We start from the raw sequence: 122,915 nt of genomic DNA, 5'->3' as shown, positions 1-122,915 counted from the left end.
TACCTGAAAATATTTTTGCCTTAGTTTCTGCATATAGCATTCTGGTTTCTCCACTGTTTTCTCACGTGCATCATTTCCAGCAAGAAATCTGCTAGCATCCTTGTTCCTCTATAGGTAACACTTTTTTTCTCTTGCTGTTTTCAAAAGAACTAAGTCTGTCCGTTCAGATTATATTCTCCAGGAAGCTAACTCTGAGATAAAGTTTTGTTCTCAGGATGTTTATGAGGGAGTGGCCTGTGATCCACCCCTGTGGAAGGGAGCAGGTTTGGGCAAAGGGAGAACCTATGCAGAATTTTGAGCTAATAGGGCCCATCAGAGGTATCCTGCCTTGGCCAAAATGGCTGGACCTTACTCCCAGCTTGATGGGACGTTACATGTGGGCTGCCCAGGGAGGGGAGAGACCTTGGCCACAGGGGGCTCTCTATAACTGAGGGAACTCCTAAAGGGGCTGATGGCACACCAGGCAACAGGGCAACAAATTCTCCCTTGAAGGGCTGATCTAGAGGTGGTGCATCACCATTTCCTTACATCTGTGGATACAATCACAGGCATTATTCATTCACTTGGTGGAGGAGAGCAGAGTCTAGATACCTAAGAGAGTGTCTATTGTTGTATCTTTTTTTGTGGCACAGAAAGACTGTTAGATGCCTTTAAAAAAATTAGTGATAAAATATACATAGCATAAGATTGACCATTTTAACCATTTTAAGTGTATAATTTAGTGGCATTAAGTACATTCACATTGTGATGCAACCATCACCACCAACCATCTCCAGAATTTTTCATCTTCCCAAACTGAAATGCTACACACATTAAACAATAACTCCTGTTATTTTCTTCCCCCAAACAATGGCAACCTCACTTTAATCTCTGTCTCTATGAATTTGACTACACTAGGTATCTTAAATAAAAAGAATCATTCACTATATGTCCTTTTGCGTCTGGCTTATTTTACTTACACAATGTCTTCAAGATTCATCCATGCTGTAGCATGTGCCAGAATTTCCTTCTTTTGTAAGAATGAATAATATTGCATTGTATGTATATAACACATTTTGTTTATTCATCTGTTGATGGATATTTGGCTTGTTTCCACCTCTTGGCTACTGTGAATAATGCTATTATGAACACGGGTATACAATATGTCACATTCCTTTTAATCGATCTCCATGTCTACTAAAGGATAAAAGAAAACAAGAGGCCAGACTATGAGCTATGAATTTCAATTGGTGAGATTCAGAGTCAGATTTTGAGTATTTGATCATGCAAACTACATGAGGGTTAAAAGCAGGTCTGCAAAACAGGTAAGTGTCTTTAAAAGGATTGTTCAGCTTTCAAGAGTCCAAAGACACACACACACACACAAAATCTGAACAATCTCATGTTCTCTCCGCCCCAGCCAAACTGGATACATGCCATTTCCCAAATACAAGGTATGCTTTCTGTTTCTGTGCCTTAGCCCATGCTGTTCATTAAGTCTGCAGAAATCTTTTCTCAAAGGATCTGTGATAGCCAACTCTGACCTGTAGTTCAGAACAGAGAAAATGCCAATAATTATTTTCCTATTCTGAGGCAATTTCATTTAGCATCTTTTCATTCCACTGCTAACACCTATTTAGATTTATTCCCATTTTTTTCAGTTTGTCCTTTAAATATTACATTATACATATTATAGCTAAAGAACGTTATGCATTCTGGATCGTAAGAGCCTTATGGTTATTCACTTATCAGTGACCAGGTCTGCGTCATCCATAGTCAACAGGTAGCCCTAGACAACAGCCCTGTCTGGTTAATTGATGAGATTTGCAGTTGACATGTTATTCTTTCGCCTCCCCGCTTCTATTCCTCCTCTCTAATAGCATCTCCATTTCTGTCTGGGGCTTCTTTGTAAGTTTTGGGGAAAATAATTCCGCACTTCCAGCGCAGGAGCCAAAGGACAGTGAGCTGAAGGAGTTAAATGCTTTCTCCAGCATCTGCACATTTAAGGAGAGACACAAGGAGCTCACGCAGCCTAGGAGAGCAGAGGCAGCAGCGCGCCGGCCAGATGGCACAGGCTATGACACAGGTGCTCTGCCCCTGCTTCCTGCTTCTTGGCTTTCCAGAGCTCTCTTAATTCCTGTTCATCCTGAAGCCTGAGGGTCCCAGATGACTTCAGATTCTGTGAATCCCACATTCTCCAGTAAATTCCAATAAATTCACTTTTGCCCAAATTAGTGTCAGAAACCAACCAGGAACTCTGGTACATTGCTATCCTCTTGCCCCTACTCACCTCTCAAACTCCTGTCCTGCTCTGGCCTGTATCTACTTTTTAAAATGCATATATATACATATATATATATATATGTATATATATGTAAATAATACATATATGTGATGACATCTGTAGATGAAAATGTAGATGTAACTTTAGACACAGATGAACGATATCTATCTATCTACCTATCATCTCAAAAAATGAAGGATCCAGATTCAGAAACAATGGAAGTGAAGGATAATAACACAAGTTGGCAGTTAGCTTTTACTGCTTCTACACATCTCTCTTTAGAAGATCCTTATCCTAGGCTACTCATTGGAAGATACAGTACTACTGGCACGGACAAAGAAAAAGAACAAAAAGCACAACCTGTATTTGGGCAATGCCATGTACCCAGTTTGCAAAAAGGTTAATAAAAGTGACAGAGTATGATTTGGCTGGAAAAACCCAAGACTTGGAATTAGAAAGCCTAGGATAATGTTCTGACTCAAAATCTATTTAAATTGGGGTCCCCCAAAGCAAAGCCTGAGACAAAGATTTGGATGCAAGTAGTTTACTTGGGGGGTGATTCCAGGAATCATAAGTGAGGGAGTAGTGAGATGGAACAGGAAGGAAAGCCAATAAGGAGTGCCTAGTGAGTGGGTTACAGCCCTAGGGAAATGGGGCACAAACCTGCTGGACCAGGGCTTCCCTGGTGGTGCAGTGGTTAAGAATCTGCCTGCCAATGCAGGGACAAGGGTTCGAGCCCTCGTCTGGGAAGATCCCACATGCCACGGAGCAACGAAGCCCGTGTGCCACAACTACTGAGCCTACGCCCCAGAGCCCACGAGCCACAACTACTGAGCCCACATGCCCCAACTAAGGAAGCCCACGCACCTAGAATCCGTGATCCACAACAAGAGAAGCCACCGCAGTGAGAAGCCTGTGCACCGCAACAAAGAGTAACCCCTGCTCGCCCAACTAGAGAAAGCCCACGCACAGCAACAAAGACCCAATGCAGCCAAAACCAGATAAGTAAAATAAATACATTTATTTTTTTAAAAAAGGGCTTCCCTGGTGGCGCAGTGGTTGGGAGTCCGCCTGCCGATGCAGGGGACACGGCTTCGTGCCCCGGTCCGGGGAGATCCCACGTGCCGCGGAGCGGCTGGGCCCGTGAGCCATGGCCACTGAGCCTGCGCGTCCGGAGCCCGTGCTCCGCAACGGGAGAGGCCACAACAGTGAGAGGCCCACGTACCGCAAAACAAAACAAAACAAAAAACAAAACAAAAAAACAAAAGCCTGCTGGACCCTCTGAGAGACCCACATCAGAATTTCCCCTCATGTGGCAAGGAACCTGGGGTATATATCTAGTAACTGCAGGCCCTCATGGCTTAAGGGTTGCTTCTGTAGGCACTGGTTCCTCTTGTTTTAGTCCATTCCTTCTACGTGTGCTCTGAATCCCAGCCCTTCCTTTCTTCTCTAGAACTGCACTCTTTTACTTTTCTCCTTCTTACTTTTAACATCACCCTCTCTACCCATAGTCTTGTCCCCCTTTCATCCCAGAGACAAGCTCAATTCTTTTAAACTCTAGAAAATTAAAATCTCCCTTGTTCCTGCCTCTAGCTACCCTCTAATTGTTCTCTCTCCCTTCCAACCATGCTTTGTAAGAAAGGCAATCTACACTCACTGACTCCACGGCCTCACTTCCCATTAGCCCCTCAACCAAAGCCAATGACTTCAGATCCCTTCACTTTGCTGCAGCTGCTCACAATTAGGCCACAAGTCTCCTCAGAGCAGTTTCTTGCTGATTTCTCAGAATGCTCCTTCTTCTTCAAATCTTATTCTTCAGTGGGCTTTCCTAAAACACCTCCCTCTCGGTTCTCTGGGTGTCCTCCACGTGTCTCATCTGTTCTTAGTATTCTTCCTCTGCTAGTCCACGGGATGTTAGTGTGTACCAACTCCCACATACCTAATGCCAGCTTTCACTCCTCTCTGTGACTCTGCGTTTGGCCAACAGTCAACTCATTATAGTCTCTTCCTCTTCCTTTCCCCTGGAGGAAAAGGCTTGCCTTTGGGAGAACACAATGAGTGGGTAAAACCCCTATTTATTCACTCATTCAGTTCAAAGTCTTGGCATTATCAGACATTATTCCTCTCCCTCATCCTTCATTTCATTAGTCAATAAGTCCTATTGAATCTACTTCCTAAATACCAAACTCTCCTCATCAGCCCCATTGTCACAATCTCATTGCCACTGCAATCTTTATCTGTATCCTCAACACCTTAGCATAATCTATTGGTACCTCCTCTTTGACCAATCTACTTCCAGTTTCCTTCCCATGGTGAATATCTCCTACACAGTTAAAAAAACAAGTTATCTGTATAAAAAACAAATGTGATCACATCACTCCTCCATTTAATAACGCTCAACTGGCCCTCCATAATCAACAAAATCCAATTTCTTTCCTGTGGTGATCTAACCTTGGTGTCAGTATCCACTGGCAGTCAAGTAGTCCCTACGGTTCAAGCCACTGTGACTCAGCCAAAGTGGTGTACTGTGAATGCTTTGAAACCTCTGCTAAAACGTGATGCAGGAATGGATCCTGAAAACTTGGAGGCCTAAGTCAGCATCAGCACAGAGCCTCCTTTGTAAGCATAAGAAATGTAAACATTTATATATCACTTACTGTGAGCCAGTACTCTCGGAACATTTTCTGTGTATTAATTCATTTAATCCTCATAACAGCCCTTTGAGATATGCATTCTTATTTTTACTCCCATTTTGTCAGTGAGGCAACAGAGACATAAATAGAGCAAGTAACTTACTGAAGGTCACACATGCCAGGGTTTGACTTGAAATAGTCTGGTCTCAGAAGCACGTTCTCATCCACTTGCTGTAGCGCTTTACTAGCTTTACACGAAGGTAGTGGAGTCGCCCAGCCTTAGAACATAATTACAGCCTGTGCGGGGATCTATGCTAATCAGAGGCAAAAAGCCTGCGTCAGTGATAGCTCAGGGCAACCTAAACCGGAAGCATAACATTATAAGGAGAATCCTCGTCTCCACATCTTCCCGGGGCCCCACGCTCCATGAATAGCTTCTAAGAGACCAGAAGTGGCATCACTGCTGCGGAGGATGCTGATGGCCTCAGATCACATGGGGATGTTTTCAAAAGTGATAAGATGAGGGCAGTGGGGCAAAGAACAAAAAGTGGGACCCATCTTGAAAAGCAGGCAGTCTAGCCTTCTCTCTCCACTATGTGTCTGGACTAAAGACTGGCTCCTAAGAACTGAGTTAAGCATCCTCCATTCCATTCTTGAATATTAAGGGAGGGGATGTCAGGGAAATGTTTCTTGTTACAATATCTGCTAATCGGGATAGTTAAGAGTCATATGCAATTAATTTTAGCATTCAGAGAAGACATAACTTTCTTAGAACTTCATGCTGAGGAAATGGGTCACACTAACTCATGTAGCAGAGGAAGAACCTTGTTTATTTTAATAGTAGGTCTAGCTGGGACAGGCTAGAAGCAAGACCGAGGGAAAAACACTGTTCTGATAACAAATAATTAATGAGGAATTTGGAGTTTCCATGGATAACCCAAGAGGAAGAGGGTGAAAAGGCAGGAGTGGGTGAGATAGAACGGGCAGCAGAATGTGAAGAATCCGTCAAGACGACAGAAAGTTGGCAAGAGGGAGCCAGTGAGAAATTCCAGGCTGTGGCCAAAGATCTTTAAACAACAGGGGTGTTGAATATTCACTTTTAAGATGTTTGCTGCAGCACGAAGTCCTCTTTCTCCTCACCCCCTTGCGCTGTTAACACCGAATCTTCAGTGAAAAGCTACCAGAGAGGTGCCTTGTGTCCATGGTATTTTGAGAAAATAAAGGGTAAGAGGCCATGTTCTGCCTTGGGAATGATGTGTGATGAAGACAAAGAACAGCCAAGAGGCTAGACTTGGGCTTTCCCGGTGGCACGGTGGTTGAGAGTCCGCCTGCCGATGCAGGGGACACGGGTTCGTGCCCCGGTCCGGGAAGATCCCACGTGCTGCGGAGCGGCTGGGCCCGTGAGCCATGGCTGCTGAGCCTGCGCGTCCGGAGCCTGTGCTCCGCAGCGGGAGAGGCCACGACAGTGAGAGGCCCATGCACGACAGTGAGAGGCCCGCGTACCGCCAAAAAAAAAAAAAAAAGAGGTTAGACTTGAGAGAAATCAAGAAATCAGCAAAAGCAAAAAAATAACAGAAAAACATTAGCTCCAAGGATCCTAGAAGATGTGGGCAAATGAGATCAGATTTCCTGCTGTCCTTGTGACGGAGATGTGGTTATCCCAGCAACTTTGGGGGCTTAGGAACAGTCAGGTGGCTGACATTTGAACTATGTAAGTAAAGTGGGTATATTTTTTATGCCACAAACTTACACGTGAAAGATAACTGTGACTCTTGTTTTTCTAATTGGATTTCAAGACTATATTCTCGGGGCTTGAAGAAACCTGATCTCTCTTGCATTGACTGCCGGGGCTTGTGGTAGGTGAGGTCTGCGCTGTGCCACGAGAACCCTCTATTCCTGCCACAGATACTGGCCCCTCTTAGTTCTCCTCAGTCACCAGTCCACACAGGCTGCTGCTAAACCTTCCTCCTCTTCCTTTTCAGAGATGCAAGGGAAAGCATCAGATTCTTCTGATTTCCCATCAAGTCTTCCTCTTTTCACAAATTGTAAGGGGTGGAAACTGCTCTGATTTTAATCTTTTTTTCTTATGTCTGAAATTTTTATCTTTTGTTTCTGGTATGACTGCCTGGGACCACCCTTCGTGGAGGCAATGCATGCCTATAACTAGTCTGAATGGGGGAAAAGAAAATATATCAGAAAATGGAACAAGCTAATACCTACCAATATTGTTCAGTTGCATTTGCTTGATATTCTCCCTTTCTTAATTAGCTCAAAAGATTCCTTGTATAATGACCATCCTGCAAAGTAGTAAAACTGCATTTTTTTCCGTTGCTAATTTCTCCTTTGATCTATCATTAATTATCTAAAAACTTTAAATGTTCAGTACTCTCTGTCAGGGGTCAGCACACTATGGCCCCTGGGTTAAACTGGGCCCACTGCCTATTTTAATATTTTTAAATGGTTGAAAAAAATTAGAAGAGGATTAATACTTTGTGATGTGAAAATTAAATAAAATTTAAATTTCAGCGTCCAAAAATAATGTCACGTTGGAACACAGCCATATGCTCATTCATTACCTGTTGTCTGGCTGCTTTTGCACTCTGCAGTCATTGAGTAGTGGGACCGTATGGCCCACAGTACCTAAAATATTTAATAACTGGCCTTTTACAGGAAAAGTTTATCAACCCCTGCTCTACACCATTCTGCTGCACCTACTGTCAGGGTTTTATTTTTTTCCTTCTCTAGATTAGATTGTTTATCCATTCAATATCCCCCAGTTTTTAAGTCTGGAAATTTAGTCCTCTTTTGGTAAAGAAAGAGCATTCTAACCTCTTCTACCTGGTTAATTTGAGTTCACACATGTTTTGCCAGTTCTCCCTGACCTTAGAATCTTTCTTATGGAAGGAGAAATGCAGTGTGGGAAGCCCTTTCATGGTAAAAGGGCAAAAATCATCGCATATACAGCTGTACCTCACTATATAACGCAGTGGGTTTAATATGGCTCAATGTGACGCCAATCATGTTGGATATTCCTTCATTAGCCCACCCTTATTTTCATGCATATACCAAATCTAGACCTGCAGATCTCCTTATTTATGTGAGAAAAGACCCTTTTCTGACCCAGAGTTCATCTTTTGTAGTTACTTCAGATTACTCCTTTAGAACCATGGTAATTGTTCTTATTTCATATAATTTTAGTTTCAATAACAGGGTTTTGAAAGTAAAAGCTGAAAATTACTTTTCATACCTTTCTAATATTTTTCATATGAATTATGGAACAAAATCTCTATCAGTCTATATTTCTGTAATTTTGGAACCCTCCCACCTAATTACCTGATTTCTCTAATTATTAACAACCTACATCTAGTTATATTTAAGACTTTTTATTGTAGGGGAGGTGGGAAGCTAGGAAAAAAGATATAGATTATTTTCTTTCCAGTTTTTTATTGCTACTCACGACACCTTTTTAAAAACCCTTCAACTTGATTTTTTCCTGGGAAGCAAGCATTGCACATAGGACTGCACTACTGCAACTCTGATCAGGTTTACAATGAATAGAGAAGGTGGGATAAAAACACACAGACCCCCAAGAATATATACAAGGAAAATGTAGGAAGAAGTGTATAGTAATTATGACTCTATAGTTGGAAAGCTATGTAAAGACTGATGACCTGCAGACAGAAACAGAGACACAGATGTAGTGAACGAACCTATGGACACCAAGGGGGGAAAGTGGTGGTGGTGGAGGGGTGGTGGTAAGATGAACTGGGAGATTGGGATTGACATGTACACACTAATATATATAAAATGGATAACTAATAGGAACCTGCTGTATAAAAAAATAAAATTAAATTTAAAATTTAAAAAAAATTGATGACCTGCAAATATGTATGGAATTGTCAGAATCACAAGGGTTACATTTATCGAAAGAGTGATTTTTGAATGAAAAGGACCATAAATTGGTTATGAAGGAAAGAGCAGTTCAGACTGGTGTAAACATTAATATTGTATGCTGAGAGCAGCAATTAGGTATTTTGGAATCTAGTAATAAAGAGTCTGAACTAGGCAGTAATGAGAGATGTCGTAGTAATTAGATATGGTGGAAACGGAAGAAGGTAAGAAGAGCCTTGAAACATTACTTATGCATGAGGATTTGATATAACTAGTTGATATAATTACCTAGTAATTAATTGATTTAATTATTTATATGTTCAGGTTTTTGAGCAAAAGAGGTACACAAGAAAAATCATAATTAACACGGTTTTCTCAATGCAAAGACTAGACAGTGTTTCTCAGCTGGGAGTGATTCGGCCCACCGCACCCTGACTCCGGGGTTATTGGGCAATGTCAGGAGACGGTTTTGATTGTTATCACCCGGGAGGCAGCGGGCTACAGGCTGCAAGAGGCCAGGGCTCCTGCAGCACACAGCACAGCCCCCATCACAAAGAATCATCCAGCCCCACAGGTCAACCACATCAAGATTGACAAACTCTGGGCCAAATTAAGGCAGAGCAGTGAAGTGCTCAAATTTAACCGAAAGGTATAAGAACTAGGCCAGAGGTCTCCAGCTAGTTCCCTGGGTGACATGATCAATCTCTTTGTTCATCAAGTTACCCACAAGCTAAGATAAAGCGTAAAGATAAAATCAGTTATACTCAGTTGTAGGATTATTCAAAAATTAATTTTACATTCTGCTCTTAACAGACTGTGTTTCTACCCATCAACATGGATGAATCTGAGAAACAAAATGAGGAATCAAAAAGCACGTAATGAGGTGGATAGACCTGGAATCTGTCATACAGAGTGAAGTAAGTCAGAAGGACAAAAACAAATACCGTATGCTAACACATATATATGGAATCTAAAAAAAAAAAAAAAAAATGTCATGAAGAAATTAGTGGTAGGAGGGAATAAAACACAGACCTACTAGAGCATGGACTTGAGGATATGGGGAGGGGGAAGGGTAAGCTGTGACGATGTGAGAGAATGGCAGGGACATATACACACTACCAAATGTAAATTAGATAGCTAGTGGGAAGCTACAGCATAGCACAGGGAGTTCACCTCTGTACTTAGTGACCACCTAGAGGGGTGGGATAGGGAGGGTGGGAGGGAGGGTGACAAAAGAGGGAAGAGTTATGGGAACATATGTATATGTATAACTGATTCACTTTGTTGTAAAGGAGAAACTAACCCACTATTGTAAAACAGTTATACTCAAATAAAGATGTTAAAAAAAAAAAAAAAAAAAAAAAGAATATAATCAGTATGATACCATTTATATGAAGTATGAAAACAAGCAAAAGTAAAAAAATATACTACTTAGGGATATATACATATAGTTACACAAGGAAAATGAAGGAATTATAACACTGATTTCATTCAAGACAGTATTTATGACTGCAAAGAAGGGGAATGAGTTTGGTGGAAAGCAGAGGGGTTCTTAAATATACTGATTATATTCTATGTTTTAGGTTAGGAAGTGGATTCTTGAGTGTTTCTTTTCTTATTGTACTTTATAATTTACATAAATGTCATACATTTTCTTGAGTGTATCAAAAATCACATAATAAAAACAACCTTAAATTCAGTTATAATAGTATAGTGGTCACTGAAGGTTTTACCTTTAAGTTCTATCACCACCTACAGGTTAAAACTAGGTACTGCAGAAAACCGTCTTCAAAGACCAAATTAATGAACATCAAAATAAATGAACTCTACGAGGCATCTGGGATATAAAGAAGCATAAAAGGCAGGGTTTCTGCTCTAGCCATGATTAAAATCTATCTGTGGATAAATAACGTACAGAACTCATTAAAGAGATAAATAATATATCACAAAATGTTATATTTTAAGTGCCCTCTGGTCAATGTCATACTAAATATCAAATAACAGAAACAAATATTTTACACAGCAATGACAGCTGATTTAATTCACCATCAGATTCCACCTCCTCCACTTGATTCATTCTGCTACCACCTTAGGCCAGGCCTTAATTACTTCATGCCAGTTACCACCTGTTCTTCGTCTTTCCCTTCTCCTCTGCTCTCCCTAGTCTGTTCTAAACATTGCCACTAGATTAAGTCTTAAAACAACTACTTCCTTATATCATTGCCTCTTCCAAACCCTCAACTAGTTTCACACTATCTGTTGAACAAAGCCCAAACATTTCAGATCAACATTTAAGACTTTTTACAGTTTGGCCCAAACCTGTTCATGGATCTCGCTTTCTTCTCCTGTTTCCCCATCTCCACATGAATACTCTACTTGACCCAGTCTGTTTTCTGCATTATTCATTGCTTATTCTGGATGTATTATCTGTGTTACAGGTGTGCTCCATTCCTTTGAACGTCATTCTTCCATTTCGGCCTCCTCAGCCACCTTTAATACATGTGTTTAAGTTTTACTTAAATGTGGAAAACTGAGATGTAGTTTCAACCTACATCTCTTAAAGGCTACTTACGTTCCCCATTTACATTTCCACCAGACTGTTGCCCCTAATTTCATCCTACATAGAAATCCTGGCGCTATCATCATCTTTGAGGCAATATAATACAACATACTTAATATAATGTACTCTTTCTCTGCATTCCTAAAGCACTTACTGTCTGTATCATTTATTTGCCATATTCATACACTACTGATGCTAAACTGGTTCATTTGCATAGTTTGTTTTTCTAAATTAGATGTGAAGGTTATACAATCCAGGATAATTTCATCATTTGGGGGGTCCTCTGTCCCCCGCTAAGATCAATAATGCCCATATTTAGTTTGAGGACCCCATTTTAATGTAATAATTTCTCAGACTTCTCCCACCACCTAATGGACCAATAATAGCACTGGCATTTTTTAGGGTTCACAAATTAAAAGAACATAATGACCATATGATTTCAGTAGTGCTTTTGAATCCATGTGAATTGTTTCAATGACAATAGCTTCTACATATTTAAAAATAAGAATATATATGTATAAAACAAAACGGTGATGATGCTGCTGCTGAGGATTATGGCATACCATATGCCAGTATTTTTTCCCATGCATTTTCTTAATCAAAAAATTCCTTCGAGGGCTTCCCTGGTGGCGCAGTGGTTGGGAGTCCGCCTGCTGATGCAGGGGACGCGGGTTCGTGCCCTGGTCCGGGAAGATCCCACATGCCGCGGAGCCGCTGGGCCCGTGAGCCATGGCCGCTGAGCCTGAGCGTCCGGAGCCTGTGCTCCACAACGGGAGAGGCCACAACAGTGAGGCCCGCATACCACAAAAAAAAAAAAAAAAAAAAAAAAATTCCTTCGAGGGGCTTCCCTGGTGGCGCAGTGGTTGGGAGTCCGCCTGCCGATGCAGGGGACACTGGATCGTGCCCCGGTCCGGGAAGATCCCACATGCCGCGGAGAGGCTGGGCTGGTGAGCCATGGCTGCTGGGCCTGCGCGTCCGGAGCCTGTGCTCCGCAACGGGAGAGGCCACAACAGTGAGAGGCCCGCGTACGGCACAAAAAAAAAAAAAAAAAAAAAAAAAAAATTCCTTCAAGGAGTCAGTAGACCTCAGTTTACACCTGGGCTCTCCCACTTGGAGCTGTCAGAACTTTGGCAATTTATTTAACCTCTCATTAGTAAAATGGAACTGATACAGAACCAGTATCTTAAGGATAGTTGTGAGAATTAAGAAAACCACAAGAGATGAAATGCTTAATCCTGTGCCTAATACAGAATATACACTACTTTTTAAAAAAAGATCTTTCTAAGGTGGGCAATATTATTGGCTCCTCCCCCCTCATTTCATAGGTGGGGCAACTGAGGCTCAGAAAGGTTAAGTAACTTGCCCAAGATCTTAGAGCTAGTGTTTGGTGGAATTACAATAAGGCCTAGGGCACACTGGACTATAGTAAACACCTAATCCATTAGCTGCTCTGTGCTGGGAGTTCCCACAGCACTTTGTTTTCTTATAAACCAGAGTTTATTTACATCACACCCTATTTCTTCATTCATTAAAATATGAGCTCTTACTGGGCAGGGACTATGTTTTTGTTACTTAAGTAATCAGCACTGTTAGACACACAGAAAAGTACTTTAAAAATGCAGGACAAAGTGTCAAAGATCATTGCACTGAAGCAGAACCTGGATTCAGTTGCAAATTACAGTAGCACAAGGGATTGATTTACCTGAATTATGTACTGAGATGCAGTTCTATTAACTGGTTTTGTGAACAAATTCCATTAGTAACTGAGAACAATTTGCTGTTGGCACTCAGATACCCATTCTTCATTCCTCCTACCCTTATTTTGCTTAAAACAAAGTTGTCCCACAATTACAAACTGTCGAAAAATAAAGAAAAACTGACCAGTGTTTAAAACTTTCAGGTAGCCACTCTGAAGGCCTTAATTGTCACCGCGTTCTGGGGGTTTGTTTTAAGAGAGAACCTGTTGATACACTAACCTTAACAGGGCTGCTGCTGAGAAAAGAGTAAATAAAAAGGGACTTCAGAGACTACAGTTTTAGAGAACATTTTTCGACATTAAATTTTGATTAAAATCATCTGGTTCTTCTAAGGAAACTAGGGCGTTAATCCAAGGTGGAGTTAATTACTAACAATGATGATTCTCCCACTGACCAGCTGTACGACGTTTGGCCAATTATCTCGCGTGGGTTTATCTCCTCAGGTGTAAAATTAAGCCCAGATTGTAAAGGTCCTTTTGCTTCCACCCCTTCGTGACCGGGATGCGGGTGGAGAGCGACCCCAGTCTGCGGTCTTTTCTCCTCCTTCCGGCACTCTCCGGAGCCGGCACCCCACCCCCGGCCACGGAAAACCAGAACTCGTCTCCGCTCTTTTTCCAGCTGCCCAAGAGAGCTTCATCCACTTCCGCACAGGCCGCGACCTCCTCGCTGGAGGAGGCGGAAGCGCACAGCATGCTGGGATTTGTAGTCATTTCCCTCGTGGCGAACGTGCGGGCGCGTATAACCCGAGAGCGACTTGGCATTCTGGGATATGTAGTTCTTGGTGGTTCGTTTGTGTAATCGGCACCCGGCTCCGGAGCCAGAGGTGACACCGCAGACTCCCGCCGGTCACATGACTTCAGTCTAGAGCGCCGATCGCACTGCGGCTCCCGCCCAGGCGAATTTCGCCCCCGCGCGGCCGTTGCCGAGGAGACGGCGCATGTCTCCCGGCGCGTTGCCCGCTCTGCAGTCCCCCCGCCCCTCTTCTCCCACCACAATGAGAGCCTAAGATGGCGGTGGCTGCGGCGGTTGGAGCCGAGTAGCTGATGTAGAAAAGGCGGCCATTGGGCCCTAAGCAGCCAGGAAACTTGGGGACTCTCCCTGCTGCGGTCTCTAAGGGAGGCCCGCCGCCGGTGGCGGTTCGTGGGGGCTGGCCGCTACTCCACCCTTGGCGGGAGCGGCTGCTTCGCTTACAGGTAATGCCTGAGCGTCCCCAGCCCTTGGCAACCGAGGGCAGCGCGGCGTAGGGGCGGGAGAGCAACGGCCCTGGGACGCTTGACTCCGTGGGGCCTGGTCTCGGGCCCGCGCCTCTGTCTGTGTTCCTGGGGTTTTTTTGCTGCTTGCTTCCCGTCCCCTGGGCAGGCATTCCGCTCCCTCCCCCGGACCGACAGACGCGATCTCGGGGTGAGCCTCAAGGGACGCATCTTGGCGACCGCAGATCCCCCCTTCTTGCCTCCCCGCCCCTCTCTCTTTTTGGCCCTGGGGAGGAGGCCGCCCTGCGACTCGGGAGCTCCAGGAATGTCCCTTGCGAGTGGAGGAAGCGGAGGGGGGGTTACGGTTTGGTTGCCAGGGGCAGGGGGGTCTAGTTTTCCGTAGTAAGGGGCTTTAGTGGCCGTAGTCTTCGTCACTGCGCCTCTCCCACCCTACCCCCCAAATTCTCTTCTGATGGGGCTCTCGAGGTCCAGAATTTGGGGTGGAGAAGGGCCGGTGAGGAGCGACGCGACTTCGGGGTTGGGCTGTGGGCCCCGGGACTTCAGCTGTCTCGGGTGTTAGAGCGGAAGGGCCGCGGGAGGCGTTCCTGGCTTTGGGGTTTCTACTTGCGAGGGGAATGCTCATTTCAGAGCTCTTCCCTCGCCTCAGCCTTTGCGCCCCTTCGCCATCCCTTACTGCTGGTCCAGTTTGGATGGGCCCAGCGTGGGGAAAAACTAAACGCCAAATGGGATTCGGGGAACATCAGTTGCTTTGCAGAAACGGGGGTTGGGGGATTACGTAGTAGGCCCCGCTAGGGAGGCGGGTCGCCCAAACTTTTCATCCCGCGGCTCACTCCTCAAGAACTCGACCTATCTGAAAAAAGAAAACGCATTTTTTGACCGATTGGCGATTTGTGTCGTGTGCTCTACGGGTGACGGATCGTGTCTTGGCGCTGGAAGAAGCGGGCTTTCTGGGCGCCCCCTTTCACCCCCTCCCCATCGCTGCTTTCCAGGCTCCGCCTTTTGGTATTCTCTGGTTACTGGAGTGGGTGTTGTTAAGCTTCGGTGCACCTGCTCCTTTCTTTCCCTATCACCTTCCCATTTAGAGCCACTGGAAACCATTATAATTTTGAGTTTTTGGACTGGAAGTAAACCTTGTGTTTATGTAGTTACAGGGTTATTTTTTAATGACGTAGCCAGCTTTTAAATAAAGAAACTTTTTCCTCATCAACGGGTCTGCAAAGTTCTGGAAGTTTTGAGTGACAGGAAGTTAATGACTTGATCAATCTGAAGAGTAAACTTGGGCATGGATTTTTTACATGATGATTACGTTATATTCCAGAGTAGGTATTAAGAGGTATCACACTGTTGTTTGGGAGGGTCTTACAAGGTTGGAGGACTTAAACCTGTGTACCACATTGTTTTCCTAAAAGATGCAAGTAAGGTGATTTTAAAATAGTGATACATTGGATTTTTTCTTTTCTGTTGATTTTCTGAACATACTTTCGGTTATAAATATAGTCAGTATTTGTTATTCTGTACTTCATAGTGTAATTTACTGAAGTGATTTTTTTTTTTAAATCATAAGCAGACAACAGTTTTGAAGTGTGAAACAGGAAAGGAGCCGTTTCTGAGCTGCAAAAACTAGTTTCTAAACAGGTAATTTGACATCATTATATATGTTATTGGCCTTTGCATTATAGTTGAAGAAGACATTATGATGCAGACTGTTATAAAATACCAGTGCATGTAGTAAACAAACTGTCTAGGTTTGCTGCCCTGTTTGCTCTGCTTTTGGCATGCCACTTTGGTCTGCCTTCATAGTTTTGTTTGAAAAGAGCCATGTCATTCCTAATTATTAAATACTAGAATAGTTTATGCAATACCTTTTTAAATGTCTTTGTCTTCACAGAATTTCTTCTTCAGCCCATTTCAGTTTGAATGTGTCCTGTAACAGCTATTTGGATAGCCTCTTGTTCTGAATTCATTTAATCTTAAGTCATCTTGTACAACTTTTCTATTAATAGGATGTTTTTATTTTTTATTCACAAACTTCTCTACTTTTTGAGCTTATTATATATAATATTGATAGAAGTTGTTTTGTTTTTTTGTTTTTTTGTTTTTTTTTTAGCTGTCTAAAATTACTTTAAACATTAGTTTGTATGCACAGTGCATTGTCAAATGCTGGTTATGTAAAGATATTCTCTGACCAGCAGAAAAAAGTCAGCGTTAAGTTCATTGGGGGAAAGTTAAGTAATTGTTTGCCAAGGACCATTCAGAAATTAAATGACCAAAGGATGAGGATTAGAAGAAATTTTTGTTAGAAGCTTTTCAGCAATAATTACTGTTTAAAAAAATCTCAGAAAGTTTAATAATTCTATTGTTAAAATTTTAAGACAGCCCATTTTCAAAATATATTTACTATATCCTTGCTTTCTAGGAAAGCAGACAAATCTTCAGCTCCCTTATGAAATAGGTTATCATGAGAAAATATAGATTGGCCATTGATTTATATCTTAATTATAATTCTTGGTATTTTTTTCTTTTAATTGAAAGAGTATAACAGAATAAAACAAGAAAAGTGGAATTTGGGGGAACAGTCTAATGTGAGTTTGTGGATTAGAGTTCTTAACACTGGAGTGTGTAATAGGCATTTGGTAAAGTAAAAACAGTTATAAAATCAGTCATAAAATAATTTTCCTTTTAACACATTAGAGAAGATGGATAAAATAGAATAAAAATACAGGGCTCTTGAGTTAAACTCATTTTAAAAGACCTTTGTTTTCTCAGGAGATTTGGCCATTTGTTTCTAAAGGAGGCAAGTGTATGTGAGAAAAAATAGATAGTGTTTGGAATAATCACACTAGGGAATTTATTAAGAAGCCAGAAGGGGGTACATAGCAGTACATTCATCTTACAAATTTAATTCAGTGCCTACAATGTGCGACTTAATGGCCATAAAGTACTAGAGATGTGGCAGTGAGCAAAACAGATAAAGTGTCTTGCCTCAGGGAGTAAACCTACATTTTGCAAGTGTGAGTGTGTAGTATGATATAATATACCTTAATAGTGGACACAGTCATTGCCATTTTGTAACTATTTGACTGACCTTACCTTTGAGTTTGGGAGGAGAAGCAAAGAGATTAGGTAATGAGGCTTATCCAGAATTGAGTTCATAAAATGGGCAAATAGTTGAGGAGGCCAAGGATGCCAGCAAGTCATTTTTGGAATGGCTTACTTGGGTTTGCATTTGGGGTTGAGTAAGAAAGTGAGGGTTTAATGGATTCCTGGAAAGATAAATGATCAAGGGGCTGGAAGTATTCAGCAGGGCAATGAGCAAGTGAGAGAAGTAGAATGCAAGGTCTTAGGTTCAGAAAGAGGGATTTCAGAAGTTCAGGATCTTGAACAAATTATCTCTTCAGAGTAAAAATAGTATTGGAATAGAGAAGATGAGATGGATGTTGGAACTGAGGTCAGAGTTTAGAAAAATGGTTACAAATGTTCAGGTCATGAAAGCAGAGAATGAGGTGGAGAGTGAAACCATGAGCCTGTTGTTAGTAAGAATAGTGTAAGACTGTCTTGGGATGGACAGTAGGAAGTGGTACCCAAGATAGGGAGAGTGGCATTTTTGGTGGTTAATTTGTTCGAAAGAGGAAGGTTAAGCATTGTTAAATAAGAATGGTCTGCAATTGGTATCCTTTCCCCCATGGATCTGAAAGACTAGGAAGAGTAGCATCTTCTTTTAGAAAGGATTTCTAAGGAAATCGTGCTTTTAGAGTGACTTGGGATTTTATTGAACCCAAAGAAGTAGGAGGAATATTTGGGAACAGATGGAGGACATATAGGGAGTTTGTATGGAGTGGTCCAGTGGAAAGGGATCATAGGAAGAGCTGTTGTCAGTAATGAGTAGGGGATGGAGTGGCCCAGTGGAAAGGGATCATAGGAAGAGCTGTTGTCAGTAATGAGTAGGGGATGGAGTGGCAGTGAAGATTGGGATTGGTTATAGCAGGGCATATAGATGTACCCAGGGAGTTATATGTAATCGGTGACAAGGACGTGACAGATTTGAGTATAAATTGTAGAGAGGGAGAGGTTTTAGCAAGCAGAATTTAATTGACTTCAGGGCTCTCATTGCTTTTGTAGAGAGCAAGGATATATTAAATTTTCTTGGTGTGGAAATGCTCTACAGAGTAACTGTACCATAAGATAGACCCAGTGCAATACTTGGTACATAGGTCTAATCAAATTTTTGTTAATTCCAATTGAGCGTTATATTGCAGTCTATGTTGCAGTCTGTTCATTCTCCTCCCCCCAATACCTTAAGAGTTTTTATTTCTTTTAATTTAAAGAGGGTAATTGTAGAGATATATCTTAAGTTCTAGAAAATTATTGAAATTTTTAGGAAGTGTCAAATAGAAAGAACCAAGGAAAAGATCTGTATGGTTTTTAGGTACAGAGAAGAAATTGAGAAATTCCTCAAATGAAACTAAACAATCACATAATGCCAGAAACTTATGCATTTTCTTCTCAGTTTCTATTAAAAGTGCTTAGTATGCTTGCGCACTGTATTAAAGACTTTCAAAACAGTATACTGGGTATTTCCTTTATATAATTAGTAAAAGAAATATTCCAAATAATGCAACCTTTAGAAAACATGCAGATAACATAAGGTACCAGCTTTGGTTATTTTGTGACTCTAAGTAAATATTTAGGAAAAAACCTGTAGTTTCTGCGTTATTTTATTTGGGTATTTCTAAAACCTTGATTTACAGCTGTCAGGTGAGAAGTAAGGTATTTCCAAAGACAGTTATGAGTAATTTAATACCATTTGAGAAATAATATCTGAATTTTAAAGATTTTAGGAAAAATAATCTTTTTTCTTTGCTTGATTAATTTCTTCTTTGTATTTTTATTTCAAAGGTAACTTTAGTCAACCATTGGTGTTTTCATGGTAATTAATACTGTGATATTCTACATATATATATAATACTTCTCTATAGTAAGAATCCTACAACAGGATTTTCTTCAGAAGGATCAGTCACTGAAAGTAGCTTATAAATTTTGGTATTTTTGCATTTCATATCCTTATAAGATAGGGGAACCAAATAAGGCTGTCAAAAATAGCAAAATGAAGCCTATAAATAATAGTTTCAACTTAGTTTAGTAGGTCATAGGATGCATAGAAGTGCTTGTTTGAAGTAGAAGAATTTTACTCTTATCCCCATTCAGCTTCACATACTATCATCCATCACTTGTACTGGTTATCTTCCAATGGCTTCAACTTTTCCATCTCATTGTCTTTCTATTAAACCTGCCTGGCAAGATCCCAACCTTGGATGGATTCGATGGAGTGTTTATACCAAGGCTGATGAGCACTTCTGGGGGAAAAAAATTCACACTGCAGATGAGTGATATATTAGTGACGTCAGTGAATGTTACCCTTCTCATCTGAGTCCTTAGCGCTGCCCACAGTCACTCGTCCCCAGTCTCTCAGACGCTGTCACGTTACCCTTGCACGTTTAACGAGCAATCCTTTTTACTTCACCTCACTTAACAAACTCTCGCAGCTTCCTACCACCAAATCTGCTAACCCGCCTGTATCCAATTGTATCCTTACTTTTCTTTTCTTTTGTTTCAGTAAAAGAGGTGTTCCTTTGCCTATCTGAAGCTGATCATTTTTCTTACACCCTGGATCCCAGCTGCTCCTGGTTTTTCAGGGACCATACAGTTTATCTCCTTTGTCTTTTGCATCTTCATTATTTCCCTCTGTGAGCTCTATCCCGACAAATTTTAAACGTGCTCAAGATACCTTCCTTTTAAGGAAACTTTCTTCCTGACCATCTCCACCTGCTTTCCTTCACAGACTGATTCCTTGAAAAAAATCTCCTCATCACTTCCTTTATTTTTTCCCTTTCCCATCAGTAAATGCATTTGTTACGGAATTGATTCTTACCAAAGATGTCAGTAACCCCCTTGTTGCTAAATCCAAGTGTGCACTTCTCAGTGCTTTCCTTATACGACAGAGTAACATCTGGCATTCTTGTCGTACCCTCCTTCTTTATATCCTTCTCCCCCTTTCTAGCACATTCTTCTGGTTTTCCTCCTGTCTTTCTGTACCTTCTTAGTGTTCTTTTCCTTTCTCTCTTAAATATCAGTCTTTCAAGGTTTAGTCTTCTCCCTGAGCCTTCTTTTCCACTTTAAGTTCTTTTATGAGTTGATGATTTGCAAATCTCTGTAGCCTAGATTTCACTTCTGAGAGATCACTAGACATTTGATTTGGTGGACAGTAGGCATCTCAAATATTTCTAAAACTGAACTCATCTTCTCTCAACAGAAACTTGTTTCTTTTCAAATTACTTTGAATGTATCATCCTATATACCCAGTTGTTCAAGCTAGAAATCTGGGAGTAATCCTTTAACTCCTTCCTCCCTGCCTCATCTCCCACATCATTACAGTCACCAAGTTCTATTGATTCTGCCATAAAAATTTTTCTTGCATCGGTCCTCTTCTCTACATACCAAGTTTTTTGATTATTGGAAGTCCTTCTATACAAGTAATAGTTTATGATCATCATAAAATAATCAAAAACTATATAAATAATTATATTAATGTGTTTACAGAATAAAATTTAGAAGGTAGAGAGAGACCTGTAGTTTTAATGGTGACTTTGAGGTGGTTAGAGAGGTTGACATAAAAAAGAAATGACTTGCCTTTGTTTTCTCCCTTTTGTAGGGCGAGATAGCTACTCCTGTAGAGAAATCAGTTGAATGTTAATACACTGAGAATTGACTCACATGCAATTATTTCTTTAGCTTCATACTGATAATTTTACTTCTATAGGAGTGTGCCTTTTAAACCATGTTTTAGAAACTTATGTTAATAGTGTTCAAAGTCATTAGCCTATAAATAGATCCTTAGAAAAAGCTCTTCATTTTCGGGGGAATTCATCATAATAAAAAATGAGTATAAAAAAATCTCTGAATATAGTCTTAATAATTTATCTTAAAGTAAACTTACCTTATTACTCAACTGATAGAAAATGTAACATACTCTATTAAAAAAAGAAGAAAAAGGGATTTCCCTGGTGGTCCAGTGTGTAAGACTGCATTCTTAATGCAGGGGGCCTGGATTTGATCCCTGGTCAGGGAACTAGATCCCACATGCCACAGCTAAGAGCCCACATGCTGCAACTAAGACCCGGCACAGCCAAAATAAATAATAAAATAAATAAATATTAAAAAAAAAAATAGAAAATGTAACATACTCTTTTACCAAAATAATTGGTAAGAGTTTTTCTTAAATATTTTAATAATTTTCTGTTCTAATTTCCATTTTAAGATAAATTGCTTTTAGTAATGTTAAGTATCATTATCACCTCTGTTGCTTATGTATTTTTTTGAGCTCCTGTTCTTTAATATTACAGATTATATTAGTACCTCTAGAAAAAGGTACTTGTAAAATGTTTCATTTAAATGAGTCATTTCAGTTCACTGGACATAACCTCTTTATGAGTATCAGTTATTTTGCAAAGTTCTTAAATATATTTCTAGTATAAAAAATGATGTAAAATATTGCTGAAAATATATGACAGAAAAGAGCAAAAATCACATTCTACCCCTGCAACCAAAAATTGCTTTCATGCAAGCATTTTTTAATATAGTAAAGATACTAACTGTATACTTCCTGTTTCTGTCAGATTTTTTTCTCAATTTGTCATGTACTATTTATTCTCAGTATACTTGGGATTCACTTGTATATGAATCAAATCGTTTAAACATTGTCCTTTTATTTCTGCATTCCAAATAAGTAAAATCTCTATTTTTAAAGTCTGTTCTTTTTTCTTGTCTGTTATTTGATTCTTTCAGCTTATTTTTCTATTTTTAATATACTAGATAGTATATTGATGTTACGATATAAGGCAGTCTTTTTCAATTGGGAGGGAATTAAGCTCTAATGCTCTAAGGCATCTATCTGTTTTTTACTGTGAATTAATCCCCCTTCTCTGTGTCTGGAATGGGACTGGGTATGTGCCATCCTTGGGAGAACTGAGAAAATAGTCACTCAAATCATTTTTCTGTGTTTGTGTTTAAGATGAAGAATCCTAGTTTAGGAAGCCTGTTAAAGCTCTAAGTAAAATATTTTCAACATTGTTAGCAAATTGTCCCGACCACTGAATAATCCAATACCATACAATTGTTGTGAAGATTAAATGATAAACACATATGAAACATTTAGCATGGTGCTTGGCATATAGTGAACAAATTAGATGTTAGCTATAATTTTTGTCATTAAATTTTTTGAATTGGGTGTATTTGAGGATTTTCTTTTTGGGCGGTACTAATATAACCATATAGATACTTAACATGGTTGAGTATCTTGGGACTAGTTTTCTACTCTCTTGACCTCCCTTGCAACTCTTGCTTTTATTTTTAGATAATTGTTTTTCCAACTACTTGTTTATTCTTCCAAATGGTTTTTAGAATCATTCTGTCAAATTCCAAGAAGAATTCCAGTGGGATTTTTCTTGGTATTTAATTAAGTTTATACATTTAGGAAAAATGGTATTATGTTTATAATATTTAGGCTTTTCATTAGGGGACATTTGTTTTTCTGCTTATTCACATTTTCTGTTATGTTGTTTTATAGAGTTTAATAGTGCTTCTTATATATGTTTAATCACTGAATCACTGCTGTACAGCAGAAATTAGCACAACATTGTAAATCAGTTGTACTTCAATTAAAATAATAATTCTTCACATAGGGCAAAATTATATTATTCCTAGATAATTTTATTTTTTTGCCACTGTTATAAGTGATATCATTTCCACCCAGTATATTTCTAACTGGTTATTTGTGGTATTTTGAAATTCTCTAGGTTTTTAAAATGCATATTCTTTAAGAATACCATCTTTTCAGTATTAATATTTGTTCCATATTTTTCTATTTTGTAGAAACAATTTCAAAACAATGTTAAATAACTAATATGTGTTTTGGTCTTTTATTTAAAAATTGTTTTTAAAGTTTTTTTTTTTTTGATGTGGACCATTTTTAAAGTCTATTGAATTTGTTACAGTGTTGCTTCTGTTTTATGTTTTGGTCCTCTGGCAGAGAGGCATGTGGGACCGTAGCTCCCTGACCAGGGATCCAGCCTATACCCCATCCCACCCCCCTGTGCCTTGGAAGGCGAAGTCCTAGCCACTGGACCGCCAGGGAAGCCCCGTTTTTGTCTTTTAATAGGAATATGCTGCATATCTTATTTTAAGATCATTGGCTATTGGTTTAAAATATACTGCTTTTCAACTCTTTAGAAAATTTTTAAAGTAACATATGCTCATTGAGTATAACCTTTAAAAATTATGAATCGCTGTGTTTTACACCTGAAAATTACATGATATTGTACGTCAACTATACCTCAATAATTTTTTTTTAAAAAATAATAAATGCTATTGAAATAAACAGCGTAAAAATACACATACCTGTAAGGAAGTATCAATGTATTTGTACTTTTTAAGATTTTTTTCAAATTAAGTGTTGAATTTTATCACTTTTTATTTTGAGATGATAATATTTAACCTGTTTAATGTAATGTATTATTTTAATATATATCCTAGCATTCAAATCCCCATGGGATAAATTCTGCTTTGTCATGGATGATTAAAATCCTTTTAATATTATACTCTAGTGAGTGGGAGAAGTTAGGATCTTAGAATCAAAGTAACTTGGATTTGTATTCTTTTATGACATTTTTAGCAGAATGACCTTGACAGAATTATCTGACTTCTTTGCATGTTAATGTTAGTATTAGTAAACTGAAAAACCTATTATAATCCTGATGTCTAACGGCTTACCCTGCCCCTTGAGTTACAGATAAAGTTTATCTCACTGTCTCCTCTTTCACTCAGTCCCCCTCCAGCCCGAGCGGTTCCACAACCAGTGGAGATACAAAGTCCTCCACAAGATCATGTAGAAATCTTGTTTTCTCATGATCATCTCTGCTTCTGAACCTTTGCTTGTACTATTGCTTCTTCCATTTCTCAGCTCTTTGACCCAGGTGTGAAATTTAGTGCCTTCCTTGGTTTTCACAAAATCCTCACTTTTTTTTAGTGGGGAGAATTTGTGACTTTAGTGGACTGTATCAAGATCTAGGGAAAACTATGAGGTAGCAGTAATATAATTTAAAATAGGGCAGTAAGGGGACTTCCATGGTGGCACAGTGGTTAAGAATCTGCCTACCAATGCAGGGTACACGGGCTTGATCCCTGATCTGGCGAGATCCCATGTGCCATGGGGCAGCTAAGCCCATGCGCCACAACTATTGAGGCTGCGCTCTAGAGTCCACGAGCCACAACTACTGAAGCCTGCGTGCCACAACGACTGAAGCCTGCGCTCATAGAGCCCGTGCTCTGCAACGAGAGAAGCCACAACAGTGAGAAGCCTGTGCGCCTCAATGAAGAGTAGCCCCCCGCTCGCCGCAACTAGAGAAAGCCCACAGGCAGCAACAAAGACCCAACGCCAAAAATAAAATAAATAAATAAATAAATTTAAAATAGGCCAGGAGACGTGCTATGTTTAAATGTTTTTAGCCACTGTATTCTTGGTTTTTATCAGCCATTTCACCTACCTGGTCCTGTTTCTGTCTTGCTGCTTTCTTTTCATCTTGCTTACCATTACCTTCCCATTAAGACCAAACCTTTCTTCATGTTCCATGCAGAGCCGTTTTACGTTCTTTGAATCTTTGACACAAAACAAATGTCTGGGTCTTTGGGGGTATTTCTTTTCGAAGAGCAGTTTTGGTTCTAGCTATTAATAACTTTTTCCTACCTGATTACTCTACCGTTTAGGATTGTGTTGAATACATTAAATGGAATAACCTTAAAGCATGCAAGCCAGCTGACACAGTGGATATTCTGAGATTTTTCCTTCCCCCCCTCATCACTTTGGCTACCTAATGCCTGCTAATTGTACTATGCCTATGGCAGCTAAGTCATTTCGTCTGTGATGTGCAGTTGACAGAGCCTCTTTTATTTCATAAAATCAACTTTTCTGATATTCTTTTATATTGCTAAGCTGCATGGAATTATTTAAATTTACAATTTGTTTTTATGTGTTAGGAAAGTTAGTGTTCACTTGTTTTGCAGAACATTAATTATAAAAGCCAGTATGGCCACAGGAGGAGGTCCTTTTGAAGAAGGCATGAATGATCAGGATTTACCAAACTGGAGCAGTGAGGGTGTTGATGACCGGCTCAACAACATGGTAGGATATCTTACTGCTGATGGTGTGTCGTTGGCTGCAAATGTTAGAATGCAACTCTCCCCTGACTTCGCCAAGTCATACTCACTGGAACTCTTTGAAAAAAACACATTGTTTTCTTGCTGTTCAAGATATTAAATGACCCTCGGCTATTTTTTATATTATTTGAAGACATTTTTGTTTGTAGGTAACATATCAACTTGAGTTAGCTTAAGCCAAAAAAGAGATTTATTACAAGGATATAAGGATGTTTTATGGAAAACAAAGGAATATAGCTGGGTTTTAGGAAGGGACTAGAAAAAGCAACCAGAAAGTTGTCAAGAATTACTTTTCCATTATGCTGACTCTTTGCTTCTGTGTGCCTCTGCTTAACACAACTTTCTTTTCACAGACCAGTTTTCTCTCCTCTCTGGTCCACGTGGTATACTATGGCTGCCCTTTCATTCTAAAGTTTTCAGCTATGGCTGCAATTATATACTGACTAGTTATCTCTTAGTTCCAATTTGAAATTTTAACATTTGATTATCCCAATTTGGATTAGATATGCATCTTTTTTCCAGTCATCTATGGCCAGGATTGGGTGGGGTAAGTAGAACAAGAGGTTGGCTGGAACACCCACACATGGATTGGGGTGGAGGGACAGTTTGTAGAGAAAGGAGTTTTATTATAAAAGAGAAAACTATCCCAAAAGATTTTACTAAAGTAAAATTAAAAGACTCTTCCAATATGGATAAAGTGGGAATTTATAGCCTTTTTGTTGAGTGCGTTATGTGAGTATAGCTAAGTAAATAAAAATGTTTTCTAGTTAAAATATTAAGCATTTTTTGTCATTTCATATCAGACCTTATCATGTAGTACATTGTTGCCTATAGAAAATAATAATAGTTATATTTATTGCTTACTATATGCTAGGCACTGTGCTAGCTGTTTTATGTATTTTTTTCTTTAAAAAAATTTTTTTATTGGAGTATAATTGCTTTACAATGTTGTATTAGTTTCTGCTGTACAATGAAGTGAATCAGCTATATGTATACCTATATCCCCTCCCTCTTGGACCTCCCTCCCAACCTCCCCATCTCACCCATCTAGGTCGTCACAGAGCAACGAGCTGAGCTCCCTGTGCTATACAGCAGGTTCCCACTAGCTATCTGTTTTACACATGGTAGTATATTTATGTCAAACCTAATCTCCCAGTTTGTCCCACCCTCCCCTTATGTATGTTATTTTTAATCGTGTTTTAAAGGTGACACTATTTTAGAGATTAGGAAACTGAGATCTTGGGAAGTTTAATAAATTGCATAGGGTCACACAGTGGGGCGTTTCTTCCTATAATAGTAATTGCTTTAGAACACAGGTTGATTCCAGATCTGTCTACCTATATATACTGACTTTAAAGGAGGCCAGTAAAGGTATATATAATTTATTTCACTATTCAGTTTATAAATAGTAAGGAATCATTTTTAAAAACGCTTTTGAAAATATTCAGACTGACGCTAGGTTTGGAGTTTGGGTATTTGTATTTGTTAATGACCTATGATAGGAAAGTAATTATTTTCTGAATAATGTCAGCACAGTTTGAATTTTAGGCTAGGTGTAGTGGAGGGAAAATGGGTTAGTACAAGTAAATAATTGTCTCTAAGACTATGTATTTATGTGAAAAATGTTTGTCATTTAAAATTTTAAGACCAAAAATTTTTAAGCATACCAAAATATTTTTCTGATTTGATAGAGGCCAGATTAACCTTTGCCTGTACTTTTTTTTAAAGGATTGGGGTGGCCAACAGAAGAAGGCAAATAGATCATCAGAAAAGAATAAGAAAAAGTTTGGTGTAGAAAGTGATAAAAGGGTAACTAATGATATTTCCCCGGAGTCATCACCAGGAGTTGGAAGGCGAAGAACGAAGACTCCACATACGTTTCCGCATAGTAGATACATGACGCAGATGTCTGTTCCCGAGCAGGCAGAATTAGAGAAACTTAAACAGCGGATAAACTTCAGTGATTTAGATCAGGTTTGTAAATTATTTTAAAAATCAAGTTATGACTGTGGAAAATATTTGCAGTAGACTAAATAGTTTGTCTTAATAAAATTGAGCTGTTTATTTCCTTTTTCTTAGTTTCTGTGCGAATGGAAAGAATGTTAATCCGCTGTGATGGTACTGTGTTCTTTGGAGGGCAATAAAGTCCTTATTTCTAAACTTGCTGAGGACAAGTCTCTTGGGACTTTATTATTATACTATATGACTAACTTAAATGATTTCATTTTGAAACTAAATTATGCATGCTAGTAACTGAGTAAGATTGCTGTTAAGCAAAAGGGAATATCCAGTTTAGAATATTTGTCATTGGTTAAGTGTGGGATGTGCTGGGTTATCTCAAGTTTAGAATAAAACAGTTGTTTGTATTTATAATCACTGAAATCAAGTTTAGAACTAGAAGCAAGTAGAAATGATAATGAACTCTTCAACATTTTACTGTCACATCTGTACTTCATAGAGATAAGTTTTCCAAATATGCATAAAGGTAGATTCAAGTCTGGTATGATGGTGATGATCATATATCATTTAGTCACCTATGTGTTAATTATTGACCATTCACTGTATGCCGGGCACTAAATTGAGTACTTTATCAGACAGTGCTTCACACTGACACATCTTTTTTAAAAAATTATTTATTTTTGGCTGCGTTGGGTCTTCCTTGTTGCGTGTGGGCTTTCTCTGGTTGCAGCGAGCAGGGGCTACTCTTCCTTGTGATGCACAGGCTTCTCTTTGTGGTGGCTTTTCTTCTTGAGGAGCGCGGGCTCTAGGGCACGTGGGTTTCAGTAGTTTTGGCATGCGGGCTCAGTAGTTGTGGCTCGCAGGCTCTGGAGCACAGGCTCAGAAGTTGTGGCACATGGGCTTAGTTGCTCCGTGGCATGTGGGATCTTCCTGGCCCACGGATCAAACCCATGTCCCTTACATTGACGGGTGGATTCTTAACCATTGCGCCACCAGGGAAGTCCTACATTGACACATCTTTATGTTGATGTTCATATTAATTAATTAACATTGATTCATTGTGTCCAAAGCCTATGTTATATTCTGTGTTCAAGTATGACTGGCAATATGAGTTATAAATGATTCATAATCCTACTACTTCATTTAGACTAGTCTTGCTCACATTCATCATTTGAATTGTCTCTGACAGAATGAGGCCTAGCACGTGATAATTGAATTTTGATATTTTACTAAAAGAATTTTGTAGGTCTGAAGTTGTTTTGAATCTTACAGCAAATCTGTTTATATGCACCTTGTGAATCAATATCTGATGGTAAAACTAAGAACATTGGATTTTTTTTAATTTTGAAAGATTAATGTTTGTGGGATTTGGTTTCTTTTTCATATATAGAGAAGCATTGGAAGTGATTCTCAAGGTAGAGCAACAGCTGCTAACAACAAACGTCAGCTTAGTGAAAACCGAAAGCCCTTCAACTTTTTGCCTATGCAGATTAACACTAACAAGAGCAAAGATGCTGCTGTAAATCCTCAAAAGAGAGAAATGATTGGATCAGCACAATGTAAAGAGTTGTTTGCTTCTGCTTTAAGTAATGACCTTTTGCAAAACTGTCAGGTCTCTGAAGAAGATGGGAGAGGAGAGCCTGCAATGGAGAGCAGCCAGGTGATAAAACTTCTTTCTTTTGCTCTTTGCTTTCATAAACCTCAAAGTAGATTCATTAAGATTTTTAAAAAATATTGGGTTATGCACATAGGAATTTTAGTTAGGTAAAATTAAAGTACTTCTCTGACCTTCCTCAGTTAATCTATCAGATTTACTCAAAATGGTGTAAATTTCTTTTTACCAAAATGATTGTAGAAATGGCATAGTCAGGTAAATTACGACTTCCGTTCATCTGCCAAATGCTGTATTGCTAATTTTTAGTAAAGAGCAATTAGGAGCAATGTGATTAATAGATTGCTGCAGAAATTTTTTAAAATGGTTGTATAATTTTTTTGAAAAAATTACTTTTCAAAAGTATCTTAATTTTTAAAAGTTATTTATAAAGAAATATATAAATAGTAGAAAAATTTATATAAATAATAGTTTGATATGCAGTTTTATAAAATGAAGTTCCCAGTAATGCAACTAAAACACATTTTGGAATTTTTAAGTTAACAGTAATTGGAATTGTTAGCATTGCCTGTTATGTTTTGATTAAATTCTAAATTTGATTCAGATCTTTTGTATGTCTGAATTCACACAATAAACCTAGAAGTATCTTTGGTTACTTGAAATTAAAATCTATAATTTTAATTCCCCCCCCACCCCAAATATTTCCCTTGCAGATTGTAAGCAGGCTTGTTCAGATTCGTGACTATATTACTAAAGCTAGTTCCATGCGGGAAGATCTTGTAGAGAAAAATGAAAGATCTGCTAATGTTGAGCGCCTTACTCATCTAATAGATCACCTTAAAGAACAAGAAAAGTCATATATGAAATTTCTCCAAAAAATTCTTGTAAGTTTTGGACCCTTTCAATAATGTATTGAGTTATTTTTGTAGTATATCAGTGTACATGTACTGATGACATTCTGATGCTACCCCAGAGGAGTTAATATATTTTCAAAAAATCGTGCCATCCATTATAACATTTTATTGCCCTTTTTAATAGTTGTATGATTTATACCGCTAAAATATTTCAGGCTAGAGAAAATGAGGAGGAGGATGTTCGGACTATAGATTCAGCTGTGGGATCTGGTTCTGTAGCTGAGAGCACATCGCTAAACATAGATGTGCAGTCTGAGGCTTCAGATGCCACGGTAAGCGGCTTTTTAGTCATTAAAAGTGCTGGAAATGAAGATATAAAGTTTTCCCCCGGTTTTCACAATGATATTTTTGTAGGCATTCCTTAATGAAAAGTTTATCTCAGGGAAGAAACCCTCAGATTGTTAATGCTGTATATATTCTTTTTGAACATGGAAGTTTAAAAGTTTTATTTATTAGCATTAAAAATAGTTTTAATGGTTGATTAAATCTAATAATATCTGATCTTCAATTTGCAGAAACCTGGTTATTCTAGTTTGTTTCATTAAGCACAGATTTACTCATTTTAAGAAGCATTGGGAAAGTTAAAATTCGTTGTGGATGTAAGAGCTATAAGTACAGTGTCATTGCTTAGCATGTCGTCTGTTGGAAAAGTCTCCAAGTTCATTTGCCATTGAGGAACCATTTTAAGGCTGTTAGGATTCTCATTTCTCAGGCTAGCTTAGAACGGAAGCAAAACCAGATGACTGATAAATTGAGATGAAAATGGGACAGGGTAGCGTTTACTTTGGGATTTATTACAGTGAGAAAAATACTATAAATTCTGACTCTGCAAAATGGAATGTATCAAAATACTGTCTTTTGGAAAAATCAGAAATTTACAGAACTTTGAGGAAAGATTTATAAAATAAACATAGTTCATAGAAGTTAGTATGAAACTAGTATACTTTTAAGCATTTTAATTTTAGCAGATGAACCTACAACCATGCATTAGTAAACTTGAAAGCCTGTCATCAGTAATGCCTTTCTTGTGAAAGGATAGCCACGTGTATCTTTTGTTTCCGAGGTGTGTTCCAAAGTACCATTCAGCATTAGGAATTTGAGGGTTTGTTTCCTTTTAATATTGACCTGCATAGTTTCCTGTCTGCCTCCTTTCTCTTCCTTGCCCTTCCTGATTTGAAGAGGAAATTTGAATTTTTTTTCTCTCCATTATTTTCACCAGGAGATGCTCAGAGGGCTTGATCCAAATGGTTGTTGAAGAATGGATTCTACTGTGGGGAAATTGTTTTTCTATTTACAGTGGTGCTGGGAATTTCTTTCTCACATTTCATTCCAGCAGAAGTGGAAGGGTTGGGGCATGTCGGTAAAGGAATTCTGTTGGAGAGGAGTGGGAAATGATACAGATGATTATTATAATTTATATGCTAGTGTATATCGTGTTCCCCATGATGAGAATTTCTTTCATAACATTAAATCAGGACATTTTGAAAGTTAATTAATAACGTAGCAGAATAAATGTTGAAATATGCTTCAGCAATTGTTGTATAGCTTATTGCCTAGGATATGATATTCACTTAATTATAATAAGCCCAAAGTCTAGTCTATAGGAATTTAAAAGCCTGATTTAAAGTTTTATTGCCACTTGGGGGAGGGTGGATTGATTTTCTAAAAGATGGACTGGTAATTTTTTATATTTATTTACAAGACTGGCTTATATGTTAAACAGGAGTTTGTGTTAAGAAATTAATATGCTACACTATTTAATAAAGGAGGCATCTTTTAGTCTGAGAATTCGGCCCTGCATTGAGGACAAACTAGGGAATTCAGCTTCACAAGAACAGGTTTCAGACATTGACGTTACAACAAGTCCAAAAGGGAAAGGTGACAGACCTCCTCAGAATGACAGGGAACTGAGGCCTAATAGGAAATATAGCCGAAAACGTGGATTTCCCTCAAAGGTATACTTCACAATATTAACTTGGGAAGTCTCTAAATGAGCACCTCTTTTGTTCATATTTCCTCTCCTTGATTTGCTTTCTTGTTGTTGCTATTAACTTTTAAATATGTACATTAACATGGTTAATTGTACTGTAATTTGCATTAGTAAAAATGCTGTCCCTTAGTGTTTTTTCCTTTTCTGCTTTCTTATTCTCCTCTCCATGGATTATGTGTGGCAGCTGTTTTTAATTTGTATTAACAAAGGACTTGAAACTTAATCCATTTTCCTTTTTTTTGCTGTTGAGAACTCAAAATATAACACATTCTTAAACCTTGACCATTAGTTGTCTTTTGTTTCTGATATTTGTGTTCATGGATTAAGAAGGTACTTTAAAGTTTTGTCTTATTTCCTGTAGTCATTCATTAAAGAAAGAAAAAATAGAGCAAGCTATTAGCTTTCCTGTTTTCTTAAGAATGAAATATTGGGTTGGCCAAAAAGTTCGTTTGGGTTTTTCCATAGGATGTTAGGGAAAAACCCAAACGAACTTTTTGGCCAACCCAATATTTTTAGTGTTTTTTGGTTTATATTTTTCTTCGCATTGGAAATCCCTTCTTACATTCTGTTTTTTAAAAAATTATTCAGTTGACTTGTTTCCTGATGTTTTTGCTACTTTTTTCTCCAATGTTTGCTGTAAACGTTCTTTTTTAAAATTTTCCATGATTTGCATAAAGACACTCAGGAAAGGTTTAAAGACAACTATTTGTGTAGTTCCACTTAAAACAGTTTGAAAAAAAATAGCATTTGTAAAAATGCTCATATCCATTTGACAGGAGCAAAGTACTATTTTAATAATTGAGTATAGATAAGACCAATTTCATATGTTTTATTACTAGCTTATTACCTAGGATTAGGCTTTCCTTTCTGTTATGTACATATTTTATATTTTTGTGACGTTTAAAAATGACAAAGCTTAACCTCTAGATATTATGGTGTCTCCCCGCTCTCCCACAAGAGTTTGAAGATATAGTTTGAAATCAGGTATAGTGATCTTACTATAAAATGTTAAGCAAAAGGTGTCCCAGTTCAACAGAATAGTAAAGTAGCTGATTATTTTTAAAACTACTAGCATTGGAGAAGAGAAAGCGAATGGGGGAAAATAGATCCTTTGGAACTTCATGTTCCTTTCTTAAGTCTTCTGAATAGTGACAAACAGAACTTGAGTTGACAGTTACTACAGCATAGCATCTTCCAGTTTTACTTTTTTCCCCAGGCGTTATGTTTGGTTTTAAAAACCACCTTTCTGTTTTTAAGTTTCTTTGAATAATGTCCTTATAAATAATATTATTTTCTCTTGAACTTCTTTCTGGAGTTTATTTTAATTTGATCCTTAGGGCCATCCTAGGGTAGTTCTATCAGTACTCTGTTCATAAAATGATTTCATTTTCTTAGAAAAAACCCTAATTCCCACTGACTGACTTTATTCTTTCTCTACTATGCAGAATCTGTCGTTCTCCCCACCTACCTTCATCCCCTCCTTAACATCCTTTCAAAATGTAATATTCTGTTAGAAGACTAGGGAAAAAAGTTGGTGTCTTAACTGAGGTTCAGAGCTTAAAGCAACCTTGTGAGTTGCAGCTTGATAGGAGATAATTCATATTCTTGAGTTGCCTACAAGGGCAGAGTCCATTTTATGAAATATTTTATAGACATGATGACATTGCATAATTTTCAAAAAGAGCCTTCCCTGAATACCCATGCCCTCATGGTTTTCCCGTACTCATCTTTCCCCCGCACTTAATCTCAGCTCTTAGAGCATTCATAAGCTAAATTTAAAAATACCATCTACCCATTTTTTGCTATCGTTTTTATCATTTCTAGTTATTTCATGTGGGCTAGATTTGTCTCCCAAACCAGACTATGCTTCTTCAGAGATAGTTTTAAATACAGAAGACATAGTCTACGGATGTAATTTGGGGGCAGATAGTATGATGTGAAAAAACACTAACCTTGAACTTAGAAATCTGACTTCCCCTCACTGTGATATTGGATAAATCACAGCTTTATCTTCTCTGGGCTTACAGTTTCTCACCTTTCAGATGACAAAACTTGGAATACATATTAACTGAAGTACTTTTCAGCCATAAAAATATATTTGGATCCATGAAGAATTATTGGAAGAACATCAGTTGAGTAGAGGAAAGGAAGACTTATGGGTTTTCTGAAATCTGTTACCTGTATGCACCTCGAGATTTCATGCTTAAGTTATTATTTTTTTAATTTGTAAACTAAGAATGTACTTACTGAAAGTGACTCACAACGTTTAAATGAAAATATGTGTTTGAAGGATGGGTATAGTCCTGGCCTCCTTTTTTCGATTTCTATTCCATGCACCATCTTCTTGCCATGTTTTTATCCCCAGGTATTTTTATTACCATTTCCTCCTCTTCCCTTTCTTTATATTTAATTCTTAATTTATTTTATTTTTTTTTCTTTTACATCATCTTTTTTTTTTTTTTAACATCTTTCTTGGAGTATAATTGCTTTACAATGGTGTGTTAATTTCTGCTTTATAACAGAGTGAATCAGTTCTACATATACACATGTTCCCATATCTCTTCCCTCTTGCGTCCCCTTCCCTCCCACCTTCCCTATCCCACCCCTCTAGGTGGTCACAAAGCATAGAGGTGATCTCCCTGTGCTGTGCGGCTGCTTCCCACTAGCTATCTATACTATGTTTGGTAGTGTATGTATGTCCATGCCACTCTCTCACTTTGTCCCAGCTTACCCTTCCCCCTCCCCACATCCTCAAGTCCATTCTCTACTAGGTCTGCTTCTCCATTCCCGTCTTACCCCTAGGTTCTTCATGACCTTTTTTTTCTTAGATTCCATATATCTGTGTTAGCATACGGTATTTGTTTTTCTCTTTTTGACTTACTTCACTCTGTATGACAGACTTTAGGTCCATCCAGCTCAGTACAAATAACTCAATTTCGTTTCTTTTTATGGCTGAGTCATATTCCATTGTATATATGTGCCACATCTTCTTTATCCATTCATCCATGATGGACACTTAGGTTGCTTCCATGTCCTGGCTATTGTAAATAGAGCTGCAGTGAACATTTTGGTACATGACTCTTTTTGAATTATGGTTTTCTCAGGGTGTATACCCAGTAGTGGGATTGCTGGGTTGTATGGTAGTTCTATTTGTAGTTTTTTAAGGAACCTCCCTACTGTTCTCCATAGTGGCTGCATCAATTTACATTCCCAACAGCAGTGCAAGAGTGTTCCGTTTTCTCCACACCCTCTCCACCATTTATTGTTTCTAGATTTTTTGATGATGGCCATTCTGACTGGTGTGAGATGATATCTCATTGTAGTTTTGATTTGCATTTCTCTAATGATTAATGATGTTGAGCATTCTTTCATGTGTTTGTTGGCAATCTGTATATCTTCGGAGAAATGTCTATTTAGGTCTTCTGCCCATTTTTGGATTGAGTTGTTTGTTTTTTTGATATTGAACTGCATGAGCTGCTTGTAAATTTTGGAGATGAATCCTTTGTCAGTTGCTTCATTTACAATTATTTTCTCCCATTCTGAGGGTTGTCTTTTCATCTTGTTTATGGTTTCCTTTGCTGTGCAAAAGCTTTTAACTTTCATTAGGTCCCATTTGTGTATTTTTGTTATTTCCATTTCTCTAGGAGGTGGGTCACAAAGGCTTTTGCTGTGATTTATGTCATAGAGTGTTCTGCCTGTGTTTTCCTCTAAGAGTTTGATAGTGTCTGGCCTTACATTTAGGTCTTTGAGCTTATTTTTTGTGTATGGTGTTAGGGAGTGTTCTAATCTCATACTTTTGCTGTACCTGTCCAGTTTTCACAGCACCACTTACTGAAGAGGCTGTCTTTTCTCCACTGTATATTCTTGGCTCCTTTATCAAAGATAAGGTGACCATATGTGCGTGGGTTTATCTCTGGGCTTTCTATCCAGTGCCATTGATCTATATTTCTGTTTCTGTGCCAGTACCATACTGTCTTGATTACTGTATCTTTGTAGTATAGTCTGAAGTCAGGGGGCCTGATTCCTCCAGCTCCATTTTTCGTTCTCAAGATTGCTTTGGCTATTCGGGGTCTTTTGTGTTTCCATACAAATTGTGAAATTTTTTGTTCTAGTTCTGTAAAAAATGCCAGTGGTAATTTGATAGGGATAGCATTGAATCTGTAGATTGCTTTAGGTAGTAGAGTCATTTTCACAATGTTGATTCTTCCAATCCAAGAACATGGTATATCTCTCCATCTATTTGTATCATCTTTGATTTCTTTCATCAGTGTCTTGTAATTTTCTGCATATAGGTCTTTTGTCTCCTTAGGTATGTTTATTCCTAGATATTTTATTCTTTTTGCTGCAGTGGTAAATGGGAGTGTTTTCTTAATTTCACTTTCAGGTTTTGCATCATTAGTGTATAGGAATACCAGAGATTTCTGTGCATTAATTTTGTATCCTGCTACTTTACCAAATTCATTGATTAGCACTAGTAGTTTTCTGGTAGCATCCTTAGCATTCTCTATGTATAGTATCATGTCATCTGCAAACAGTGACAGCTTTACTTCTTTTCCGATTTGGATTCCTTTTATTTCTTTTTATTCTCCGATTGCTGTGGCTAAAACTTCCAAAACTATGTTGAATAAGAGTGGTGGGAGTGGGCATCCTTGTCTTGTTCCTGATCTTAGTGGAAATGGTTTCAGTTTTTCACTGTTAAGGACGATGTTGGCTTGTCATATATAGCCTTTATTATGTTGAGGAAAGTTCCCTCTACGCTTACTTTCTGCAGTGTTTTTATCGTAAATTGGTGTTGAATTTTGTCGAAAGCTTTTTCTGTATCTATTGAGATTATCATATGGTTTTTCTCCTTCAGTTTGTTAATATGGTTTCTCATGATGATTGATTTGTGTATATTGAAGAATCCTTGCATTCCTGTGATAAACTCCACTTGATCATGGTGTATGATCCTTTTAATGTGCTGTTGGATTCTGTTTGCTAGTATTTTGTTGAGGATTTTTGCATCTATGTTCATCAGTGATATTGGCCTGTACTTCTTTTTTTGTGACATCTTTGTCTGGTTTTGGTATCAGGGTGATGGTGGCCTCACAGAATGAGTTTGGGAATATTCCTCCCTCTGCTATATTTTGGAAGAGTTTGAGAAGGATAGGTATTAGCTCTTCTCTAAATGTTTGATAGAATTCGCCTCTGAAGCCATCTGGTCCTGGGCTTTTGTTTGTTGGAAGATTTTTTTTTTTTTTTTTTTGTGGTACGCGGGCCTCTCACCGTTGTGACCTCTCCCGCTGCGGAGCACAGGCTCCGGACGCACAAGCCCAGCGGCCATGGCTCACGGGCCCAGCCGCTCCACGGCACGTGGGATCTTCCCAGACCGGGGCACGAACCCATGTCCCCTGCATTGGCAGGCGGACTCTCAACCACTGCGCCACCAGGGAAGCCCATGTTGGAAGATTTTTAATCACAGTTTCAATTTCAGTGCTTGTGATTGGTCTGTTCATATTTTCTGTTTCTTCCTGATTCAGTCTTGGCAGGTTGTGCATTTCTAATAATTTGTCCATTTCTTCCAGGTTTTCCATTTTGTTGGCGTAGAGTTGTTTGTAGTAATCTCTCATGATCTTTTATATTTCTGCAGTGTCAGTTGTTACTTCTTTTTCATTTCAAATTCTATTGATTTGAGTCTTCTCTCTTTTTTTCTTTATGAGTCTGGCTAATGGTTTTATCAATTTTGTTTATCTTCTCAAAGAACCAGCTTTTAGTTTTATTGATCTTTGCTGTCCTTTCCTTCATTTCTTTTTCATTTATTTCTGATCTGATCTTTATGATTTCTTTCCTTCTGCTAACTTTGGGATTTTTTTGTTCTTCTTTCTCTAATTGCTTTAGGTGCAAGGTTAGGTTGTTTTATCAAGATGTTTCCTGTTTCTTAAGGTAGGATTGTATTGCTATAAACTTCCCTCTTAGAACTGCTTTTGCTGCATCCCATAGGTTTTGTGTCGTCGTGTCTCCATTGTCATTTGTTTCTAGGTAGTTTTTGATTTCCTCTTTGATTTCTTCAGTGATCACTTTGTTATTAAGTAGTGTATTGTTTAGCCTCCACGTGTTTGTATTTTTTACAGATCTTTTCCTGTAATTGATATCTAGTCTCATAGCATTGTGGTCAGAAAAGATACTTGATACAATTTCAGTTTTCTTAAATTTACCAAGGCTTGATTTGTGACTGAAGATATGATCTATCCTGGAGAATGTACCATGGGCACTTGAGAAAAATGTGTATTCTGTTGTTTTGGGATAGAATGTCCTATAAATATCAATGAACTCCATCTTGTTTAATGTATCATTTAAAGCTTGTGTTTCCCTATTTATTTTCATTTTGTTTGATCTGTCCATTGGTGAAAGTGGGGTGTTAAAGTCCCCTACTATGATTGTGTTACTGTCGATTTCCCCTTTTATGGCTGTTAGTATTTGCCTTATGTATTGAGGTGCTCCTATGTTGGGTGCATAAATATTTACAATTGTTATATCTTCTTGGATCGACCCCTTGATCATTATGTAGTGTCCTTCTTTGTCTCTTGTAATAGTCTTTATTTCAAACTCTGTTTTGTCTGATAGGAGAATTGCTACTCCAGCTTTCTTTTGATTTCCATTTGCATGGAATATCTTTTTCCATCCCCTCACTTTCAGTCTGTATGTGTCTCTAGGTCTGAAGTGGGTCTCTTGTAGACAGCATATATATGGGTCTTGTTTTTGTATCCATTCAGCCAGTCTCTGTCTCTTGGTGGGAGCATTTAATCCATTTACATTTAAGGCAATTATCGATATGTATGTTCCTTTTCCCATTTTCTTAATTGTTTTGGGTTTGTTATTGTAGGTCTTTTTCCTTCTCTTGTGTTTCTTGCCTAGAGAAGTTCCTTTAGCATTTGTTGTAAAGCTGGTTTGGTGGCGCTGAACTCTCTCAGCTTTTGCTTGTCTGTAAATGTTTTAATTTCTTCATCGAATGTGAATGAGATCCTTGCTGGGTAGAGTAATCTTGGTTGTAGGTTTTTCTCCTTCATCACCTTAAATATGTCCTGCCACTCCCTTCTTGCTTGCAGAGTTTCTGCTGAAAGATCAGCTGTTAAACCTTATGGGGATTCCCTTGTGTGTTATTTGTTGTTTTTCCCTTGCTGCTTTTAATATGTTTTCTTTGTATTTAATTTTTGACAGTTTGATTAATATGTGTCTTGGTGTGTTTCTCCTTGGATTTATCCTGTATGGGAGTCTCTGTGCTTCCTGGACTTGATTAACTATTTCCTTTCCCATATTAGGGAAGTTTTCAACTCTAATCTCTTCAAATATTTTCTCAGTCCCTTTCTTTTTCTCTTCTTTTTCTGGGACCCGAATAATTCGAATGTTGGTGCGTTTAATGTTGTCCCAGAAATCTCTGAGACTGTCCTCGGTTCTTTTCATTCTTTTTTCTTTATTCTGCTCTGCAGTAGTTATTTCCACTATTTTATCTTCCAGGTTACTTATCTGTTCTTCTGCCTCAGTTATTCTGCTATTGATCCCATCTAGAGTATTTTTAATTTCATTTATTGTGTTGTTCATTGTAGCTTGTTTCCTCTTTAGTTCTTCTAGGTCCTTGTTAAATGTTCCTTGCATTTTCTCTATTCTATTTCCGATGTTTTGGATCATCTTTACTCTCATTACTCTGAATTATTTTTCAAGTAGACTGCCTATTTCCTCTTCATTTGATAGGTCAGGTGGGTTTTTATCTTGCTCCTTCATCTGCTGTGTGTTTCTCTGTTTTCTCATTTTGCTTAACTTACTGTATGTGTTCTCCTTTTCACAGGCTGCATGTTCGTAGTTCCCATTGTTTTTGGTGTCTGTCCCCAGTGGCTAAGGTTGGTTCAGTGGGTTGTATAGGCTTCCTGGTGGAGGGGACTAGTGCCTGTGTTCTGGTGGATGAGGCTGGATCTTGTCTTTCTGGTGAGCAGGTCCACATCTGGTGGTGTGTTTTGGGGTGTCTGTGGCCTTATTATGATTTTAGGCAGCCTCTCTGCTAATGGATGGGGTTGTGTTCCTGTCTTGCTAGTTGTTGGGTGTAGGGTGTCCAGCACTGTTTGTTGCTGGTCGTTGAGTGAAGCTGGGTGTTGGTGTTGAGATGGAGATCTCTGGGAGATTTTCACTGTTTGATATTACGTGGAGCTGGGAGGTCTCTTGTGGACCAGTGTCCTGAAGTTGGCTCTCCCACCTCAGAGGCAAGGCCCTGACTCCCGGCTGCAGCACCAAGAGCCTTTCATCCACACAGTGTTCTTTAGGAATTCTGGGGTATTTTGTTATTTGTTTTCTTTCAGTATTTTTTTTCCCTTACTTATTAGTTGCAGTGAAATTTCCAGGATGAAGCAGTAGGCAGGTGAATGGTCTCCAATTCAAAGCCAGGCGTTTGTCAAGCTCTTGCTAGTACTTGTTTTCCTGGTTTCCCCTGGAGGGAGAACCAGGAGGTGGTGCCGGGCTCCGTCCCTACTGCTTCCCCGTGCGGACTGGTGCACACAGGTCCTCTCACTGCCTCTGCTCTTGGAGGGGCAGCCCCTTCAGGCACTGAGCCCCCCTCTCAATTGAGCACCACCCTGTGGGGGGCTTGCCCAGGGCGCAGTCTCAAGTTGCCGCTGCCAAGCGCTGCTGCTGCTGCTGGCTCACCATCCCCAGTACTGTCACGGCTTCGACTGCCAGGGCCCCTCCAGAGCTGGCAGCCTCAGTGAGGCTGCCCTCCCCTCGGGCTCCAGGGCAGTTCTGTGACGGCGGAGGGAAGAGACCCCAAGCTGGGAGTTCCCTTTCTTTATATTTGATTGTAGTTCCCACCCATCTCCCTCAGTTCATCTTTTTTAAGTGTTAGTCTGAAATGTTATTTATGTGGATGCCAAGGTTATTAAACAGTAATAAGACTCCACTAATTTCAAAAATCGTTGGGAATTCATCTTTGGATTAGTGAAAAATCTGAAGTTCAGAATTCTTTATAATTAGAGTATCAAAGTTTTGCAAATAAATGTGACTAACAAGGATTAAAGTTCTCTTTAAAAGTTTGCATTTTAAAGGGTAAGAAACCATAACATTAAATTGTTTAGTACTTTAATATTAGATAGCTTTAAGGTTAGCTTGAGGTCTAAACTATTTTTGAGAGATGGGAGGATTATGAATTAGATGGAGATAATGCATTCTTGATGGGTTTCTTTTTTCATAGATGACTTTTTGCCTTATTTGTGTAATGTTTCTTTTCTTACTCATTTACCACTGGTGCTTTGTTGGAGTATTTGATTGATGTCAACCTGGAGAGATTTCTCCGAGTCGTTCTACTGAAATCTGTACCTGATTGGGTCTGATTTTATATTTTACCAGTGACTTTGATGAAATTAATTTGGATCAGATCTGAGATGGCTACCTATCTCAGATTGATAGTTATCTCTCACCCTTCAAATTATTTTTTCAAGATGTAAATAGTCTTGAAATGAGCAAGAACTAAGAAGTTGAATTTTCATAGGAATGAATGTAATGTTAACTAGGTAACTCCACTTGTATAGGATGGGAGAGAACTGAGTAAATTGTACTTGATTTGAAAATGGCTTTAGTTTATTGGAAAGTCTGCAGTAAATACTAGCTTAACCAAGATACATTATTTCTCATCCATGTTCATAAAGTCTAGTTGGCCAGTCCAGGATAGAGCACTGACCTGGCTTCTCTGATACCTACATCAAACATTCTAACTGTAGTCTTCTGTTTCCTATTTGAGCTTCCTTTCTTTGAGTTCTTAATTCTGAGCCGTGTAATTATTTTTATTGCTTGCCAAGTTATCACAGTTACTCATTCTTATTTGCACTACTAATGAGTCCTACTTGGGGAGGTAAAGAGAAGAGATTTTTGCAAAGTATTTTTAAGGAATGTTACCCAGAAGGGAATTTCTTTGGAGCCATCTGTGTTCTCCATAATTTTTCTTGGAATAGAATGTACATAGGGAAAACAGATCAGTGTATTTTTACTTTGAAAAGAAATCACTGAGATTTATTTTCCTTGTTAAGTTTGGTCAGAGCCAGGGGAGATCATTCATTTAAAGTCTCCATAGCCCCAACAAAAATTTGGTAGCAATGCAAATTTAAAATTGACTATTTCTAAGTTAATAGAAATATTTTATGTAAATATGAGCTAAAATCATTAAATTTTTAAGATACAAAATTTTTTAAAAGGCAAATCAGTGATGAAAAATACCATTATGGTATATAGTTCATGCATAATTTGTCTTATTTATTGTTTCCTGGTTGTATTTAAATTTCTCTCTTTGATTAATTGACTTTATTTTTTCTGGTTGGGTTACACTTGAATAGTTTTAAGATTAACATTTAAAATTTTATAATTTCTTATAAGTGCCACCTATTTAATCTGTTCCTCTTTTAGGCAAAACGTTATCTCTTGGGGAGAATTTCAAAGTAATTTATGTCCTCAGACTCAGCATTAAATGAGCATGTTTTAAAAGAAAAAATAGTAATGATATCTTTTATGCAAAAGATAATATTCTGTATGATAAAATAAAGTGATGCAAGTAAATTAAAGCCTTTCATATCAAATAATCAAATAAAAAGTATATTTTAAAAATTTCCGTCCGTAGTTAGAAAATAGTTGGTTTGTTTTTGTTTTGTTCGTTTTTAAACATCACTTCTAGGAATGAGGCAGAAGATTTTTTAGTCTGGTCTTTTTCCAGGGCTACTTTTAGGGCATTAACCTGGTATGACCTGCTCTTCCTTTTCTGTAAGGCCTGGATCCCTCATTCATATGTGTGTGTGTGTGTGTGTGTGTGTGTGTGTGTGTGTGTGTGTGTGTGTGTGTGTGTTGGCCTTCCTGTCTTTCTTTTTGTATGCCTTTTCCTTTATTTTCTTTTTGTTAATTCTTCTTCATGCTAAGCATATGCATATGGTCATTTACCTTGAAATTACCTAACTACCTAATTCTTAACATGACAGGCTGTCTCTGTGTCATCATTTTCTTCTTCTTTTTCTTTCAGGTCTGTATCTAGGCTTGTATATTTAACACTAATTTATTATCTATGTATGTACCTTGCCGTTGGTAGTTGAAATAGGAACATGGATTTTAAAAGATATAAGTGTTGCTGGTCTTATTTTTCAGGCCAGAGATCCTCAGCAGGAGCCTATGGAAGAGATAGAAAATTTGAAGAAACAACATGATTTATTAAAAAGGATGTTACAGCAGCAGGAGCAACTGAGAGCTCTGCAGGGACGACAAGCTGCTCTTCTTGCTCTGCAGCATAAGGCAGAGCAAGCTATTGCTGTGATGGATGATTCTGGTATGCCACCGTCTTAGAATGTTTTTATAAGTAAGGCTCACTAAATAATGATATGTTTGCAAGGTGGATGCTGGTTATTATATAATTAGATCTTGATTGTTGTCTAGTTTAGAAACCTACATGTGAGGCTTACCCTGTCCTGTGCTTTTCTCTGGTTATGCAGAAAAGGTTGCAGGGACAACTCCTGGCCATCGTACTGTACCGTGCAGACAGCCAGCTCGCTCTCCTTTTCATCAGAGAGTACCCTTAAGAGGTAAAAGGGACAGGATGTAGTTCTGTTTTTGTACCTCAAATTTATAGGGCTCTTGTTGCTTATATTTCTGCCTTTTGTACTTTATTTAACTAGGATTGCTGTACTTTGCTTGCCTGCCAAGGAAAGGTTAAAACCTTAAGTGAGGCAGTGAATAAACGTAATAAGCTTCTTTGGCTTCTGACATGAGTAGTGAGGTATCTAATTGTATGCACTAGTTCCTTTGAACTAAATTTATATCCTATACAGTCTCCCTGAGACTCAGAAATGTTCTTTTCTTTCTCCTTCTTTCCCTCATAGCCATGTATCACTTAGATGGAAATAGTATTGAATTCTTTTTTTTTTATTTAAAAAAAAATTTCAGCTTTATTGCGGTATAATTGACAAATAAAATTATAAGATATTTAAAGTATACATCTTAGTGATTTAAGTTTTGTATTTTTGGATCTTGTTTAAGAAACCTTTCCCCATCCTATGTATTGAATTCTTTAGTATTGAGTCTAACTTTATAGTTTGTCTTGTTATTGTCAAACGTTGTGTTCAATTCTCATTAAGTTGAAAACACATTGTTACTTACTAAAACTTAAAACCAAGTTATATTTTCTAGTAGTCTGTCATTACAGTCTAATAATAATTTATTTCCTGTGGGCTCTCCATTTTAGGTCCTTACTGTGGTTACCCCGTTATTACTCAGTTTATTGTGTTGTCCACACCTAGCCCACTGGCTCAGCCTTCTGAACACTGTTATATATAATTTAATTTTGCATTTTCATAAGGAACTTTATGACTTGCAAGTAACTTACTCTTTTGTAATAATTATATAGTTGTATAGAATATATATGGTATAGTATATAATGATTATGCAAATTTTCATCCTCATTTTTCCCTTGCAAAATTCAACGTATCATTAGCTGTTAGATTTAGGAAAAAACAAAATATTTTAACAATGACAAATATAGTTTGGTTAATGACGAACTTTTAAAATATTTTTCACGATTGGAGTATCAGATTTCAGAGATTTTCTTGTGATAGTTATGTTATTTCAAATAGTTATATTTACGTCATCTCATTTGATCACCACAAAACTGTAGGTTAGTCACCAGGGCTTTTTTTATAATTCTCACTTTAGAGAGAAGGAACTCTAACACAGAGTTCGTGACTTGCCTAGGCTTATATGGAATTTTAGTAGAATCAGATTTCTTGAGTTCCAGGTCAGGGGTCTTCTATTTCTGGATATAAACCTTTAAGTAAGCAGATAATCTTTCTTTCTTTTTCTTTCTTTTTTTTTTTTAATGTACTGTTATGAGACAAGGACCAGGAGGCGAATGAATAGGAGTTTAAATTTGAATTTATTTTATGTACTATTTCAAAAAGAATTTTAGGTTGATGATTGAAAACAGATTTTCTCTTGCATTTATGAGATTTTGCAGGCGAATACTGACGAAAAAACAAACTTACAGTATTTAATCTTTAGGTATATAAGAGAGGCAACATAATTGTCATGGGAAAGTGTGTTCTTTTTCCCATTTAACTAGCAAGTTGTGTGTCATCTAGACTGTAATTGCTTTTTTTTCCCCAAATACTTTGGACTGGATATGTGGGAGTCTACCCCGCCCTGTAATTCTGATTTCTCATTGAAAAAGGTAATATTTTCCTTCAAAACAGAAACAGTTTATAGTCATTGTCTCTTTTAGAGCTGGAAAGATAAGCATGGGATGGTTGAGTAATAGAGCAGTAACTATTATGAAAATTGTCATCAGAATACTGCCTTAGGAAGATAAAAGCTGTGGTCTTTTAGTATGACTTATATCACAAGCAACTGCTTTAATAAATTATCTGTTCTACAGTAGCGGTTGGCAGACTATAGCCAGCTGGATTTGGCCCACTGCCTGATGGAAAATTTTATGGAACACAGCCATGTTCGTTTGTTAGTGTGTTGTATATAGTTGCTTTTGCCCTACAGTGGCAGAATTGGGTAGTTGAGACAAGAACTGTATCTCCACAAGCCTAACATGTTTACTATCTGAGTCTTTAAAAAAAAGTTTGCCAGCCCCTGTACTAGAACATTGATTCTGTTGGGGATTGAGATTGGTCAGAATTAGCTGTGCTTTTTTAGACGAACCACTTTGCCCGCCACGCCTCCAACCCAACCTGGTGGACCTTCCCGCACCCTGACTGTTGAGTCACTATTCTTAATTGGGATGTAACGGTATCCCTCCTTGAATGTTGGGACAGAAAAAGATGAGCCACTATACTAGAGTTTTGTGAGTGTCCCTTTATTTTCAGGTTAGATGGAAACTTATAAAATGATTGGTTGGCAGATAAATCTGAGGGTTAACCAGTTTCAAATTACGTTGAGGTTTTTAAAATTTCTTCCCCTCCCCACATTTCTTTTTAGCTTCTCAGAAATTAAAGTGTTGTTTTTTATTTATTTGCTTTAATGAATTATTAAATTATTTGCTTGAATGAAAGTTGTTAACTTTCTTTCCAGTTGTAGCAGAAACTACAGGTAGCCTATCTGGAGTCAGTATCACATCTGAACTAAATGAAGAATTGAATGATTTAATTCAGCGTTTTCATAATCAGCTTCGTGATTCTCAGGTAATTTCATTTTTTTGGTATACTGGATTTAAAATCACATTAACTAAAGCAGTGCTTCTCAAACTTTACTGAACATACATATCACCTGGCATGATTGTTAAAAAATGTAGATAGATTTCTGGTCAGTGGGACCCCCCGACCTCCAAAATTATGATTCATACATTTGGGGTGGGCTTCCCACCAGGTGATTCCAGTGCTGGAGGTCTCGGGACTATGGGAAACACTAATTTAGAGGAAATATCTACTTTGAATGAAGTGATTAGAGAAACTTCCCCTTTGTATGCTCCTAGATGATGCATTCTTATTTCACCTTAAAGATTGTTAATAGTCACAACTGTTAAGTTAGTGTGAATCTATGCTTTTGCGATGTTTTACTAACAATTTTAAGAAAGTTCTTAAGTTTAATTTCAGAGTTAATAAGTGTTATAATTTGCTGACCTTTGTAAATAATTATATAAATGCAAAATTTCAGTCTGTTGAGTGAGAAAGGGTGAATTAATACCTCTCCACTGGAAATGGGTATAATTGACAATGCATTATCTTCTGTCTGCTGACCCAAGTTTAAATAAAAGAAGATGATCTAACTACTTTGGAGAATTATTTAGCAATATCTAGTACATTTTTTCTAGTGACCCTGTTCAAAAGGAGATGCATGCAAGATTGTTCACGGCCGCATTGTATTAATAGCAAAGCAGAAACAATCTAAATGTCCATGAACAGGAAGATGGATTAGTAAGTTATGATATATACGTAGAGTGAAATCCTATAACCGGTTACAGTAAATGAACCAGAGCTAATGAATGAAAATGCAAGTTTAAGAAGGATACCACTTAGCTTATGTTTTAAAATGTGTAGAGTGCATATTTTTTATGGACACCTTCATAGGTATTACAAAATAAAACTATGTATGAGGATGGTAGGTGTCTAATTCCAGTTTGTGGTTATCTCTTGAGAGAGTAATGGGGCCAGGAAAGCTTCAGCTATTATCTGTAATATTATATTTGTCTTAAAGAAAGAATTGATGCAAATGTGGCAAAATACTAAAATTTGACTAAGCTCAGTGCTGGTTACTCATTATATGATTCCCTAATCCTTAGTGGATTTTTTAAATGTTTCATCAGTTTTTTTTTAATAGGAAAGAAGTGGTAGGAGAAACTGATAGGTTAAGAAGTTAAAGTTTATGATTGTGGTTCTAAAAAGATGGCAAGAGAGAGAATGATGTTTTTGAAGGTTTATTCTATATAAAATATGGCATTTCTAACACTTAATTTAGATCCAGTTAATAACATCCAGTGAATCCCCACTGTGTAGTTATGTGTGTCTATAAAACAGTATATATATATATGTACTGTTTTATAGATATGGTGGCACGTCAGGAAACAGTATGTATATAATTTGGGCATAGGAAAGGCGTATACACTTACCGACCAGCACTACCTACACAAATATTTATCTCTTTTTATAAAGAATATTTATGTAGTTTGGGGACTTCCCTGGTGGCGCAGTGGTTGAGAATCCGCTTGCGGATGCAGGGGACACAGGTTCGTGCCCTGGTCCGGGAGGATCCCACGTGCCGCGGAGCAGGTGGGCCTGAGCGCCCGGAGCCTGTGCTCTGCAACGGGAGAGACCACAGCAGGGAGAGGCCCGTGTACCACCAAAAAAAAAAGAATCCACCTGCCAACACAAGGGACACGAGTTCGATCCCCGGTCCAGGAAGATCCCACACACTGCGAAGCAATTAAAATTAAGCCTGCGTGCCACTACTTCTGAGCCTGCACTCTAGAGCCTACGAGCCACAACTGCTGAGCCCACGTGCCCTGGAGCCTGTACTCCGCAGAAAGAGAAGCCACCACGATGAGAAGCCCCTGCATCACAGCTAAGAGTAGCCCCCGCTTGCCACAACTAGAGAAAGCCTGCATGCAGCAGCGAAGACCCAATGCAGCCAAAAGAAAAAAAAGAATATTTATGCATTTTTTAAATGAGAATGCAAGCTTTAATCGCCTAATCTTTCTTTTTTTTTAAAAAGCCTCCAGCTGTTCCAGACAATAGAAGACAAGCAGAAAGTCTTTCATTAACTAGGGAGGTTTCTCAGAGCAGAAATCCATCAGTTTCAGAGCATTTACCTGATGAGAAAGTCCAGCTTTTTAGCAAAATGAGAGTGTTACAAGAAAAGAAACAAAAAATGGACAAGCTTCTTGGAGAACTTCATACACTTCGAGATGAGCATTTGAACAATTCATCATGTAAGTAAATCTAAGCAGTATTAGGTAGAGGACACGTAAGTATATATGCCAACATGTAATAATTCCTTAGTAAATATTTGGTGAATGAATAAACACATAGTTACTCAAGAAAATTATAATTTTTGTGGGGAAATAGGATTTGCATGTGAAAAGTTTTTAAGTAACAAGACAATGTATGGTAAAGCCAAATAGATGGTAGATCTGTTCTGTAAAATTCAGAAAAGGAAAAGAATGAATTTGGGCTTGAAAAATTGGTAGGATTTTATTTTATTTTTTATAAATTTATTTATTTTATTTATTATTATTTTTGGCTGTGTTGGGTCTTCGCCGCTGCATGCGGGCTGTCCCCAGTTGCAGCGAGCGGGGGCCACCCTCCGTAGCAGTGCTTGGACCTCTCACCGTGCAGCCTCTCCCGTTGCGGAGCACAGGCTCCAGGTGTGCCGGCTTCAGCAGTTGTGGCATGCGGGCTCTAGAGCACAGGCTCAGCAGTTGTGGCGCACGGGCCCAGTTGCTCTGCGGCATGTGGAATCCTCCCAGACCAGGGCTTGAACCCGTGTCCCCTGCATTGGCAGGCAGACTCCCAACCACTGTGCCACCAGGGAAGCCCGGTAGGATTTTAAATAAGGGAAAAGTATAAGAGAAGGTAGGATTTTAAATAAGGGAAAAATATAAGAGAAGGTAACTGTTAGATACTTTGACATAACAATACTGCACTTTTTAGCATATCCAAAATTTTTCCTTAAGGAAAAGCTGAACCAAATTAGTACTTTGATTTTAAAACTATGAAACAGATTTAGAAAGTATCTATACAATAAAAACCTGAGATATGAAAAACTTATTTAGTGCAGAAAGTCCCAAACACTTCATTTTTTAAAATACATAAAATAGTCATCTCAGATGGGACTAGGATAGGCATAAAGCCATCCTAGCTATACTAGTTAAATAGTTATACAACCATCCCTCAGTATCCATGGGAGATTGATTCCAGCACCCTCACCCACAGCCCTACGGATACCAAAATCTGAGGCTGCTTAAGTCCCTTATCTAAAATGGCATAGTATTTGCATGTAACATAAGCATATCCTCCAGTATACTTTAAATAATCTCTGGGTTACTTTACAATGTAAATGCTACATAAATAGTTACCAGCATGCTGCAGATTCGAGTTTTGCTTTTTGGAACTTTATGGAATTTTTTTTTTCCTGAATATTTTCTGTCTGCTTTTGGTTAAATCCGCAGATGCAGAACTCTTGGATACTTGTACTAGTTATATAGGAAAGCCAATAGTCATCTTAGTTATACTGTGGGAACTGTCTTTTCTGCTCTACAGATGTTTTCCTTGCCTTTATCTAATTCAGGTCCAGTTACTAGTCCTCACTTGGCCACATACCTTCCCAAGCCTGGTCCCTGCCTCTTACTCAAACAGTTGGTAGTAGGAGCTGTAGCATTGAGTATTGGAATCAGTAGGGTCAGCCCTAACTGGTCATTATTCTTTAGCATTCCAGATGCTGTCTTTATTAAAGAACAGACAAGGGATAGAAACATCATCTCTGGATCCCTGTACTTCACCCTAGTTGTCTGCCACCTTCAAAGAACTGCACTGTTTCTGCCCTGAGACATACTCCTTTCTTTTCCCTGACTTCCGCTACTCCTCTGCCTCCTCTAGACTGTAAGCTAACCCCAGTGCCCGTCCTTCCTACACAGATGAACACAACCAAGAAAAACTTAGTTTTTCGAAAGTTGTACTCAAAGCCTTTTGGTTAGTTTTATACACATAATTAAAGTAGCACTCTGTCTTCTGATGACTAAAAATATCATATATTTCTCTGGGAAACAGAGTGAAAGCAGAGCAAAAGGTAGAACAGTCAAGGAGTAGAGAGAAAAGACTGCTGGAAACCAGCTGTAGCAGTGGATAACATGAGCAACAAATGACGATTGTCACTGTGAGGAAGAGATAAATGATGATAGTTTTTTTTTTTCTTTTTTTTTTTTTTTCGGTACGCGGGCCTCTCACTGCTGTGGCCTCTCCTGTTGCGGAGCACAGGCTCCGGACGCGCAGGCGCAGCGGCCACGACTCACGGGCCCAGCCGCTCCGCGGCACGTGGGATCTTCCCGGACCGGGGCACGAACCTGCATCCCCTGCGTCGGCAGGCGGACTCCCAACCACTGCGCCACCAGGGAAGCCCATGATGATAGTTTTAAAGTGGTAGTGGACTTGCCTGGTGGCGCAGTGGTTAAGAATCCGCCTGCCGGTACAGGGGACACGGGTTCAAGCCCTGGTGTAGGAAGATCCCACATGCCACGGAGCAGCTAAGCCCATGTGCCACAACTACTGAGCCTGTGCTCTAGAGCCTGCGAGCCACAACTACTGAGCCCGCGTGCCTAGAGCCCGTGCTCCACAGCAAGAGAAGCCACCACGAGAAGCCCGTGCACCTCGACAAAGAGTAACCCCCCCCCGCTCACCAGAACTAGAGAAAGCCTGCACGCAGCAACGAAGACCCAACACAGCCAGAAATAAATAAATAAAAAGAAAAAATAAACTGGTAGAGAGAGAAGCACAAAGATTCTTAATCTTCATTTATTACCCTTGAAAGCATAAGAAATCTTTGTCTGACCTGTGTGCACAGAAAAGTAATTAAAATATAGTTCAAGAGCTGTCTTAGAGGATTAATCATCATCTAATTAGAAAATTTTATTGCTGAGCAGTATCCGTGGTATTATGTACCACAGTCACTTTAACAATTTTGCTTTATCTTTTGGAACAAGAAAAGTTCCATCTTGGAGACCAGATAGAATCCCTCTGGACTGGAACATTCTCAAGGACCTAATCAGCTAGGGTTGCCCTGTAAAGTTTTGTAGATGGTGTGCCTGCACATCATATGCAGTGGCTCTATTTAACCTAACCTGGAACCACGTTTATCAGAGGAGTACTCGTCAGTACTTTCTCAAGGTAGAATATTGTAGTTCTTGTTGGTTTCCATCTTGTCTTTCCGTATTCTTTCCTTTCTGTTTTAACTCTGTTTGGTTGAAGGACAGGTTAATAAACAAGTGGCCTGCTTATATCCTTAAGTTTCACATTTTAAAGCTGCAGGATTGAAGATTGTTAATGACTTTTACTTTTCTGTGTCTGAGCCGACTGTGAATGTGTCGTTCGATGCTGTATTTGTTTATTTATGGTAACTGGTCTTTTCTTTTTTTGGTAGTTGTGCCTTCTTCAGCCTCTGCACAGAGGAGTGTGGATCAGAGAGGCATGGCCGCAGCGCCCCCTGCTCCCGCAGGCTTAGCGCCAGCTGTCAGTGGGGACTCCAGTAGCCTCACATCATCTGTTCCTTATCCTGCCGCTTCTCTAGTTTCTCAGAATCAGAGTGAAAATGAAGGCCACCCAAATCCAGCTGAAAAACTCCAGTAAAACATTTCTACAAACATTGTTGACATAGATGAGAATTGAATAATGGGGATAAATCTTGGGAGGATTTTCTTTGTTGAAAATTCTGGAAAAACTGAGTTAATTTGATATGGAAAACATTCTTAAGTGGTGTGGTAGAATAAGTGGGTGTGTTATATGTGCATCTTTGAGTTGTCCTAGAGAAATGTGACATTGTAATAACATGTAATTTCTATGAGCTAATGTATTCTTGTTTTCCAAATAAAGGGACTACAGTTAAAAGATTTCTGTATTCAAATGGTTTAGAGCCCAGGCTCTAGAGTCAGGCAGCCCTGAAATTGTATCTCACAAGGTTGTGTGACTGTGGACAAATAGCGCCCTCACTAAGCCTCTTTTTCTTCACCTGGCATAATGTATTTGTTCATAAAGGTGTTTTAAGGATTAGAAAACACTGGCATAATTCCTGGGACTCAGTAAAAACTCAACAACCTAATTATTCCTTTTGGTAAACATGTTATATGGTATGGTAACATGTAGATCTGTATGTTGTAGACAAATTGGGAACCTTCTGTAAATGCTCAGTAATGCCTGCACACCTGATTTGCCTAAGAGGTACTATTTTAATGGAATATTTAGTACTTCACATTTTTGATACTTATTAAGAAACATAGGAATATTTTTGACATTGAGATTTAAGCTGTTAACATCTATACCTGCTTAAAGTGAAAACTTGGAAGAGGGTTTCTTATGCTTTTGTCCGTAACAGAAGTAAATAAGGTGATGACATTTTGAATAACCTGTACTTGAAATTACATTCATTATAGTCACATTCCCTGGATATTGGACTGGGTTTAATTTTGTTTGTGCTGGCTGCTACTGTATGAAAATAGTGTATGCTTTAGTTTGCTGAAATGGGTGTTAATATAACTGTTTTTGTTGTTTATCAGGAAGTTAAATGAAGTTCGAAAGAGGCTGAATGAGCTAAGAGAATTAGTTCATTATTATGAGCAAACATCAGATATGATGACAGATGCTGTAAATGAAAACACAAAAGAAGAAGAAACTGAAGAGTCAGAATATGATTCTGAGCATGAAAATTCTGAACCTGTTACTAACATTCGGTAAGAACTTTTTTTAAAGTTGTTTCTCTAACGTATTCACCCTCACAGTACATTTAATATGAAAAAAGAAACCTCAATAGAGTTTGCCTTTTATTTAAGCTTTTCTCCTGTAAGTCTGCTGTTTTGGTCAGTGTACTCTTACTTCTTCTATAAAGAAAAACAAATAGGGAAGTACTGAATACAGTAGTTTAGTAAATTTGCTGTTTATTAGATCAACTAAAAGTTAATCATAAGAAGTATGTAACTTGATTTTCCTACCTCTTTATTTTTAGGTGTAATTTTGATTTCTTTTTGGCTGTAATTTTGATTTTTTTAGATGTTTTTCTTCTTAAATTTGTGAATAGGAGAAGTTAGTGAAAAGCAAGAGCCGTTTATTTAGAGGATGATTTTAATGGGGAAATAGCCAGTGATGTTCATAGTCTGGAATTATTTTATTCAGCAGTTCTAAAACTTTGATTTTTTAAATTATTACATATATTTTTTACCTTAAGTAACTTCAGTTTGTTTTCTTTCTTTTAGAAATCCACAAGTAGCTGCCACCTGGAACGAAGTAAATAGTAATTGTAATGCACAGTGTGTTTCTAATAATAGAGATGGGAGATCAGTTAATTCTAATTGTGAAATTAACAACAGATCTGCTGCCAACATAAGGGCTCTAAACATGCCTCCTTCTTTAGGTATGATTGACTCTATTCACAGATAATTTTACCATATTATTCTTGGGAAGTGGAATTCCTTTCTTTAGTACTCTTAAGTTTATTAAATTATTGATTTCACGGGTACATGTTTTCAGCAGATTGTCGATACAATAGAGAACGAGAACAGGGGATTCACGTTGCACAAGGAGAAGATGAGGAGGAGGAGGAGGAAGAAGCAGAAGACGAAGCAGTCAGTGGAGCTTCATTGTCTAGTCACAGGAGCAGTCTGGTTGATGAGGCTCCTGAAGACGCTGAATTTGAACAGAAGATCAATAGACTTATGGCTGCAAAACAGAAACTTAGACAGTTACAAGATCTTGTTGCATTGGTGCAGGTAAATACTGCTTGTATCTAAAAAAAAAAGTGTCAAATGGACAGTTTTATAAGGTAAAATTTATGTGTTTGATAATTATGTTGGTATAAGTATACTAGTACACATTTATTGAGTTCTAATTATATACCAGGTTTAAATGCTTAGCACTTTTCATGCCATATTATCAGAGACCAGCAAACTTTTTCTAAGGGTGACTTAGTAAATACTTTAGGCTTTATGGGCTATACAGATTCTGTCACAACTACTCAGTGCAAAAGCAGCGATAGACCATATGCAAACAGATGAGCATGGCTGTGTACCAGTATAACTATTACAAAAGCAGGTTTGTTTGGGGTTTTTTTGCTGGAGACCCCAGTTCTATATCACGTAGAACTTGGTAACATCTCAGTGAGGCAGATACACAGATTAAAGCTGTTAATTGACCAGAGTTATACCATTGTCAGAGCCAGAGTTGAGACTGACATTCTGGCTGAGATCTTAACTCACTTGATGTAGAAGAAAAACGATATTGTCTTATTCAGTAAGGCCAAATAAGTAAAGTTGGAACTATTAGTTGTAAATTTTAAAAAGCCATTTGAATGTATGAATGTAAAATTATGTAACTATTAACACGTCTATATTGACTTATATGGTCCAAAGGCTTTTTGCAGTTTATTAGACTAGGTATAAAACTTTCTAAGAACGATTGAACTTTTTAAAATCATTCCTTTTCATCTGTTATTTATATATATATATATATATATATATATATATATTCTTTTCTCAGTAACATAATCACTATAAAAATATCTTTAAGAGAGAATTCCTAAAGTATTGAAATTTATACGATTTTTGGAAGCCAAAAAACTTCTGATAAAATTAATGAGTGATTTGTTTTCATTTAGGTTTGCTTAGCTTGTGTTAGGTTGAAAAAAAATGAAGTATAGAACATTAAAAGTGACCACACTAATGTAAGAAAAACAATTTTTTTGTGAATGAAAAAAAATTCAGTTGTTATTCACAACTTCTTTTGGAATGCTACTTATTTTGAATTACTCAAGTAAAAGATGAATGTGCTCCCATTTTTTTTTTTTTTGCAGTACGCAGGCCTCTCACTGTTGTGGCCTCTCCCGTTGCAGAGCACAGGCTCAGTGGCCATGGGTCACGGGCCCAGCCGCTCCGCGGCACGTGGGATCTTCCTGGACCGGGGCACGAACCCGTGTCCCCTGCATCAGCAGGTGGACTCTCAACCATTGCGCCACCAGGAAAGCCCCCCATTTTTAAATAAAGGAAACACTACTAGTAAACTCCCTCTGAGCATTCATTCATAATCCCATTCTCCTTCACAGATGCTACTGTGCATATGTTTTATAGTATATGTATATATAAAATACAGTTCTTTTTTAGCTGCAACATAGTCTTCTGTAGTATCAGTGGACCTTAGTTTAATTAATCTAACATCCTATTGATGTCTACTTTTGTTTCCAGTTTTTCACTATTTAGAAACAACACTCCAATGAACATTCTTTCACAAGCTTTGTGGTGCATTTGTGTTTTTCAAGAGCAGATATGAAGAAGTGGAATTGCTTTGTCACACTTTATGCACATTTAAATTTTAATGGACACTGCTTAATTGCTCTCCAGAATGACTATATTAATTGATATCTAAGCAGTGGTGGATGAATCCATTTCCTTATACTCTTGATTACATTTTATTTTATTGAGATACCATATAGCTTGTTTAACCATTACTGGAATTGGCTTTTGGCTTTTTCTAAGGTTTTCCTGTTGTAAGAAGGGGTGTTGAAGGGAAGAAGGAGCGTAAACACATGTATACAAACAAACACATACAGGTTTATATACACACGTATATATTTTTGCTTATATATTCAAAGTATATCTGTAGACAGATACATAAACTGATAACTCTGGTTACCTATGCAGAATGGAATTGGGGAAAGGGATGGAAAGGAGATTTTTCTAAACATCTTTTTTACTTTTTGAACTTTGATCATATGACAGTAGTACCATTTGAAAAAATTAAGACAGCTTCTAAAGCAAATAATATAGGTTTTGCTATCTTGAACATCATTGTACTTGTTAATTACTTTCTCATTTTTTCTTTATGACTCCTCTCCTCAGATGCATTGCCCAGAGTGGGAATAATAGATCAGAAATGATGAATAACTTGGTGGCTTATAGATGAATCAGCTTAATTTCAGGCTTGTGTTGAATGCAGCTCTTTTGCTTTAGCTAGTGTTCTAAAACCTGAAATAACATGTATGAAAAATGAGAAAACTGCAACACACAGGGGTTGTGGGTCCTCATTCTGCGAGCTATTAAAAAAAAATGATCCAAACTCCCCAAGTTTTTATATGTTTAAGATTGATACCTTTTACGTATTTTATTAAGGGTGGTCTTCTTTTGCTGTGTGCTTACTTGTATGCTTTCCCAAGAGACTCAGGAGAAGGTTTAAACAGTTATATAGTTATATGATTGTATAAAACTATTATTACTCTTCTTGATTAGCTTAGACAATTTATATGGCCCTTATAGGGTTCCTTAGTCTGTGATGCAGCATGTGTTGAAACAATAATTCTTTAGTCAGTTACTTTTAGCTTCAGAGTTTATATCATTTCAGTTGTTCAGACACTCTCATGTGACAATCTGAAACTTTATGTAGTTTTTTTTTCCATACCTTGGTTTTTCCACTTTTTTATTGTGTGAATGCCTCATGATCCAGCTTCTCTGTTTTTGAGTCCCAACTGAGTTTCTTTTTAATCTTCCCATTTTAGTAATAAATCAGGTTAGCTTTTAGATTGATGAGAAGACCAGAATAACACCATGTCTATAAGCTTAAAATCGATTAGACAGTTTTACAATCAAAGTTAGCTTTAACTCTCTATTTCCAGAGGTTAAAGTTTCAGTTGATTTCTGCAGAGAAAGCATGAGTAAATATGAAGTATACAACATTAAATGTTTTTAAGAAAATGTCATAGGTTACCTCCAATCCTCCATTTTTTTAAAATAAATTTATTTATATATATTTTTGGCTGCATCGGGTCTTTGTTGCTGCGTGCGGGCTTTTTCTAGTTGTGGTGAGCGGGGGCTACTCTTCATTGCAGTGCGCGGGCTTCTCATTGCGGTGGCTTCTCTTGTTGCAAAGCCCAGGCTTTAGGTGTGCGGGCTTCAGTAGTTGTGGCATGTGGGCCCAGTAGTTGTGGCTCACGGGCTCTAGAGCGCAGGCTCAGTAGTTGTGGTGCATGGGCTTAGTTGCTCTGTGGTGTGTGGGATCTTCCCGGACCAGGGATTGAACCCATGTCCCCTGCATGGGCAGGCGGATTCTTAACCAATACGCCACCAGCCCAGTCCTCCATTTTAATAAGCACATTGATTTCAACAGAAGATATGTATCTACTGTTAGGGAGATATGAACTTTAGTTGTTTTTCCAGTAGTTACACATTTGAGGTGGTACATTCTCATTCATTTTTGTATTGTGAGCCATTGGTACTTGTTTGGTAAACTAAAGACCAAAGTGAGAAAAGGGAAAGCTTTTTAAGTGAACAAGTGATAATAGACATTGGTTGTTAAATTGTTAATGTAAGTCACATCTGAAGAAAAAGTATCTAATATCAAGAGTTCCCAGCGCCAATGATATATTTTGTATCTTTTTCATATTCTCTAGAAAGCTCTTGTTTGATTTTAGAATCTGGCCAAGGAAAGAAAAGGCAAACTAGTACTTGCCATTGCTGGGTAATTGGCAACTCAAATTATTAATGTACTGTTTTTAGTTTTAGTACTTTATTTCCTGCCATTGGTAGAGGATGATTTTCATTGCTCAAAATCATATGCTTTCCCTACTGCTTTAAATTTTATGTTAATTTTACAACCTAGTTGTATTTACTAAGGTATGAATTGGATAATGTCTTTAGATATCAAGATTGTTTTAATATAATGATGCTGTTTTAGGATGATGATACAGCAGATCAAGGAGTTATCTCTGCCAATACCTCAAATTTGGATGATTTCTACCCAGCAGAAGAAGACACCAAACAAAATGCAAATAACACTAGAGGAAATACCAATAAAACACAGCAAGATGCTGGAGTAAATGAAAAGGCAAGGTATGTTAAGCTTCTGGCTTTCAGGTCATAAAAGTTTAGTGCCTATTAGAGAGAAGGTGCTCCGCTAGGTACTGTATTACATCGTGCTTAATGCTATTATCAGATTTACTGGAGTCCACAAATATAATGTCAATTTAATTATAGAGAGAAATTTTATGAGGCTAAACTACAGCAGCAACAGAGAGAGCTCAAACAATTGCAGGAAGAAAGAAAGAAACTGATTGAGATTCAAGAGAAAATTCAAGCATTGCAAAAGGCATGTCCTGACCTACAGGTAATTAGGAAATTTCTTTCTTTCTGTTTGTCTGAAGAAAGATATTTAAAATCTAAACGTCAACTGAAAGTACTCTTTGTCTTTTTTTAGTGCTAATTTGATAGATTTATATCTTAATTTTATGATTAATGAAATGGATGGACAAATGAAATGTATTAAGGATGTACATTTATACTGTGAAAGGTAGCACATAGGAATTGACTCTAATTCTTATTCTTTCACTTGTTGGGCTGGCTGACTGTAGATTCAGAACATGAGTGTTTATAACTATGTATTATATTAAAATATTCTGGTTTGAACTTGGCAATTAAGGGACTAGCATTTCCATTTTTTACTGGCCTAAAATTATATAATAAAGCTGTTAAGCCATCCTGAGTTTTTTAGGGAGATTAAAATATTGTTTTTGTAGTTTGAATATTAAATGTATATATGCTTATTAAATAGTACCCTGTGCATGGGTTTTTGAGATTGAACAGAGAATGTGCAGTCTTTGACCACGTCAGGTAATCAGGAGGAGGGTTAATATGGGAGGGGAATATCAATTCTTTTTTGAGATTTTCCCTACACTTTATTGGTTAGCTTTATTCTTCAGTCAGGTTTTGTTTTCAAAGAAAGGGAAACATATCAAATGATATTTCTAATATAACTTTATTTTCTAGACTCTTACCTTTTCTACTTTATCTAATCCTTTTTTTCTTGTTCCCAATCTAAATAATGTGCAGAGGAATATATGTCAGAGTTGGGTTGAGTATGTGAAATTTTCCACAGTAACATTTTATCCCTCATGTCTCTGTTGTTTGGGAGGGTTGGTTACTACTGTTCAACTTTAGCCTGTGTTTTCATCTTTGTTTGCTTATGTCAGATTTTCTTTAGATCATGATGGCAATTGAAATCTGGTGGTAATAAATTGAATATGATACTAGAGCCCTAGAGAAGCAGTGAAATAATTGCTTTTATGGAATTAACATGTAATTGCTTTAATTCCTTATAATAGTTTTAATTCTTTTTTAGCTGTCAGCCACTAGTACGGGTAATTGTCCCACAAAAAAATATATGCCAGCTGTTACTTCAACCCCAACTGTTAATGAAAATGAAGCCAGTACAAGCAAATCTGCTTTTGAACCTGATGCTTCTTCAGTGGTAGATAATGAGGTATTGTATGTTGTACCTTGTTCCTGGGTCTTAAGGAAGAAAACTGAATATCTGTGAAACATGTTTTTTCTTTTGTTTTGTTTTTGTTTTTGTTTTTTTTGTGGTACGTGGGCCTCTCACTGTTGCGGCGTTTCCCGTTGCGGAGCACAGGCTCTGGACGCGCAGGCCCAGCGGCCATGGCTCACGGGCCTAGCCGCTCCACGGCATGTGGGATCTTCCTGGACCAGGGCACGAACCCGTGTCCCCTGCATTGGCAGGCAGACTCTAAACCACCGTGCCACCAGGAAGCCCGAAACATGTTTTTAAATGTAGCCTGTTATGTGTCTTTTAGTTGTGGGAAGAAATAATTTTTTCCAAAAAATAATTAAGTTGGTATATTTTCAAAATAGCCTTGCCCTTTATTAGCAAATATTTGGCAGAATTATATGTAAGGGTTAGTTATAGTAAATAGTAGTCATTTCAATTAGAAAAACCTGTCCTTTGGCATTTTATTTGTATGGGATTTATAGAAAACATTGTAACTTTCTTTTAATAGTTGATAATGTATACTTGGGTGCTACCTGTTTTCATAAAGAATTAATGATTGCCTAATTTTTTCATATTACTAAAATATCATTTTGACCTTCTTGGGTGTCTCAGTGTAAAAAGGATAGAGGGAGAATAGAAATATTTGTTGGTATTGACAATAGTATTAGGCTGTTTTTCTTTAAGGCTAAAACAAGTCCAGATATTTACACTAACTTAACTTAATTTTTAAAATAACAGTTGTGGTCAGAAATGCAAAGACACGAAATATTAAGGGAAGAGCTACGACAGAGAAGAAAACAGCTTGAAGCTTTGATGGCTGAACATCAGAGGAGGCAAGGTCTGGCCGAAACTACATCTCCAGTGGCTGTTTCACTGAGAAGTGATGGGTCTGAGAACCTGTGTACGCCTCAACAGAGTAGAACAGAAAAGTAAGAGAGCTGTTTAAATCATTTTTTAAAATACCACCTGCTTACGGCCTGTAGGATAGGCAGCCTCATTTCCCCTCTGCATCATAGCACAAATCTGCTGTTGCAGTGAGACTTGTGTTTTAAGCATCACCTCTGTGACTCAGTTTGACTAAATCCAGCTACTTGCTGTTCTAACTTCTCACAGCATCACCTTTCTCTCTTTTTAAAAAAATTTAAAAAGTTACTAAGACACTTGCTCAAACGGTGATACAGATTTTCTTGAGTATATAAGCCTTATTTTCTTAGTTAAGTTTCAAGTTTATAAAAAGAAAATGCTTGATACTTTGTAGTGCTTTTCTGTCAGGCCAGAAATAAGTGCTTTTTTTGAACTTAAATTGAGTAGCTGCTATTTGTAAATTTCCTAAGAATTTGAAAACATTTTATTGTATAAAACATTCAGTTTTTAGGATTTATGTTTGAAATTTCCATATTTAGAATATTTCTAAAAGAATTGATTATCTGTAAGATCTGTTAATTACTTATCTTTATAGTAGTATTCAGATCTAAAATTTTGAAATCCAAATTTGTTATGACCTAATCTTTTGGTATCAGATGGCATTTCTGCAACATTGCACTAAACCTTACTCTCTTTTGTACTCATGAAAGAACTATTCCTGTTCTTGGAGTGCCAATATGAATTTTATTGATCAAACTATATCTTCAGTATTTTATTGTGTTCTGTGTACCACGCATCTATACTTTAAAAAAGTTCTTTATATTGTTCTGTTAAACATCTAGGTTTGAGAACCATGGGTCTAGAATTGTGCTTTCCAGTACAGTAGCCACTAAGTATAGGTGGCTATTTAAAGTTAAATAAAATTTAAAATTCATTTTCTGTGTCACACCAGCCACATTTTAGGTGCTCATTAGTCACGTGTACTTAATGGCTACTCTATTGGACAGCACAGGTATGGATCATTACTACTGTTGCTGAAAGTTCTACTGGATAACTCTGATCTAGAGAACTGTGACTCAAGGAAATGTTGAAAGTTGAGAGGGGGTTTAGTTTAGGAATAAGTTTCAGGGGATATGATTACTAGGTTAATTTATATGAAGATTTTCTGGAAGGTAGTGTAAACAGATTATTACAGCAGTTGGAGAGTACCACCCATCTCATAGTCACTATGACTAAATGAAATTTTATATACACACACATATGCATATACATATATACATACACTTTTTTTGGCACAGTGATATATATATATATATATTTTTTTTTCTTTTTTTGGTACAGTGTCTGGTACATAATAGGTGGTAAAGTATTTAGCTCATCTCCAGAATGATCTCATGTATCTTGTCTCTTAATCTCTAGAACAATGGCAACTTGGGGAGGTTCTACCCAGTGTGCACTAGATGAAGAAGGAGATGAAGACGGTTACCTTTCTGAAGCAATTGTTCGGACTGATGAAGAAGAAGAGGAGGAGGAGCAAGATGCCAGTTCCAATGATAACTTTTCTGTGTATCCTCCTAACAGTGCAAATCATAACCCTTATAATGTAAAGGAAACTAAAAATAGGTTAGTTTCACTGGTTTAATTTTTTGCTTGATTTGAAGAGTCTTGGGTCTTTCTGACGCCAAGCAGTTCTTCAGTTCTCTGAACCAACTGTGTGTCCTACAATGTAATTGAATTCCACCACTAACTACTTGGAGTCAGGGCAGAGCCCACAGGTTAAGAGGCTCAGTCCCACAAGAGTGCCCTCACTTTAGATGCCGCGTTAAAGTCTCAAGTCTTCGGGGCACCTGCACTTCTGTCTGACTTGGCTACATATTTGGCGGTTCCCACAGCCCCTCTTCAGGTTCCATAATTTGCTAAAACAACGCATAGAACTCTGGAAAATACTTCTGTTTACTGACTTCTTATGAAGAACAACGAAGTGAAAGAGATGTGCAGGGCCAGGGATGGGTTGGGGAGGGGCACAGAGCCTCCCAGCACTTCACTGTGTTCGCAGCCCAGACGCTGTCCTGACCACCTCGTTCAGGAGTTGTTACGGAGGTTTCTTTACATAGGCAGAATTGACTAAATCACTGGCCGTTGAGGATGAACCTCAATCTCCCTCCGTGAAAGTTGGGGAATGGGGCTAAAAGTTCCAGCCCCCAACACCTGGTTGGTTTTTCTGGTGACTAGCCCTCATCATGAAGCTAACTAGGGCCTGGCAAGAAGGAGCTCATTATGAATAACAAAATAACAAAAGACAGTCATCTCAGGAGATGGCCAAGAGTTTTAGGAGCTCTGTGCTGGGAACCTGGAACAAAGGCCAAATATGATATTTATTGTATCACAAGACTACTGTCGTCAAGATAGATTCCAGCTAGATAAGATCAAGATTGATAAGCTTTGATCTTCACTCTTGTTTTGGGGAATTAAGCAAAAATAAAAATCATAGATAGTGAAAAAGATCTTTCAATAAAAATATTTACTACGTTTTTATTTATAACTGAAAAATGTTTCATGTATAAAAGATGGTTAAGTAATTCCACTTGATGGAATGTTATGTGGCTAAGCTTAAAGCATGAAGAGTGGAAAAATGCTTGTGGTGTAATAACTATAACTATTTTCATTTTTGTTTAATGGCACTTTCTCTATTTTTAATATTTGGTTACACTGGGTCTTAATTGTGGCAGGTGGGCTCCTTAGTTGCAGCTCTCCAGCTCCTTAGTTGCGGCACATGAACTCTTAGTTGCCGCATGCATGTGGGATCTAGTTCCCTGACCAGGGATCGAACCAGGCCCCCTGCATTGGGAATGTGGAGTCTTAACCACTGTGCCACCAGGGAAGTCCCATAACTGTTTTCACTTTGAAGAATACAGAATTATATAGACACTTCTTAGTGAAACATAAATGAAAAAAGATTCGAAAGGAATGAAAAATGATATTGTACAAGATTAGAAATCCAGAATTTTTCTCATTCTATTTTCCATACATTTTAAGTCCTGTGAAGAAAATACAGGTGTATGGACCAGGGTATCAAGGTTTATTGCCAGATTTTAAAAACGAAATAATTACTTAAGATGACCTAATGCTTTAAATCTTGTGTTAGGTGGAAGAACAATCGCCCTTTTTCAGCAGATGGAAATTATCGTCCTTTAGCCAGGACAAGACAACAGAATATCAGCATGCAGCGTCAGGAAAACCTTCGCTGGGTGTCAGAACTCTCTTACGTAGAAGAGAAAGAACAGTGGCAAGAACAAATCAATCAGCTAAAGAAACAACTTGATTTCAGTGTCAATATTTGTCAGACTTTGATGCAAGACCAGCAGGTAAAGTAGAATTTTTTTATCTTGTTTTTGAAGCAATACATGTTTTCCTCATGTCATCGGCAACTCTTCCGAAAATTTTCTTTCCACAGACTCTATCTTGTCTGCTACAAACTCTTCTCACGGGCCCTTACAGTGTTATGCCCAGCAATGTTGCATCTCCTCAAGTACACCTCATAATGCACCAGTTGAACCAGTGCTATACCCAGCTAACATGGCAACAGAATAATGTACAAAGGTAATCTGTTTCTTAGAAGTAGTGAGAGTGTATAGTAAGTGCTAAAACTGAGCAAGAGTTTTACAGTTACCTTCTGGGAGAAAAGGGCATGAGCCAAATATCACTTTCGAATATTCTCTGACACCTGAGAATTTTATAATATAAGCAGAGAGTTTGCTCATTGTTTCTTTTTAATACTGTGGACCTGACTTTTAAAAAAATTTTATAGTACTCAACTTTATACTTACTTAGGTAGGTTATATAGCGTATACGTTGTACCTCAGTAAAGCTGTAAACAACAATATAAACAATGAGTTTGTTGTAATTATGCCTACTATCTGTTAGAAGTGCTAAGCGCAGTTCTTGTTGCAGAGGCTAAGTTACTGAACTAAGCATGCAGGACAAGCAGATATTTGTTGTAGTAAACATCAGAGCAGTCAGTTTGTTCCACAAACTGTTGAATCATGTCTTACGTATATTCTTTCTGGATGGTGACATAACTGATCTTTAAATTACTGACTCCTTAAATTTTTACAGGTTGAAGCAAATGCTAAATGAACTTATGCGCCAACAAAATCATCCAGAAAAACCTGGAAGCAAGGAAAGAGTCAATAGTGCATCACACCCTCCTTCTCCCAGTTTATTTTGTCCTTTCAGCTTTCCAGCACAGCCTGTAAATCTGTTCAGCCTACCAGGGTTTACTAATTTTTCATCATTTGCACCAGGTAAGTGGCTGAAAACTTAAATGAAAATAAATAAATGCAGAGTGTTTGAGAATAACATTTGTCTATTTCATGGATTTTTATCAGTCCCTTTTGGAGTGGTAGGAAATGTTTGCACAAAAAGTTATAAACTCTTTTCTACATTGATTCTTTATGGTGAACGCTTAAACTGAATGTGGTTGCTAATGAAATTAAGTAAATTATGAATGATTGCTTAGCCTTTTACCTTTGAGTTATTCAGCAACTATTTATCAAGGAGAAAGGGAATTAACCTGTCTACTGGCTGCTGTACATCAGGCACTGAGGAGAGGTGAATAAGGCAATGCTCTTGTAGAGGAGCTTTGTGTCTTAGAAGGGAGATACACCACTAGAGTAAAGGTGTTTGGTTTAGGCTTATATTTACTTTTACATAGTTTAGGCTTTTATTCAGACTTTTCCTGTACCTGTCATGTGCCAGACACTGTATAAATGACTGGGATTCAAAGATGTTAAGCTTGATGCTTTAAGGAATTTAGAGTCTAGTGAAGAAGCTAAGAATGTTAATAAATGCTTAGTGCTTTGCCATGGTGGCTGTAGCAGTGGTGCAGATGAGGTGAATGGCCTACTTTTCCTTGGGGCAAGAGATTATCAGCAAATCTCTTTTTCTAGGGAAAGTGATATTAAAGCTAAAGAATGAATATAATTTTTTTCCAGGGAGATTAGAAGGGAAAGGACTTTCTGATTAATGGAACCACTTAAAGTTACAAAGCAAGTATTTATCTTTGAATCACCAATGCTGAAAACATAGCAGACTGAGTTATAAAACAGTGATTGAATAAATGAGTGTTACTTTATTTTAATCACAAACTTTTCTTTTGGTGGATTTGAATGGCATATTTAATTAAAACTATTTTTTAATTTCATTTTAAGTCCAAAGGTGCTTCTTTATTGTTGTCTTACCCATTATTTTTATTTATTAGGTATGAATTTCAGCCCTTTATTTCCTTCTAATTTTGGAGATTTTTCTCAAAATATTTCTACACCCACTGAACAGCAGCAACCATTAGCCCAGAATCCTTCAGGGAAAACAGAATACATGGCTTTTCCAAAACCTTTTGAAAGTAGTTCTTCTGTTGGAGCAAAAAAACAGAGGTAACTTTATTGTAAACATAATCCATTATTTGCTTAAACATCACTTTGTGATTACGTCTCATTATCGGTAATTTGAGAATGTAATTAGGGAGGATGTTTGTGATTGTCTGACTTGATAGTGTTGGGAATATGAAGTTTTGACATCTTCCCAGCTGTCACTCAGGCGTATACCTGCTGCTAACCCTGTACACGAGCGGTTCAGAGTTTTGATCAGGGTGTCCTGTGAGGTTCATTTTGGAAGGATATGACCTAACCCATAGAGTGTCTTTGGCCTTGATTTGATATCTGTCTTTAAGGTTATACCAGTTCACTGTTCATTGATGTAGAAATAGAAACTAATATTAACTGCTGGAGGATAGTTGTTACAAAGTGATGGCTCCTTTGTTTGATTCATAGCCCCTGATTAGAGTAAGTTCCTAAGGCCCATCCAGATGTAATACGGAGTACTATTAGGTTATAAAAACAACTTTTGCCAAGGAAGTTTTAGTGATACATAGTCAGGATTCCTTTTTCTCTCTGTTTCTCACATTTATTATTTTTTAATACAATAATCTTCCCAGTTATAATTTTGACCCAAATAGTGTGTGAAAGACTCATTGGATTGGCTCAGGTTAATCATTCTCTAAAGCATTTTTATGGCTCAATAAATAACGTTTTTAACGATTGTTTTTATCCAGAAAATGATTTTGATAGCCCGCTAGTAAAAAAGATTACAGCCTTTTTATTGTTGTTATTCACTTCAGAAAAACTTTTTAAAAGGATGAAAAATCAGAGGTCGGTTGAGCCTAATACTTGTTCTGTCAGAAGTATCTCTATGATTTTGTTTTTCCTATCCCTTTATAAATATATAGGTCACATTACTTCTCCTTTTACTTATGTGTGTGGGCATGTCTCAGCCTCTTAAACTAGCATTTTGACAGTTTAATTGTTAAATCATGAACATTTTGTTTTTGTTTTTCACTTAATTAACCAAAAATTCTTAGAATTCAACTTCGTGTTCACCTCCAGGAATCCTGTGGTAGACCTCCCTGACCTTGCTGACTCCTTTTCTTATCTGCACTAACCTTTTTTTCCTACTAAATCTTGTGTTACTCTGTGAAAGTATTCTGTTGTCAGAGCCTAAAACAGTGTTTAGTGCTCAATTGACATTGAGAAATGGTGGTTGAATGAATCTCCATCACAAGCAATAAACATTTATTCAAAGCTTTAGTGAATGGCCTTCCTATCGGAAGGTCACTACTTCATTATATGTAATTGATAGTAAAAAAAAAAAAATGCATCTGGGTATTATTATTTTAGATATTAGACCTACTTCAGATTAGACCTCATCTCTTTCCAAAATTTCAGCTATTATAGGTTTCCTGAATTAAATGGCTGGAGATAACAAAGAGGTCAGATGAAACATTGTAGTTGTTAGCTCGGGTCAGAAAACTTTTCCTGTAAAGGACTACGTAGTAAATATTGCAGGCCATAGTGTCTGTCATAACCATTTATCTTTGCCATTTTTGTACAGAAGCATTTATAAACAATATGTAAACAAATAAGTTGCTGTGTTCCAAGAACACTTGATTTATGGACAGTGAAATTTGAATTTTATGTAATTTTCATGTCTAATAAACTATATTTCTCCTTTTAATTTTTTTTCAACAATTTAAGAATATAAGAAGATCATTCATAGCTCTCAGACCATACAAAAAAACAGGCAGCAAGCTGAATTTGGCATGTAAACTGTAGGTTTGATAATCTTTGTCTTGAATTAATCCCTATAGATCAATGTCCCCCAAATTATATTCTTAGGAACTCTGTTGTCCATGTCAGGTTCTGTAATAAAAAGTTTCAGACAACGTGTTCACTGTGTTCCCTTCAAAGACATTTATAAAACACATTGGCATATTGAAAGTTCTGAGAAGTACTGCAGAGCTGTTTAACTTTGTTTTGCGTATTTTTTCCCAGATTTAGATAACCAGTGAATACCTATTAACATATTAAGGGATGCCAATGTTTAGCAGATAAAATTTGGAAAATGACACTAAGCTAACAGAGCTAAATAAGACAATGTTCAGAGAAATAAATTACTAGTTACATGGCCAATTGTTTTCACCAGATTCTGGTTATATTTGAACTGCTTTAGGTGACACAGATCCATGTATGTTTCCATACTTTTTACTATGGTTCTTTTTCAGTAGTTTCTTTAAGTTTTTTGTTTTTTCCTTGTATGTCCCATCCTCCCTTGATCTTACCTTCCCACTCTTTGCATCACGAATGCTGGATCTTTGGTTTGGAAGTCTCACTAGTGAAAATCGTTTAGTGGGAAAGGTCTAAGATTAAAATTTAAAGTAATTTAGTACCGTAGCCTGTGTAATATTTTCATTTTTAATGTGTATTTTGTGGGAATAATTTTATAGCCTATTGACAGTTTTTATTTACCTGAATCTACTAGTAGACTATAAATTAAGTATATCTGGAGTTTTTAGTAGATACAGAAGTATATCATTGTAATATATAAAAACTTATTTTCATTGGTAAGGAATCAAAAACAGCCCGAAGAGGAGGTGGAGAACAGTAGGACACCATGGTTATATGACCAAGAAGGTGAAGTAGAAAAATCATTTCTCAAGACTGGATGTGCAGTGTCTGTAGAGAAAACAACAAATAGTAATCGCAAAAATCAATTAGATACTGGTAGAAGACGCCAGTTTGATGAAGAGTCGTTAGAAAGCTTTAGCAGTATGCCTGACCCAGTAGATCCAACAACAGTAACTAAAACATTCAAGTCAAGAAAAGCATCTGCACAGGCCAGCCTGGCATCTAAAGATAAAACTCCCAAATCAAAGAGTAAGAAGAGGCATTCTACTCAGCTGAAAAGCAGAGTTAAAAATATTGGTAAGTACTGAAATTTGTTGACTTGATTAGCATAAATGTTGGTACCCTTACTCTTACATGTTGGCGTGTATCATTTCTGTGTGGCTGATGAGGAGACACTGTTGTAGACCCACCTGAACAAGGTCATTTTTAGTTACCTTTGAGAACTTTATAAAATTTATCAAATAGGGTTTAATGGTGTAGATATTTTAAAACATGGCATTTATTCTTTTTTGTGCTTCTTAAAACTTCTTACTATGTATGTGGTTCCTATGAGCTCGGAACTTCTACTGTTCTCTTGTTTAATATTATGTGCAGGACTTTGTTCATGACTTCTGGCTAGATCCGTGATTGATTCATTTGAAGAAATGTGGGCCTCTGACTACATTGCAATCTTTAAATATCATGTAGATGAAGTCACTTTTTTTTTTTTGTGGTACGCGGGCCTCTCACTGTTGTGGCCTCTCCCGTTGCGGAGCACAGGCTCCGGACGCGCAGGCTCAGCGGCCATGGCTCACGGGCGCAGCCGCTCCGTGGCCTGTGGGATCTTCCTGGACCGGGGCACGAACCTGTGTCCCCTGCATCGGCAGGCAGACTCTCAACCACTGCGCCACCAGGGAAGCCCTGAAGTCACTTTTAGAACAAGTTTGCTCTTAGTCCTTCAGGAACTGAACCTTAGTTAATAGGAGAAAACATTAATCCATATTTTATTGAACCTTGTCATTGAGTATAATATCAAAGTTTTCTTTATAGTGTTCACTGCATGCCGCTTTTTTAAAAAATAGATTTTTTATGATTTTTGAAGAACTTACTGAAGTCTAACACTAGGTTAAAAATTGATTTACTAGCTAAAATCTGGAATATTATCGTTAAAGGATGCTCCTTCCAGTTTGCAAGCGACACTTTTTGGCTGTGGCCTTGAAAGGTTTGTTCTGCGTTCAAGGAGATAGAATTTGGTGCTTAAGAGCAAAATATTCTAGGCTTATAATCAGAAAATTGTGAAAACTCACTGTACCTACTAACTTCTCTCTTAGAAGCTCACAATACATTATAAGTGTAGTAAAGGTCCTGGGACATTCTGCAGTTGAAAATCCACTTGTAAGCTTTGGCAGCAAACATCTCAGCCATCTTTGGATAGTGGAACCCTTGAAAAATCTGATGAAAACCATGGTTGTGAAAAAGAATACGTGTACATTTTTTTGCATTTCAGTACCTCATGTTTCCTAGAGTCCTGGGCTCCTGCTCCCACTCCCATGTGAAGGATCTGATTTCATGGTTAAACAAGCAAACTGGAGCAGGGGTAACATTTTTCTCTGCATACACATTATCATCCTTGAAATAATTTTCCAGTTAATGTAGGTTTGGGAGGAGCTGATTACTTTAGTAGATTAGTGATCTGAAACCATTCAAATGAATGAAAATACAACTACAGTGCCTTCTCCATGGTCACTCTTGGTGCCACTAGAGATTTAAGTAGATAATGACCATTCTGAGAGAGGCCCTCTGGGTAACTCTGAACTTCTTATTAACGTAGTTGCTCCAACAAAATGCTTTTTGTCATATGAGTAAATGGAAAGAAACTAACATGTTATCCCAGCATTCTCTCATTCAGCTGGTTATCTTGAGTGTGCTAGGGCAGTGCTTCTTGAATTTTATAATGTTTCATACAAATCTCCTTGGGAATCTTGCTTTAAAGTCAGAGTCTGATACAGTCAGTCTGAGGAGGGACCTGATAGTATGCATTTCTAACAAGCTCTCCCATGCGTTGTTGATCAGTTTTGACAGTGTAGTCTGTGGAATACAGTTTGAGTAGCATGGTCTTAGAGGGCACTCAGCCAACATATGGCCATGTCTGCCTGAGCCTAGAAATCCTGGTATATTTGTATTTTTGAAACCCCTTTATTCTGAAGAATTATGGTTCCAGATATACAATTCAGCTTTTCTTTTACTTCAAGGCAAAGATTGACATTCTGATCTATTTGCTCTCTTCTCTCATACTTAAGTATAAAAATACTTGCCAAAACTGCACATTCACATTTGTTCAGGAGGGTTTTAAGACCATCTGTTAGTGGGAGCTCCACTTCAAGGTGCACACACAAAGATAAAAGACCTGATAGCAGAACCGAACTAATATATGCAGAGTCAAAATAATATGTAGCAAGATCAAATGAGCTAAGTCCTTGCTATGCAGAATGTGAACCATGGACAAGCAACATCCGCATCATCTGGGAGCTTATTAGAAATGCAGACTGTTGGGCCCCACCTCATACCATTTGAATCAGTACGCATTGTTTTCCTGTTTGCATATTAGCAAGATTCCCGTTGTTTTAATACGAATATATACACATTAAAGTCTGAGAAGTGCTGAGCTAGACCACTAATTTATGTTGCGTTTGTTCTCTTTGTGGGATAGGAATAGCCATGATTTCTTAGAAGAAAGAATGTTTACTCTGTCTTAAAGGAAGTAGGAATGGAGGTCGATGGAGGGAAGATTGGAAAGCATTCCAAACTGTAGTAACAATAGGAAAAGTAATATAGAGTCAGGGTGAAGCAAGAAGAGAAGGTGAGAGAAGTGGGGAAGGAAATAGGCCAGCACAGTGGGACTTAATTAAGTTGCTGTCTTAAAAGGTGTAGTACAGCCAGTTATACTGTTCCAGATTTGAGCTGTTGCTATGTTTTTTGCACATGTTGACAGTCTTTCAGAAGTAGCATGCTAAATCTTCATTTAACTTTGTTTCACATGATAGTAATGTACCAATGATGGTAATCTTTAGAAGGTCTTTTTATGTAAAGATACATATTATTGCATGCAAAGTAAGATTTTACAAATTATGTGCTAATTATCTTTTAAGCTTCATTTCAAATTCAGACTTTGAGTTGAGCGTGACTTCTTGCCTTGCTGGGTACTTGAGTTATCAGATATATAGCTTGGTTAACAGACCCATAATTTGGCTGCACTCTACCAGACACATTTCCTCTTTTGATGTCATTAGAGAGGAGTAGAAGCATATAGTCTAGATGGTCCTCATTCTTGTCTTGGGAAATTGGATGAGACTGTTAGTATACTGACTTCTAGGTTCCACCTAGCCCTGAATCTTTTCGTTTCTTTCTTCCCCCACTCTTCTTGCTCACTAATGAAGATTGAGATAAAATGGATGTCTAGCATTAGGCAAGATAAGCCCTGACAGATGTGGCCCTTTTTAGATTCAGAGTTTATTATTTAATGAAGTCAGAGAAAGGAAGGGTAGCCAAAGGTGCCAGCTCCCCGTGTCCCGTATTCCACTCACCACAAGGGTGGCGCTGAAACAGAAGGGGCCAGGTGATAGTTGCATCTTGAGTGGTGGGGCACCCTGTAGCCTAGGAGCCAATGCTGTGCTGTAGCTAAGCCACAGTAGAGAATGGAGATGTACCCTCGGGGTGAGGCGAACCGGTCTCATGTTTTCATCAGAGCCCAGGAGATGAGAAGTTCTCTCATGACAGCCTTTCAGAGGAAAGAGAGGAAAATCATAAGGCCTTCTGCCAAGACTTAGATTCAGCGACGGTTCAGTCCTTCCCAGTGTGGCCTGTGTAGGTACATGGTAGGTCTCCAGGGTGCTGTGGCTGAGCTGTTTCCCTGTAATGGAGACACAACTAGAAATACTGTTTCTTCTAGCTCTGTCAGCCACTCGTGCTGAGAAAAACAGGAGATAACCCCCCTTATAATAATGACCATCATATGTCGTTGTTGCTGTTGTTATATCAGCTGGCCTGGCCAGTGTTACTCTGAAGTATTACTGACTTTCATTAAATCTTCTACTTTCCCTGGAGGATTACTATTAAAGTGCCCCAGAGAGAAACTAATCAACAGTAGTACCTTAACTTTGGAAGTCTAGCCCTTGATATTTTAAAATTGGGACTCATGTAAAACCATGGGGTTTTTTTTTTTCCCTCTTTTTATAGCATCGTAAAAATTATAGCATGCTTCTCTTCACAGTCTTATCTCTTTTGGAGGATGACTGATTTTGTTTTTTTCCCTCACTACTGGGGCTCCCTAAAGACAATTTTGTGTAGGCTACATAATATATATTTTAATTTTGATTAGAATCCATTCAGCATTTTTCAGATGATTCAGTAACAGCAGTTTGAAGCTTAATTTCATTTATATAAATGTTCTTGTTAGAATAACATACTTTATTTTCTTCAGAGCTATGCTTGCTGTTAATTAAATACGCAATAGTACTACCATTTATATCATTTTACATATTGCTCTTGGCAATCATACCTTTTATTGCTTTTTATGAAATAGTCCAAAGTAACCAACAGGGCTCTTTTTCCGGTAAGTTTCATGCAGAATGAATGAGAGTGGCTTGAGAGTCTGAGAGACCAACAAAGAAATCAGGAACCTATACATGAGATGATGAAGTCCTAACTTGAGTGATGGCCTTAGAGAAAGAAAGGGAAGTTGAATCCAGATAGGATATCACAGAGAATAATTTGAGAGTATATTGGGAACTCATTTGTTATTAACAGAGCAGCCGTTGTGATCTAGAGAGATAAGCAGCAAGGCTTCAGGTTCTGCTGGCTCTTTCAGAGAGTGAGCAAAAATCAGAGCCCTGTTGTTCTTAGAGAAAACTTGGCTGGAGGAGATCCATACAACCCCTCCTTCCATGGGGAGGGCACTTCCCTCCCTTCCAAGAGTAGCAGTCTTTTGCCACTTCAAAGTACTAATGGGAAAGGGTGTCACTGAAAAAAGAGGTGGCATCCTCCCTACCCTGAACATGGTAAAGCATTTACCTTTGCAGCTGAGGAGCCTGAGGAGTCGAGAGGCTTCTTTCTTCACTGTCTTGATGGGAGGCTGACAGCTTGCCAGCCAGACCGTTGCTTCACCGTGGGCATGCGACTTCCAAGCACTGCCAGCATGCTGCCATTAACGCTGCCCAGCAGCCGGGTCCAGCCTGAAGGGTAGATAAGAGTCGGGACTAACCCAGTGAACATAACAGTGCACCGAAAAGGGGCCAGCAGCCAGAGAGAAGTCATAGAAGCAGACCGCTAGAACAGGTAAAATCTAGTAAAAACAGAATTATTGAAGGAAATACTCACTCGAGCAAAATGATAAGAATATTCAAGCAGGCAGATTGAATTATTTTTAAAAAGCAGATTGAATTATAACATGAATTCTTTAGAACTAGAAAAAATGATTTTCACATTTAATGTTTGAAAAAGAGGACAAATGCTATTAAGTTCCAAATTACTGGCCTAGAAAATTAAAGGGAAGAACTATGTCATTACACAGAGCAAAGAGTACTAAGAGATAAAGTAAAGAGGGAAATGACTAGAGGCTTAAGGACAAATCTTGGAGATCTGATATACAAGGAGTTCTAAAGGAGAAAAAAAAAAAAAAAGGTGGAGAGGCAGTAATTCAACAAATAATAAAGGGGAATCTTTAATGAAGAAAGACTCAAGGCTGCAGATCAAAATAGTTGACTGTTGCCCAGCCAGGATGCAGGGAGAGAAATTACACACCCCTTCTCCCCTGTGTATAGACTGATGCAGTTCCTGGATTCCGAGGAAAAAGTAAAAATCTTCTAAGCTTCCAGGTTGTAAGAACATATAATGAAAAAAGACAAACTGACATCAGACAGTCTTACTTAAAACCTAAAAAAGTAGAAGTGAAATGACATCCATTCGTGGACAAAAAGGTACTACAACTCAAGAATCCTACTCTCCGACAAGAGACTCTTCACCTGTTAAGATGAAAGAAGATACTGGTGTATCCTTTCTGAAGAAAACTATAGAGACAACATGAATCAGATAGAGACCTTTATATAAGGGAAGGTGAAAAGGAGAGGTAACAGTTCAGTAAGGAAAGCAGTAGTTTAATCTCAGCTATTAATGTAAATTCAAAAGTAAAATACTAGCAAATTTAATCTGCCAGTATATGAAAAGAATATGAGACTGTTATCAACAGGGTTTATTACAGAAATGTAATTGTGATTTATTATCAGGAAATCTGTCAACATAATTGATTATATCAACCACATTACAGGACAGAAGTCATGTAATCATAGTGGTAGGTTAGATAAAATTTTAAGTCATTCCTAATGAAAATGCACCTAGAAAGGGAGGCAGTTATTTAAATATAATAAAGGCTGTTAGCTGATGCCACGTACAAGCACTATTGTAAATGAAAATACTCCAGAGATATCTCTATCAAAATTAGTAATGAACAGGGATTCCCTCTCTACCACCATCATTATTTAGCATTGGTTGGAAAGTATTATGACAAGATTAAATGATTGGAATAAATATTTGAAAAGGAGGGAAACAAATTGTGTATATTTTGTAAGCTAGCCCGAGAGACACTGGAAAATAGCTAGCTGAGTTAGCTAAGTTGGTAAAGTAATTATGAAATAAGATTATGAAATAAGTGTGTAAATATTTTTCTCTATCATAGTAATGCCCAGTAGAAATGGAAGTGGCAGGGAGTATTCTTTTCATAGTAGTATCCAAAGCTACTGGGACAAAAAATCCTTAGGAATAAATTTAACAAGAAATGTACGAGAGCTATAAAAATTTTTTTGAAGAACACGAAACAAGATTAAGCAAATATAAAAGCATAACTATGTTCTTAAGTTAGAATGTATAAAATTGCAACTCAAGATTCCACATGCTGCAACAACGATCCCCCGTGCTGCAGCTAAGACCTGGCATAGCCAAATAAATATATAAATAAATATTTCAAAATAAATAAATTCTCCTCAAATTAATACTTTTCATGTGTTTCTATTTTGAATCCTCATGGATTGTTTTTGAAATTTGGGGAGAAAGATCTCAAAACTTCTGTGGAAGGACCAGTGTCCAAAAAATAGCTAAGAAAAGAAGCTAGATAGGACTTGTCTTACCAAGTGTTTAAACATAGTGTAAAACTTCTGTGGCATTGGAATAGATAAGTTAAACAGATGGAATGCCCAGAAATAAAACCCAGTAAATGTGGAGATTTAATATATTGACAAAGGTTGCATTGTAATTCAGTGGGAAAAGGGTAGGTGTAATCAACTATCCATGTGGAACAAAATAAAGTTGAATTCCTACCTTGTGCTAGATGCTGAAAAGTAACTGAAGAAAAGATTAATACCAAAACTCGGATGAGTTAATAGAATATATGTATAACTTATGGGTGGGGAAGGCTTTATACCAAGTCATATTAAACAAAAGGTATACAAAAGCAGACATCTGATTATTTAATGCCCCTTATTCTTCTGTCTACCATGGACATATATAGATTAGATGTGATTCTTTCTTGTATTTCCTAATAGTGAAAAATTGTTAGCTTGGAGTCTAGTAGAGAATTTGGGTTATATAAAGTCTACGATGTAGTTTGAGTTGGGATGTATTCATTGAGATGAATATCGAAGGACAATGAAGTGTTAGAATTTATTACTATTATCCTATACCTCCACAGGTTATCGCAAAGGTTTTTCTGAAACTTACTATTTTGATTTCTAGTTATACCAGGCCTTCACAGCATTCTAAATTGAGTGACCTGTACTGTTTCACTGTGGAAATCAATTTCCCTTGCAGTTTGAGTTAGTTGCAACTGATAACAGTTGTCACTTTTTTTACTCAAGGGTATGAAAGTGCCAGTATGTCTAGCACATGTGAACCTTGCAAAAGTAGGAACAGACATTCAGCCCAGACTGAAGAGCCTGTTCAAGCAAAAGTATTCAGCAGAAAGAATCATGAGCAGCTGGGAAAAGTAATAAGATGTAGTAGGTCTACAGAAATATCTTCAGGTATGTTCTCTTTTGGTTTGCTTTAAGGACTTCTTCACCTTAGATTTGAAAAGCTATATTAAAACAAGCTTAAAATTAATCTATCACACTTTTCTATCATGTGAAAGGTTTTATAGTAGAGTTTACAGTACACAGTTCTTAATATCAAGAAGTGTAAACTGGAAATATATTGTTATTGTGATACTTTTGATGCATTTTGATAAAATTCTGAATGAACAAGTATAGTTGACATTAATTTGGTACTCCTAATTTGAAATTCTGAAAATATTATCTGAATAAAAGTTGGATATAAAATCACATCGTTCCCCGGCTTAAAATCTTTGGCCTTCACCATGCCTGCAGGAGAAAGTCCAGATGCCTCAACGTAACGTATCTGACCAGCAGAGATTTGATTCCTGCCTGCCTCTCCAGACTCATTTCTCACACCCTATGCCTTGAACTTGACTCTTTCAGTGGCACTGAACTGAAGTTTTCCCATAGCCACCTCAGCAGTTGTCTTACCTCAGCAGTTGTCTTTCCTGCCTCAAGTCCTTTTTGCTCTTTGTAAGCCTTTTTCTCTGCTGACTCTTAAATAAAATCTTAAATTCTGCAACTCTGGAATTGTATCCAAATCCACGCTGGGAGAGGTTACCCTTTCTCCTTTTTGTTTTTCTGTCATAGCCTGTGTAAACCTCTTTTGTTTCCTGTATCACATTATGTAGTATTTACTTGTTTAAGTGTCTGTATCACTTTTTTGAGTCCTTTGGAAGTAGATAATATTTTTTCATATTTGTATCTTAAATGTTAGCATGGAACCTGACACATAGTAGGCACTCAGTGAGTGTTTATTGAATGAATGGAGTCATAAGTATTTGCCGCCATTTTAGTTTAAGTAAGTACTGGCACACCCCTGACTTATAAAGAATAAGTACGTACGTCTCAAAGAAATACGCGGAGGGAGGCAGTAAATAGAGACTCTACATTTTCAGTTGTCAGTAAGACCCTCGGTGAAAGTGATAATAGTAGCTACCATTTGTAGTATGCTTTCCTGTTTACAAACTAAACAAATTACTCATCTCATTTGAGCCTCATAATCCTTTGAATTCATTTTATTTTCATTGTGCAGATGATGAAATATGATCAGAGGGGGTGCCTGTTTTTTCCCAGTGCTTATAAAGGACCAGTAATATAAACTGGTACAGTTTTTTGGGAAAAAAGTCATGCCCTTAACCCAGTACTTGTAGGCATCCATCCTAAGGAAACAAAAGTGAAAAGAAGAAAGTGGGATTTAGATGTTGACTGAACATTATGATTCCAACTGTTTTAAACAAAAATCTGTATTAAAAAAAAACGAAGAAAATCCGTCAAAATGTTAATAGTGGTTTTATTATCTTTAAACTCCTCTATATTTTCTAAAACTTATAATGAGTATTTATTACTTTTGTAATCAGAAAAGAAACATCACATTTATTCATATTTTGAAATGACCTCTTCAAGGTCATATTGCTAGCAAATGGTAGAGCCGAAGTTTCAATCCTGGTCTCCTGTTAAGTCCAAGATCCTTTTGTCAAACGTATAAATTCTATTGTTCCGACCTGAGCGTTTTACCAAAGTTTTGTAGTTTCCATCTCCTTTCACTGTCTTTATGTCTTCAAACAGTAAACAGTTGGGTGGAGGTTGGAGAAAGGCACTAAATTGATAGGCTTAATAACTTAGATGTCAGTTACCAAAATATTACTGTCACTTAGAAACATATAACCATCAAATTTTGGTGAACTAAAAAAATGTTTGAATAATATAAATAATTCATCTTTTCTAAAAAGAGTTATAGTTTTAACCATTACCCTAAAATTCCTTATAGCGCGTGAGAGTCGTTTTTGTTATATGATCATTAGATATAGCTTACGTGGCTGCTAGTATTGAACTGTATACAGCCCTCTTCTCCCTCGGGGGTTATGGGAGGTTTCCTTTGGTGTGTGTGCGTCTAAGAGTGAATGGTAGACGTTCATTACGATAGTCATCCTCAGTCACATCAACACAAGTTTATAGCAGATCTTTTGATATTTTCCCTGAAGAGATTATTTTTAAACAGAGCTTAAACCATAGCTTGTGATAACATTTCAGTTCAGGCAAACTATTTTAAAGAAATTTGCTTATTTCTTTTTTTCATTCATTTATTCATGTTATAGACCCTGTCTTTACTATTCATACACATTTTACGTTCATCCTTATGTCTGCCCTTTCCTACAGCACATGCTAGGAGAATACTACAGCAGTCTAACAGAAATGCATGCAATGAAGCGCCAGGTAACAATCTGCTTAGTTTTGGTGTCCACTTTTTGTTAATTCTTCCACTGGTCCTAAAAATCCTTAGTTTTAATTGTTCTAATTATTTTTTTAGATTTAGTTTAGTGTATATATGTTATTTGGCTGGTAAAAGAGAAAGAATTCATACTTACTAAGTTCTGAAGGTTTTCATTTATAATTCTTTACTTGGTAAAATTGGCTGCTTTTCTTATTTTCATTTTCTGTTAGTGTATGTAACATAACCAACACATTCATGTAGGTAACAGAAAACGTTTTTATAATTTAGTGTTTTATTTGAAGTTATTTATCTTGTATTCTTTAAATGCTTACGAGCATTAATTTTTTTGGAAACAAAAATATAGTTATTTTTATTCTTAGCTCTGATTTACAGTGTTAAGTATTGTGTATGACTTCTGTTGTAGTTCTTATTTTTCCTTACCAGTCAACATGTATAAAAAAAAAACCGTTGAACAAAAACAACTATGACATGCAAAGACCATGATAAATAAAGATCATGGAAAATTGCAGAATGCTATTTTTGTCCTTAAACTATGAGTTTTCTTTAGACATGGTTCTGTATGATTTAGAATTGTAAATATTCTTTAATGCCTCCTGTGCTATACATGAGTAAAAAAGAAAAGCCTGTATGAACTTCTAGGGGAATTTAAAGAAAACAAAAAAAACAAGGACCTAGCATGGAGGAAGCTAAATGTATCAGTGGTACTTCCTAAAGAAAAGAACTCTGAAAGTAGGATAAAAACAAGATGGAGTCAGAGAAATCTGGCTCAGATCAAGGATTTTTCTAGCCTAAACTAATGCATTTTAGTCCAGGAGGAGAAACTGGCAAAAACTTTCCACTTTTCTATTGTAGGCGGGAGAGATGAAGCATATGTTTGGCATAATTCATTATTTGGGAATAATTTAATCTTTACTGATATATAATTTAGAGTGATAATTTTATCACATACAGAGGTAATTAAATATGCTTTGTTCTTATATCTTTAAAATAAAAAACTTTTTCTAAAACAGCCGATCAAACTACAAAATAGTGTATAAATTGGGAAAGTTTGTGTGCTATCCTATCTTCTTACCTGGATTTTTCCTATAAATAGAGATTTCCTACAGAGATAGTTCTGGTTCCTGCTCATAATAAATATTTTTATAGTAACATAGCACATTTGAACATTTTAAAACTACTAAGAGAATTTTAGTATATCATTTCATTTTATACTCATAAATGTCTGAGGCAAGATAAGGAAGTTGCATATTTATTACCCTTATTATTTTATACTTGTGGAAATTGAGGCCTGAGGATGTTAATTTGCCTAGTAAATTAATGGAAAGTTTTTTCATTAAAGCACATTTGCTTTGCATTTTTAAAATTTCTCTCTTGAAAAAAGTGAATTTTTAAAATAATGATCTTTGCATGTTTATTTGAAAGCACAATGTATTAAAACACTCAACATTTCAAATTCCCTTTCTTGAAAACTTATCACTGATTTTTGTAGAACTTGAATATGTAGCTGCTTTTGGTTCTGCTATTACTCTAGAAAGTTACAGAATTTGATAGCTAGAAGAACACTGGGAAATTTTTCTTTTTTCCATAGAGAACTCAAAATGGGAACAGTTTCTAATTTGTGCTCTTAAAAGTAAAGGTATGAGTGTATACCTTTAAGGGTGATAATTCTTTGCTATAAACAAATATATGTAGCAGAATTGTTGCTAAATAATAGAGTGATGCCTAGATTCTGTGAAACTGAAAACTTCATAAGCCTCACTGCTTGCTCCAACTTATAATGAGTATGTCAGTAAGACACTGTAGTAAAATTGACCTATTTTGTTATAGTTACGAATTCAGTTTTTCATCAGTACAGCATGATTGTGGAGATTTGAGAATCAGTAGACCTAACTAGATAAGCCTTAAAATAGTATGTTTCCTTGGCAGCATTTAGTTTGTTCTCAACATTAACAAAATAAACGAATTTCCTTTTCTGTAAAAAAATTCAGATTAGCAAAAAAAGAAAATTGTTTGCAATTTGCTTATTTCATTCAAGTGCTGAAAGATTTCTGCTGATTATTCCTATGAAATGTGTAAAATTTTCCATTGAGAAATAACTTTGCTCTAAGTAATGCTAAGTCATGTTATTTCTCTAGTAAATATTTAGTGTATATCTTGATATTTTTAGGATTTTTTTTTTTTTTTGGTAATTTTAAGATTTTTATTCTACTTTAAAAGCTCTGAAATAGAATTGTGTTTTAAGTAATTTAAAGGTGAGAGTAATGTTGCAAGTTAAAAGAAATGGTCAGGAATGTATTTCATCAATATTAATTTCCTGATCTTTTCTATCTTCCAGAAACCGGGAGTGATTTTTCCATGTTTGAAGCTTTGCGGGATACCATTTATTCTGAAGTAGCTACATTGATTTCTCAAAATGAATCTCGTCCACATTTTCTTATTGAACTCTTCCATGAACTTCAGCTACTGAATACAGACTATTTGAGACAGAGGGCTTTATATGCATTGCAGGTATCTAGTACCGACCATTTTTTCCCCCGTGCTTTCTGGTATTGCCGTTTTTCACCATTCTGTCTGGTTACTTTCTTAGACTGAAGTATGTCCTTGTTCCATAAGTATTTTGATCTGTTTTTTTTATGTATTTCCATGCCATTTTAATAATCTTATATAGCTTAAGTAGCTTTAGATAAAATCTTTTTCTGAGCAATTTTTTAGCGTTTTATCCTAAATGTTATGTCTTTCTCATAGTTAACCTTTGAGGTCAGGAGTATTGAATTTGTTCTGGTATCTACTTCTACTTTTAATTTTGTGATTAAACACAAATGTTTTTCATAGCTATCTTATTTCCTTATTTAGGACATAGTATCCAGACATATTTCTGAGAACCATGAAAAAGAAGGGGAAAACATAAAGTCAGTGAATTCTGGTACTTGGATAGCATCAAACTCAGAACTTACTCCCAGTGAAAGCCTTGCTACTACTGATGATGTAAGCTGATAATGATTAATGAAATGTAGACATAATTTCAGTATGCAGCTAACAAAAGTTAAGTAGGTTGTTAATAAATTGTGAATATACCTAATATATTTGGTTTTTAGCATTTTTAAAAAGCTGAGTGTAATGTATTGCTTTATTTTGAGGTGAGGTATAAAATTCAGTCACAATATGACAGCAGTCAGAAACACGAAAAATTAATGATAGGTTATAAGGTCTAAAATAGCCATATTTATATCTCCTTTGTCCAACATAGGAGTTAAGTCATAATAGACACTCAGTAAAAATTGTTGTCTTCGTTCAAGACATTGAGTAAACCAGACAGCAGTTAGATCAAAGAACCCTTGAGTAAATACAGGATAACTTGAGTTAGTCTTTGAGTTAGAAGAGAAACCTAGACAAAAGAAAGCCTGGAAGAAAATGTAATTTAATATATTAAAATTGCTGAAGAAATTTTTGAGTAAAGTATAAAGGGCCTGGAAATGGAAAAGAGTGGTGAGGAAAATGTATCTTTTCAGTAAACTATGTCCTCCAAATAACAGCTACCTCACACATAGTGGATTGGATGACTGTATGGCAAACTACGAGGATACTGAGGAGATAATGAACTAGGCATTTGAAATCACCTATTTAAAGGTTCAGATCCTGATTCTGTTGTAAAAGATTATGTGTGGTCCTGGGATAACAAGTACATTCTTTTTTATACCAACTTCAGCACCTGGATATTCATGGATAAGAGTACCATAATTGATTAGCAAATACCTGCTATAGGTATAGAGTTGGAAGCATATTACTGTGTTTCTGCCCATTATTAATATGACAACATACGTTTGTTTCTGAAAACGTGTTTTCTCAAAGGATCATCTTCTCTTCTTCATGTATAGTAATTTCCTTACAATTATTGAGGACTTTTTCTCAAATTTTTGCTCTTTTATTTTACTCTTGTTTAAAACAATACTTCCCCAAGTCATCTTTTCTGTTTAAAACTTTTCTTCATTAGGCTCCAACTCCTATACTACTATGATCATAAATCTGTGTGCAAAAACTACATGGTTTTGATTGACTTTATAATAGCAAATACAAATTAATGTAACTAATTGCTACTTGGGATTAATTGTTATTTTAACTAGTTGAAAATTGTGTTCTCTTTTCTTGTGGGAAATGAAAAGTGGTCCAGCTGTATACATAAAAAATAGGAGATACTAGGTTACATTTAAGTTGATTAGGCATTGAAATAACTTACTGAGGGAGCATGAAGAGTGTCTGTTCTTAGAAATCTTTTTTAGTAATTTTGTATCCTTAACTCCAGTGCCTTTCTTTTTATCCAAATTGCAGATAGGCAGCATTACTTTCCAATTATTTTAAAGGATTTGAGCCCATTGGTTTGCATCATCAACAGTAAATTTTGAAAATTGTGCTACAATTTATGATAAAGTTAACCTGACAAGGTTTTAAAGTTAAAATTTAAAGATACAGTAATACTTTATAAGTAGATGTCTTAGCAGATCTAGAGCAGTGCTATCCAGTAGAACTTTCTACAGTGATGGAAATGTCTTATATCTTCATTGTCTAATACAGTACCCATTAGCCACATATGGCTATCAAGCACTTGAGTGACTAATGGAATTGAGGAACTAAATTTTTAATTTTATTTAAATAGCTGCATGGCTAGTGGTTACCATACTGGATGGATATAGAGTCTCATTCTCCATGTTTCTAGGCCAAGGTCCTTTGAGTTCCATTTATGGAGCTTTTACACATACCTTTCAGAGTGTGTAAAAGTCTTCATGCCGTGAAAGAGAGACTTAAAGTAGACATCTGGGGATTATAGTCAAGGAGGTTGAGGAATTGAGATTTAGGAAGAGGAAGAAACAATTTGCATCTTCTACTCCAGGGTGCTGTAAAATGGCAAAGGCACATCTACCTTAAAGAAGTAGCAAAATGGTTCCATTTCTTAAAACATGTTCCATAATGCCTGCATTACCTTTAATCAGGGACAAACCTTTCATTTCATAATTTAAGAGAAAACTTTAAAAGATCAGTAGCTAGGAAAGAACACAATTGTTAAATGAGTTATAGTCAAAATATAATTGAGGCTCTCTCCTAATCACACTATACACAAAAATTAATTTGAAACTACTTACAGTCCTGGAAAAGTTAAAACTATAAAAGTTCTAAAAGAAAACAAAATCGTCATGATTTTGACATAAGCAGAGATTTCGTAGGACACAGCACTAAATATGAAAAGAAAAAAAATGATAAATCAGCCTTCATAAAAATAAAATCTTTCTGCTTTTCAAAAGATACCATTAGGAGAAAACAACCTCAGTACATATATCTGGCAAATGACTGTGTAAAAGACAAATCCTGACTATATAAGGAACTTTTACTCAATTGTAAGAAATCAACTCAAAAAAAATGGGCAAGAGATTTGAACATATGCTTCACAAAAGAAGATATATCAATGACCAGTGTGCAAATCAGAACTACATGAGGTACTACCTCACATCCACTAGAAAGGCTGAAATTTAAAAGATTGACAATAAGAAGTATTGGTGTGAATTTGGAGCAATTGGAGCTCTCACACTGCTTGTAGGATTGTGAAAATTGTACAGCCACTTTGGAAAGCAGTTTGGCAGTTTCTTATAAAGTTAAACATAAATTTGGCATGTGACCCAGCAATTTCTCTTCTAGGTACTCATCCAAGAGAAATGAAAACATATCCACAAATACTTGTACACTAATGTTCATAGGATCTTTAGTCATGATAGCCTCAAACTGGAACATCAGCAGATAAATGGATAAACAAACGGTGGTATATCCATACAATGGAATACTATTTCAGCCATTAAAAAATAATGAACTTCTGAAACACACAACAACATGGATTAATTTCAGAAACATACTGAGTGAAAGAAGCCAGACACCGAAGAGTATATAATGAGTGCTTCCATTTTATATAAAGCTCTAGAACCAGCAAAACTAATCTGTGGTAATAGAAATCATATGAGTGGGGTGTAGAGGATACAAAGGAACTCTCTGGGCTGGTGGAAATGGTCTTTATATTTAGGAAAGATGGTTGCGTTGGTGCGTATATTTTTCAAAACTCATCAAACTGTACACTTAATGGGTGCGTTGTTGTATGTAAATTATATTTCAATAAAGTTAATTTTAAAAAATATGAATGATGCTGTCATGTTTTTCTTCTGAGACAACCAGATATCATAGTAAGATACTAGGCATTGTTAGAGTTTGAAGATAGTTTCTCTGATGGTATAGAAATAATGTTACCTTTTCCAAGTTAGAATTTAATTAGTAGCTGGCCCTGTGTATTTTCATCTCCATAATGACAAAGTGTTCTGCAAGGTTAGTTAATATTTTAATATTCTCTGTGACTCTGTATTCAACTTTTTATAACTTTGATTATATCACAGTTTTAAGTGTTTTATGCAAATACTTAGTTTCTATGTTAAATTTTTAATATTAATCATAAAATTTTAAAAGAAATATTAGTGACTTTTATTTGTTTTTTTAAACTATAACTTAGGAAACTTTTGAGAAGAACTTTGAGAGAGAAACACATAAAATAAGTGAGCAAAATGATGCTGATAATGCTAGTGTCATGTCTGTATCTTCAAATTTTGAGCCTTTTGCAACAGATGATCTGGGTAAGCAGAATTTTTATAATCTTAGAACACAACTTTAATATAGTCTTTGAATGGCATTGATAAGGAAACAAGTCTAGAAAGGCAGGATGTGGTGGAAAGAATGTGGACTTAAAAGTCTATCCATCCGTCAAGTCTAAATTCAAGAATTGTTAACTCTTTGACTTTGGGCAAATCATCTAACCTTTCTGACTCTCTGCATATACTAAGGAAGTGGGGTCCTATTTACCTTGCTATGTTCTTGTGAAAAATACACAGAACTCTCTAGCATGCCTAATAGAAGTTCAGAGAATGTTAATTTCCTTTCCCTTAAAGGTCATCCTTTAAGATCTTCCAGTTAATCAGTAGGAAGAATTCAGAGGTAGCAATGCCTCATCCAATCACATCTTCAATAAAAATGTTAATTTCATAATTTGGGCAAGAACTGATATTTTTTAGCATGTATAATTTATAGTGGCAAACCCAGGTAACTCTGAGGCATGGCACATTGCATTTTTTTACATCAGTAGTAAAACAAAAGCCTAGAGGGTTGCATAGGTCAGAGAGAAAAAACCCAAGTCCTAAATTTGGAAAGGAAATTAGAGAAAAGAAAGATGCCCAGGTGCCTGATTCATTTTCCAGACTGTAGCACATCAAACTATACCCAAGTATTCAATCATTCAGACTTCCGGGGCACTTAGTTGATAGAATAATCTAATGTTCTATAATTGTAGTGATTGTTTAGATGATGAGAACAAGATTTAGATGATTTCAAAGGGCTTTTCCGCTACAAAGAAAAGGGCCAAGCCCTGCTTTATCGTTAGGTACCTACCTTTTAGTAAGCAGTAAGTTTTCCTTTTGCCTTACCCTAATTATGAGGACTCTAGGCCCTAGCTCCCTCTGATTAAAAACCTGTCAAGTCTGTACTGAGATCATCTCATTATAGAGAAAAATCACTCTGTAGCCAACCCTCTCTCCCTTAATTGTCCCTACTTTCTGAGTTGCCAAGAGGTTTTGCATCCTACCTGTTTAGTTTCATTAGCTGATTGTTTATTCACAATCCTTCACCACTAGCTTTGTCTGAAGTGGACAAAGAAGAATTGGGAAATCTCATTCCTAGGTCTTTTCCCTACCTTAATTGCATGTATTAGGTTGGATTATTTACATCAGAATTTGTATGACATTTTGGAATTAGATTTTGTTGTACTGCTTATGTGAAGTAATGTATGGACTTGAGAGTCTGAGAGGCCTGCGTTGCAATTCTTGATTCTGTATTTAACCTTGGGCAGTCACTTAAGTTCTGTGAAAATGAGGGTGTTGTCATCTACTTTATAGGGTTATTTTAAGGATTAAGTAAATGTGATAATGTATGCCAAGTACCCAAATAGTACAGTATCTGGAACTTGTTAAGCTAGTTTCTCTTCCCTATGTTCAGGCATTATTTTTTTATTAATACATTTTATGGAATACATGAAAAAGCTTGCTTTTATATCCTCTAGAATATTTCTGTTCCATATGCAGGGAACACTGTGATTCACTTAGATCAAGCATTAGCCAGAATGAGAGAATATGAGCGCATGAAGACTGAGGCTGACAGCAACGCCAGTGTCAGATGCACCTGCAGGATTATTGAGGATGAGGATGGTGCTGCTGCCCCGACTACAGTTGATAGTTTAGAAGGTGTGTTCTTGAATTGATTAAAAGTAAGACTCATCGCTCCACATATAAAAAATTAAGAGCCCCACGTGATGTGTAATGCGGATTTTTTGGACCACTTTTCTTTTAATTATCAGGGGTACTAGAACTACATGGCTGTTCAATTGTGTCATTTTAGCATAAAATCAGAATTTTGCATAAATGTATACATAGAACATCATAGACTTTATTTTGCTAATACAGCATTTTCTTTTTTAAAGCTGAAACTCCTATTATTGAAAATCAGAGTTCACAGCAACCTGTAAGTGAAGTTTCTGCCGTCCCATGTCCTAGAATTGATACGCAGCAACTGGACCGGCAAATTAAAGCAATTATGAAAGAAGTCATTCCCTTTTTGAAGGTAAGCAATTAATTTTTAAAAATAAATAAACTGCTCTGTATTTATTTTTTAAATTCATACTGAAGACTCCATTGTAATAAATTAAGAAAATAGGTAAGCAAAAGAGAAAATTAAAAATCACCCGTAATTTTGTCACCCAGAGATAACTCCTATCAATATTTTGTCAGCCTTTCTGTAATATTTTGTCCATATATTTGTGCATTCTGCTTTTTTTCAGATATTAATAATATAAACATCTTGCTGAATTGCTATTTTCTACAATGTATTTTTTAATGGTTATGCGCTATTGATTCATTATTCATTCAAAAATATTTGTAAGTTGCCTACTTTGTCCAAAACCTGGCATATGGTAGTGAACAAGTCAAGACGTTTGCTAACATGGAGCTTACGTGCTAAGATGAGAATATGGATTGAAAATACAAGGAAATATAAAACATAGAAGTAGATATATAACATGCCATGCAGAGAATTAAAATATGGTGATGTGATGGTGTCTGTTTTTGACTGGATGATCAGGGAAGGCTTTTTAAAGAGGGAACATTTAAGCAGGGGTGTGCATAAGGAGCCAGCTTAAGGCAAGATCATGGCAGACAGAGGAAGGCCTTAAATTAGAAGCTAGCTTGGCGTGTTAAGGAACTGGATGAAGGACCACGTGGCTTTCGGAAATTTGTGTGAGAGAGTGTTGGAGGAGGGGGAAGGGCCAGTTACATAGAACATCATAGGTATGGTTAGGAGTTTGGATTTTGTTCGAAGTTCGAAGGGAAACTCCTAGAAGGTTTTAAGTAAGAGAGAAACAAAGTCTGGTTTCTTTATGGAGAATTAAATATAGGGGTCAGAAGAACAATGAGACAGGTGAGAAATGATAATGGCTTAGACAAGGGTGTGGTACTAAAGATGGGGAGAAGTAGACAGTTGGGATATATTTTGGAAATCTGGTCCTACTAACAGTAGGTAGAGTCACCTGAAGCCCAGCACTAGATAAGAGAAGGTGGCCTAGAGCTGGGGCCCAGGATCAGGTGATCAAACGTATAAAAGTGGTGCAAAAGAGGAAGAGCCAGAGTTGACTAAGTAGGACTGCCAGCAGTGAGCTATGTTGATTGCTACTGTGAGGGCTGAGTACTCATAGAACAGAATTTCCTGTTATTTTGTCAGTTGCTGTTGTTAAACATTTATGTTTATTCTGGTTTCTTTTTCACTATTATGAATAATACTTAAATGATTTAGCTAAATTTAAATACACATCCCATTTTTATTTCCTCAGAAATAATTCTTAGACACAGAATTTCGAGCTTTAAGGGTATGAATATTTTTAAGGCTTTGGGGCCTTATGTGCATTGTCCCTCAGAAAGGTTAACAATTTGTATTCCTACTAACAGTGAGAATAGTAAGCAGTACCATTAATTTTGTTTAATGACAATAGAAAGGGGAGAGGAAGAAGCGTGCAAGCCGGGGCTTCTTTCTGAGATGGCCCCTTTTACATTCTCATTTAAAATGGAAATTTAAAAAATTAGAAATGAAAAGACGGTCTTTTCATTCAGATGTGGGAAACTACAAAGTATGTTGTCATTGGGCTCATTTCTTACAACCTACTTGTACTTGCCAATGTGTAAGATGTTGACAGTAGAAAGTTGTTTCCATATACTTACATTTCTTCCCTCCGTGGAAGTAATTGCTTTCCTTGGAATATTTTAAGAGAAGACAGATCTCTGAAAAGGCAATTATAGAAACTGCTTTCTCTGAAGAGATGTGATAGCCAAGAGGAGAGAGAGGATCCATCTGTCTATGCCCAGATTACTCCATGAGAAAAGTGAAAAACTTAGCCTTTTCCTGGGCACCCACAGCAGCTCCAAATGGTTCTTTCTGTCTCTGCTTCCTCTTCTAATCTTTCAACTCTCCTGCTAGCGTTGCTAGCACTTTTAAGGCTTTGGCACTTGCTGATACTTCTACCTGGAATGCTCTTCCTTCACATACCTGCATGGCTTTTTCCTTTGAACCCTCAAGGCTTTAGTCAAATGTTACTTACTGGGTGAGTCGATCTCCCCTACTCCTTATCTGCTTTTCTTTATCTTCATAGTGCTTGTCACCTTATAACCTATTTAATATTTGCTTATTTATTTTGTCTGTCTCACTTGTTACATGTAAGCTCCATGAAGTAATGGAAGGTTCACATCAGAGGTGTTAAAACTGTTTTGGTCACTGTCTTACCAGTGCCAAGTATAGTACATGCAGGTAGTAGGTACTCGGTAAATACTTAATGAATTATTAAGTGAATGAATCCACCAAACCTTGACTGTGGTTTTCAAACTGATCAAGTGTAGTTTGAAATACAGTTTGAAAACAGTTGGCCTATGGAATCCAGATCAGATTCAGCATCGCTCATAAAACTTTTATAGCCTGGTCCCAGCCTCGTAACTATTCCTTCCCACATACCTTTGCATCCTACTTGACGTTGTTCAAAAAGGCACGTTGCCCTTGTTACTTCCTTTGCCTCGAATGCCCTTCACCCTTCCTCACGCAGTCACACCCTCGAGGACCCAGCTGAAGAAGTATGTTAGCGTGTACTGGCAGGCAGGATTTCTCCTTCTCATCTCTGCTTCTGGGATACTTGGTACATATTTTTATTACAGCACTTACGACAAAGTATCACAATTATTTTCCTGTATCTCCCCACTAGACTAATGTCTCTCGATTTCTTAGTATTTTCACTCAAGAAGGACTTCAGAGACTAGATGAAGGGAATCTGAGGAGATAAGACAAATACATCAGTTTCATCCGTTATCCCTGTGCATTTGTTAAAATATGTGTTCACCCTCTCACATATTTATATTCCTATAAATTATAAGAATATGTATATATTCTTATAGATAGATAGGTAGATATTCATTTAAGAATTTGAAACCATTCCCTAAAGTAAATTGACAAACTCTTCAGATTATTGCTTGCTTCTATCTTAGGCATAGACAACAAAGCATTACCATTTTTCTTTTAGGTTTTTGTTTTATTGTAATTCAATAAATACTTTTAAACATGGCTTTTTGGTTAAATTATGTATATTGGTAGTGATATTTATTTGATATGTACAGTTATTTTCTAAGTGTTAAAAAATATAAATGACTTAGCTTTATGTGTACGGAATGCAACCATCTCAGGAAATTTTATTGCATTTACAATTTTGTGTCTGATTAAGTTATATCCTTTCATAAGGATCCCCTACTAAATTTAGCATTTCAGACAATTTCTGAGGCCAACAAAATGAGTAGGACTAATGGTCTGGTTTTAACTCTTTTATGATGTCTCATTTTACTTCAAATCTTGACTTTTTGGGTAAGATTATAGAACTTCTTTGTTAGTGTCAGCCTTACACCCAGTCACCTAAGCTAGACTTCCTAACTTTCTCTTAACCTCTATCACCTGTGAATCAAAAATTGATTTTTTAAAAAGTTGATTTTGCCCCTAAGAGCAGTTAGTTTTACTTCCTTCTCTCCAATAGCATAACCTTAATTAATATCTTTGAAGTCGAGAGATTTCACCACTGCATGTGGTTTCGTTTCCCAGCTTCATCTGTCACTGCTCTCCATCTAGATAAATACTCATTTCAAACTACTCAACATCTCCTATACCTGCCATTTCTTTTTCATGTATCAGCCCTTTGTACAACTAGTCATCATTGAAAATATAAAATGCTGTCACTCTTTTCTGCCTGACTGACCTTTCTTCAGAGCTCTGATATGCTACCACAGCTCCTTAGGGCACCTAGTGTGTGCTTCTTTTATGATCCTTATTTATTCAGCAAGTAATGAGTATGTCCTGTGAGCCAGCAGCTGTGCTAGGTGATGAGTAAGAAACAGTCCCTGCAGTTTAAAAGTATCACCTACTGGACAGTGCGTAGCTTGTAGTGATTGATGTATTCATGATCCGACTCCTCCACTGGTATTTGATTCCTTGAAGACAGGGACTGTTGTCTTTTTAATTGCCTGCCTTGACACATGAATTTTTTTTAAATGAGCCTAAATCCTTAGATTTAAGGGGTCTTAGACATCATCTAGTTTGGCTACCTTTGGCCACACATTTAATGGAAGGGGAAAAAACCCACAAACTTAACCTGCGTCAAGGTTAGAGGACCTGCCCGAATGAGTTCAGTGGCAGAAAGAGGATCCGAGCCTTGAGGTTCCTTGCTAAGGATGTTTCATGGACTCACCTCAGAGAGTTAGCTCTGGTTTGGGTTATTACGTAGCTTGCACGTGCTTCTAAAGGAAGATGAAGGTGATGAAGAGAGTTGCCCAAAGGGGCTTGTTAAGAAAGGACAGTAGTTCTCAACTGGGTGTGATTTTGACCCTAATAACATTTTGTGATGTCTGGGTATGTTTTTTAGTTGTCAGAACTTGGGAGAGTGGAGGGTGCCATTAGCTTCTAGTGGGTAGAGGCCAGAGGGCTGCTAAATACCCTACAATGCACAGGATGTCAGCAGTGCCAAGGCTTAGAAAAGTTAGAAGATAACACAGAGGAAGTTGGATGGAAGGTGAAGTGTGGTGGTGAGAGTAGTTGAAAGGAACTGAACTGCAAATAGGAATACAGGCAATATGGAAACCGTGGCATGAGTAGTTCCTTAAAGTACAGAAAGGAAGTGATGGCAAATGTTGAATCAGCCAGTTTCATTTACTGGCTGGTATCTGCTATAGTGAATCAAAATTTGCAAACCTTTCGATGTGTGTAGGGGGGAGTTTGGCTCTTCTTACGAGCGAAGTTTCCAAGTGTGCCTCTAAAAGCTGAAGAGCTTATGCAAGAAAAATACAATCTCGTATTATGTGGATTAATGTTTTTTAAACAAGGTAAGTTATATCCTAACCAACTAGGGCTTTTCTCAGGAGCGCATGGATGAAGTATGCTCTTCTCAGCTTCTAACGTCAGTAAGACGCATGGTTTTGACGCTTACCCAGCAGAACGACGAGAGCAAAGAGTTTGTAAAGTTCTTTCATAAACAACTTGGAAGTATATTACAGGTAAGGGCTTGTACTGGTATGACTTCAATAAGTACCATGCAGTTAGGATTTTTTTTTCCGCCGTTTTCTGGCATTACACAGTTTATTCAAGTAGATATTCATTCTAGCATCCACTTGGGATGACATTTTAGTACTTCTTAGGTTATTGCTTACTTAGTTAAAAAAAAGTTGGATTAGAGCCTGTGTCTTCATTTAACTTTATCATCTCTAAGGCCTGTCCCAACTCTAATAAAATTTTGTTTTGATTTTTCTCCTACCCAATAAGAGCATTTCAAGTTTGAATTGTTTAAAAAGTATTCCATGATATTTTCTAAAATAAGTTTTTTTAATCAATCTGGGAAATTGTAGAAGCCGGAAGCTAGCTTTTGATTGCAGAGACTTCTTAGGCTGTAATAGTAACTTGAAATTATGTGATGGTTAGTGGTTTGTAACTGGGGGCCGTTTTGCCTCCCAGGAGACATTTAGCAGTGTCCTCACACCAACGGGCAGGGAGGGGCTGGTAGGAGCACCTTGTGGAACGTTAACAGTGCCAAGGATGAGAACCCCTGTGTGAATGAGTAGGCATACCATAATTACTCCATATAATAAACCCCTTGACAGTTCACTTCACCGGCACGTTTTCCCATTGAGATAGTTCAGTGATGTGTATTATTGCCCCAAACTAGAAAATATGTTTTTCTTTTCATCTGTATTACAGAATTTTCCTGTAAAATTTTTCCTTGCTTCCTATTCTGTGTTTACTTTAAATTGGTTTTAGAGATAGTATTTTCACTTTATCCATCAAATTTTTAAAAACCCTAGGTTGATGTGCTTTTCCATCACTATAAATTTTCATTTTGTTTTTAATAAGACTGAAGTATAAATTTCAGGAAATCTATAGTAATCTATATAAATCTATAGTAATAGATCCTAAAGTGTCCTGGCTCTATATAATCTATTTGTACTAACACATAAGGAATATAAGACATCTGTGGTGTTATGCATTGTTTAAAAATGTTTAGGATAATTTTTAGATAAATGTATTTTTATAAATTTAACTAGGTAACTTATTCCTACAGAAAGAAAGAACTCCATTTTAGAGTCAGGTTGAAAGAGAAACTGTTGATACTTTCAATGTTTTCGTTAATCAGGACCCATGCAGCCCTTCCTCAGTTTTGTCTACTGTTATAATTGTGGCAAGATTCCATATATTAATTTGCACGTAAGGTTTTTTTTTCTAAGTCTAAGAAAATCTGACTGCTTTTCTTCTTATTCCTAATTTTTTTCGCAAGGAGAAAAAAATGAAGAATAAAAGTTAGTTTATATTAAATCTTGCCCAGAGTTGAAAATTCTTCTTGAGGTAGAGATTAAATTACTGTCTTCTACTTTTTCTCTTGCAAAACCTATTCAGTGAATTTTTTTCATGAAGGACCCAGGGTTTGTACTTCTCTCCATCACTGTGCTAGATAAGGTGGTTTTTTGGGAGGGAGGGGACACTGAGCATTATAGTTGTTTGCCTGTTTTCTACATAGCATAGTTCATATTTGTAGGAAGAAAGAAAGAAGCGGTTTTGTAAAAACTGTAGAATATAGCAGACTTGTTCATTTGATGATGCTATATTTCAGCTTCAATAGAACTAAAGTTTACTTTTAGACTGATTTTGAAGAGAAAATTTAAATTAGAACGATTGGCTGCCTTACATAAAGGGGAAAACTTGAAAAGTATTCTAATGGTATTTTCTTCTCTCATGGCACTTCAGCTTTATGTATATCCTCTGGTACTGTGTGGGACCTCTTGAGATTAGGAATCCCTTATCTTATATATTTGTGGCTTGCAGTTATATTACATAGGGACTAAAGCTATGACCGTATGTTCTTTTGTATACTTTGTAAGCAGGACTAGCAAGATTCCTACTTAGTAATATTTTTAGTAATATTAATATATCTTGTCTTAGCCTGTCTTAGCCATTAGTTTTAAGTTTTTCAATACTAAAAAGTAATAATATTGATTTTTCATTGGTGAGTATTATAATTTAAACTTGTTAATTGTTTGTGTTGCTTTACCCACAGTTGAAGTTTACTGTAATCTTAAAGCTATTTGGTTTATCTTTGAACAGGATTCACTGGCAAAATTTGCTGGCCGAAAACTGAAAGATTGTGGAGAAGATCTTCTTGTAGAGATATCTGAAGTGTTATTTAATGAATTGGCTTTCTTTAAACTCATGCAGGATTTGGATAATAATAGTATAAGTGTTAAACAGAGATGCAAAAGGAAAATAGAAGCAGCTGGAGTGATACAGTCTTACGCGAAAGAGGTAAATGACATGCATTTTGATTTTAGGAGTAGTTATAATTAGCATATAAATATAGTTCTTGATCATTACGAGTAACTAAAATCATACTTGACCGCAGCAAAAGTAGGTTTTTTAGTAATATGAGTTAATCAGGAAGGCAGACAGGAACGGGTGGCAGGAATTGTCAGATAGCCACTTCACATTCTTGCCACTTACGCAGGTTTCCAGAAGGGAGAGGAGGACGGGGCCCCGGCCCTTGGCCACCTGCCTGCAGTGGTTTTTGCCGATCCCAGTAGGTGCCCCAGGAGTATTTATCACCCCAGCCAACACTTACGCTTGTTATTAGTTAGCACTTTGGTTGTATATCCCTGTAGCTGCTTATACCCTGTTAAATTAGTCTTGATCACATATGAAATTGGATGTTTTTTTCCCCTCAACTTAAGGCATACCAGGAGGCTTCTTCCCTAGACAAGCACCCTTTTCTTGACTCTAATCATGAGAGGGAAAGCAGGTCAAGACCCAAAACAGAGACAGATAACCCTTCTTCCTGAAATCTAAAGTAGATAAAGTCAAGCCATCTTTTTCACACTTTTCATAATGTTTTTATTTTAGACATAAATAAATTTCACATCATTTTAGTCGTTGCTTAGAGCTTGAACAAAAATAAAAGAGGATGATACTATAAAAAAATGATAGGAAGGGTTGCTTTAGATGGTGGAATCACGAGGCTCCTTCAGGGGATGAAAAGTGAGGTGAGCCATGGAGGGACAAGAGGAATTTATAATGCAGATGAAAGGGAAGAGCATTCCAGGCAGAGAGAACCATTAAGTGTAAAGAAAGACTCTTAAGGCAGGATTGAGTGTTTTGGAGAACAGAGAGAAGGCCAGGGAGGCAGGAACACTTTAAATGAGACGAGCATGTAGGAGATGAGGTACACAGAGGTAGGTAGGACCAAGTTATGGAACCTTAGAAACTGTGGTAGGGACCTTATATTTTATTTTGTTGTAAGCATGATGGAAACTCATGGGAAAGTTTGGAATAGAGGAGTGACATAATCTCAATTTAAGATTTGTCTGGATATGATACTGATTAGGAATTGTAGAAGAGTAGAGATGGAAGCAGAGAGACCAGTTGTAAGGCTGTTGCAATAGTCCAGGTAAGGAATTATGTGACTTATCTTTGAGTGTGTAACAACAGATACCTTTGGATGATTGAGTCAATAACGCATTCTGATAGTTTCAGTGTGGATAATAAAAGTAAAGTACAGGCTGGTTCCTAGTTTTCTGGCTTGTGCATTTGGGTGGGTGAAGGGCCGTTTACTGAGATTGGGAAGACTGAAGGAAGATGGGGTTTTGGAAGGAAAGGAATCAACATTTTTGTTTTGGATTTAGTAAGTTCGTGATATTTCTTACACATCCAAGGAGATGTCCGGTAGACAGTGTTGCTTTTTGTTTTGTTCATTTAAAGATTTAAATGAAAGAGTTGAATTTACATTTCTAAGAAAACACTCAACTCTTTGGCTGATGGTTAAAAAGTGCAGCATTTGTTAAGGTTTACTGAGTACTTAAGTCTAATGATGAATGGTTACCCCTAAATTCTGCTTAATTGATTTGCTTATAGGCCAAAAGGATTCTTGAAGGAGATCATGGCTCACCTGCTGGAGAAATTGAAGATGAAGACAAAGTATGTGCTAATAATGCTTTTGAAACAAAAGATTAAATAACTTAAGTAGCTTTTACCTTAATGTTTGAGAGCAAAGTATATCATAAAATATCCTTTCTTCTGACAAACTTTTATTTTCTTTTAAAAACAGAACTAAATTTAAAATGATTCTTTATATTTTTTATTAGATAATATCTATTATTAATTTTTATGATAGACTCACTGTATACCTTTTAAAAATGTACTTTAAGAAATTAATTACTTAAATTTATTTGTGGCTAGGACAAGGATGAGACTGAAACAGTTAAACAGACGCAAACATCTGAGGTTTATGATGGTGACGGTCCCAAAAATGTGAGCTCTGATGTCTCTGATCAAGAGGAAGATGAAGAAAGTGAAGAATGTCCAGTGTCTATTAGTAAGTCTGAAGGCTCTAGACTAGGTTTATACATTAGTTCTTTATTGATCGCTTATTGAAACAGTTTGGTGGAGTGGAATGATTATAGAATTAGGTGTCAGACAACTCTTAAATTTGAATTTCCGTGTGACCCTGACTAAATTACCTGTCCTTTCTACACCACAGTTTTCTAGTACTTACTGTTTTGAAGATTTCGGATACTGTATGTAAAGCACTTGAGCAATGCAGGTGCAGTGGTAGCTATTATGGTAGCTATTATTAAGATTTAAGTGCTGAAATTTTACTAAACGTTGTGTTATTAATCAACTTAGATTTGTCCAAAGCTGAAACTCAGGCTTTGACTAATTACGGAAGTGGAGAAGATGAGAATGAAGATGAAGAAATAGAAGAATTTGAAGAGGGACCTGTAGATGTCCAGACTTCACTGCAGGCTAACACTGAAACTACAGAAGAAAATGAACACGACGATCAGGTATTCCAGTGCAGACTAACACACCCTCCACCAGTCTTACTGTAACTACTAAAAAGCTGATTCTTTTTACAGATGTTAAAATTTACAACTTCCCCATTCTCATTTTCATGAATACAAAGTACTTTAATATTCTTATTGAAATCCTAAACACTATTATTATTTTTGTATTTAGCAATGTTTATATTTAAAGCACTTCAAAAAAAGTCTTTTTTGATAACAAGTCCTAAAAAACTATGTGATTACTTCAGAAGATCTGGATTTTTAAGTTTTATTTTTTCTAGTTATACATGGAAGTGGTATGTAGCAAAATAAAATCGTTCCCTTTCCTACCTTCACCTCATCCTGCCCCAGAGGCAAAATTTTGTATGATTTCTTCTGCTGTTTACCTCCTTACATCTGAATAGTATATGTGTGTATTTATTCATTAATGTATGAGGCATTACCTACTGACTTCTGTTATAGTAGGTGAAGATTTTTAGGTCACTTATGGCTCCTCATTTAATTATATTAATCCTGTCTACCTCATTTAATTATACCTTTTGGTTAAATCTGTATTTAACCAAATATTTAGATTTAACCAAACTATGTAAATATTACTTTTGAGCTAAGCAGAACATTTTTGCATCTGAATTTAATAATTGTCTCAATTTTTAAATTTACTCTCTTTTCTTTCATCACAAACCTGAGTCTTTGCTATGCCCATCAGTAGTTTTATAAACCTCTCAGTAGAATTTTCTACATGAACCAGTTAGTCAGTTTTGTCCTTCCTGGAGCATTCTCCTTTCCTGCTCCATTCTGGGTTTGGCTCTTCTTTAGACCTTTAAATAGCTACCAGCCTGGGAATCCCCTTTGCTGCTGTTTATTAGATCTCAGTTTCCGGAATCAAATCTTGCCTTTCTCTTCCTTGGGTTAGTACCTCATTTTGGTGGAGCACATCTTCCAGAAGCTCTCTAAGAAAGAGTGCAAAGAATATTTTGAGACTTTGTATTGTCTAAGAAAACTTAATGCTTCAGTGTTGAAAATCATTTTCCCTCAGGTCTTTGAAGGCACTGTTTCCTTGTCTTCTAGTTTTCAGTGTTGCCAATGCCTTTCTGAGTCTTTGTATATATCTTTTTTTCTTTCTAGCTCTAGAAGCTTTCCCTCCATCTCTCCCTCCCCAGAGTTCTGAAACTTTACAGTGATATACATCTTTGCAGGTCTTGTTTCACTCACTACACTCTGGGTACTCAGTTGTCTTCTCAATACAGCATGTTCTTCAGGTTTGATCAGTTTTCTTTTATTTCCTTTATTTCTTCCTTACCATTTTCTCTTCAATAAATGTTATCAAACATTATTAGCTCTCATGGGTTGATCTAGTTTTCTCCTCTCTTTTATTGTCTCATTGCTTTTTCTCTTTTACTTTTTGGGAGATTTCTTTGACCTTAATACCTATATGAAATTATTTTTATTTCAACTGTTATATTTTTAATTTCTAAGTACTTTTTTCCTGATTGTTACTTTTTTATAGCACCCTATTACTTCATCGAAGCAATATTTTCTCTTACCCACCTAGAGGCTTTCTTTAAGTATCCACTGTACCTTTGGTGCTTATATTAAAGAATAATACATCAAAAAGCCAGTTGGGGTTCTTTGGGGCTTCACCATAGGGTAGCCGAGTGTACAGCTTTTTGACAGAAAATCCCAAATGTTAATTCCTATTGGTCTTTTCTCTGGGGTGGTTTAGTTTCTCCAAAGTAGGGAGGGTCCTCCAGTCTCCTTCTGCCTCCTTGGCTGTTGGTGTTCTGCAGTTAGGTGTAGGATTAGGGCTGAGGGTCCCACCTCTATACAGACTTGCACTAGATCTTTCTGTTTCAGTGTGACACTTTATCCTGTCTTCACTTGTGCTTTCTGCAGCCTACCCCTTCCCGGGTGGCCCCTGGTCTGAGGCTCACTAGTTCATTTTCTCCAAAACAATCTCCCACTTTCTGTTGAGCCTGGGGGACGGAATCTAAACATCCACATATTTCTTAAACAGCTTCAAACAACCACCAGCACTGTCCCCTTGTCACCAGCTCCCACCCCACTACTGTACTCCTTCCTTCCTAGAATCTGGTACACCCAGTTATGAGTTGAGTCTTCAGTTTTCTGTCCTCCTGCAGAAGGCACTTAGCTCTGTTCATCTTTCTCTCATCCTCGTTATTTCCTCTTCCTTTCACTTCACATCTGCATATAAACAGGTGTCTTTTAGTTTCATTTAAGATAGAGTCTGGTCTGAAAAAAAAACAATGAAAACTAGTGGAGTCAATAACATTCAGTTCCTTGTGTTACTGTGAGGCTAAGAAGAGGAGCCCTTGTATTGAGCTGCCTTGGAACTGCAGCCACCGCCTCCTCCCTGAAACACTTTTAAGAGGTATTTTTAAATTCCCCTGTCTGAGGTCTCAGGCTGGACATACTGCACTTAACAAGCATCTCCTGTATAGTGACCGTATTATTTAGGCCCTACTATTAAGACATCACTTTTTCCTTCCAGGTTCCACAGCATGATTTTGAAAAATCAGTGGAAAGCAAAAATGTCCCATCAGAACAAGAACCCACTACTAATAAAGGTAAGAAATCTAAATAAGTTTCAATGTTAAGATTATCTGGGGCTTCCCTGGTGGCACAGTGGTTGAGAGTCCGCCTGCCGATGCAGGGGACACGGGTTCGTGCCCCGGTCCGGGAAGATCCCATATGCCGCGGAGCGGCTGGGCCCGTGAGCCATGGCCACTGAGCCTGTGCTCCGCAACGGGAGAAGCCACAACAGTGAGAGGCCCGCGTACCGGAAAAAAAAAAAAAAAAAAATTATCTGAAGTGCCCTTTATGTGCTTAAAAACAAAAAAATCTAAATTCTTAGCTAATGGAAGTTCAAAGGTGTTTTGGACCTGATGTATGTCTTTTTTTTCCTCCATAAATCCTTTGTAGAAAACACGAGGGCTTTGTTTCTGCAAACAGCTGTTAAAGAATAGTTGACAAATATTTAAACACAGAAAACAATTTTGTAAGGAAGGTATCTTTAGGTACCAATGCAGGGGATTTTTAAAAAATACCCATTCCTGGGCCTTACTCCTGAAAATCCTATTTCATTAGAAATCAGGTGCATTTCAGGAATCTAATATTTAAAGCATCCCCAGATGAATCTGGTCAAATAAATTTGGGAACCATTGATAAGGATAATTTCTAGTTGCCTTTTCTTTTGGGTCTTAAATGTCTTGATTACTCTCATTTATACAGTTTAGTCTTTATTTGGTATAATAGTACATTTAATGACAGTTGTATTACACTAATGTTAAGACTTTCTTTTGATGACAGATGACCAAGATAGCACTCTTGTGAAGCCCTGTTACCTCAATATCTTGGAAAATGAGCAACCTTTAAACAGCACTGTCCAAAAGGACGCTCTTACTACTGTCGATTCATCTAATCAGCCTAACGCTTTGCCTTTACCTTTAACTGAAATTGAAACCTTGGTGCCTAGAGTCAAAGAAGTTAAATCTGCCCAGCAAACTCCTGAAAGCTCTTTGGCCGGAAGTCCTGATACTGAATCTCCAGTGTTAGTGAATGACTATGTATGTATCATTTGCATTTCATTTCTGTGCATATTTCTTCATTTTCAGGTTAACATTTCTAGTATATAAACACAACTCTGCTTTGTGTTTAGGTTTAGAAACTGTCGGAACATTTTTGTTTCTTACTCAGACTTATCTTAAACTTGAACAGAAGAGTGATAGTGAATTAAGATGACCATCTCAAAACCTAAAATACCACTTTTCATAGTTTTGAGAAGCAAAGAGATGAGTTTTATATGGAAACCTTGAGTTCAAGTTCAGATCTAAAGGGGTAGTGATATGTGAATCATCTCTTACGCCATCCACGCTTGACTTCTCAACAGTTTGGAATACTTCATAATCTTTGATAACCCTGAAAGTTTACATTTGGGATGGGAAATAAAGCAGTTTGACAGCACTAGAGTCCCTGGCTCTGTATAGGGAGTGACAGAAAAGTAAGCTAGCAAATCTGCATTTACGATGTAAGTAGCTGAGTTTAGTTTTACTCTGGATGTTTGTTTCAATTTAATTTTATAGCAAATAGGGGTTTTTTTGTGGATCCTTGGGCTGTATATGTTATATATACTTTCTCTTGTCAGTAAAAATGAAGGGATTTGTAATAATGTACCTTTAGGTCTAAAGAATGTGTTTCACATATTTTTTAATTAACATCAGTTTTCTGCCCAAAGATATACTTATGATTTCACAGCTTCTCAGCAGGGGGGCTTATAATACTTCAAAACATTCGTAGAAAGAGTAACTCTCTTGTTTTATTTACTTCATTACCCATAAAATTTTGCATTTAAAACTGTGAAAACTACTTACTAGATTTGTTCTGGTTATCTTTTGGTGAGTGCATAGAATTACTGTAGGAGGCATTCAATCAAAATTAATTTGAAATTAGATCTTAGAGGGTCTTGAATTTGAATTTTAGGCAGGGAACACTACTGAGGGTCTTTGCGTAAGAAAGTGAAACACGGTCAAAGTCACGGTTTTTGAAGATGAATCTGATGACTATATAAGAAGTGTTGTCAGGGAAGCTGTGTTAGGAGCCTCCATTATCATATAAATACAAAGTGAGCTGAATAGAGAGACATGGGTGAGAAATGTTTCAAGAAAAAGAAAAACCTAAGGTTTCTACTGGGTAATGGGTAGAATGATGATACTATTAAAAATCAAAGAACTAGGAGAATAAAAGACTTCAGTTTTCAGGAAAACAGCGTGAGGTGTTTTTTAGTAACTTTTGTGAGTTACTAAGTTCATACCTCATCTTTCTATTTGAACCTCTGGAGTTGATACTGAAAGTCCATAGGGGCTTCCCTGGTGGCACAGTGGTTAAGAATCCGCCTGCCCGTGCAGGGTACACGGGTTCAAGCCCTGGTCTGGGAAGATCCCACAGGCTGCGGAGCAACTAAGCCCATGCGCCACAACTACTGAGCCTGTGCTCTAGAACCCGTGAGCCACAACTACTGAAGCCCATGCACCTAGAGCCCGTGCTCTGCAACAAGAGAAGCCACTGCAATGAGAAGCCTGCGCGCCGCAACTAGAGAAAGCCCGCGCACAGCAACAAAGACCCAACACAGTCAGAAAGAGAGAGAGAGAGAGGGAGAGGAAGGGGGAGAGAAAGAAAGAAGGAAGGAAGGAGGGAGGGAGGGAGGGAGGGAAGGAAGGAAGGAAGGAAGGAAGGGAGGAAGACTGTAAATGTTGACTTATATTCTGCTGGATACAGTTCTGATGCATTCTATGAACATATCAAGTAATAAGAGTAGTTGTTCTAATTATTTTAGCCCTCAGTATTACTATTACTATTTTTTCCTCTAACCTGTGTGAACTGGCTCTTTGTTTTATAAAATGGGGACAGAAAAGTTTGACTGTGTGCCCACAGTTGCAAGTGTGTAGCCCTTCCCATGAACTCTAGACTTCTGTTCTATTCACTGAGCTGAATATAGAAGACAAGCAAATATGATAGAATTGTTGACATATATACACATGTAAGAATCTACTTTATCTCTTGGCATGGATGACTTTGGTTTAGATCCAGAGATAGAGTGGATTGCCATCACTAAATGTAATTTGTTAATCTTGTAGGAAGCAGAATCTGGTAACATAAGTCAAAAATCTGATGAAGAAGACTTTGTGAAAGTTGAAGATTTACCACTTAAACTGACAATATATTCAGAGGTATTTCGCTCTCTTTCATTAAAGTTGTCTTTATGTAACAAATCTCGTTAAGGTGAAAAATGATTTTGTATTTTAAATTTTCATTCTAAAGGCAGATCTAAGGAAGAAAATGGTAGAAGAAGAACAGAAAAACCATTTATCTGGTGAAATATTATGTGAAATGCAGACTGAAGAATTAGCTGGGAATTCTCAGACACTAAAAGAACCTGGTAAGAGTTACCATTTTTAACCATATCATATTGAAACGCTACTGAATCTTGATACTGTCATTTTGTTTTGTTTTTTAAATGTGCTACTAGGACCTGGAATATCTAAGATAAACATTAGAAAGGAAGCGTAGTTCTATAAAAATTTGTTCAGCTGCCCAATATATAAAATAGTATTATCAGATAATTTTTTTCTGTTTTTAGTTTTAACAAAGTAATATATGCACAAGGCTTAAGAAGGAAAGGTATAAAGCAGTTAGTGATGATTGGCAAGAGCCCGTTTCTTTGAATTATTGGTTTTCAGTTCTTTTGGAGGACACCCTCTAGATCTCTAAATACTATTCTTATAATTCTTCTTAATTTTAAAAATTAGATAATATTTCCTGTCTCCCAAATGAAAAATATTTAGACCTACCTCTTCGTCTTTCAGTGTTTATATTATTTTTGGTTTTCCTGTTACCTTTGTTCTTATAAATATATACATTTTCCAGTTCCATCAACTTTGGTCATTCCCCAACTACTTGCTCCTCCCCTTTTCCTTCTGCCTTCTCTGTTCAGTTTTACTCATATTCTTACGTTTGTAACATTATTAAAGTAAACACACTTACATATTCTGTTTTTGTAACGATAATAATTGAATCTTCTATAAGTTCCTGAAGATGATTCTATATAAATATGATTTGTTGCAGAGCCAAGTGATCGCCCCAGATTTCCTTCTTTATGGGTCTCATAGCACAACCCAAGGGCCACTCAGAGGTGCACATTTCTTGCGTCAAGGTCAAGGATTTTCTTTTTGTTCATCAATTCATCAGTTGATTAAACTCATATAAGATTGTTTGTTTTTTTAAAAAATAGGGTGGAGAAGTGCAAACTAAATGTCAAACCTTCAGTTAATTTCCCAGTCTTCAGCCCATTTCTGCCTGTTAGGACTCAGTTGGTACCCTCGGCACTGCCGCCTGTCCTAGTGTGTCTAGGCTGCAGCTTCCTCCCCTCTTCACTGTGCCTCCATCTCCTTTGATCATGCTGGGAACTTGTGGTTCCCCATCCTCTGTTCTCTCACAACCACTCTTCTTCTGTTGGTCTGGGTTTATTCATTTTTATACGCCTTTTTTTTTTTTTTCTAGTGGGGTTTTTCTTTTTGAGAGAGAGGAAGTATCTGCTTAGTCTGCCATCTTAAAACCAAAACCCTTACCTTTGCCTTTTAAACTCTTGCCGTGTGTTATCAGGGAATGATTGTAGCAAACCAAGTTTGTTTTGTAATAACTTTATATTAGAAGTAAAAGTTTTAATGGAAGAGAGCAGTATTAAACTAAATTCTATAAGGTCTTAACTCAGTAAGTAATTTATAAGGCATTAACTATGATTCTGTTTTTCAGAAACAGTGGGAGCCCAAAGTACATGAGATGTCTTCAGAGGCTCATCTAACTCTCTCTTTACATAGTCAGTGCATATATGAAAATGGCACTAAATAAACATCTGTTTTGATCTGTAAAAAAATGTAAATTAGTTTGACACTGCATTTTTGGTAGGTGTGCTAATTTCTGCCCATGGCAGTTTAAAACATCAAAAACTGAATTCTGGACAGACTCAAGCCTTGATACACTGGGGGCTTTTTCTTTTTCTTTCTGTCATTTTTTTTGGTCTTGATTTTCTTTCCCCATTGTGATGTTTGGTAACGTTAACTTTAAAATGTAGTTTTAAATAAAGTTTGGACTTCACCTGTAAACTATCTTTTTGGGAAATTATGTTGAATTCTATACAGCAAGTCACTGCTCTATATAATTAGGCTATTCAAAGAGCAATGGTCAAGAGTTAGAGAAATATACTATTTATTGTAAAGCCCAGCCTTTAGGCCAGGCTTCCAAATAATGCCAGTGTTGCTGCTATTGGGTCTAATGTTCTTTTAGATACTTGCATGTCTTATTCCTGTGCAAGAATAGGGCAGGTTATAAAGGTATCCAGGTTATTGTAGAATATATATTAATATTCTATTCAAATTGGATAATAAGTTTAGAACACTTGTCCTTAGTACCTAGAACTTACATAATTATCTATTAGAGAAATATTTTCTAGAATTTCAATTCATATCTGTGTTGCCTCAGTCTAAAAGTAAAAAAAAAAAGTTTTCTATAATTAGAGAGTATTTCTGCACAGCCAAGTAAGGTAACATTGTGATTAATTTTAAAAGGAAAACCAAGATCTTTAAAGTAGAGATTAATAGAACTAAATTTATGTACCAGCACGTTAAAGTTCTATATGCCTTCGGACAACCCTGCCTTTTGAGATGATAATTTAGCCAAAGCATAGCAGTTGCTTCTGTATGCAGTGAGAGAGAAGCCGGTTCGCAGGTGAAGTTTTGAGTAACGAAAATCTACATGACCTCTTTGTCACTAAGTAAATCAGCTTTTAAAAGACGGTGTAGCTTTAGATCCCCAACTTGCCATATACCCAGTAAGGCTTCACATAGCCAGTTAACAATTAAGTCATCTTGACAGATTCTTTCTTGAATAAAATATGAAGAATTGTTCCAAATAGTCTTTTAAATTTGTCAACAATTAACTGAAGTACCCCGTAAGAAAAGAATTTGGTTGGTATTCCTTTGAAATTCTTGCCTGATACCTCAGTGTAAAAGTATAATGTCCAGTCAGGGAGTATTAAATGAGGATTTCCCTATGAGGGCATTGACTATATTGCTCCGTAACTTAAATTATATGAGACATATATCTCCAACTTTCTGAATTAGTAAAACTTATTCAGAAAACTATCATCCCAGAAACAGGAATTCTTATTCAATTGGCTTGACTTCAGGGAAATTGAAACGTAAGTTACACTATATGAATACTTAAGTTCTGTATTTGTTTTCTAGACTCTGTACAGAAACTTCATTTTGATAACTCAAGCCAAGCTTTACATATTAAGACTGTCTCTCTCTCTCTGCATGCATTTTAAAGATCGATACAGTGGAAGCGTTGTACTTATACCTTAGTTATTACTGTAGTATCTGTGAACCTTATCAAACTTGCTTATTTGACTTATGTTATAGCTGTTGTAATATGGTCTGTTGTTTTCTATTATAGTAGATAATTTAGTTTTAAAATACCTAGGACTTGAGAGCAGATAACTTGTTTAATATGTTTTGCCCTGGTAACTGTTGCTAAAGGGTTAGGCATTGAATATTACTGTTTGTCTTCACTTTTAAGTTAAAAATTTGGTTAGAGATAAAACAGGAAGAAAAGGTCAAAATGAGTGAGAGAGAAACCTCGCAGGTTGAAATAATGCCTGAAAGAGTGAGCTCGCCAGACTGTGCAGCAGGTACTCTTTGTATTTTGTAACATTCACTTTGGGTAAATGCTTTTTCACTGTTAATAAATGTATATCCTGCATACAGCCCTGAATTGCATTTTCATTTAAATTGACATACTCATTTATGCTTTAGAATTTATTCCAGAATTGTGGCTTATTTGACTATTTGAAATGTGTAAAAAAAAAAAACCCTCAATGCAAACTACTATATATAAAATAGAAAAATAACAAGGTCCTACTGTATAGTATAGCACAGGGAACTATATTCAGTATCCTGTAATAAACCATAATGGAAAAGAATATGAAAAAGAATATATATGTATATGTATAACTGAATCACTTTGCTATATACCAGAAACTAAAACAACATTGTAAATCAACTATACTTCAATTTTTAAAAAAATTAAGACATGAAAAATAATGACATATCAACCAACCAGAGAGAAGATTTATTAAACTTGAGACATTTTTCTTACAGTGTGGCCATGCTCTTCTATTTTTTAGTTACATCTGTCTTATATACTACATACAGAACATTCTCATATTTATTCAAAATTAGATTGGCATGTTTCTTGCTCAACTTTCTTTAATATAAAAAACTCATTCTTTATCTGTCAAAGAAATAATTGCCTCTGGATTTCACTTGTTTCAGTGTACAAGTATGATGGCTCAGTCGCCTTGCTTGGAAGAGCCAGCATTTCTTGTTCTTTCTGCGCAGTTCTAATTGCTGCTTTCATGTTCACTGTCTTTACATGTCAGTTTTTTTCCTCATATTAAGTAATGTCTCTGGCTGACCCATTTTCCATTAAGGAACAACGAACAGAGGAAAATTCTGTGCCTACAAATGACTGTGATTCATATATAAACAGAGTTTTAATCATCTCATCAGTTCATTTCGTCTGCCCAGACTCAGAAATATCCACAACAGAATATCCTTTAGACCAGCAATTTATAGAAAGCTATTGATTTGGTTATTTTGAAAACTAATCACAGCATAATGTTTCTGTATAACAGAGTTCTGTTCTCTCACATACTTAATATATTTCTTGCATTATGACTTTTCCTACATGTAATTAGTTATCCCCCATATATAGGTCTAGCAAATCACATGTGATTAATTTAAAATAAATAGCATAGTTGTAAATATTAAGAATATTAATCAGAAATGTTAATTAGAAATATTCATTAGAAATCTTCACCTTTAATGAACTGTATCCCCCAGAGTTATAGTTGCCTTTTTAAGGCCATTCTGTTAATCAAATGACATCATGAAAAGGCTTTGAAAAATATAAAGTGCTGTACCAGTTCACGGTAGTAGCACTCAGCGTTGGTGTTAACCTCGCTTTTAGTGAGACTGTGTCCATGTACATTTAGCGTTCTCTTCAATTTCCATTGCTCCATCTCCTGTTGCCTCTCAGTTGATACTCAGTATCTTCCTAGAAGGGGCACAGGCATGGGTTACTCTTATCAAATGAAGTAGTGTTCATGGAAATGCTTTGATGACAGGTACTATATATAAATGTAAGGTATCATGTGTGTATTCATGTTGGAGAAAAGAAAGGTCCAGGAAAAGAAGGGCTAAGATTCTCCTCAAACTTACACAACTCAGTAGTGAGGTTTTTTGCTTACATTTCAGTGTTCTGACAGAGTTTTAAAAACTACCTACCAGAACCCATAATGGCTGCCATGTGTTCTTTGCCTAACAAATATTTTTTTCTGACATGTCTTGGCTTTATACTCTTTTTGTAGTTCTTCCCTCTTTAGGTAAAGAGGCAAAGTCTAAAGAGCCTTCATTATAATGGATTTTAGATGTGCAGTTTTCCCACAGTGTCACTTTCACCATTCTAGTCATCCTCCTTCTATTTAGTTTTATTTACTCTTCTTTCCATTTCCTCACTCTTAGTATCCCCAAATCCCCCAAAACTGTTTAAGACATAGGTAGAGTAATGGAGTTTATGCTACAAAATTAGTATTTCCAGTAGCTTTTTGGACTTTGTTCTTTACTGAAGTGTATTTGGTTTACAGTATTATATCATTTTCAAGTGTACAACATAGTGATTCAATATTTTTATAGATTATACTCCATTTAAGGTTATTATAAAATATTGGCTATATTCCCTGTGCTGTACAATATATCCTGGTAGCTTATTTACTTTATACATAGTAGTTTGTACCTCTTTATTCCCTACCCCTGACTTTCCCCTCTGCCTTTCCCTGTCCCCACTGGTAACCATTAGGTTCTGTATAGCTATGAGTCTGTTTCTCTTTTGTGGTATTCATTTGTCTGTTTTATATTTCAGAGTCCATGTATACGTGATAACATTCAGTATTTGTCTTTGCCTGACTTATTTCACTAGGTGTAAGTGAACCCCAGGCTCGTCCTTGTTGTTGCAGATGGCAAAATTTCATTCTTTTTTTATGGCTGAGTGTAATATTCCACCTTGTGTGGGGGGTGTATATGTGTATATATACCACATTTTCTTTATCCATTCATCTATTGATGAACACTTAGGGTGCCTCCGTGTCTTGGCAATTGTAGATAATGCTGCAGTGAACACTGATGTGCATGTATCTTTTTGAATTCGTGTTTTTGTTTTCTTTGGATATGTACCCAGAAGTGGAATTGCTGGTTCATATGTAGTTCCATTTTTAGTTTTTTGAGGAATTTCCATACTATTTTCCATAGTGGCTGCACCAGTTATTCCCACCAGCAGTGCACAAGGCTTCCCTTCTCTCCACACACTCAACAGCACTTATTATTTGTTGTCATTTTGACGGTAGCCATTCTGACAGGTGTGAGATGATGTCTCATTGTGGTTTAGATTTGCATTTCTCTGATGATCAGTGATGTTGAGCATCTTTTCATTTGCCTGTTGGCCATCTGTATGTCTTCTTTGGAAAAATGTCTATTCAGGTTCTCTGCCCATTTTTTAATAGGGTTCTTTGTTTATTTTTTATGTTGAGTTGTATGAGTTCTTTGTATGTTTTGGATATTAACCCCTTATCAGATAAATCATTTGCAAGTATCTTCTCCCATTCAGTAGGCGGCCTTTTCGCTTTGTTGATAGTTTCCTTCGCTGTGCAAAAACTTTTTAGTTTGATGTACTTCCATTTGTGTATTTTTGCTTTTGTTTCCCTTGCTTGAGGAGATATATCCCCCCAAAAAATCTTTTTGGAGACTGATGTCAAAGAGTGTACAGCCTGTGTTTTCTTCTAGGAGTTTTATGGTTTGTGGTCTTATAAACCATTTTCAGTTTATTTTTGTATATGGCGTGAAAAAATGTTCTAATTTCATTCTTTTACATGTACCTGTCCAACTGGACAAGTGGTGCTGTCCCAGCACCACTTATTGAAGAGACTGTCTTTTCCCCATTATATATGCTTGCCTCCTTTGTTATAGATTAATTGATCATAAGTGTGTGGGTTTATTTCTGGACTCTCTATTCTGTTCCATTGATCTGTGTGTCTGTTTTTGTGCGAGTACCCAGTGCTTTTGGTTACTGTAGCTTTGTAGTATAGTCTGAAGTCAGAGAGTGTGATACCTCCAGCTCTGTTCTTTTTTCTTAAGATTGCTTTGGCTATTTTAAATAGCTTTTTGGATTATAATTTTCAGGTTTATTTGGATTATGTCACATATGATTGCCCTTTTCTCCTATCTTTCTTTATATTCCACCACCACCAGTTGTCAAGTTTTATGTTATACAGGTGTTTAATAGATTAATTTCTATAATGCTTTTTTGTTATCCGTCATTGAATTCTATTATATTTGAGTATCATTTCTGATAATAGCTAGAAAAACAAGATATATTTCAAGATGTAAATATTTTCTAACCAAAGAGATATATAAATATTCCATTTCTTGTTTCATATGATTTTGAAACTTATTCTCTAGTAGTGTCAGTGGTTAGTCTTAGATTTTCATGTAGAAAATCTCTGTACCTTCCAAGGGATTGTCAGGACTTAAAAGCTCAGCTTCATATAACAATGTATAGTTCAACTTTTTTCTTCTATCAGTATTAGCAGTCATTTTAATACATTGGAGTCCTATGTTCTTTAGCTTAAAATTCTTTGACAGACAATATTTGGACAAGTCTTATAAAGCAATAAAGAGATAGTATTACTATGACTTTTGGAAACATATGATGCACAAAAACATACTGATATTTTTAGCCTACTCTATTCCTTATTTTTCTATCTGCAAAATGAATTATCCTGGATCCAGGGATGCTCTTAGTATTTACATTTTATCAAATGGTAATTGTTTACATCTTTCAAAGGAAGATTTTTTTTTTAATAAATTTATTATTTATATTTTGGGCTGCGTTGGGTTGTCTTTGCTGCACATGGTCTTTCTCTAGTTGCGGCGAGCAGGGGCTACTCGTTGTGGTGCACTTGCTTCTCATGGCAGTGGCTTCTCTTGTTGCGGAGCACAGGCTTTAGGTGCGTGGGCTTCAGTAGTTGTGGCATGCGGCCTCAGTAGTTGTGGCTCACGGGCTATAGAGTGCAGGCTTAGTAGTTGTGGTCCACGGGCTTATTTTGCTCCGCGGCATGTGGGATCTTCCTGGACCAGGGCTCGAACCCGTGTCCCCTGCATTGGCAGGTGGATTCTTAACCACTGCACCACCAGAGAAGTCCCTCAAAGGAAGATTTATGAAAAGAAACAAAAATGGAAATTAATAAGCAATTATACAAATAATTATCAGTGTTTATTAAAATCACAGTGAACAAGACAGTGTTGAAAACTTATAGTTTATTTTATAAGAAAATTGGGATTAAATTACAAGGATCCACGTGACCCCAACTTTTGTCAGTCATTTCATGATTTGTGAGGCTCTGGCCCCTTCCCTTTGCATGGTGGCACAGCCTGAAAAACATGTATACTTTCTTGTTGTTACTTAATAGAGATCTTCCTGGACATGTTCCCCGAAACAAACTCCACAGGATGGGAGAAAGGTGCTACTACAGAGTAACAATTTTTCTTCCTACTCCCGCTAGGCTTTGTAAAACCAAAGTCAGATGTTATATAGCCCCATCCCCAACCTTAAATGTAAACAACCCAATGATGTTTTAAATTAAAGCCTTCCATCTTTGACATTCTGAATTTCTATATGGTGAGATTTATGAAATTCATATGGAAGTACAAAGAAGTTCTTATAATAAGTGTAGGCATTCCCTAAGACTTAATCTTTAGATCTCTCAATTATACTTTGTAAAACCTTGGTGATCTCATCTAACCTCATAACTTGAAATATCATTTATAACCTGCCTGCTTCCAAGTTTATATGTCAATACAACCTCCCTCCCCTCTCAAACTCTAAGTTCTTTTGAATGTCTAGTAGGTTTTCTGAACTTGATGTGTCCAAAACTGAGTTCTTGATTGTTCCAAATCTAATTTTTCTGCTGTTTTCCCATCTAATAAATGGCACTTCCATCCTTCTACTTTCTCAAGACAGAAACCCTGAAATTATTTGTAGCTCTTCTCCCACATCCAAATAGCTCTACATTTAAAATGTAACTAGAATCTAATAATTCTCACTACCTCTTCTACTACCCTCTTTATTCAAGCCACCCTTATCTCTTGACTGGATTATTATGGTAGTTTAATGCCCCTATCTTTTCCTTCCTTGCCTTCCTATAACTGAATCTTATCACAGTAGCCAGAGTGATTCTGTCCAGATGTCAGTAGCCTTCTATTTCACTCCAGTTAAGAGCAAAACAGTCTTTACAGGACTCTACGGGACCGGTTCTCTACCTCTACCTCATTTCTTATTTTCCCCATTATTCACTCAGCTTCAGTCACACTGACATTTTGCTGTTTCTCGAACATGCTGGGGACCCTCCCACTGCTGGACGTTTGCATTTGCTGTTCTCTCAACCTAGAATGCTTTTCCCAGATATCTTTATGGCACACATTTAGTGAGATCTATGTGTATCCAACTTAAAATTACAACCTCCACGAATTATTCTTATTCCCTTGCCACGTTTTATGTCTTTGCCTATTACTTATCAACGCTGTATTACTAACTTGTCTTTTTGTCTGTTTCCTCTTTACCCCCTAATTGAAGGGTAAGCTCTATAAGGGCAGGCATTTTTCTCTGCTTTGTCCACTGCAATATAACTAACCTTTAGAGCAGTTCTTGGTATGTAGAAGGTGTTCACTGTTCACTGTCTATGAGTAAATGATTAAATTCTTTTAGTACTCCAAAGAGAGGTTTAAGTTCTTACATTTTACTAAGTAGGATTGGCTATCTTATTTAATTATGACAGATTCTCTCCACTTCAACAGTTTTGAAAAGAACAGTGTAATACTCCTATAATAGTGTATGTCAGATGGAAGAGTTCCAGCTGAGGAAAATGCAAATATATACCTAGCTATTCTTTTTCAAATCTGCTAATAGGTAAGTCATATGCATTGATTGATACGATCAAAGTGAATATGGAATTATTTAAAATGCAGTGAATTCAGTGATGTGATATGACAGCAGATTTTAAACTAATCATTGAAAAGCCTTTCAGAAAGACCAGGTTTTTACTCAAATTTAAAAGTATCTACTAAAGGTTTCTGAGAAGAGGATTCTCTCCCTGCCCCCCATATTTCTACTAAATGGTCCATGAAAATTGGTACCGTAGTTTGGCAGTATGCACTGAAGTTTTTCATATGTATATCCTTTGACAGAGCAATTAAATTTCTAGAAATGTATCCTAAAGATAAACAACTTACTAAGTTTAAGAATTCTTTTTATATTCTGGATACTAGTCCTTTGTCATATATTTATTATAAATATTTCCTCCCAGTCTGTGGTTTGCATTTTCATTTTTGTCTTTCAAAGAAGCTGTTAATTATGTTATGTCATTTTTTTTAATGCTTGGTACTTTGTGTCCTAAGAAAGAATTTGCCTATGACAAAGTCATTGAGCTTTTTTTTCCTATTTTCTTCTAGACGTTTTATAGTTTTAGCTTTTACACGTAGGTATATCCTCCATTTTGAGGAATTTTTTTGTATGATGTGAGGTAAGGATCAGATTTATTTTCCTCCCATATAGAAATCCAGCCTGCACCATTTGTTGAAAAGACTATCCTTGTCTATTAAATTATCTTGCCACCTTCATGGATATCAGTTGGCCATGTGCGTGTGGATCTGTGTGTGGAATCTCTTTCCCACTCATTTATATGTCTAGTCTTACGTCCATGTCATTACTGTAGCTTTATAGAAAGTCTTGAAAATAGGCAACATAAGACCTCTAAGTTTGTTCTTCTTTCTCAAGAACTTTTGACTATTCTATGTCCATAATCTTGCATGTGCAATTTTAGAACTGTCTTCTTCGTTTTCACAAACAAAAAAGCTGCTGGGATTTTTATTGGAATTACATTGAATAAATAGATCAATTTGAGGAAATAAAAATGTAAACAGTATTGAGTTTTCCAATCCATGAACCCTGTATAGCTTTCCATTCATTTAGGTTGTCTTTTGGCTCTATACAGAAATCTGGTTTGATAGTATTTGTGTTTGTCAACTTTGCAGTGTAACTACCTGTCTACAACATTTACTACTGTGTAATAACTCAGCTCACCTATTATTTGCAGGACTTTGGCTATCCGCAGTATTCTGGCATTGCTGATTTCATTGTCACCGATTTGTGAAAAGGGAAGTGGCTAGGTTGGTCCTTTGAAAGAAACTGTTGTTCTAGAAAAGAGGTAATTGTTAAATTACCACCACTGTTTACTGCCTGGTGGCTAAATTAAACTCCCTGTGGGAGACAAAAACAACTTAATGTTAACTCTTCTTCAGAGCAAGTGGATTCCACTCTACCTACCTCTCCAAATAGAAAGCCAAACATCCCTAGTGTTCGGTAAATATTGTTACTGAGGATCCAAGATGTGGGAAGAACAAAGGATAGGGCCAACCTTATCAATAGTGTCTAACCTTACGGGAAAATGGAACCTTGTCTGCATTGGCATCTTCCTATTACTGCAGAGTGGCCGAGTAGGGCAAAGAAGGAAGAGCAGTATGGGTGTGGGCCTCTCTTGTCTGTGGGGAATATGCTGATCACATAGGAGGTCAGAGAACAAGTACAGTGTAATCACGATATTAAACCACAAACATCATGTTATGTTTTGTCAGCAAAAACAGGGCCTTGTTCTATTTGCTATTTTGCAGAGAGTTAATTTCTTCATTTTTTTGTGGGGGTGGTGGGTGCGACGTCAGTGATTGGTCAAGCTCTTTGAAGGCCATCTCTGCCAAGTAAGAATATTGTTTGTATGAAATACACCATGAATTCAGCAAAGCATCAGACCCATCAAGGAAAATTATACTGAGAAGTTTGGGTAGAGGAGATTAATTTGAAGTCTTTGTGATCTATACAGTTACTGAAGGTGTTTAGTATTACAATAGATGCTAATACCTCTGTTGTTTTTCACTGAAATGTTTTAAAATCCACATCTGTCACCATAAAATGTTATGTCAAATTTATTTCTCTATCCTTATCATTACCCTTCCCTAGCACTTTAAATACAATCTAAAGGAAAGGACAAAGAAAAGAAAGCATATGTGTGGGTACTGTTCAGTATACTCTGCATCCTTCATTGTTCTGAGAACTTTTTTTTTTAATTGATATGTAGTTGATTTACAATATTGTGTTAGTTTCAGATGTACAGCAAAGCGATTCAGTTATATATATATATATATTTCAGATTATTTTTCATTATAGGTTATTACAAGGTACTAAACATAGTTCTCTGTGCTGTACAGTAAATCCTTGTTGCTCATTTATTTTATGTATAGTAGTTTGTTAATCCCATACTAATTTTTCCCTCCCCCATCTTCCCCTTTGGTAACCATAGTTTGTTTTCTTCTATGTCTGTGAGTTTTGTTTCTGTTTTGTATATAGATTCATTTGTATTATTTTTTTTAAGATTCCACATATAAGTGATAAAATATTTGTCTTTCTCTGACTTCACTTATTATGATATTCTCTAGTCCATCCATGTTGCAGCAAATGGCACTATTTCATTTTTATGGCTGAGTAACATTCCATAGTGTGTGTGTGTGTGTGTGTACATCTTCTTAAACCAGTCATCTGTTGATGAGCATTTGGCTTGTTTCCATGTCTTGGCTATTGTAATGGTGCTGCTATGAACATTGGGTTGCATGTAGCTTTCAAATGAGTTTTCCTCTTTTCTGGATTTAAGCCCAGGAGTGGGACTGCTGGGTCATATGGTAGTTCTATTTTTAGTTTTTTAAGGAACCTCCATACTGTTCCCCATAGTGGCTGCACCAATTTACATTCCCACCAACAGTCCAGGAGGGTTCCCTTTATCTCCACACCCTCTCCAGCATTTACTAATTGTAGGCTTTTTGATAATGGTCATTCTGACCAGCGTGAGGTGGTACCTCATTGTAGCTTTGATTTGCATTTCTCTGATGATTAGCAATGTTTGCATCTTTTCATGTGTCCCTGTTGGCCATCTATATGTCCTCGAAGAAATGTGTATTTAGGTTCTTCTACCCATTTATTTTATTTTTTGGATATTGAGTTGTAGGAGCTGTTTGTGTATTTTGGAAATTAAGCCCTTGTTGGTCACATCATTTGCAAATATTTTCTCTCAGTCCATAGGTTGTCTTTTCGTTATGGTTTCCTTTGCTGTGCAAAAGCTTTTATGTTTGATTAGGTCCCATTTGTTTATTTTTGGTTTTACTTTTCTTGCCTTGGGAGATGGATCTGAGAAAATATTGCTACTATTTATGTCTGGGAGTGTTTTGCCTGTGTTCTCTTCTAGGAGTTTTATGGTGTTATGTCTTATATTTAGGTCTTTAAACCATTTTGAGTTTATTTTTATATATTATGTGAGGGCATGTTCGAATTTCACTGTCCAGCTTTCCCAACACTAGGTGCGGAAGAGACCATCTTTTCTCCACTGTATATTCTTTTTTTTTTGCGGTACTCGGGCCTCTCACTGTCGTGGCCTCTCCCGTTGCGGAGCACAGGCTCCGGACGCGCAGGCTCAGCGGCCACGGCTCACGGGCCCAGCCGCTCCGCGGCACGTGGGATCCTCCCGGACCGGGGCACGAACCCGTGTTCCCTGAATCGGCAGGAGGACTCTCAACCACTGCGCCACCAGGGAAGCCCCCTGAGCCTTTTTTTTAACCCAGTGCTGGCTCGTCCTGAGGAGAGCTAATAGGCTTATTTAAGAGCACAAAAATGCATGTAACAGTCTCTACAGAGACATGAGAATTCTGTCCTCTTCTAAATAGCGCCAAAGTCTAGCTTCAAGCTCTAGGATCACTAACTCTAGCAGCCCTTGCCTGAAGCAGTGATCGAATAAATCCTCTTTGACCAGAGAGGGAGTGTGTGGCAAGGAGTGGAAGCTGAGGAAGGAAATGGGAGGGAGGATTGTCTAATGTCTTTAATGTCTACAGAGACCTTGCCTTTTCTTTTTTGCCCAACATGGTACCTACCTAGCAGACCATGTTGTTGAATGTGCTCCCAGGTATATTTTTAACAACCTTATTTGAGTGATTATTGTGAACTCTATACAATTTGCTAAATTTTTACATAGGTATACACCCGTGATACCCTTACCACAGTCCAGATAATAAACGTATCTATCATCCCCCAAAGTTTCCTGAGGCCTCTTGGGAATCCTTCCCTCTCATCTCTGCCCTACTTCACCTCATCTCCAGGTAACCACTGATTTGCTGTCACTATTGATTAGCTTGCATTTTCTAGAAATTATATTAATGCAGCTGTACAGCATATGTCTTTGGCTTTCTTTACGCTGCATATAATTTGAGATTCATGTTGTGGCATGTACCCATAGTTCATTCCTTTGAATTGCTGAATAATATTACATCATATGGACATACTGAGACCCCTAGGTGGTGTTTAGGGGACTCCGAGGAGCTCCGATGCTTTATGTCTCAGCACAGAAAGAAGTCAGCGAGAGGCAAAGTGATGCATAAGCAGTGACTTATTAGAATAGGACGCTTGTGAGGCTTGCAGGCAGGCGGGCCAGAGGGTGCCACGCTCTGAGAACTTAGTGGGCTACGGTTTTATAATCAAAGGAAAAGTGGGGAGAGAGAAAAGACCACCTTCTTCCTCATTCTTGAGTAGACGTCTAGCTTCCGTCATCAGCTCCTCCTCCACATCGTGGAGTTTTCTTGTCCCTACGTGGTCAAGCCGAGCAAAAAGATAGTAACATATACTTAAATATGGTAAATCATCTTAGGTTTTAGTATAATGTCACCTTTTCCTCATATTTTGTTTTTAGTGTGCACAGAAGAGCATGTGCTAGGCATCATTTAACTTACTGAGCTCACTGGGCAGAATGTGGATCTCTTGCCACCGTTGTTTTATTGTTTGGGGGTATGTCTCATGCTTCTGTTGCATGGTTTTGTTGCTAAGCAACCCTGCTTTCTTGAGTGATCATTCACTTACAGGCGTCTCTCATACTTTTTTCTTTACTTACAGTCCCCTAGTGGGATTAGCTCTTTAATTACCTAATTTGTCCCTTTACTCCGTCCCTATCAGTAACACCATTGTCTATCCATTAATCTGTTGATGCACATTGCATTGTTTCTGGTTTGGATTTCCCAGTGCGGCCGCACCATTTTACATTACTCCTCCATTACACACTGAGGGGTCCACTTCACGTGCTCCATCCACATCCCAGCCTACACTTGGCATTATCAGTCTTTGTAATTTTTAGGCATTCTAATACGTGAGTAGTGGTATCTCATTATGGTTTGACTTGTGTATCCCTAATAACTAATGATCTTGAACATCTCATGTACACATTTGCCATCCATATGTTGTCTTTGAAGTGTCTTCAAATATTTTGCCTATTTTTAAAATTGGGTTGTTGGATTTCTTATTTTTGAGTTGTAAGAGTTGTTTATATATTCTGAAGTCCTTTATTAGATCAGTGATCTGCAAATCTTCCCTGAGCCTTTTTATTATTTTTTCAGTGCCTATTAAAGAAGTTCTCAATTTTGATCGAAGCTGATTTACTATTTTCTCTTATGCATCATGCATGTAGTATCATATCTAAGAAATTTTTCCGTAAGCCAAGGTCACATAGATTTTTCTCTGGTTTTCTCCTAGAGGTTTTATAGTTTTAGATGTTTACATGTAGGTCACTGATTATCATTTTGAATTAATTTTTGTATATAGTGGGAGTTATGGATCAATGTTCCTTTCTTTAGTTTCTGATTTAATATCCAATAGTTCCAGTTCCATTTGTTAAAAATACTATCCCTCTTCTAGTGAATTGCATGTGCACCTACTGAATGAATGTTCGCTCTGTTCATTTCCTTGTCGAGCTGCAGGAAGTGAGAAGGATATAGCAAAGGGAGCCAGACCTGTTTGTACTTAGGATAAAATGTAATCATGATAAAAGCAGTACCTTGAAAGCCTTCCAAGCAGAGCACCACTTAAGTATTGCCTTTACGAATAAGGCCAAGGATCACTCCAGCCCGGTTTTATCTGTCTGTCTCTGAGCAGACACTGTGGAAGGACAGAATAGAATCTTTTTCCTGTTCCAGTGCTGGATAAGTTGTTGTCCCCAAAGGCTTCTGGAATTCAGTGACTCAGCAGCCATAAGGTTTGAATGTTAGGTAATGTTAGGTAAGTTTCCAGAATGACTTGATTTACAAAATGGTAATCGTAGAGCCCTGGATACACCACTCAGTGTTGAACTTGTTGACTTCAATGTGAAGTGCTTCAGTTACAAGCTGTTGGTCTGTCCAGGTGGAAAATGCTGTCTTGGAACACAGGGCCAAGAGTCACAATTCCTTGATTTCTTCCCACCCTTTCAGATCAGATTTTCCAGATTTAGAGGGTCCTCCATTGGGCTTTCCTTCTCCTTTTTTCAGGAGAAGGAAACAGGTGCCCTGACACAGGCACCTGTTTTCAGTACTCACAGTGGACCCTTCACCAAATTGGAGTTGTAGCCCACCTGACCCCATCTCCCCAGGAATGTCTTTGCAGGAGGCCCCAGGGATTCTTTGAAAATGAATCTGGCAATGGAAATGGAGTAGCTGTACTCACCCTTACGAATGTGTTCACTGATGTCCTTTGACAACAATTACTATCTTGAGTGTCTTGGGAAAAAGCATCCTCCCCGCTGTTGGTGGACCACGTGTATAAAGATTCAGACATTCTGGCAGGCGCTTCGGTAGTAGCATACAAAATAAGTGTGCACCTAAACACATCTCTGTTACCTGCTCTGTAAACTTTCACACACTCGAAATATGTTCACTGTAGCATTACTTAGAATTGCAAAACCATGGAAACAAACTAAATGTCCACAAAATGTATTTTAGAATCCTACAAAGCATTTTAAAAGTATGATGAAAATCGATAGTGACATGGAAATAGATTCATACTGCTAAATGAAAAACAAAAACAAGCATAGGACATAGCACAGAGTATGTGTGAGGGGTTACCTCCCAGGAGAGGAGTGGAGTTAGAATGAAGTAAAGAGACTTCGTTTCTTTTCATTAAAAAAAAATTTTTTTAACCAAAAGGAATAAATTACTATATTGTTTGTATATTTTAAAAAATATTAAAATAACCTAGCCCACTGGCTTCTGTACAGAAGCCATCAAGTAGCTTAGAGGTGTAACTGATAAAAAGTAGGTCTGACACAAATTTAATGTGGTATTCTCTGCACACAGACAAAATCCTTTATTTTACTATACCTAGGTTACATAACTTTATTAATAAAATTTTTAAATTACTGTTAAGTAAACCTTGTGGCAGTATCCAAAGCAGAACATGAAAAAACATTCCTTCTAAATGTCATCAATGTCACTTGATAAAAAAAATTGCACCTTCCTGTTTTTCTGTGCTAAACTCTGGAAAATATTAACTCTGTAAAATACTGTTGTTCAGTGTCAAAAGTTTTAAATTTGTTTTAATTTGAAGGGCAAAAAAGTTGCTCTGTAGGAAAACTAATGGAATTGTCAAAAATAAAATTATAAAAAATTCTTCAGTAAAAGTTACACTTCTGTTTTCTAACTTGGCAGAGCTGCAACTGGTTATTTAAAAATTTATTGCAAAGTATTTTACACAAAATGATACACCAAAGGATAATCGCTTTGGTTAAAATTCTAATAAACGACTTGAAAATTTTATCAGCTCTTTGTGTTTTTAGTGCTGAATTTGTCACTGTTTTAAGTAGCTTAGTTGAAAAAAGAAAAAAGTTAAAAGCACTTGTACTCGACTCTTGAAATCTAGGATCTAGCTGGATAGCCTATCAATTCTATGATTTTAAAAAAAGGAAAAAAAAATAGGAGCTATAATCTCTTCTCCTAAACAAGCACTTAACGATTTTTAAAAAATCCATCATATTAGCTTATTTGTTATAGATTCCCTTATTCCATCTAGCAACAGTAAATTAACAGGAAAAAATACATAATACTGAAAATCTATTTTCTGCCGTCAAGACAATAAACTTAACTCTCTACTGATAATGACAGGGCAAGCCAATCATTAGCTGTTAGGTACACAAGAAAATATTTATTTTCAGTAACTAAGATGGAAAGTCTTACTTATTCCATTTGGTGATAATGGTTCATTGTACCTGAGTATGTGAAGAACAGAAACTGAATTAACATCAAGTTTTTTCTCCTTGGTCATTGCTCCTGGGGGTAATGAGATTTCACTCACCCACACACACCTAGGCATGCATGGTCTTGCAAGTTCACGTGTTAGAATACCCATCTCTTATAGTATTTTGAAATAACGCTCTCACCCCAGTCTCATGTCTGTATGTGGGAGTTGGAATTGTTTAGCAGTGGGCTACTGTAGAGCATAACCTGATTATGTTTTCCTGAGACTGAAATAGGGTTGGCATTGAACTCAGGTGCTACGTTTTCAAAATTAAATTTACTGTCAGTGTGTAAGATATACATGTGTATTATACAGATGTTATCTGTGTATAAAAATAACGTCCATTTGCAACTGACAGGCTATTTGGAGGCATCCGAGCTAGCTGCTTATGACTGCTTTAACAATGCACATGCTTTCTGCAAATCAGTGTGTCGTCATTTTGAAATACTTACTTTTTTTTTTTTTTTTTTTTTTTTTTGTGGTATGCGGGCCTCTCACTGTTGTGGCCTCTCCCGTTGGGGAGCACAGGCTGTGGACGCGCAGGCCCAGCGGCCATGGCTCACGGGCCCAGCTGCTCCGCAGCATGTGGGATCTTCCCGGACCGAGGCACGAACCTGTGTCCCCTGCATTGGCAGGCGGACTCCCAACCACTGCGCCACCAGGGAAGCCCTGAAATACTTACTTTTGATTAGAGTCACCCATGCGTGTCTGGTGAATAAAGAAAACTACAACGGTTCTGACGTCTCCAACACCTGGAGGTTGGCTGCTACCTAACTGGCTCCTAACCTGAGCTGCAGTTTAAATCTGGATTCATAAAGCTAGAAGAAACCCTGGAGAAAACAGGGGTTAAACCCTCACTTGACAGAGGCAGACCTGAGGGTGTAGGAAGGCTTGGTGGCTTGTCCCAGGGCACGCAGCCGCAATGAAAGGCCTCCGGGTTCACTTTCCACCCAGAGCTCTGCGACGGTGCTTTCCAACCTTTTCGCGTGCCATGGCGCACACAGAAAATGACAGTGTTTTAAGACACACTGAGGTAAACTTGAGGGGACAAGGGGCTTCGTGAAAAATTCAGAACATTTTCTATTAAAAAGTTATGAAATGTGTAAATTACAAAAGATTTTTTTTTTAATTAATCGAATCTCGTTTTCAACACAAATCCTCTTGTAATCCTCCTTGCTTCACTGAGATAATAATAGCATCACTGCATCTCCTGTCGTGCAGAGAAGCTGCCTCTGGACACACACACTCGGTTGATACCGAGGTTAGGGTTAGTCATGTAAGACTGTGACCATTTAGTCTTAAGTTGAATAACCCACTTCCATAACCCCACCCTCAAACCAACACGTGAGGTATACACTCAGCCCACATGACTGCCGACTGACACTGACTGTTTACTGCATGTCACGAATACAGCTGACATTATACAGAAGTGAAGTAGCTACAGTCTTGCCCAACCGTCATACGTTTCAAAACTGAAGGTCTGAAAAGTTAACAAGTCCTATCAGCACTTCTCGTAGATTTCTGAAAAACATTTTTAGTAACTATACTTAGTTAAAAAAAATACATATTGATCAGAAGGAAAAAGTAAAAATCTATTAAATGAATGATACGAGAGTTTAAAATAACAGTCACCTCCCATTTTCCATTAGTCTTTGACCTCCTTATTTACTATTGATTCATAGAACCCGGGACTGTTTTTGAAATTTATTTAATAACTTCCTGGGGTTAGTGGG

The 122,915-nt window shown here is 37.1% G+C and overlaps 1 protein-coding gene across 40 annotated transcripts; it reads left to right on the top strand.

Annotated features, from left to right (window-relative positions):
• Nucleotides 1-13,946: 13,946 nt before the first annotated feature.
• Nucleotides 13,947-106,654, top strand: PCM1 (pericentriolar material 1). 40 transcript variants are annotated; one of them, XM_067022328.1, is made up of 42 exons: nt 14,009-14,297; nt 15,880-15,950; nt 25,431-25,548; nt 27,312-27,557; nt 28,933-29,202; nt 29,868-30,038; nt 30,224-30,340; nt 43,201-43,378; nt 43,542-43,631; nt 46,120-46,229; nt 48,256-48,472; nt 51,676-51,877; nt 52,805-52,978; nt 53,498-53,655; nt 53,775-54,010; nt 57,960-58,114; nt 58,259-58,388; nt 59,400-59,540; nt 60,306-60,496; nt 61,851-62,054; nt 63,577-63,796; nt 63,886-64,031; nt 64,548-64,735; nt 65,692-65,863; nt 68,391-68,746; nt 76,333-76,497; nt 78,727-78,783; nt 81,138-81,310; nt 81,656-81,787; nt 85,341-85,461; nt 86,959-87,117; nt 87,354-87,493; nt 92,359-92,493; nt 94,589-94,786; nt 96,386-96,448; nt 96,710-96,845; nt 97,157-97,317; nt 99,827-99,902; nt 100,627-100,901; nt 102,969-103,061; nt 103,153-103,270; nt 104,644-106,654. In XM_067022328.1, the coding sequence occupies exons 3-42, from the start codon at nt 25,453-25,455 to the stop codon at nt 104,667-104,669; spliced, it is 6,396 nt and encodes a 2,131-aa protein (XP_066878429.1). In that variant the 5' UTR covers nt 14,009-14,297; nt 15,880-15,950; nt 25,431-25,452; the 3' UTR covers nt 104,670-106,654. The 40 variants fall into 40 exon arrangements, with proteins under 40 accessions (XP_066878439.1, XP_066878429.1, XP_066878431.1 ...); XM_067022330.1 differs by having other exon boundaries at nt 53,772-54,010; nt 100,645-100,901; XM_067022324.1 differs by having other exon boundaries at nt 53,772-54,010.
• The last annotated feature ends 16,261 nt before the right edge of the window (nt 106,655-122,915 follow it).

This window comes from Kogia breviceps, chromosome 20, assembly GCF_026419965.1.
Source record: "Kogia breviceps isolate mKogBre1 chromosome 20, mKogBre1 haplotype 1, whole genome shotgun sequence".
Classification (NCBI taxonomy): Eukaryota; Metazoa; Chordata; class Mammalia; order Artiodactyla; family Physeteridae; genus Kogia; species Kogia breviceps.
Note: the sequence above shows the minus strand (reverse complement) of the source record. Positions and strands in the feature narration are given on the sequence as shown.

Bases quoted from the DNA above. Each gene is read 5' to 3' on its own strand.
- PCM1 (XM_067022324.1), top strand. From the start codon at position 25,453: ATGGCCACAGGAGGAGGTCCTTTTGAAGAAGGCATGAATGATCAGGAT. The intron at 62,055-63,576 runs GTTAGTTTCACT...ATCTTGTGTTAG, and splicing joins GTAAAGGAAACTAAAAATAG to GTGGAAGAACAATCGCCCTT. The intron at 85,462-86,958 runs GTAAGCAGAATT...TTCCATATGCAG, and splicing joins TTTTGCAACAGATGATCTGG to GGAACACTGTGATTCACTTA.